Source organism: Pinus tabuliformis, chromosome 3_1 (genome assembly GCF_031772625.1).
Source record: "Pinus tabuliformis cultivar Carrire ecotype Pingquan chromosome 3_1, CPIR1, whole genome shotgun sequence".
NCBI classification, from domain to species: Eukaryota; Viridiplantae; Streptophyta; class Pinopsida; order Pinales; family Pinaceae; genus Pinus; species Pinus tabuliformis.
The window spans coordinates 537,951,126-538,095,304 of record NC_142301.1 but is presented as its reverse complement, the minus strand read 5'-3'; positions in this window follow the sequence as shown (position 1 = coordinate 538,095,304).

Below are 144,179 nucleotides of genomic sequence, written 5' to 3'. Positions count from 1 at the left end.
TCTTTTGCAGCTCTTTGACCACAAGGTTTTAATTGAAAAACACATAGTTCCTTTAAATATTTGTAGGTTGACGCAACCACTTCAAGCCCTTAAACTTAAATATAGTCAAATATTTGCAATTTGTTACAATAATAAGTCCATTATGCACACTCCTCATCTTAGAGTTGGGTAGAGAGGGAGAATACTTAATTGATGCCAACCTTGTAAATGAAAAACATTGCCTACTGATTGGTTGGACACTCCACCACTAGTTGACACCACTAACGCACACCAAAAGTCCAAGATACCCATAATATGTGCCCTACACCCAAGGGCTTAGACTACACCTCCATAAAATGTACCTTGAACTTTAGATGTCCCAGAATAGTAATAGCCTAACCCTAGCCTATTTGTTAGATTTTTGTAACTTTCTTCTTAACTAACATTTGTTTTTAACTATTTAATCCACTTACCATATACTCTCTCTTGTTTGCACCCACCTAGTATACAAGAACACTTATGTTTTTAATACAACCAAGTTAAAAGGGCATGTTTCTTTCTTACACTTAAATGTTTTCAATACAACCAAGTTAAGAGCACATGTTTCCTTTTCAATTTCCAAAAGTATAACATGTCTATCTATATAAACTAACAACAAAATCATTGCATAAAAAAGGTAAGCTTAAAATTAAATTAAAATTAGATTATTATTATTATTATGATAAATACACCAAATGTGGAAAAATTGCTTTTAAACACAACCATAAAAAAAAGTGTTAGTTTATCAAATACAACAACAGACTTATTAAGCTAGCCTAGATCCATCTCAACCTGGATCTATCAAGTGCCGAGAGGGATCCAATCTCTCGATGTGCAAACATCTTTTTTGGCACTTGATAGATCCAGGTTAAGATGGATTTAGGTTGGTTATATAATATCTATATTTGTATCTATGTGTCTCTTTCTTATTCCCTCTCTCTATCTCACCCCCCAAACATACACACTCTCTCTTCATATCTATCTCTCTCTCCCTCCCTCTTCCTCTCTGCCTCTCTCTCTTCCCTCTATCTCTCCTCTCTCCATCGCTCCTTTGTCACTCCCTCTCTATCTACCTTTCTCCCTCTATGTATTTCTTCTTCCTTCCCTCTCTCCCCCTCTAACTCCATCTCTCTCTCATCTCTCTTAGTCTTGTCTCTCCCTTTCTCTCTCACCTCCCTCTGTTCCCCCCCATCACTCTCTCTCCCCCTGTTGTGGGGAAAAGTATCCGATGCGGATGACCCTATCCCTACTCTAAAGGTGACAGTCTTTAGCAACAACTGAAAGTAAAGCTTTGATGTTTTCCTTTATGAAAGTACAGAGAGAAAGAAGAAATGATTAACCAACCTGGTGTCCTTCGCTTAGTCGATCTTGATCCTCTCTCTTTGTCTCTTGTTCCCAGCTCCTTACTCTCTTTGCCGGTCCAGCTACACACAGATCCTGCACAAAACAAGAGAAGAAACTACAAGATACATGTACTCATAACTGATGCATGGATTAGAGTGAATCAAATATACATGTAAATACAATACATCAATGCAATACAAGTATATAGGAGAACATGCAAAACTTTATTGATAGAAGTAACAGGGTTCTGAGAAGGTTACAACCAATGGTGGCTCCAATCCAGTAGCACCTCCCCAGCAGCAAGAACTCTCCTCTTCACCTCTAGTATGACAATCACCCAATAGCTCTAACTGTAATCCAACAGCACCTCCTTGCTTTACACAAAATTCCAGCCTCCTTAGACCTCATAGAAGAGCTCTATATATAGGATAGAAGAAGAGAGGATGAGTCAGCTTGAGACTGACATGAAGCTGCCTTGTGTCCTCTCCCTCTTCAGTTAATCTTCAGTTCTTGAATCCACTTGGAGATCCTTGGTTACACATGGTGATCAAGTACCTCTTACTCATCACAGGGCGAATCTTATGAACCAAGTGTCAGTTTGGAAGCTTCCTGGGCAGTTGACACCTTGCAGGATGACTGTGCCACTTGGCCAATCTCGCCCAGCGCAGGTAGCCTTCATTACTTTTGACTTCCAGCGTAGGTACAGAGTGGGACAGTTGCATTACAGCACAGAAGCTCAGTTAAGCAGCTGACATGATCCAAAATAAGCCTGTTTTGAAGTGTTTTCAGGTGGAGAACTGATTGGAAGTGCTGTTGTTTGATGACCTTGTTCTTTTAGGGGTAAGAACAACATGTTTAGGGACTGAGGATCCTTGTAATTATCGACATTCCATGCTCCCTGACACGAGGCACAAAAATGTCTATAACAGTTGCCCCCTAAAGTATGAGGCCGTTTATCGGGTGAAATGCTTTATCTAGAGGATCCGAAGTTCGTTCCAGTGCTGAGGAGAGTGCCCTGTAATACAATACAATACAATACATTATTTTTCATTCATCATTATTCTCATGATCTAGCTGAGGCGGGCATTCCCATGCTCAGCTTTTTATAAATACATTTTGGTACATATGACAGACGATCGTCTGAAGATAGACTGATAATTTTCTGCTGAAATTATCATCCTTTGAGTAGGATGATCATTTGCTGCAATGATGTACATGGCAAATGCTTTTATATTTCCTGAATATATATCGCAGCCCGGATGGATGAAACTAGATCCGGGGTCTTCAAACTCGTTCGATCTTCACTCTAAGTACAAGTCGATCCATGTGAGAATTGCACTGAAGTCGAACATGGAAAGACATCGCTTGATTACCGGTCAATAATGAAAACCGTTAACAAGCGCGAGAGGAATCACCAATAATGACGATGACCCTCAAGGTACTGCAGTACAATTCACGTGGCGTGAATAAAGGACTTGGCGTCGAACGCCACGCAAAATCTTCTGGTCGAAGGTCATTGATGTATACCTGTCACCGGAAGTGAGAAACTTGCCATTGAGGCATGCAAGCTTCAAAGTACTGATGGGGGTGTTCCTAGATCTACTTCTTGGATAATGAGCTGAAGTCGACAAGAAGCGATCCGTCAAAGGAGGGCCTTAATGAATCCCACATCAATGACACGGAACGGAGCTAATGACTTTAGTGGAGGTGAAAACAAACTGTGACATATGATTCAGGGTGGCGATCATGAATGGATGAAGGATAATGTATGGCAGTGGATGGGACACGGTTGACACTTTCAGAATGACCCCTCTTGAACATATAACGACACTGATGTGATGGATCGGTAGCATTACCCCAAATGTGGATGGTGTGGCGAGGACCATGGTGATGAGACCGGTGAATGAAACAACCCAACCCGATGTGATACGGAGGAAAAGTGTCATGTCCAAGAGTGACTCGCTACCATTAAACTTTGAATGTTCTCCCAATTTTTCCCCAGTCATTTCTGACCAGTACCTCTTTATTTTTATCAAGCTTGAGGAGGATAACATATGCTTGTTCTATAACCGGCCCTTCGGGCAAGCCTATCGCTACGATTCAACGAGCCTAGCGATAGGGAAACTCGTTCTCGTCTAAAGACAAGTTTGTCGGTATTTAATCATTTTAACGAGTCTAACGACAAGGAAAACTCAGTCCTTTTCATTTTTAGAGAGTCTGAAAAGGTACAGAAAGTCAACTCCATAATTCCTTTTTCGTCATCTAATCCCTTAAGTCCGAAAAAGTATAAAACAATACAGAAGGGATGGCTGTTCGGTACTTTTACGAGCCGAACAAGACAAGCGCTCGATCTTTTTGTGCAATAATCCCTCAGGTCCAAAAAGATTAAAATCTAGAGGAGGGATAGCTTTCGGTCGTTTAACGAGCTAGAAGGCCAAAAAACTCGGCAAACTTTTCATATTTTACGAGTCAGTGAAAAGAGCTCAAAGAAGACTCGTCTTTTGAGGAACGAGTGATAAACAGGGATAGCAACTGATTCCAGGTACAAATTGGAATTTTCCAATCACGGTAGTGTCACAAGGATGGCTAGGTGAAATCACTCTTCGCAACTGTTTCTCAAAAGAGGTAAACACACAAATGGAAGTGAATGATCGGCCAAATGAACAGTGGAGGTGATGGATGAAAACACGATCAAGGTTCTTATGGCTGATGAATTTACGATCTCAAAAGGTTATTTACCGGTTCATTTTTTCCATGAGCTTGAACTCTGAGGGAAACTTTTGCTCACACTTTTCTATTTTTTAACGAGCATAAATTCAGTCCTAAAACTGCTCGGATTTGCGTTTATTTTTTAACGAGCATGAACTATATGCTAAAACTGCTCGATATACCAGTCATATGAAGAACGCCTCTCGTAAGGACCAATTTTTATAGAGCTTATGCCTTACCACAGCTGTGCTCACTTTTGGCAAATTTTACTTTTGCCCCACAGGCTTTCTTTCATGCAAGTTTGGAAACGGTTAATCTTAAAACCAGATAAATAACCGCCCCTAGCTTGCACTCCAGAAAGTTTGCATGCCCCCAGGTATAGGATAGAATTTCGAGGCTGCCCCTCCTCTCCCCTACTTCTGCTTTTCTTTGGGTGTTCACATTTATTTGTCATCTTGCTAATCTAATGCTAACGATACTTGTCTTCTCGTTATTTTAAGGGGTCTTACGTAGTACTCAGGCTTCCCGTCAGCCCACTTTTAACAAACAGTTATTTATGACAATAGAAGAACACTACTCAAAGATAAAACATTGGTATTATTGAGGGAGGCTTGCCTCTTTCTTATTATTCCAAAGACGGTTCGATTTGCTGCCGCAGATCAATCTCTTTCTTCGGCGGTGCCTATCATTGGGTTGTCCTAAGATGGTTACCCTCTGTCACAACAATACGGTCTCCTTCTTAATAGACTGCCCCTGCTTATCCTTCAAAACACATGTTTCGATGGGCGAGGCTTGAATTTAAAGATGGTGACTACTTGTTGTAATAAGGGAATTCCTACTCGGGCATTGCCCACTTTTTTAGACAAAGGTGAATGATTCCCAAACACATAACTTTAACAAAAGATCATTATTCCAGAACAACCACACTTCCTACGGACGGGGTACGGACTAGTCATGTTCTCCTGCGGAAATTCTGTCTTATACCCGGAGTTTCTTCTGCCCGAAGCAGACCAGGGTGCATGCCCCCTAGGTCCTAGTCTTTCTTTCCGAATCACTCGCGCTCATCGGGAAGGAGGACCGGGGGCGGAGGCGAATCTTGAGTGAACAGACCATTTAGGATTGGTATTTGACTATTTGCGATGCGAGATCCCGGAAATGAAAGTTGGTCTACGAGCTTGACCACCCTTCCTTCATGTGGAAAACACATTACTCTAAAGAGTGAGGAGACTATCGCTCCCATGCAATAAATATAGTCGCGTCCAAGGAGTAGGTTATAATCCAAGGGTCCTTGAACTACCAACACGTTCATCCTGACGGTCTTCCCCTTCAATGTAACAGGTACATCGGGGAGGATCCCTGATGGTCGACTGGTTCCTTTATCAAAACCTAAGATATTTCTCAACTCAGGTAAAAGCGCCGGGGAACCCAGTGCTTTCCAAGCAACAGAGGAAAGGATACTCACAGACGCCCCTTCATCAATGATAGTACCAGCCATAATCATTCTATAGATCTGGACAATGATTCTGAATGGTACACTGGCTGGTAACCGGGGTCTGCCTAGTTGATTCCAATCAAAGGATACAACCAGGTTGCTTGGCGGTGGGACCGAATATACGGCCGGATATGACTCTGATGATGTTCCTTCCTGCGATAAAGGAATGGGCGCATTGCCCTGATGCTCATCGGAGTCGGTGCTGATGAAAAGAACCTGGATGGTGTCATCCTTGTTCTCATCAGTGAGGGTGTCGCATGAAGACGACTCTTCGGCGACGGTGTCATTTGAAGACGGGTCTTCAATGACGGGGTCATTGGACGATAGAACCTCTGAAGGAAGAACCGGGCCAACTGCCGTATCGACCTTTAGACTTTCGTCTAGTCTAGATTCAGTAGGTTCATTCTCAATGACCGACACTTCGGCTGACCACTTGAGTGGTTCAACCAGTTTTTCAACTATCGAGGGATTAGGCGCGAGTTTTTGATATCCAGGTGGAAGTCGCACCGGTGACACCGGGCGATCTTCCAAAACTCTCTTGGCCTCATCTAAGAATGGACATTTGTGGATGGCATGATGACCTTCACACAATAGACAGGGTGATCTTGGTCCCCTTCTTCGTCCTTCACTCTCGCTAGTTGACGGAATGCAATCAACATGACAACCAGAGGTTGATGCTACCGGATTGTGCAACCTTGGGGACCAGTCCCTTAGTATCTGGGGAATACAAGGACAATCACGATGGAAATGGATCCCTTTGCAAATGACACATGGCGATTTAGGCCCGGTCGGTGCAGTGTGTGGGTTTTTGTCAGCTTTCTTCTTCTTGCCCCCAGTCGCCTTCGCCAGAGGCTCCTTCTGCTTCTTTTCTTTCTTCTTCTTTTCCTTCTTCTCCTTGGGAGGCTGACTTTTTCCGGCTCTACCTTGCGAAGATGAAGGATTAGAGGAAGTATCATAAGAAGTGGAAGGCTGGTGGGTAGTTCTAGATTGTTCTGACTGTTGATTCAACTGCTCAGGATTAGTGGCGATCTGGACTACATTAGTTGAAAAGAGCCATACAGGGAGGCCAATTGTCAATCCTGGAAGAGACAATGTAGCCATATGAGGCACACCAACATCTCCCCAAGAGGAGAAGGGATTTGGACTTCCGCCAAGGTTACTTCCTTGGTTGGTGGGCTCCATACTTTTCAACTGAAAGATCAACGTGGGAATAACAGGTGATTATGTTCCGCTTTAAAATAAATTTTATTAACGATGCTTTTAGACACAAACTTGCTTTTTCATGTTTTAAGAGTCAAGAAAAAGCTAAAGATGACTCTAGTCGCCTTCGATGTATTAACGAGCCCGAAGTGACAAATGCTCGGTTGGACTTTTTCAGTTATAGAGTTTCAAAAAGGCCAAAAGAAACTGCTCTGGAGATCTAGGCAGAGGGTGTGCCAAACCTTTCGCGAAACCATAGAATACGTTTTACGGTACGGGTGGTCGATCTTCGTGAATGCTGTGTTCACTGCATCGCGATCAGTAGGGCGGCCGATACGGTTTCCTAAGGATAAAGGATAAAAGCCTATAGGGGTCTCCCAATATACGCGACGGTACGTGGGAGCTCAAGTCCGTGTTAGTGCCACTGACTCTCAGGAGGAATCACCCACCTTCGTAGAGATCGACAGTCACTATGTTTAACGACGCCGGAACACGTCTCTACCTAGACCTCTAGATGTTTGCGTTAAATTCCAAAGCGTTGTTATGTAAATTGAGTTTATTTTAATGTTAATCTTTCTTAACAGTTTGCCTTTCAGGTTCGCCACGAGATGTATATATACAACTTCCTATATGCAATCTAAGAATGAGAAGCAAATCTTTTCAATCTTTCAACTTTGAAAACCTTAATCTACTTGAGGGAAAAGAAGGACACAACTTTTTCCACAGATCAAAGAACACACACTAAAATGCACATCTTCCTAAATCGTCAAGCATACAGTCAAATGCAAAATGCACAATGCATGTATTTCTTTTCGTTATCCTTAATGTTGATGCTAGACAAAAAGGAAACTGTTGTATGATTTTGAATCTAATTTCAAGTAGAAATAAACAAGCTTGTCCACAATCAAAAAGACACCTTATGATAGACTTGTTTAAAAACACAGGAAATGTATAGATTCAAACCATGAAATGCAAATCGAACAAACTCAAACAGCCATGAACAGTAATAAAACTAGCTCTTAAGATCACAAAGACACTTTTACAGTTCAGGATCTAAGAGGTCATAGCTATACTGGTTCGCTTTTCACAATGGGAAACTGTAACTGCAACAAGAAATACTGAAAGAACATTCACAGTTTCATCACACAACTGAGGCGGAATAATGTCAAGGAGAAGTGGCTTACAGCAAGTACAATAACCAGCAAGCAATCAGCCAAAAACAAGTGCAAACAGGGCTAAGACACAATAGGAAGACTGAGCAAGACAAGGGCTAACTGGACCAGCGTAGGTTCTAGTCTGCCAATTCCACTCTCAGCGCAGTTCCCGAAGGGAGTACCTGCGCTGTAATGCAGGCTGCCTGTGTACAACCTACACTGACTCACGAGAGTTTCGTCTACAAAGTTTTCCGTGTCATAAAAAGCTCAAAAATGCACTGTTTTTGATGAAATAAAAAGCTATAGGTCAAGTATAGGCTAAGGTATGATCAAGAGGATGAAGATCTATCACAAAGAGTAAAGAGTCTTTTGTAGATAAGCTCTTCAAATCTTGAATTTGCTCAGCAAATGAGCAAGAGTAGCAGTCCCTCTACTTCGCTTTTGATATAGTCAAAAGCTTTTCGATTTGGTACTCTTTTCTTCAAGAAATGAATAGCAAAATACTACAAACACCAACAAGATACTGGGTTCCCCAGCGGAGTCGCCAGTTTGTTGTGGGGAAAAGTATACGATGCGGATGACCCTATCCCTACTCTAAAGGTGACAGTCTTTAGCAACAACTGAAAGTAAAGCTTTGATGTTTTCCTTTATGAAAGTACAGAGAGAAAGAAGAAATGATTAACCAACCTGGTGTCCTTCGCTTAGTCGATCTTGATCCTCTCTCTTTGTCTCTTGTTCCCAGCTCCTTACTCTCTTTGCCGGTCCAGCTACACACAGATCCTGCACAAAACAAGAGAAGAAACTACAACATACATGTACTCATAACTGATGCATGGATTAGAGTGAATCAAATATACATGTAAATACAATACATCAATGCAATACAAGTATATAGGAGAACATGCAAAACTTTATTGATAGAAGTAACAGGGTTCTGAGAAGGTTACAACCAATGGTGGCTCCAATCCAGCAGCACCTCCCCAGTAGCAAAAACTCTCCTCTTCACCTCTAGTAAGACAATCACCCAATAGCTCTAACTATAATCCAACAGCACCTTCTTGCTTTACACAAAATTCCAGCCTCCTTAGACCTCATAGAAGAGCTCTATATATAGGATAGAAGAAGAGAGGATGAGTCAGCTTGAGACTGACATGAAGCTGCCTTGTGTCCTCTCCCTCTTCAGTTAATCTTCAGTTCTTGAATCCACTTGGAGATCCTTGGTTACACATGGTGATCAAGTACCTCTTACTCATCACAGGGCGAATCTTATGAACCAAGTGTCAATTTGGAAGCTTCCTGGGCAGTTGACACCTTGCAGGATGACTGTGCCACTTGGCCAATCTCGCCCAGTGCAGGTAGCCTTCATTACTTTTGACTTCCAGCGCAGGTACAGAGTGGGACAGTTGCATTACAGCGCAGAAGCTCAGTTAAGCAGCTGACATGATCCAAAATAAGCCTGTTTTGAAGTGTTTTCAGGTGGAGAACTGATTGGAAGTGCTGTTGTTTGATGACCTTGTTCTTTTAGGGGTAAGAACAACATGTTTAGGGACTGAGGATCCCTGTAATTATCGACATTCCATGCTCCCTGACACGAGGCACAAAAATGTCTATAACACCCCCCCCTCCATCTTGGTGCCTCCCTCTCTCTCTCTTTCCCTTCTCTCCCTATCTTTATACCCACCTATTCTCTCTCTCCCCTCCTCTATTCTCTCCCTCTCTCTCTATCAATCTATCCCTTGTCATTCCCTCTCTCTCTCCACCTCTATCTCCCAATGCCTTAGTTATTTCCTCCCTCTCTCTTCCCCTCCAACTCCATATCTATGTCTCCCCTTCCAACTCTATATCTCTCTCCCCCACTCTATTCTTCTTTCTCTCCCCTCCCTATCTTCCTACCTCCTTCTCTTTGTCTCCCCCCATCACTCTCTCTCTCTCCCCTCCCTATCTTCCTACCTCCTTCTCTTTGTCTCCCCCCATCACTCTCTCTCTCTCCCCCACTCTCCTCTTCTTTCTCTCCCCTCCCTATCTTCCTACCTCTCTCTCTCTCTCTCTCTTTGTCACTATCTCCCTCCCCCTCTCTTCCCTTCACTTTGCTTGCTATCATCACTTGGATCCTTAGTTAAGAAATATCTATGTTGGTTCTTACTAATATTTTTATTCTATAAATTTCACGTCTTTAAATACAAAAGTATTCTCATTTTTCATTTTATTAAAACCTTAATTTCATTTATATGGGAATAATTTTAGTAGTCTTGAGGATAGAGGGTTTATATATATCTCAAAACTAATTACAACCCTTTTCCTATTAGCTTCAAACAAAAAATGTTATAAAATTAAATTAAATTAAAATGTTTTTATTGTGAAACAAGTTATGGTTTTTGGGCATGTGGTATTGATAAGGCCTGATATTGGACCATGGTATTGTAACAAAGCCTATTTACAAGTTAATAATATCCATGGTAAAGTGGGGGTGAATATCGATGGTTAAGAATCTTGTCATATTTTTATAAAATATTTAGATTGTGAAATAAGATATGATTTTTTGGCATGTGGTATTGATAAGCCATGGTATTAGCCCACGCTATTGTAACAAAGCCTATTCACAAGTTCATAATATCAATGACAAATTGAGGGTGAATATCCATGATTAAGGATCCTGTCATATTCTTATAAAATATTTTGATTTTCAAATAAGTTATTTTGTTGGGCATGTGATATTGATAAGCCATGGTATTGGACCATTAGTTGTGACCAAAGAACTGTCAGGCATGTATACAAGGATTCTTGTATCGCTATTTATAAAATAAACATTGTCCTTAAACAAGCAAAGTAGATCCTTAATTCTACATGTTTGTATCTCAGGGATATTCCAATCCTAATAAATGAGGTGAAATTTGAGTGTTTCCAGAAGCCAAATCTCAGGTTTTGTGAATTCACTCATATATGGTCCTGGTAAAGCGAAGTGAAATTTAATTATTTCCAAATCTTAAGTTCTGTGAATTCACTCATATTTGGTGTTGGAATCTTTTGACCAAACAGGAAGAATTTCTTTTAGTTACATTCAAATTTTCCAAAAATAATACTAAATTCCTCCCTAACTAAAATTCTCCCTGAAATGGCTTTGGGATTGAAAATTTTGTAAATATTTTTAGGGAAACAACCCAAAATACTTTTTCCAGATTAGAGTTTTATAAAACTAGGTACTAAAACAATCTTCTATTTTCTGCTACAAATGTCTGTTAGAGTCTTCCCAGAAACTGATCAGAAAATTAGGTAGATGCGCTGGACGGACTAAATAATTTTTAATTAATAATCACTTAACATAAATGATATATTAGGTTGCATAAATATATAACTTAGAAGCATTAAATGAAGAATAAATGCTAACAACATTGACATATTCTTAATTGAGTTGAATGAGGACAAGAATAACTTTGACTAGAGGGTGTTGAAAATGGCATAATTTTGTTCTGGTTGGATAGGTTTAGAACTAAAAATCAATATTTTTCTTTCTTGCATAACTTGGGAAGGTTTTTGTATCTCAAGTCTCAACCTTATTGAATAGTATGATTTATGCCTTAGAATGTTGAGATATGTTTTGATACCACTTGCTAGTAACCTAAACACTTTGGATGAAAATTTAGTTGTGAATTTTAGTTGCAAAATATATAAGTGAAAATATAGATTAATTGTCCCTTGTGTAGAATTTTCTTGAAATTCTGCTACTGCTTGAATGAATAAATCCGAAACTAATTGGTGCATGAAGACAAAAAATATCTCTACCAATTTGTAGTGGAATAGAACAGAAATAAAACACAGTCACACTACAGCAAAAAAAAAAAACAAAAAAAAAAAACAAAAAAAAAAGAACAACAAAAAAAAAACAAAACAAAACAAAACAAAACGAAAACAAAAAAAACAAATTTTTCTAGGGAACCCAACTGGAAAAACCCTCTGCTAGCTATAGAAATTTAAAATACTATAAATATTAGAGTTTGAGACATCGTATGCAAGACCAGGTTCATCAATTCTTATTTCTTTCCATATTCATTTTCATAAGCATTAGGGATGTTGTCTGTCAAATCAGAGTAGCTAGAAAGTGTCTTTTTATTTTAGAAAGTTGATCGCGATCAATTTCATCTAAGAATCCCCTAGAAGGCTTATCATTAGCAAGAAGAAAGGTCTTTTTTTATTTTATTTCATCACATGCATCCATCATAATCACTTATTTGTCTTCATTTCTTTCACATTGATTTTCAATGTTAGATGTAGAAGGTAATTTAGTATGATATAATCCTTAGGTAACCAACCTCAGACATATTGTTGGTTAATTTATGTTGTTTGAAGTTTATTGGGTTTGCATTTTATCATGAAACTACTAGAAGCATACTAGAATGGGTGAGTTTATTATCTTGATAACAATGTTATGGTTTGATCTAGTCCTTGAAAGGAATTTATAGTTGATGGTCAAATTTTCACATTCTTTTCATTTTTTCATCTTCACATATAACAAATATCTTTATGTTATAGCCTCTAGCTAGATATATACAGTAACTGCCACTGAGAAGTTGGATGCCATCATTTTGGATCTTGAGCTTACTCAACTTACCTTTGTTTGAGTTGAAAATGTCATTAGATCTCATTATATCATCTATTGTAGAGCATGAATCCAATTTACGTTTGTTTTAGTTAAAAATGTAATTAGATATTGCTATATCATATTTTGTAGAGAATGAATCCAATTTCTCATAGCTCATTTGCTTGAGGTATAACAAAGGTACTTTAATTCATTAAACTTACTTTTCGTATTCTATTTGCTCATTGTGATTTTGTAGGCCACATTTGCATCAGAAAAGGGGCATATTTAATGAAGTGTGGAAGTAGAGGGAAGCTTTAGTTAGGTCCTTTCAAACTTTCTAACGTATGTAATAAAATTTTAAAAAAAATCTCCATACAATGTTGTGCTTTAACTTTTTCTTTTGATAATGGATTATTTATGTGATCTCCCCTCTCTTACACACAACCAGAGTCCAGACATAAATGGTTTTTTGGGATATGTGGACAATGGATAGATTTACGCTAACTATTTATCTAGAAATTTACACTATAGAAGATCAAGCATTTACAGTTGAATATTTCCTTGCCACTAAATTAGAGTTGAAGAGTCGGACTCCTATTTTTCAGTCATATACCTCACTTTTAAATCAATTTATAGCTGACTCTATATAGACCTTCCATGGGAGGGCAAAGAGTGATCACTACCATTGCTTAATCTGTCTGTAGAGGAAGTAAAGATTCCAAATGTGTATAAATTAGTGGCTCCTTGGAGAATCCCAAGAGTGGCACTATTGTAGCAACAAGAAATTCATTTATTCTGAGTTCTTAATTAGTGCATTGATAGTATATTGTTTATTCCATACAATACCTCAACAGTGTATGATCAAATTATAGTTAAGCTTGTCATAATATTTTGACTTACCCTCTTTTAGAGGGAAACTAGAGTGCGTGTCAAGCTTGCACATCACAATTGTATCATGCAAATTTTACTTGGGCCAAGTTTTGTGGATCTAAGCAACAAGATACCTGTTGGAATTAAAGAGGCAACAATACTACAAAGTGGGAAAGAGGTTTCACAGTTAACCTAGATTTCACATTATGGTTGGAGTCAGTTTGTTGGCAAGATGCTGGATACCCCAAATTCCCTTTTATGATTGAGTGCAGGATTGAATCGTTCGACATATTCCTCGCTCAATTGTCATTAAGTGATGGGTTTTCTCAGAAGTGCTGCACACCTATAAACTTTAATAGATTTGTTCTTGAGTCTTGGGAGGTGGTTAGCTTTTCAAAGCACACACGTACAAGAAGAGGAGAAATAATATGCCCAACTAATTTGAAGTTATCTACCTATGAATATGGTGTTCCCATTCATAAACTTAATGAATCGCTCTACTTATTTCTAGTGAACAACTTTGGGACTTTCCATGAATCGTGAGACAATTCCAACCCCATAACTATAAATTTGTTATTTAAATCTATACCCAATAGATTAAGATCTGCACAAGGAGAACTCCATTCTTGTTTCGAAAGAACCTACAATCGACTTGTACCATGCTATTTAATATTTTCTGTATTTACATCCTTGGTCTATGACATAAAGATGCAACATGCTACCTTGCATTTTTTATACTAACACTCCTAAAAATTAATAAAGTATGCCCAAATCTATCATTTCAAATGATCTACGTAGCTCACCTTTTGGTTTTTCAATTATCAAATTTATTACCTATATTGATAAGAACTTCTACAACTGATACCACAGTGACAATATATCTTATAGTTTTATCTGTGTTTCTTTCAAGTTGTTTCTCCTTCCGTAGAGTAGCAATACATTGTAGTTTCCATTTAGGGGAGGAATGTACCAAGTAGCAACCTTGGCTTGTGCGTAGATGGTTTGAATGCACATTAGACTCTATCTATTCTTTTGAAGGTGTTTCTCCTTCAACAATACTTCATCTTAGAAGATACTTTCATTTTTCACCTTTAGTAAATGCATGCAGCCTTGGGATACATGTTGTAGATTATAGTTTTTCTGTGAGGTTGTAGCAGCAATGAAAGCAATGCATCGATTTTAGGAATATTTAGTATGCTTTTATAGTTTGAATTAGATGCTCACTTCTCTTAATTTAGGTGTTTTTCTTAGTTTTGTTTTATGCACAGATTTATCTTTAAGAAAAGTGCACAGTAGAGAAGGGTGCTATATTTTGAGTGGGAGACACACTTCTAGGTAGGAGGTACTCTATTCTAGGAAGCTTTTGCCATGCAGGTTAGGTGCTTTATCCTAGAATCCTACGAGGCGCTATTATAGCAATAAGAAATTCATTTATTTTGAGTTCTTCATTAGTGCATTGATATTATATTGTTTATTCCATGCAATACCTCAATATTGTATACAACCATATATAGTATGCTTTTATAGTTTGACTTAGATGCTCAATTTTCTTAATTTAGGTGTTTTTCCTAGTTCTATTTTATGCACAGATTTATCTTTGAGAAAAGTGCACAGTAGAGAAGGGTTCTATATTTTGAGAAGGGAACACACTTCTAGGTAGGAGGTATTCTATTCTAGGAAGCTTTTGCCATGCAAGTTAGCTGCTTTATCCAAGAATCCCAAGAGGCACTATTATAGCAATAAGAAATTCATTTACTTTGAGTTCTTAATTAGTGCATTGATAGTATATTCTTTATTCCATGAAATACCTCAATATTGTATGATCAAATTACAATTAAGATTGTCATAATATTTTGACTTACCCTCTTTTAGAGAGAAACTAGAGTGTGTGTCAAGCTTGCACGTCACAATTGTATCATGTAGAGTTTACCTGCGACGAGTTTTGTGGATTTAAGCAGCTAGATACTTGTTGGAATTCAAGAGGGAACAATACTACAAAGTGGGAAAGAGGTTTCACAGTTAACCTACCTTTCGCATTATGGTTGGAGTTGGTTTGTTGGCAAGATGTTGGATACCCCAACTTCCTTTTTATGACTAAGTGAAGGATTGAGTCCTTTGACATATTCCTCGCTCAATTGTAATTAAGCAATGGTTTTTCACAAAAGTGCTTCACATCTATAAACTTTACCAGATTTGTTATTTAGTCTTTGGATGTGGTTATCTTTTCAAAGCACACACGTAGAAGAAGATGAGAAATAATATGCCCGAATAATTTCAAGTTCTCTTCCTGCAAATAGGGTGTTCCCTTCCATAAACCTGACGACTCACTCTACTTCTCTCTAGTGAACAATTTTGGGACTTTTCATGAATTGTGAGACAATTTCAACCCCATAACTACCAGTTTTTTATTTAATGTTATACCCACTAGATTAGAACTCGCACAAGGAGAATTCCATTCCTGTTTCAAAATAACTTGCAATTGACTTATACCATGATATTTAATATTTTATGTATTTATTTGCATCCTTGGCCTGTGACATAAAGGCGCAACAAGTTACCTTGCATTTTCTATACTAACACTCCTAAACAATAATAAAGTATGCCCAAATCTATCATTTCAAATGATCTATGCATCTCACCTTTTGGTTTTTCAATTATCGAAGTTGTTACCTATATTTATGAGATCATCGACAGCCAAGGTCACAGTGACAATATCTCTTAGAGTTTTATCTGTGTTACACTAAAGGTGTTTTTCCTTCAGCAGCATTAAAATACATTGTAGCTTCCATTCGGCAGAGACATGTACCCAGTAGCAGCCTTGGTCTGTGTGCAAATGGGTTGAATTCACAATAGACTTTATCTATTGTTTTGAAGCTATTTCTCCTTCAGTAGTACTTCGTCTCAGAAGATCCTTTCAATCTACACCTTCAACAAATGCATACAACCATACATGCTATAGATCTTAGTTTTGCTATGAGGGTATTACAATGATGAAAGAATCACATCGATTTTAGGCATCTTATTATTGTTGTATGAAAGCATGCTTATCTAGTGTTTCCCAAACTTATATAGAGCCATATTTATTATACTTTTATTGTTTGACTTAGATGATCACTTTTCTTAATTTAGTTCTTTTTCTTAGTCCTATTTTATGCACGTATTTATCTTTAAAAAAAGTGCACAGTAGAGAAGGGTTCTATATTTTGAGCAGGGGAAACTATTCTAGGTAGGAGGTACTCTATTCTAGGGAGCTTCTATCATGCATGTTAGGTGCTTTATCCTAGATAGAGTTCCAAGTCCTTACCTCCTTGACAAAGTCCTTGCCAGACAAGACACCGGTGGATAGAGTTCCAAGTCCCTAAATTTTCCAAAAACCCACCTAACCCTTGCTATCTAGCCTAAAATCCTTTACATTCCAGTCATCTCTTGGCTGTGATTTCATAGAGAGATCCCTCTCTGGTTTGGTAGGGCTAGCTACCAAACTAAAATCTTGGTCTGTGGTTACCTCCGTCGATCTCTTCATTAGCCTAGGACATTATGGAGGATAACAGAAGGCATGACAACTAGGGAGTGCCAAGGTGTTCTAGTGAATGTAAGGTTCCCAAGTAATGGAAAAATGCAATGATAATTGTGAGGTCATGGCTGTCAAGGTGTGTTAGGGAATGCTAGGGCATTCTAATATGTGCTAGATAGTACGAAGACATGTCAAACAAGCTAAGATGTGCCAAGTGCTAAGGCATGCCAAGATGTATAAGGGTTCCAACTCCCTGCCTCCTCTTCTTCCATATGATATCCACTTATGACATTTCCTTTGCAATATATGGTGCATTTGATAGTTATAGGTCATTTATAGGTTAGAAATGTCTTTAGAGTTTCACTTCTAATTGAATATTCAACTGAACATATTGATTCTCTTATACATAACTATTTTTCCCTCCACCCAATTTTCACAACATCAATAAACATTAGGTAGGGATCTACATATTCAATGTTGCTTTGCTTGTTTAGTAAAATATTGCTGAGACTTTAATTTATTGAAAGTTGTAGAATTTACAATTTATGAAGTTTCAAGGTCTAATTTTAAAAAGTGTAATTCTTTAAAGGGTGCTAGCTCAATGGAAGAGCACCTGCTTTACAAGCAGGAGGTTGGTGGTTCGATTCCATCATGTCCTAACATCCATATGGAATGGCGACGATCAATTTTTGGTGATGGAGGCTCTTTTGACCATCACCAATGAGGTTTGGTGACATTTTTCGACCCTCACCAAAAATATGAAATGGTGACGGTCAACGAATGCCACCATATATACAAATCAATAGTGATGACCCTCAAAGGTCCATAACCATAAATCATTGTTTTTGATATGAAATGGTGACAGTCGTTGTTCGTCATTATAGTCATTATTCGTGATGGAAATTGAATGTCACCACAACACCTATACTTCTAGCAATGCGGCTTTTGGCAATGGTCGATGAATGTCATCATATATATGCACCAATAGTGACGGCCATCAAAGATCCATCACAATAAATCATTATTGTTCATATGAAATGGTGACAGTCTCTATCCATCATTATAATCAATATTCGTGATGGACCTTGAATGCCACCATAACACTTATACTTTTGGCAACTCCACCTTTGGTGATGTTCAGTTTTTGGTGAATGAGGTTAATGTCCATCACCATTGCTCATATGCAATGGTGATGGTTTCTATCTATAATTATAAATCATTATTGGCGACGAAATTTGAATGTCACTACAACACCTATACTTTTGGCAACACCACCTTTGGTGACGGACTTTGTATGTCACTATAACACCTATACTTTTAGTGACGCCACCTTTGGTGACGTTTAGTTTTTGGTGACAAATGCTCTTTTGACCATCACCAATGATCTTATGGGGACATTTTTCTCCCCTCACCAATGTCATTTTTTTCTTGTAGTGTCTTTTATTATATATATATATATATTTAAAAACACCTATGCTACCTCAGAGAGGTTTTCATCCTAGATATTTCCCCTGGGTGCCTCAAGGAAGGTTTTCTCGATATTCCTTTTATTTCCATTTTTCTCATCCTTGGGCCGCCTCATGAGGTTTTCAACCCAAAGATGGGACTCAGGCACCTCATAGATGTTTTCACCTGAATCCCTATTCTTTTTTTTCCTTTTTCAGTGACGTGATGAGGGAGGAGATAGAACTTGCTCGACCATCATCACTGCCTTATTGATATTGTCAATGAACTCTTGTTTTGATAAAGGCCTCTTGTAAATTTTCAATCTGTGTCCATTAACTAGTAATGGAATGGTCTCTTCATCTATAGTTCTGATTACACTGAACCATTGTCACGACATCTTTCCGCCACATAAGTTCCAAGCCATCTTGTCCTTAGCTTGACCTTGAAGTATTTATACATGGAATCATATAAAAAACCCCATCTCCCTCTTGAAATTGCTTCTACTTAATATGTTTTTCATGCCAGACCTTCCTCTGAAGTTGAACTATCTTTGTATGTAGGAGGGCCTGCATTTTGAATTCATCCAAGCCATTCAAATGGAACAATATTTATTTCTGTGCATGACTTAGATCCAAATCTAGTTGGGCTACCATCCTCAATGTATTATATTCAAAATCAATGGACATCAAAGCCTTTTTCCCATAGACCAGCTCATAGGGTGTAAATCCAATGGTGGTCTTCCAAGTTGTATTATAGGCCTAGGTGGCCTCAACTAGTCTCTCTACCCAATCCTTCTTGCTGCTACTCACTACCTAGGTTAATATGTTCTCCAATGCCCTATTGCTCACTTCCACTTTCCCATTAGCTTGTGGATGATAAGGAGTGGAGGTCCTATGATTGATTTTGTGATGGTTGAGCAGTTCTACAATCATGTTGGAGGTAAAATGGTTGCCTTGGTCTGTGACTAGCTCTCTAGGGTACCCAAATTTGTAGAATATATTATCCCTTAGAAACTTAGCCACCTTTTCTTCTGTTGTTGCCTTAATGGCCTTGGATTCAGCCTAGATAGTCAAATAATTAGTGCACACAATAATGTGTTGTTTTTTCTTTGAAGGAGGGTTGATAGGCTCAATGAAGTCCATGCCCCACTTGTCAAATGGATCGAAAGTCACGTGAAGTTGTAGGGTCATTTCATCTCTTGGAGTATTCTTTCCCGTCCTCTGGAACTGATCACACTAACTAATGTACTTCTTCACATCCTGATGAAGAGTAGGCCAATAATAGCCTACTTGCAGGACTTTGAATGTTGTCCTCTTTGTTGCAAAGTGACCTCCACAAGGCCCATCATGATAGGTCATAAGGATGTCAAAGACTTCCTCTTCCCTTACACACCTTCTTAAGATTTGATTTGGGCCAAGTTTGAATAGATTGCCCCAAATCTAGGTGAAGGGGGCACTTTTCCTTACTATCTTTCTCTTTTCTCTGGATGGCAAGTTTGTTGGAAATTGTTCTGATACTAGATAGTTTTCTATCAGCAAACCATGGGGAGAGAACTGAAATAACAAACAAATTCTCGTCTGGTAACTGGTCATCCACCATTCCTTCTTCACCTGCAGGCAGCTTCATCCTTGATAGAAAGTCTGCAACAACATTTTCTTTACTAGGCTTATCAACAATAGTTAGATCAAACTACTGTAATAAAAGAAACCATCACATATGGTTTGTTCATTAAATATTTGATTGCAGGATGATCAGTATGCACAAATGTATAATAGCTTGTAATGTAATGCCTAAACTTGTTTAATGAATGCACAACAACGAGGAGTTCTTTTTTGGTCACAGTATAATTTAACTCAGCCTTTGACAGGTTCTTACTGATAAAATAGATGGCATAGGGCAATTTCTCCTCTACTTGACCTAAGGCTACTCCTATGGCTTTGTGTGAGAAATAATCATGAATATGAAAAGGGAGGAGCTAGTTTGGGACTCTGAGAATTGGTGCAGTGGTTAACTTACCCTTTAGAATGTCTAAGGCCTCCTGGCAACTCTTTGACCATATAAACTCAGAATCTTTGGCCAATAATCCAAACAAATGAGAGGCCAACTTGTTGAAGTCCTTTATGAACCTTCGATAGTACCCAGCTAACCCTAAGAAACTCTTGACATCTCTCTACTTTTGTGGAGGTGGGACCCTTTGGATGATTTCTATTTTTTTGGGTCCACCTACAGTCCTTGCTGAGATATTGAATGACCTAGCAAGTCCCTTCAGTCATTAAGAATTCACATTTTTCATGACTGAGAGACAGATTCATTTCAATGCATTTGCATAATACTTTTCCTAGGTTGGTCAGGGCTTCTTGAAAAGCACAGCCATAAGGTGTAAAATCATCCATATAGATTTCCACCAAATCATCCACTAATTTAGCAAAAATACTCAAGACAACTCTCTAGAAGGTGGTAGGAGTGTTGCATAGGCAGAAAGGAAGGACCCTATAAGAAAAAGTACCCCAAGGATAGGTGAATGTGGTCTTATCTTGGTCTTCTGGGTAGATTTGGATTTGGTTGTATCCACTGAATCCATCTATGAAAGAAAACAACTTCTTCCCTGCTAGGCTATCTAGCACTTGGTCAATGAAGAGTAAGGGAAAATTATCCTTCTTTGTGGCTTTGTTCAACTCCCTGTAATCGACACAAATCCTCCACTTACCATTTTTCTTGGGAACTAACACTAAAGGAGAGACCCACTCACTGTCTGAGATAGGGTTAATGAATCCTGCATCTAGCAGTTTCTATAGTTCTTCTTTGACTATGTCTTTAAGTGCTGGATTTGTCCTCCTTTGTGGTTGCCTCACTGGCTTGGAACCTTGTTTGATGTATATGTAGTGAGTACACACTAAGGGGTGTACTCCCTTCATTTCCTTGTAGCTCCAAGCGAAGGCTTCTAGGTTTTATCTCAACTTGTTTCATAACTCTTCCTCTTTTAGAATAGACAGAGATGGATTAAATCTCAAAGTTTTCTCTACGCTGAATTCTATGGTTTTGACATGAATTGGGTTGGAATTGAAAAAACATAAGTCAATGGGATGATTGTTTAGGGTTTCCTTTAGTTCTTCTTCTAATGGTAATGAACTAGGAGTTGGACTTTGGAGTAGGTGTTCAATTAAGTCATCCTCATCTTGCTATCGTCCTCCTATGGTTGCTTCCAAAGCATAAAGTTGGGTAGAATTAACCTCATTTCCTTCCTCCTCCTCCAACCATAAAGGTAAATCATGCTCTAGAGAAGGTTGAGGAGGAGGGTATAGGACTAACTATTTGGACATTTGCCCATTCTTGATGGTCACATTCCCAGATCTGCAGCTAATTTAAGCATCAGTTGTGTCCAACGATGGCCTCCCAAGGATGATAGGGTAACTGGTAAGCTTAGCCTTAGGCTGGAGAGCTAGGAAATCTGCAAGGTACTCCCAGGAATCAATGGAGACCATCACATCCTCCACAATTCCCTCAGGGGTGACTGTGGAATAGCCTGCAAGTTGCAGCACTGTTGTTGTCTTCCTGAATGACCCTTGTGTTGTGGGGAAAAGTATCCGATGCGGATGACACTAACCCTACTCTAAAGGTGACAGTCTTTAGCAACAACAGAAGATAAAGTTTTCATGTTCCACTTTATAGAAGTACAGAGAGAATGGAAAGAAGGTCAACCAACCTGGTGTCCTTCGCTTAGTCGATCCTTGCTCTTCTCTCCTTGTATCTCGTTCCCAGCTCCTTACTCTCCTAGCCGGTCCAGCTACATACAGATCCTGCACAAAACAGGAGAGCAAACTACAAGATACATGTACTCATAACTGAAGCATGGATTAGGGTGCATCAAATATACATGTAAACACAAAGCATCTATGTAAAACAAGTATATAGGAGAACATGCAAACTTTATTGATAGAAAGTAACAGGGTTCCAGAGGAAGTTACAACCAATGATGGCTCCAATCCAGCAGCACCTCCTCGGCAGCAAGAACTCTCCTCTTCACCTCTAGTAAAACAATCACCCAATAGCTCTGACTGCAAACCAACAGCACCTGCTTGCTTAAACCAAAATTCCAGCCTCCCTAGACCTCATAGAAGAGGTCTATAAATAGGAGAGAAGAAGAGAGGATGAGTCAGCTGGAGGCTGGCATATAGCTGACTAGTGTCCTCTCCCTCTTCAGTTAATCTTCAGTTCTTGAGTCCACTTGGAGATCCTTGGTTACACATGGTGATCAAGTACCTCTTACTCATCACAAGGCGAATCTGATGAACCAAGTGTCAGTTTGGAAGCTTCCTGGGCAGTTGACACCTTGCAGGATGACTGTGCCACTTGGCCAATCTCACCCAGCGCAGGTAGCCTTCATTGTTTTTGACTTCCAGCGCAGGTACAGAGTGGGACAGTTGCAATGCAGCGCAGAAGCTCAGTTAAGCAGCTGACATGATCCAAAATAAGCCTGTTTTGAAGTGTTTTCAGGTAGAGAACTGATTGGAAGTGCTGTTGTTTGATGACCTTGTTCTTTTAGGGGTAAGAACAACATGTTTAGGGACTGAGGATCCCTGTAATTATTGACATTCCATGCTCCTTGACGCAAGGCACAAAAATGTCTATAACAGTTGCCCCCTAAAGTATGAGGCCGTTTATCGGGTGAAATGCTTTAGCTAGAGGATCCGAAGTTCGTTCCAGTGCTGAGGAGAGTGCCCTGTAATACAATACAATACAATACATTATTTTTCATTCATCATTATTCTCATGATCTAGCTGAGGCGGGCATTCCCATGCTCAGCTTTCTATAAATACATTTTGGTACATATGACAGACGATCGTCTGAAGATAGACTGATAATTTTCTGCTGAAACTATCATCCTTTGAATAGGATGATCATCTGCTGCAATGATGTACACGGAAAATGCTTTTATATTTCCTGAATATATATCGCAGCCCGGATGGATGAAACTAGATCCGAGGTCTTCAAACTCGCTCGATCTTCACTCTAAGTACAAGTCGATCCATGTGAGAATTGCGCTGAAGTCGAACATGGAAAGACATCGCTTGATTACCGGTCAATAATGAAAACCGTTAACAAGCGCGAGAGGAATCACCAATAATGACGATGACCCTCAAGGTACTGCAGTACAATTCACGTGGCGTGAATAAAGGACTTGGCGTCGAACGCCACGCAAAATCTTCTGGTCGAAGGTCATTGATGTATACCTGTCGCCGGAAGTGAGAAACTTGCCATTGAGGCATGCAAGCTTCAAAGTACTGATGGGGGTGTTCCTAGATCAACTTCTTGGATAATGAGCTGAAGTCGACAAGAAGCGATCCGTCAAAGGAGGGCCTTAATGAATCCCACATTAATGACACGGAACGGAGCTAATGACTTTAGTGGAGGTGAAAACAAACTGTGAAATATGATTCAGGGTGGCGATCATGAATGGATGAAGGATAATGTATGGTAGTGGATGGGACACGGTTGACACTTCCAGAATGACCCCTCTTGAACATATAACGACACTGATGCGATGGATCGGTAGCATTACCCCAAATGTGGATGGTGTGGCGAGGACCATGGTGATGAGACCGGTGAATGAAACAACCCAACCCGATATGGTACGGAGGAAAAGTGTCATGTCCAAGAGTGACTTGCTACCTTTAAACTTTGATGTTCTCCCAATTTTTCCCCAGTCATTTCTGACCAGTACCTCTTTATTTTTGTCAAGCTTGAGGAGGATAACATATGCTTGTTCTATAACCTGCCCTTCGGGTAAGCCCATCGCTATGTTTTAATGAGCTTAGCGATAGGGAAACTCGTTCTCGTCTAAAGACAAGTTTGTCGCTATTTAATCATTTTAACGAGTCTAACGACAAAGAAAACTCGGTCCTTTTCATTTTTAGAGAGTCTAAAAAGGTACAGAAAGTCAACTCCATAATTCCTTTTTCGTCATCAAATCCCTTAAGTCCGAAAAAGTATAAAACAATACAGAAGGGATGGCTGTTCGGTACTTTTACGAGCCGAACAAGACAAGCGCTCGATCTTTTTGTGCAATAATCCCTCAGGTCCAAAAAGATTAAAATCTAGAGGAGGGATAGCTTTCGGTCGTTTAACGAGCTAGAAGGCCAAAAACTCGGCGAACTTTTCATAGTTTACGAGTCAGTGAAAAGAGCTCAAAGAAGACTCGTTTTTTGAGGAACGAGTGATAAACAGGGATAGCAACTGATTCCAGGTACAAATTGGAATTTTCCAATCACGGTAGTGTCACAAGGATGGCTAGGTGAAATCACTCTTCGCAGCTGTTCCTCAAAATAGGTAAACACACATATGGGGGTGAACGACCGGCCAAATGAAATGGAGGTGATGGATGAAAACACGACCAAGGCTTTTAAGGCTTATAAATTTACGATCGCAATGGTTATTTACCTAGTTCGGTTCATTTTTTAATGAGCTTGAACTTTGGCGGAAAAAACTCTGCTCACACTTTTCTATTTTTTAACGAGCATAAATTCCGTGGTAAAACTGCTCGATTCATGGTCAAATTTTAATTTTAATTTTTACTAGCTTTTCTCTTTTCAAATGTAGTACTTCATCTTCAATTGCTGCAACAAATTTTGTTAGAAATGGACAATATTTGCATGAAAACGAGATTATAACCCTAATATTTAACTTTAAACTGTGTAAAAAGTCATAAAAAGGGGTTTTTACCTCTCACTTACCATTTCATTTGCATTTTGCTTGTTGGAGCTCTGGAGGTGCCTCTTCTTCCTTGATTTTTACCAGCTGATTCCGGGAGATTCTGTGGACGATTTTCGGCGCCGTTTGGACCAGGTAGGAGCTAAACCTTAGCCCTTCAGTTTCATGGTTTCCTTTTTCAGTTTCATGCCTGTTTTTCAGAGCTTCTGGGCCCCAGGGGTTTCATTAGGGCGCCCTGGCATCAGCGCAGGTTCCCCTTTCGAAATCTGCGCTGTATTTCAGGCAGCCTTAAGGCAGACTGAGTTCCAGAGCAGGGGGAACACTCTCTGCCTGCGCTGGGCCTAAAAGGGCTGATTTTGCATGAGTTTTTTGATGAGTTTTCGCCAGATTTTCATCAAAATCAGGAACTTACTCTTTCTCTTGTTTGATTGTAGGGAACTTTGGACAAAATGTCCCTTACATGGCGAGAATGAGAACATGAAGCGGAGGACATGGTTGCACTCCATGACCCAGTCACGGTGAACGTGCTTCGGAACTGTGGCCTGCTGAAGTTCTTCTGTATCTCTAGCATGAGAGCACAGATTTCTTTACTGCAGTATATGCTTGATGCTTGGGATCCTGTTAACCAAGTATTCCAGATTAGGGGGATGTCCTTCCCCTTGACCATAGAGGACATGTACTTCTTGACTGGGCTGTCAAGGCGGGGTGCTCCCATTTCTTTGTCAGGTATGGCTCGAGGGACTACTTCCACTAGAGACTATATCCGTCAGTATTGCCGGGAAGGTTCACAGCCGAGCAAAGACGGCAAGATCAATATCCGTGACATCACTGACAGGTATCTCAGGTCCATTCTGTTTACTATTGGTAGGATGGCCGGTAGCGCAGCTTTGCATGTTGCCAACAGATCTTATATGCAGCACGCCTTGGAGTGTCTCCAACCGAAAGTGTTTAACTGGTGTGATGTAGTACTTATCCAGATGAAAAGTCAATTGACCAAGGTAAAGGACGGGGGGCTGAAGAACTTTGGATTTGGTTCTATTCTCACTGCCTTTGTCTTGGAGAAAATCCCATTGATGCAACCTCAGTACATCTTGCTTGATGTGCCTTCTCCGACCGAGCCACGCATGCAGAGGTGGGTTGACCATATGTCCCGGCATGCTGGTCAACCTCATATTACATTCACTGAGTCCTTCTTTAGGTGGTTCGAGCGTCAGGAGATGGCCTTTTCTGAGTATCCATACGTGGGTATGGACTACCGAGGTGATCCGGACTTGGTACTTCCGGATGGCGAGCAATGGGGTGCTATTGGTAAAATCTCTGACCATATCATTGTTTATTATTTTCATTCATGATGTTTACTGTTCAAAACTGATCAAACTCTTGGGTGCATGCAGATGTTGGTCCTGTTCATCCAGTAGCTCGTCCACGATCGCCAGTTGCTGCCCCAGCAGCAGAGCCTGCTAGGAGAGTTGTTATTCGCGACCTTGGTGATACTGAGATACTTGCAGCTATGCAGGAGCAGGTTGAGAGCCTTACTCGTGGTCTTCCGGATGTACAGATTGACGAGTTACCTTTACAGTTGCAGCGGCACACCATCGGTGTGCCTAGACGATGGACTCGTCTCTTGCGCATGATCGCACAGACCGTGACGTACTTTCATGAGCACCACTAGGCTAGGGTGCCCCCTAGCATCTTTTTGAGTTCTAGGTCATATGACCAATTTTGTTTTGATTACAGCACATTATGTACAAACTATAAACAGCTTTATATATTTTGATTTTCGGAGTTTATTTCAGTTTATTTGTGATCCACTTACATAGCACCGATGCATCTCTTTTTATATATGTTGTAAATGTCTATCTAACACATAGTTTGCCAATGAATCTGTTAATGTGTTCAAGTTTCTGGAAATATGTTGGTATTGAATTGAATCAAACTCTCTTTCCAAAATCTTAACTCTTAGAAACATACGATAAATAGCTGGATTGCGGACTGAATATATACCAGTGAGTTGTAGTATCACAAGTTGTGAGTCTAGCCTAACAATTAGCCGGCGTATACCATGAGCAATGGTATCAGAGAGGAGTTCGATCAACGCACTATACTCAGCGATATTGTTTGTTGACCGTCCAATACACACACCTCTGAAACTCACTAACTCGCCGCTTGGATCAAAAATGGCCCAGGCAGCGGAGGACAAATTCCGCGTACTACGACTCGCTCCGTCGGCATATCCCACATATGTATCAAAATAATTCGACATCTGCAACAAACGAGAAGGCTGGATTACTACCGAAACAAACATTTTAGCGAAAAAGAATACAACAAAAGCACTCAGGTTACTATTTAGGCATAGTAACGCTTGAGATACAACCCGTTACGGGGTTGCGCCAGTGGTATTCCGTCATAATCCATTAACTCGTAGGCTCCTTTTGCTAACACCCTTTTAACAATATAGGGACCCATCCATAAGGATTGAAATTTTCCTGCTCCTAATTTATCGGATTCTTGGTCGTAAAGCAAAACCAAGTCACCCTCAGAAAAGATGCGCGTTTTGACATTCTTGTCAAACTGTGCTTTGACTCGTTTCTTATGAGCCTCGTTCGCCAAAGCGGCATCACGACGGTTTTCATCCAACTGGATCAATTCCAGGAAACGAGCCTCTTCTTCTGAGGTTCCGGGGAGGAGGTCAATTGCGAGTTTAAGAGACGAAATTTCACACTGGATCGGTAAGACTGCCTATAGGCCATACACCAATTGGAATGGTGTGAACCCAGTGGCGTTCTTTACCGAGGTTCGGTAAGCCCATAATGCTGAGTACAGGATTAGATGCCATCTTCTCTTGTGAACCCTGATCATCCTTTGCAACATACGCTTCAGGACTTTGTTGATTGCCTCAACTTGTCCGTTGGCTTGTGGATAATATGGGGTAGAGCTGTCGTGCGATAGCCCTAGTTTGGTAGCTAACTCAACCATCATGTGATTGCGAAAATGCGATCCATGATCTGTCACTATAGCTTGCGGAACACCGAACCTGGCGACTACATGATTAAAAAAGAAAAGGGCAGTTGTTTCACCAGTGTTATCCAATGTAGGCATCGCCTCGGCCCATTTGGTAAAATAGTCAACAGCGACTATAATATACCCATGCCCCCCGGTCGAGGTGGGGTTACATTGCATGAAATCGATGCCCCACTTGGCGAAGGGCCCAACAGCAACTATCGGCTGTAAGGGTGCGGGTGGTCTTCTGGTTTTGCTATCAAAGATCTGACATGCATGGCAACTTCTGACAGCTATTATGCAATCTTTAAACATAGTTGGCTAGAAATATCCTGCTCGTAAGATTCTTTGTGCTGTTGCATATCCAGATTGATGCCCCCCGCACGCGCCTGAATGACAATCATTCAGGGCTTTTTCGGCCTCCTCATGGGTAAGGCACCTCCTCAGAACCATATCGACGGCACGACGGTAAAGTGTATCACCGACGATCATGTAGTCTTTTGATTGGTATCGTATACATTTCCGTTCCGAGTGTGAGGTATTAGGCCTAAATTTTTGGGTTTGGAGATAAACAATGATGTCTCCATACCACTCATCGCTTACTGATATTAGAAACAAATTTTCATCCACGATTGACTCTTCTGATGTTTCATCGTTGGACGAAGATGGGAGATCGCATAATAATTCCGCGAAAACTAGAGCTTTCTTCGATTTGGATTTTACAAAATCTAAATCAAACTCTTGAAGGATGGCTATCCATTTTGAATATTTGCCCCCAAGCAACTGTCGCGACAGTATATATGTCATGGGATTGCAATCTGACAATACGGTAGTTTTCCTAAAGAGGACATAATGTCGAAACCTTTGAATCGCTTGAACAGCAGCAAGCGCTAGTTTTTCAACATAGGAATATTTACTTTCCGTGTCATTTAAGTTTTTACTTAAATAATAAATAGGATGTTCAATTCCATCGACTTCTTGCACTAAGACCATCGCAATGGTCGTATCTGCTGCAGCTAGATACAGGTTAAAATCTCTTTGATAGTCCGGGGCGTACATTAATGATGCTTTTACTAGACAATCTTTCAGAGCGTCAAAGGAAGCTTGCGCAACCTGGTCCCAGACAAAAGGTATATCCTTTTTCAACAGACGAGTATAACCTTTGGCAAGTTCTGCGTAATTTGGAATGAACCTCCTCAGAAAGTTTGCTTTCCCTTGGAGTTTCTGAATCTGAAGCAAATTTGAAGGTGGAGGCAAATTAATGATTGCCTGAACCTTACAGGGGTCGAGACGAATCCCATCCTTAGAGACTACAAAGCCAAGTAAACGACCAGAACCGACGCAAAACACACACTTGTGCGGATTGAGTCTTATCTTATAATGTCGGCAACGTAGAAATATTGCTCTCAAATGCCGCGGATGATCAGTCCGTTTTCGCGAATGAGCCGGAAGATCGTCGAGATAAGGTTGAACAATGTTCTTGATGTCATGAAAGGCATAATTCATTGCCCTCTGAAACGTCGCCCCTGCGTTCTTTAAACCAAAGGGTAATTTTCGATAAGCGAATGTGCCCCACGGACAGATGAATGCAGTCTTAGACTGGTCCTGTGGGCGGATATTTATTTGATTATACTCGGAAAATCCATCCATAAAGGAAAAGATTTCACATCCGGCGCATTCATCAATTATCTGGTCGATGAAGGGTGTAGGGTAGTTGTCCTTCGGACAAGCTTTGTTTACATCCCTATAGTCGACGCACACTCTTATCGTCCCTTGTTTTTTCATAACAGGGACAATATTCGATACCCAATCGGTTAGAGGAACCGGGTAGATGAATCCAGCATGGAGGAGTTTTTCAACTTCCGCCTTAATGGCAGCGGATTTCTTCGGATGTACCTGCCGAAGCCGTTGTCTTACTGGTTTGACATCAGGATACATTTTAATTTCATGTTCAACTATGCTCGAGTCAATGCCTGGCATTTCATCATATGACCATGCAAAGACATCTCTAAATTCACGAAAGAGAGCACTATATATTTCCAGTTCTGAAGGGGAACAACTTTTGCCGACATGAATATTCTCAACAACATCAGATTTTGTCGAGATGTTTATGGCTACAGTCTCTTCAATATTGGATAGGTTTCTCTCTGAATCCACCGTATTTACAGTATTTGTTAGGAATTCAAACACTGAAGGGTGGTATAGGTCGTGATGAGTTTCTTCTTCACACTCTGGAAGAAGGGAACGATGGTGGTTATCATTCCATGGTGCCCCCTCAATCATCATTGATTGTAAGATTCCTTCGTCAGTCCCATGAACTTTTGACCATGGATCTAATGGGGTACCATATTCTTCGGACCTATCTACCCAAACGCTTGACGAGCGTTCATTTGGGCTCGCCTCCCATGCCTGAAACATTGATTGCTACAATATTTCAATGGGGCTAGGTGGCAATACCACTTGATGATCCATGACGACTTTGTCTTCTACGACTTTAGACGAAGATACCATGTTGCATGTTGCTACAAACGGGATATTCCCTTCATGGAAAGGAGTTGGCAACGCGAAAGTTCCCATCATCGTGGGATCTTTTAGCAAGCCTACTCCGATATCTTTTATCGAATGGTCGCTCCCATGGATCAGGGGAATGCTTCCAGTAACTTGTGAACCATTAGGGAGGAAATTCTGTTGGTCGACGATCGTAATCCCTCCTTCAAACGGGAATGCGATCTTCCTAAAATATGTCGACACTACAGCTGCCATGGCATATATCCATGGTCTTCCCAGTAGGATGTTATAGTCAAGATTGCCATCAATGACTTCAACATCAATCTCTACTGTTTTTCCTCCTAGTTCAACCTTAAAGTTATTTAGGATACCGTACGGAGTGTACGACCTACCGTCAAATGCTTTCAATGTCGTCGAAGATCGCGACAAGGTTGGAGATCCAAGAGTTTTCCAGCAACTCATCGACATGATACATGTCGATGCACCCTCATCAATAATCGTTCTATGAACAATTTTGTTGAGTGCTTTCACTTGAATAAGGAAAGCTAATTGTGCTGGTAACTGAGGATCATATCCTTTGTGATCAAAGGATACAAGATTGGAATCTTTAGGATCCACTCCACCAATTGCTGATAACAATGCCTGCCTTTGGGATGGGCAATTTTGTAGTACCTCAAGAGTCGACATAGCAGATGGCGATTGGGCCAAATCCTCCACTATATTATAGTGTTGCGCCGCTCTGGCGCGAGGGTTGAATGTCGACTTGTGGACTACTCCCTTAGGCGGCTTTATTGTTAATTCATGCGTGAGGGGAGGTACAACTTCTGCCGAAGTTGTTGTCGAACTACTGGGTTGATCTTTCCCTTTGTCGTTCGACACCGGCGGATTCCCATAATCTTTATTCCTAGTCGATATCAAAGCATCACTTTGCTTAGAAACCGACAGCATAAGCACTTGAGACGGGGAAGCATTTCCACTATCAACCATATTTTGACCTGGGGCGGGAAACGGATCAGTCAACACAGCTGAAGTTTGGGAACTTTTTAGGAACCTCTTTAACTCAGCTTTGAACGGACAGTCCTTTGTCGAATGATTTTCATCACATATTTGACATGGATAAAATTGTTTCTTTTTCCCAGGAGGGTTTGAAGAAGTTTTTTGAGGGGATGATCCACCTTGATTCTTCTTCTTCCCTTTGTTTTGTTTCTTCTTGCTTCCTGGTTGATTGGAGTTTTTGTCTTTATCCGTAGATACAGCGTTTACCTCCGAAGCAAGAATCTCCTGATTCGCTTTTTGATTCGAAGTCTTACGGGCTTTCTTATTCGAATCCCTTGTCGACTTAGCGTTTGCAGTTCCAATCACGCCATCACCGGCATGAGAGTCACTGTTCGATCCGGGAGGAGGAGGGATTGAAAATTCCGGTCTGGGGGCATCAGGTATCTTATCATAGAGCGTGCCCGACTGAGTATACACTAAGTCCAAATATTGAGCACGAGCAATAACTTGCTCCTCTGTTACGACACCTCCCTTGGCCACATCTTCTGTAATTGCCGGCAGAAGCGACTTTATAAACCACTCAGCTAATAGCTGATCCGGAACATAGGTTTTTACCATTCTTCGCCGACGACGCCACTCATGTATATGATCAGATATATGTGTGGCCGTTGTCTGCTTGAAATTGGTCAAGATCTCTGTTCCAGTTTCGTACCTTATAGGTAACTGAAAGTGTGTTAAGAAAGTCGTGGCTAGAGAACTAAAATTGTCGAAAGAGGCCCTAGGTAATTCAATATACCATTTGGCCGCCGGACCAGTCAATGTCCTCTGGAAAAGACGAAGCCTTATTGAATCATCATTCAAGGTATTCGACGAACACCACAGATGGAATGTCATCACATGATTCGACGGGTCTTCGCCCGGATTTCCATTGAATTTAGGAATGTCCGAAGGAAGTTTGTGAGGAATCGCTGGCCACCAATGGGCATAGGCGATTGGATCGTTCGTCAAGTGATGTAAATCTGGTAATTCTAAGGTCGCCACGAATGGCAACTGCTGATTCAGGTTTGGCGAGGCGTACCCAGGGTACGATGGAATCGCCTGAGCAGTAGGTCTTTGCATACCAGTATAATGCAACTGATGTTGATATGACTGATATGGCTGGTGGGCTTGGCCACTGTAAAGTGGTTGGTTTAACCCGTTCTGAATATAGGGTTGCCCACTATTCGCAAAGATCTGTTGCTCAGATCCCTGGTATACCTGTTGAAACTGAGGTTGTTGGTATTGCACCATCCATGGTTGCGAAGCCATGTTTTGCTGTGCGACACTAACCGACGGACCAAGATGCGGGGTTATAGTCCCCGTTTGTATCTGTGTCGTCCCGGCAATTGGCGATTGTGGTTGTGTTGCAGGGTCAATAGGCTGTTGCATTACAACTTGGGGTTGACAAACAACAGGCATCGATTGAACTTGCGACACGGTCACAATTGCTGGCGTCGTCGGGATACTAGACATAGGTACACATTGTTGCATAGAATATACAACTCTTGGTTGTTGGGGTAACATAGGTACCCAACCACTCGTCGTTACTTCAGTCAAACCTGAATATGGTTGAAAACTGCCATATGGGTATCCCCCCGAAAGGGGAAGTGAAAGGGCATTTTGCCCCCCATACGGTAACAATCCGGAGCTCAAGGGTGTAGATGGCCTTTGAGGACTGGATGGTCCAAAATGATTCCCAAAGGGATCAATTTGTCTAGTTTCAACATAAGAATTACCGGGTATTATACCGGAAGAGCAAACTGGAACAGACCAAGTTGTCATAATAGTCCCTGGGTGGACTCCTTCTAGTTGATGAGAACTAGTTGGGACAGATGGTATGCCGGCAAACATCGTTGGAATGGCAGCAGGAGCTTCTGCTGTCGCTGTATCATTGGGCACAGTCCTAGATGTCGACGGTTGTTCAGACATTTTAAGTCTATCCAAAAACTTCCTAACGATTCTTCAGGAACTTCTTGTGGCGATAGACAAACTTCTGATGCAGAAGAAAAAAGAGCGGTACCTACTCCAGAATGAATTGGAGTATTTGCTTGCTGGTCCTCTACAATTTCTTCTATTGCAATCAGACCAGGAGGAAGAGGCAGACCGTCAGGTCCGTAAAAGATTTCCGGTGCCGAAGAAGGGGTTTCTTCGACAGCGACAGTTGTTTGAACAACAAGACTCTGTGGACCGGTTTCAGATGGAACTGGTTCAGTTATGCAAGTACTTGTTTTCAGACTAGGATCAGTACAACTGTCCTTCTGTTGCTGTTGAACTTCTTCAATAGAGGCAGGGATTCCAGAAATATTGGGAGTGGCCAGAATCTCAGATGTTGTTGGAACTTCCGTTCTAACTTTAAAAGGAGATTTTGACCTGGTCCAGCGAGATCGCTTTGCCCGTACTACTCTCGGTTCCGGGGACAAAGGTGGTTGACTCGCAAGCCTCCCTGAACGACGGGGTTTTAATTGACTTTCCTCCACGATTGCGGATTACTTGATCAACTAAAATACAAAAAAGGGGAATTATGTTTCCGTATTGAATGAATTTTATTAGACGCTTTTAGACACAACTTTGCTTTTTCATGTTTTAAGAGTCGAGAAAAAGCTAAAGATGACTCTAGTCGCCTTCGATGTATTAACGAGCCTGAAGTGACAAATGCTCGGCTGGACCTTTTCAATTATAGAGTTTGAAAAGAGCCAAAAGAAACTGCTCTGGAGATCTAGGCAGAGGGTGTGCCAAACCTTTCGCGAAACCACAGAATACGTTTTACGGTACGGGTGGTCGATCTTCGTGAATGCTGTGTTCACTGCATCGCGATCAGTAGGGCGGTCGACACGGCTTCCTAAGGATAAAGGATAATTGCCTATAGGGGTCTCCCAATATACGCGACGGTACGCGGGAGCTCAAATCCGTATTAGTGCTATCGTCCCTCAGGAGGAATCACCCACCTTCGTAGAGATCGACAGTCACTACGTTTAACGACGCCGGAACACGTCTCTACCTAGACCTCTATTGTGAGCGTTATGTTACAATGCGTTTTTAGATTCATTCAATATATTTTAAGTTGGTCTTTTTATCAGTTTGTCTTTCAGGATCACCACGAGATGTATTGGTACAAATTCCTAAATGCAGCTAAAATGATAAGCAAGCTTTCACAATCCTTTTAGCTTTGAAAATCCTAACTACTGAGGGGAGAGAAAAACAATATCTTTCCACACAGAGCACAAAGCACAAACTAATGCACTTTCTCCTAGATCAGACACCCAAACTTATCAGAAATGCAAATGCAAGATGCACGTATTTCTTTTCTTTTCCTTTAATGTTGATGCTAACAAAAGGAAAACTGTTGTATGACTTTCGAATTCAATTTGAAGTGTAAACAAACAAGTATTGTCTAAATGAAAAGACGCTTTACAGGTACTTGTTTTACACTAAAAATGTATGAATTCAAACCATAAAGCGAAAAACAAACCAACTCAAACAGCCATGAACAGTAATAACACTAACTCATAAGATCGCAAAGATACTTTTACAACTCAGGATCTAAGAGGCCACAGCTACTAGGTTCGCTTTTCACAATGGGAAATTGTAACTGAAACAAGAAATACTGAAAGAACGTTTACAATTTCATCACACAACTGAGGCGGAATAATGTCAAGGAGAAGTGGCTTACAGCAAGTACAATAACCAGCAAGCAATCAGCCAAAATCAAGTGCAAACAGGGCCAAGACACAAAGGAAGAGCTGAGCTAGACTAAGGCTAACTGGACCAGCGCAGGCACTGGTCTGTCAGTTTCACTCTCAGCGCAGTTCCCGAAGGGAGCACCTGCGCTGTAATGCAGACTGCCTGTGGACAACCTGCACTGACTTACGAGAGTTACGTCTGCTAAGAATTCCGGGTCATAAAAAGCTCAAAAATGTATTGTTTTTGCTGAAATAAAATGCTATGGGTTAAGTACAGGCTAAGGGATGATCAAGAGGATGAAGATCTATCACAAAGAGTAAAGATTCATCTGTAGATTAGCTCTTTAAATCTTGAATTTGCTCAGCAAAGGAGCAAGAGTAGCAAAACCCTCTACTTCGCTTTTGATATAGTCAAAAGCTTTTCGATTCGGTACTCTTTTCTTCAAGAAATGAATAGCAAAATACTACAACAACAAGATACTAGGATCTCCCCAGCGGAGTCGCCAGTTTGTTGTGGGGAAAAGTATCCGATGCGGATGACACTAACCCTACTCTAAAGGTGACAGTCTTTAGCAACAACAGAAGATAAAGTTTTCATGTTCCACTTTATAGAAGTACAGAGAGAATGGAAAGAAGGTCAACCAACCTGGTGTCCTTCGCTTAGTCGATCCTTGCTCTTCTCTCCTTGTATCTCGTTCCCAGCTCCTTGCTCTCCTAGCCGGTCCAGCTACATACAGATCCTGCACAAAACAAGAGAGCAAACTACAAGATACATGTACTCATAACTGAAGCATGGATTAGGGTGCATCAAATATACATGTAAACACAAAGCATCTATGTAAAACAAGTATATAGGAGAACATGCAAACTTTATTGATAGAAAGTAACAGGGTTCCAGAGGAAGTTACAACCAATGATGGCTCCAATCCAGCAGCACCTCCTCGGCAGCAAGAACTCTCCTCTTCACCTCTAGTAAAAAAATCACCCAATAGCTCTGACTGCAAACCAACAACACCTCCTTGCTTAAACCAAAATTCCAGCCTCCCTAGACCTCATAGAAGAGCTCTATAAATAGGAGAGAAGAAGAGAGGATGAGTCAGCTGGAGGCTGGCATATAGCTGACTAGTGTCCTCTCCCTCTTCAGTTAATCTTCAGTTCTTGAGTCCACTTGGAGATCCTTGGTTACACATGGTGATCAAGTACCTCTTACTCATCACAAGGCGAATCTGATGAACCAAGTGTCAGTTTGGAAGCTTCCTGGGCAGTTGACACCTTGCAGGATGACTGTGCCACTTGGCCAATCTCGCCCAGCGCAGGTAGCCTTCATTGTTTTTGACTTCCAGCGCAGGTACAGAGTGGGACAGTTGCAATGCAGTGCAGAAGCTCAGTTAAGCAGCTGACATGATCCAAAATAAGCCTGTTTTGAAGTGTTTTCAGGTAGAGAACTGATTCGAAGTGCTGTTGTTTGATGACCTTGTTCTTTTAGGGGTAAGAAAAACATGTTTAGGGACTGAGGATCCCTGTAATTATTGACATTCCATGCTCCTTGACGCGAGGCACAAAAATGTCTATAACACCTTGCAGGTTAAGTTTGAGCATGGTGTCGTTGGTCATCACATTAATGGCATCCCCAAGATCAATCAGAGTGTGTGGGACAATGGTGCCATTGATGTGAACATCTACTATAGGGCTTCCAGGTTCTAAGTATTTTGGACATATTACTTGCCCCAACATTAAGTCAGAAAACTGCCCAATGACATTAATGGTAGGGGCATCCCTTTTTCTTCTTCATGGATGCTTAAAGAACTTCTCCATAATCAACTTGTTGTAAATGGGAACATCTTTTCTTACCTAGAGAAGGGATATATTTACTCACAGATTTTTCAATTCTCCCAAAGGTTTAGTTTCTTCAATGACAGGCTGATGTGGTTGGGCTAATATCTCAGGAAAGGGTGGATTTACTTTAAGGTTTCTTTCCTCTCTTTCTTCCTCAACCTCCCTATGCGGAGAGGGAGGTTGGTTATCAGGGATAATTCTCCTAGATATTAGGTTGATCTCCTGGAATTCTATATCATAAGTTGGCTATGATGTCTCTCCACTATATACTTGTTGAGCCTACCTATTGTTTTGGTTTGAATTTGGCTAGGCAAGCATCTGGGGTAGCTTAGGTGGAGCAGAGTGTAGGACTTGTGGTTGGGTAGGTGGTGGACGAAATAGGGCTAGAACATTGTTGAATTGGCACCTCCACCACTGGAGTGGGGTATTCCACTGATGTTGTGGTTGAACATAAGGTTGAAATGACTAGTTGGCCAGCTGGAAATGATACTAAGATGCATAATACCAACGAGGGGGTGTAGACCCAGAAGGATGAGTAGGGGGTCCCTAATAAGGTATAGTTGTGGTTTTTTTCGAGTTGTAATATGCATGGGATGACCCTTGCATCCCTTGTTGGTATGATCTGGGGCCAAGAGGTCTCCTTTGGTTGATGTAGCAAAGCTGCTCAGTGACCCCTTCAGCTCCTTGATATACAACTTTGAGTCAAGGTAAAGAAGGGCACTTGTCTGTGGAGTGGTTTTCTACACAGACTGGGAAAATCTCAATACAATTCAATGGACATTCATTCCTAGGATACCTCCTGGTGCACCTAGGACAAATGATGGCCACGACTCTCTCTACTTCCCCTTGCTTCCTTTTGATGTTCATGGTATCCAATTGCAAGGCAAGGGTTTGTAACATCTCACTTTTGAAGTCCTCCAACATATTTCCAATTTCACCCTTGATGGATGAGTTGGAAGATGATGTACTGGCCATAGGTTGACCAACCCTACCCTTTTTCCTGGCTACCCTAGAATGGTTTCTAAAGATAGTCTTAATATCCTCATAGGGCAATTGGTAGATATCTCCTCCTGTTAACATATGTAAGGTATCCAGGATATCCTCCCTTACTCCTCTAAGCAGGACCAACTTTAGTGACTCAGGGTCACGTGTGCACCTGACCCTTTTGTACCTAAGCTAGAATCTCTCTTTGTAGTCTTCTAGGGATTCATCCTAGCCTATTTTCATCCTAAAAATCTCTTCTTTAGTATCCTTTGACCTACATTAGTCCCTATATTTGTTGTTAAAAGCTTGTTGCATCTGATCCCAGGTTTTGATGCTATCTCCAGGTAAACCCATGAACCAGCGCAATGCTGCATCATTGATGGTAGATGGAAATAGTTTTAACATTCACTCAGCATCTGTATAGTCATAGGTTTGGCATATAATAGCAAACTCAAAATTATAAAGTGTCAGGGTCCTCTGTGGTCAGGACAGGGAAATGAGGTAGAGAAGAGGGGCTTATATTCTTCATTTTAGTGTCCCCATTGGTTTCCCTGATGGGGAAGGCACCCTCAATTCTCTCTTTATTTGCTCTATCATTTATGTTTTTAGCCATTGGTTCAATAGGAATGGTTTCTTCCTCTTCTTCTTCCCCCTGGGTTCCTCAAATATGTTAGGTTTCTCACCTAAAGGTTCTTCCAATTCAAAGTCACTGAAGAAGAGAGAAGGTTGATGGCTGGATGTAGTGGGGGTATTTGGCAAGAATTTCCTTGAATTGTCCCTATTCCTATGAGGCATGAAAGGAAAATGTTTTTGGGTTGTTTTTTGTAAGATTTTCTTTAAAGCTAGAAAGTACTCTGCATAAATGAAATTGTTAATTGAATGAAAAACTACTGACAGAAAGGAAACTACTTGCAGAATAAAATTGTTGATTGAATAAAAACCACTAACAAAAAGACACTACTTGTTGAATTGAAAGGAAAGCAGATAATGAAAAATGAAATAAAGGAAGCTACTAATAGCAGAACTACTTGCTAAATTGAAATTCTACTTGTAGAATGGAAAGGAAACTAGATTACTTTTGTAGAAAGAAACTAATGGAAGAAAATTGAAGATTAGAAAATAGAAGAAAGCAATAATTCAAATTCTACTCTGACACCTCCCTGGCAACGGTGCCAAGAAGTGATGAGCCTAGGTATTGCAACAAGAATTCTCCAACTCCTAGGGCTACCAGCTTTACTTATCAACCCGGGGTTCGCACAAACTTGGAGGTGACAGTGTTATATGCACAAGTAGAAGTGAAGGTCCTGCTTGTTGTCACTACTCATTTGGCAAGAGACTTCAGGAAGGAGTCAAATGGAAAATCAGACGGAGGATGAAATCAATGAAAGGAGGTTATAATTAAAGATGAACGACAGAGATTGTATCACAGGAGGTTACGTAAATGGATTGATGAATAGGGTAAACAAACAGATGAACTGTAGAGATCTTATCGCGGGGATTAAGTCAAGGTATGGACGGATAGGATTAATCGGAGGATGGATGGCAAAGATCATGTCACGAAAAGAAAATGTGCATAAATGGGGGAGCAATCTTTGAATGGGGTAACTTGTTTCTCACGCACCCTCAAAGCTGCAAGTTGTATTTCTGAATTTCACATGATCAGCCTAACTGAGCAACACGTAGCACCAGAAAACCACTTTTCTCACATTCTCTCAGGCGAATAACGGTCGTGCAAGAATCCATGTGAGATTGTGCGATGGCTGTCGGATCAAGCTAGATAGATCAATGGTGGAGATTAGCCAAGCTAGTTGGCGAGTGGGTGATGCGATAGCCATTGGATCAGACAAGGTAGATCAGCGGTGGAGATTGGCCAAGCTAGTTGGTGAGTGGGCATGCGATAGCCGTCGGATCAAGTGAGGTAGATCGACGGTGGGGATTTAAAGTGCATAAAGTCAGCGTTGAAATGAATGCAGAAAATGATTGGTCAAATTTTGTTATGAAAGGTAATCTATGGCTAAAAACTAATTAAGACGTGAATTATTAGCTTCCACCTAAGCATTTTGAGCTGAAGGAGAACGAAATGGAAATATGAGTGAGATCTAATGACGGAAAGAGAGTGATGGAAGATGATAACGATGAAATGAACCGAGTGCTGAAGCCAGACAACAAACTTCATGCAAAAACTTAAAACTCTATATTTTTGGGGTTGTTGTAGGGTCTCTTCCTCAAGTCATGGTCCTAGAGGGAGGAGATGAGTCCAAGACACCTGTTGACAACCTTATGGGTCTTTTTCTTTGCTAACCTACTAATTGAATGAAAGAACAAATGGAAGCAAACTAGATCATAACCAATCTATTCTACCCTGTTGTAATGAAAATGCAGCTACTTAAACAGATAAACAGTTTAAACCATGAATCATCTATGATATACTGTTGTAATGGAAATGCAACTACTTAACAAAATGACAAAAAAATAGGAATATATGCTAACATAACAATACAATAAAGAGGAGATTTGGCTGCTAGGGTTGGGCCCTAACCCAAGAGCTTTAGCCCTCTGAGTTAACTTAGTGCTGGCTCAAAATAAAATTCATCTTCATTATAAAAACACTCGATTACATCAAAACCTGTTACAAGTCTTGTAGCTTCAAAACAAAGTAGATTTCTACAGTAAAAGGTCCAAATTTTTCTAATCCTATTGAGGTCCTAAGCCTCTCTACTTATACATCTGAAGCCTCCAACGACCTCCTTCAAATTAGGGAGGCTCAACTCCCAACTCAATGATAAACTTGTGCTTTCACTTTAACTAGCTCAATTGCCTTCTGGTAGCGAGGATTTGCTCCCAGCTCAAGATAAAATCGTAGTTTCACTTTCACTTGCTTCGCTACCTTCTAGTACTCCTAATTTTCTTCTTTCCACCTTCACTTGATTTGCTACCTTTTAGTAAGGAGGTTGTTTGTACTTTCTAACTAATGGAGAAATATTCGAATAGAGGGTTAGTAAATGAGGAGGATTTACCTCCTATAATTCCTCTCCCTTGTCCCATTTGAGTTTTCACCAAGGTCTTTGCCATAGTTCCTTGCTTTTATCCTTTATTCCTACATTTTTCCTTGATTTTATCCTTTATCCCTGCATTACATGCACATTAGACCACAAACCAAAATATCCAACTCTAACTCATGTCATAAGCAAAATATAATCACAAGTATGCAATAAGTTGTGAGAATAGTTGGTTTGACTAAGCTAGGAGGTGACTTAAGGCCACTTAAGGCCCATATAATTACTCAATGATGAGTCTCATCACTCATGCATTGAAAATAAATGTTTAACTATAATATGCTCAAGAGAAGAGGTTAAGAATATTGCATACATGTACCTACCTAATGGTTGTTTGAGAGACATGCATGCTACTGCTGAGATGATGTTTATGTGTAGGTGTTGGATGGTGATGCTAATGATCTTGATGTTGTTGCTAAGCTCTGGAGGAGATTCTTTGACCTCTAGATCTCCTTTAAAATTGCTCACTGCTAAACCTGTAGGTGTTGTTCTATATCTTGTAGCTTTACAGGACAATGACTTGTTTTGTCCATATCTCCCAAACGGTATACTAGATTGAGCTAAAACGTTTTGAGCATGTTGCCGTCATCATTATGAACCTCCCCATAGAAAAATTTTGGTCAATGGATGCACAAATCTAAAAAAAAACTAAAAATTACTGAAGGTGATGGAGGCTGATTTCATGGAAACCATGCACTAGAATTTGTTGAAATTTCTTGGGCATGTTACCATCATCCATATGCATCTCCCCATGAAACAATGTTTCAAATGGATGCACAGATATAACAAAAAAGCAAAAAATAGCTGAAGGTGATGGAGGCCAATTTCTTGGAAACCGTGCACTGGAATTTGCTGAAACTACTTGTGCATGTTACCATCATCCATATGCATCTCCCCCTGAAACAACTTGACAAATGGATTCATGGTTTTCAAGTTATGGCAAAAACAAAGTTCCTCTCTATGTATTTTTGTATCTTGTAGTAAAACAGAGCATCTTGTAGGTTTTTAGGACAACAAAGAAAATGAGTGGTAGAAGCTTGAGAATGATGGGTGGATGGTAAAAATAGATGAGGGTGATGGTCTTATGCCCCTAAACTACTAGTGTAACCCCTTATTGTTATTAGTACAACCCCCTTATTATATTTTTGTACCCATGTAATCCCGATATTGTTACTATTGTGCCCAATAGAAACCCACTATTGTTATAATTGTGCCCTTACATTATTATTGTTATGCCAGCTCTAATTATATTATGCCCTCTTAGACTCCTATATATAGAAAGTAGGTATTGTCATTTGTATCATCCAAGAATTATTCATTTGTGTAATGTAAAGGAGGTTGCCCCCTCGAAGAGGCTGAATTCTAAGGCGTTCAACTATCTTTTCTATCTTTTTGTGAGTTGGTTCCATAACATTTGGTATCAGAGCTTTGAATTCTAGGGTTTCACTGCTCCAAACAGGTCATCGTGGAATTTGTGCTATAACTCTTTATATGTGATGTTTCAGATGCTACAAAAAAGACCCATTTGAGAAGAAATAATGCTGAATCTCGGGTCGAAATTTCAAAGCTTTTCATGCAATATTTGCAGAGATATGGTCTGATGAAGTAGGTCTTTTTGCAGACTCCTAAATTACATTCCAAACAAGTGACTTGGGAAAAATAGTCATAAGTTTTGTTTTGAGCATCAGATTTAAATTTCATAAGAAGTTACAGAAAGAGGACAGACTGAAGTTTCCTGTGTATATTTTCAGATCCTAAGGTCAAAACAGTGACACGTGGCACTTCATACAAGTTCGCTCTTCTAGAAAGGTTTATAATCAGGTCATCTTGGGAGATTTGGCATAACTCTTCCTTGGAGAATCCAATTTGGATCAGACTGGTGGAATTGGAAAGAGGACGTAGAGTGCTACTGCAGGTCACGATTTTAGAACTAGGAGATCCGAAATTATAGAGTTATAGTTGTTTCAAGATCGAGCTCCTAAAATCAAGAAAAATCGAGATGGGGAAGTTTGATGGCAAGGATCCGATAAATTGGATACTACAGATGGAGAAATATTTTGATCTACATGGTGTACCATTATTAAGAAAGGTATGTATTGCATCTAATTATTTAGAACCGAATCAATTTTTATGGTATAAAGGGCTTTGTTCTCGTAAACCACTTGTCACGTGGTCAATTTTCATGGAGGAAATGATAGCACATTATGAGGATACAAAGAGAAACACCTTCTTTAGCCAATTGATAAATCTCAAACAAAAGGGTTAAATGGAAGAGCACATTGAAGACTTCCAAAAATTGAATAGAAGGGTAAATTATATTCTAGAGAAGCAAAGGATTGATGTCTTCATAGGGCCTTTAAAGGATAACATTCAACATGAGGTTCATTTTTGGGAACCTGATTCATTGGAGGAGGCATTCGAGTTGGCAAGAAAAATTGAAAGCGAAATTATGAAAACAAGGATTCCCACCACTCGTGACTATAATTATGGAATTGTTTCTTCTCCTAGCCTTCCAAAATCTACAAGGGTTACACCACAACAATTGGAAGAAAAAAGAGAAAAAGGGCTTTGTTACAATTGTGATAGAAAATGAACTAAAGGTCATAAGTGTGATGAGAAGAAATTATTTTACATAGGGTATGAAGAGGAAGAAAAGGATAAAGAAACATCAAAAGAAGATGATATACGCCAGGACCCAACCCCAGAGAGAGAAGAAATGAATCCAACCATATCTTGTAAAGCATTGGCAAGAATTACCACTCCTCAAACTCTCAAGATAGAAGGACATATCAAGAAGAAAAAGGTTCAAGAAGTGAAAGATCACATCAAGAAAGAAGAAATGAATCCAACCATAACTTGTAATGTGTTGGCCAGAATTACCACTCCTCAAACTCTCCAGATAGAAGGACATATCAAGAAAAAAAATATTCAAGAAGAGAAAGATCACATTGAGCATCAAGAAATGAATCTGACCATATCTTGTAAAGCATTGGAAGAAATTACCGCTCCTAAAACTTTCAAGATAGAAGTACATATCAAGAAGAAAAAGGTTCAAGCAGTGAAAGATCACATTGAGCATCAACAACAAGTTCTCAAACTTTTAAAGGATAATGCCACTTTGGTGCAAAATCAAATGAAATAATAGGTAGATCAACATTGTAGTGAAAAATGTTTTGATTAGGTATTTTTACTACTACATCTCAAACAAGCTATTTATGAGAAGGAAATGTTGGAAATACTACATGCACTTAAGAAATGGCAACCTTCCCGAATGGGAAGACACTTCAAGGTAAAAATGGAGCATGATAGTCTTAAATACTTTTTAAAACAATTATTATCTTTAGAAAAACATAAAAAATGGGTCACAAATATGTTGAGTTATGACATTGACATCATCTATAGAGAAGGGAAGCAAAATTTTGTTGCATATGCACTCTCAAGAAAGGATGAGGATGTCGAAGCATTGTTTTGTGCTATTTCTATTATCCAACTAGATTGGATAAACAAAGTAAGGGATGAATGGAAGAAGGACGAAGAAGTGTGGCCACCCATTCAAAATTTTCAAAAGATCCCAATTTAAACAATATTGATAGAACTTGAAGAGGAAGGAGAAATCATATTGGATCCTGGAGCAGTCATAGAAACAAGAACCTGACAGCTATGAAATCGATCAATTTTAGAGTATCTCATCAAGTGGAAGAACTTACTTGTTGAAGCTTCCACATGGGAGGACAAGAATTTTATACAAAAGCATCAAGAACTACTCAAGCATTGAGCACAACACTTTTTGAAGGAGAGAGGCATGTTAGGCCCCTATACTACTAGTGTAACCCCTTATTGTTATTAGTTCAACCCTCTTATTATATTTTTGTACCCATGTAGTCCCGATATTGTTACTATTGTGCCCAATAGAAGCCCACTATTGTTATTATTGTTCCCTTACATTATTGTTGTTGTGTCGGCTCTGATTATATTATGACCCCTTAGACTCCTATATATAGAAAGGAGGTATTGTCATTTGTATCATCCAAGAATTGTTCATTTGTGTAATGTAAAGGAGGTTGACCCCTCGAAGAGGTTGAGGTGTTCAACTATATTTTCTATCTTTTTGTGAGTTGGTTCCATAACAGATGGATTGGCATGGCCTTGGCCCTATTGGAGCATTTGAGCGATGTAGGAGAAAGTCAAAATTTGACTTCGTTTGACTAGGTTTGAACAATTTTCCTTTTGGTACCGATTTGTTCTTGTTGCTTGCAGATGTTGGAAAGTACATGAATTTATTAAAGAGATGCATGGAGCAACGATTTCTTTCATTTTTTTCTTTTTTGTCCTCTAGGCCTACTAGCTGCTTCAATGAGGTTTTTAACTAGTAGGTCTACCTAGGTGCCTCAAAAGAGGTTTTCACCTAAGATCTTTCCTTTTTTCTCTTTTTTTCTTTTCACCCAACCCATTGACCTCCTCATGGAGGTTTTCAATCAATAAGCCAATCTAAGGTGCCTCAAAGGAGATTTTCACCTGATATTTTTTCTTTCTATTTTTTTGTTTTCTACCCTACCCTTCTTGAAAAACAAAATCACTTTCAAGTATAAGAATACTTCCAATGGATCCATGTGCACATCAAGATGACAGAAAAATTGTCGTGTAGGCTTGAGATGTATGCTTTGACATTTACCTGAATTTGAGAGACCAACTGATTTGACTTTGATGATATCAAGCACAATTGAAGAAGAGGATATTGCTGCAACTTAATGACTATTTGGAACCATCTTTCAATATAATTGTGATGCCCCTCATCCACTTGCTGATATCGATCATTCTTCATGTCTTCTTCTACCATTACCTTCAAATCTTCCTATTTTTGTTGATTGTTCTCTTGAATACATGGAGGATTTGATGGTAGCCATGAGGGAGTTCTCTCGATCTCTGATTTTGATGTCTGATCTTCATCAATCGCAGCCCATGGTTATGTGGTCTTCTTATTTGAATCTTCTTCTTCTGGATGTGGTCCTTCAATGATATCAAGATAATCTGTTTTTTTGCAATACTCTTCCTGAGCTATGGTGAATACCATTGAGCTCAAGAGGAGTTGTTTGGAAGTGTTGTACCTTAGCATTGTAAGTGGGCTGAGCTACTTCAATGTGTGGGTTTGGAAATGTGGTACAGGTAGTTGAGTGAGAGTGTATATTCGAGATGGATGTGGATGGGGTTGTGGTTATGGTGGAGGTGAATGGTAAGGATAACATGGAGTTTGGTATGGAGGATATTGAGGAAAATACTGAGGAAAATATTGAGGATATTGTGGATGGCTCCCATAAGTTCCTTGCCAACCTTGTTACCAAGATTGGTTTTGGGGTTGAGATGGCCAATGTTTCCAAGGAAAGAGCACGTTCCAATTACCTTGAGGTAGATGTGCATAAGGTTGAAATTTTGAATTAGGCTCCTGCATCATATCCGGATGAATAGGCTGTCATGGTTCTCTTGGAGCTAGATAACATTGATGCATTGGCAATTGACTTGCTCCATTGTCCTCTTGGCAAAATTTCTTTAACCTTGGTAATGATGGCCAATGTTTAACATCATGTGATTTGCAACACAAATATCAAAATTATATTTTCCTTCATATTGCATTCTTAACATTTCTACTTGTCTTGTTAGATTGCTAAGATTTTTTTTTTAAATCATCAAACAAATTTCCAAATTTAGTTTGACTTATCGATCTTGGTGCCAATTTACCTTCCCTTGCCTTTCCTCTTGATATGTGTTTGCATGTTTCACAAATTTCCTCAAATTATAATTGATATACATCACGTTTACTTATGAGATTAAGGAGATCAATCCACTCATCCCTAATTGTTATAACTAAGAGGTTTTTTAGTGTGTCGGATCCTAAATGATGTAGCTTTGCCCTTTTAAGATTATACATGAACCTCTCTATTAGATCCTCCAAACTCTCATCCTCTCTTTGAATCATTCTAAAGATTTCTTCTTTAAGATCATGATCTTTATTTTTCTAGGAATATCTTTTGCATATCATTCAATGATCTTATTGAATTAGTCCCTAAACTCATGAACCATTTAAGAGCTCTATCCTTCAAGGTTGCCGGAAACAATCTCAATTTTTGAATTTTTAATAAGTAACCATAAGATCTACAAACAATTTCAAGTTCAAAGAGAAAGGTTTCTAGATCCTCTAACCTTAGACCATGAAATTTTGGAAGAAAATATGGAGGGATGTTCTTCATGTGCACACTCCCATCAGTATCTTGAAAGGGAAATCCCATAGGATCTTCCTCATTGTCATCATCGCCATCAATTTCTTCTACATTCTTAGCCATCTTCTTCTTCTACCTAGAAAAGTGAATGGTGATATGGCTCTTATTGCACCATGTGATCAAATGGGGGGGTGGGTTGGTGTTGGAGAATTTTTTGCTTTTGTTTTTATGATTGAACGAAAACTACAATGCAATGCAATTTTCTACTTTTGAAATTAAATATACCTAATGCAAATATTTTTTGTTTATTTCAAAAAGTAAAAAGAAATTAATCAACTAGGGAATAAAGCAATGGATACTTTGACACCTCCCCGGAAACGGCGCCAAAAAGTGATGAGCCTCAATGTTGCAACAAGAATGCTAAAACTATCAAGGCTACCAACTTTAATTATCAACCCGAGTTTCGTACAAACTTAAGAGGTATCGGTACTATATGTGCATCATACAATGTGTCCTTCCTTTGCAGTCATAATATAATGGAGTTTATGTACTGAATTCAAATCCTAAAGTAATTGAAGAAAATGAAATGTTCGAAATGGAACCTTAACCAATTGCAAGAAAGAAAGTACAAGGAAAGAGAATGAAATCAAATGCTAAAACACACCATTTTCTAACTAACTCCTAAGAGGATTTGCTTCAAAAGAATTCCAAGTTAACATGTATGCAATCCAACTATCCTAAGAATGTATATTCAAACCATCAAACCTTCTACTGTTGTGCATGTAAATGAATAAAAGAAATTTGTTTTCTTTTTGTCTTTTTTTTTATGTGAGAGTGTGAAAGCTAATCATTTTTGGTGATGTGGCAGGTGGCTTGGAGATGATGGTGAATTGTCATAAGGCTTGGGAGACAAGTAGGGACCCTTTTCTATCTTCATAAAGGATTTTTCCTCAATTCGGCCTCAAAACAGTCTTTCCTACAAGATGCTACAATGATTTCCTACAGGATCCCCTAATTTCCTACAGAATGTAAAGATTTACAATAATTCATCAAATGAAAAAGCAAATCAAATCCAAATTTGATAAGGAAAATTTTGGTATTAACTAGGATGTCTTAGGTCCTGATTCCTAGTGGAATCACTCAAAAAGACCTCTCTTAACCCATGAAAAAAAATAATAAACATTACTAGTCGAAAATCTAGAAATTCGAGAACTAGTGAGCTAGTAAATCTAAAAAATTCCTAACCAAATCAAGTGAAAATGCAATGGGGTGATTTTTTATATGAAATAGAATTATTTTATGATCCAATGCAAGTGGAATCAATTTGATTGAGGCTCGTTAGCATTCTATAAAACATAGCAGAAACTTATTGTTCTTTGCTAAAAAGGAGGTCCAACAATCTAGATTTGGGAATAAGAAGACTAATCCAAGAAACTCAATGATTCCTATGAACTTCCAAAGGTTTTCCAAGGATGAAATAATGCTTGTGATCCTACAAAAGAACTTACATCAACAATTTAACTCAATCCTACAACAAGAAATCATTAATTCTAAATGCAGAAACAGAAAAATAAAAACAAGAGATGCATGTGAATAAGCAATGAAAATATGGAAAGAAAATGACACAAAAGGTATATGAGGCTCCTGGGATGGCAAAGACCAAGGAAACTCAGAGACCTATGGAGGAGAACAATATTTAGAAGCTGAACATGACACCAATGTTCATTATTTTCATCAATGAAATTACATCCCTATAAGAAAATACAATGGAGTTGCAAAAATACAAGCTCTCTACATCATAACACTAATGAAAATATATCTGCTAGAGGAAAATTTGACTTGGTACTTATACAAAATTATTAGGAATCATTCCCCATGAGTGGAGGAATATTTCCCCACCAAAATCCCTTGATTAGTGGATTTAGTCCCCAATACTAGGAATTTGCATTAAATTGTAGGGAACACATTTTCTCAGTCATTCTCTAGAGGAAAATTCCACTTGGTACTGATACAAAATGATTAATAATCATTCCCCATGGATGGAGGAAGCTTTCCCCACTGAAATCCCTTGATTAGTGGATCTGTTCCTGTTAGGATATTCTGACACATAGGAAATAGTTAAGTACCACTTGGTCTATTATAGAGTTAGGTATAGAGTTAGGTAAAGTGTGTTTCTTTACCGTTGTACATTTTTTAACTTACAATCCGACAGTCACGATATGTAGTGATCTGACGGTTCATTCTCTCCTCGGTATTACCGACACTTGATCCGTGGCTTGACACCCGATTGGTCCATGATTTCTATTTAAAGCGCATGGAGGGTCATTTGTAGGGTAATCCATGCATGAGAGAAACATATGTAAATTTTCATTCTTTTATTAATAAATTGCCTGAAGTGGCCGCGTTGGCTCAGGCCATGGACTGTTTCCCTCTTTGAGGGTTTTAACCGCGTCAAAAATACTGGTGTATTGATCTGCGATCTGGTTGTGAGCGGTGTCCTTTGGTGTTCTGTCTGAGGAACTTACCCTGTAAATTCCTACATGGTATCAGAGCTATTTGAGGGCCGCGTCCGTTGGTGATCCAAATCTGAAGCTGGTAGAACTGCATCCGACTGCTGTTTCCTAGATCTATTGTTTCTGACTGCTTTCGGGCCGAGAAGACTGCTCTGTTCTGTTGGGAGCATCTGTTCCAGTGAGGAACCCCTTTCGTTTCACGCGAAAAGGTTTCCGGTAGCCCTAGTTGCGTCATTTTTAAGATATGGAGGTATACAATGTTTATTTGCAGTTTACTGTTATTTTCTCTCTGTTTATTTTGGTTTCGGTTTATTTAGCTTTTTTATTACCAGATCTATACCTTTCATTTCTGTGTATGCTCTTTGCCCTGCGACTCTGTGCGATCTGGGCAAATCAGGAACATAAAGGAAGGATTTTTCTCATGCGTATGCTCTTTTCCCTACGCCTTAGGGTGATCTCGGAAAATCAGAAACATTGAGGAAAATATTTAGTTTCCGGCCAAAGCTAACTTTGAGCCGCAAGGTTCATTTTTGAAAATATTTAGTTTTTCAGCTAAAGCTAACTTCGAGCCGTAAGGTTCGTTTTCTTTGCATGTCCGTGTTGGGTTTTGTGTTTTTTTGTTTTGTAGGGAAAAAGAGCCTTCTCAAAGCAAGCACACAACCCAAAGCATCAACCCCCCCCCCCTCTCTCTCTCTCTCTCTCTCTCTCTCTCTCTCTCAAATTTTTTTTGTATAGCTCAATTGGTTCAAAGCTATTCTAAGAGAGTAGAGGTCTTGGGTTCAAGTCTCCATTTTGTGGGGGCAGACTTTTTCATTTCTGCACATTCCCGCACCTCGTCGGCAACTTCAACAACTTTTTTTCAAAAAGCCATAACTTCTTCATCCGAAAGCCGTTTTCAGAGCCGTTTTTTTTAAACCAGCCTAATTTTTTGAGATCTATCCATTGGAACACTTAGTTTCAGAATCTTTAGCTTTAGTTTCCGTTGAAATGGAAAGTCAATACCAAGTTACCCTTGACAGCACTAACTACTTCCAATGGTTGGCCTACATTGAGGATTTACTTAGAAGTAAAGGTCTCTACAGAATAGCCTCAGGCCAAGAAAAGAAACTGAAGGATGAAGATAAGGCTGCTAAATGGGAAAATAGGCAAGATCAAGCATGTGGATTGATAGGGATGTCTATTTCTCCAGATCTTAGATTCCATATTGCAGAACTTGATACTCCTGATGAAGCAATGAAACAAATCAATAAAGTTTTTGGGATTAAAAATGAACTTAGAGCCCATCAACTTGAAAATGAATTGCTTACATTGGACCCTAATAATTTTTCTTGCATTGAAGATTTCTTGTCCAAGTTCAAGACCCTTAGATATCTCTTAGAAGGTGTTAAAGTTAAGAAAGAAGATAGTAACCTTATCTATTCCATTCTTACAAAGTTGGGACCAGCCTACTCTGTGTTTGTTTCCACCTTCCATTCTAAAAGAGAAGCCTTCATTTCTCAAGGAACAGACTACAAGTCCCCTTCCTTTGACTCTTTTTGTGATTCTTTAATAAGAGAACAAGAAAAACTCTTACACCTTGGTCTTCTTAATCTTGGGAACTCTTCCAAGAAAGCGTTAGCCGCCCAGCAGCAACCAAATTCAAAGAATCCTAAGAAGTCATATCCTAAAAAGAATGGTCCTAAACCAAATAAGGGTCCTAAGCAACTTCAGCCCCAAAATGAAAAATCATTTCAACAAAATGATAAGACAAATAAAAACAAAGGGAAGAAGACTGATAGACATTGCAATTTTTGTAATTGAGATGGCCACTTAGAATCAAAATGCTTTAAGAAGATGGAAGCCTTGGAAGCAGCAATGAAGAAGCATAACATCCATTTGGGGCAATCTTCAACTTCAACTTCATCTTCAGGAATGGCACTTTTTGCATGTGGTTGTCAAACATCTCGGTTTGGCTATGCATTAAATGTATGTTCTTCTTCTCATTCTCATGAGTGGATCATTGATTCTGGAGCTTCTTATCACATGGCCAAAAACAAAGCCATGTTTTCTTCTTTAAATGATTGTAACACCAAAAATATATATGTTGGTGATGATAGATCTCTTAATGTTGTAGGGACTGGAACTGTTCATCTAGACAATGGTCAGTTTAATGATGTATTATGTGTTCCAACCTTATCCTGCAACCTTCTATCTGTATATCAGATAACTCATTCAAGTGAAGGTTAAATCGTTGAATTTTCACCTCATGATGTTGTATTCAAGGACTTAAGAGATCCTAAACAGATTTTGGCTACTGGCATTGCTGATGATTCTACAAGGTTGTATAAGTTTCACAACTTTGGGTCATCAAATCTTCCCTCAGTATTTGTTGCTCATAACGATGAAGTGAGCAAACTTTGGCATGAGCGATTTGGTCACTTAAACTATCGCTCCCTTCAGCATCTATGTAAAGAAAATATGGTGACAGGTCTTCCTATGGTATCTTGCAGAGATGGTGTTTGTTCCGGATGTGTACTCGGAAAACATCATCGGGACAGTTTTGAACTCAACCCCTTTACAGCTTGTGCATAGTGATTTATGTGGTCCACTTCCAGTTGTGTCATTCTCTGGCTGAAATTATTTCTTAACTTTCATTGATGATTTCTCCAGACGCACTTGGGTATACTTCTTAAAACTCAAGAGTGAAGTATTTAACACTTTTTTGGCCTTCAAGGCCTTTGTTGAAAAACAATATGGACATCAAATTCTTAAGTTAAGATCTGATAATGGCGGAGAATATGCTAAAAACACATTCATCAACTATTGCACTGAGAATGGAATTCAAATGCAACACACTATTCCATATACTCCACAACAAAATGGTGTAGCTGAAAGGAAGAATCGCACCTTAAAGGAAATGGCTAATTGTATGCTACAATCTAAAGGACTTGGTCTTAGTTTTTGGGCAGAAGCAATTAACTGTGCAAATTACATAATAAATTGCACTCCTACTAAGGCTTCAAAGAATATCACTCCAGAAGAAGCATGGAGCTCAATCAAACCAGATGTAAGTCACTTTCGTGTTTTTGGAAGTGAAGCGTGGGCCCATATTCCAGATGAAAAGCATAAAGCTTTAGAACCTAAGAGTGAAAAATGTACTTTTGTTGGATATTTTGAAGATGTCAAAGGCTATAGACTTATTCCATTTAAGTCCAAAAATGTTATCATTAGAAGAGATGTAAAATTTGATGAAAATATATTGGCCTGCGAGCCTAGTCCGGCGGATGTGCCACCTCTCCCTATCTCTTCTACCTTTGAAAACATTTCTTCTTCAGATGATGAAAGTGAGGATGACAATCCTCCCCCACCATCTCAGGATCCTCCTTCAGCTCCTGAGCTTCCAAAATGGGTTCGTGCTACTCGAGATGCAGCAAGTGATCTTGCCGGTGATCTTACAGATCAGTGACGCACACGTTCTCAGTTCGAGAGAGCCTCTTCTTTACTGGCTCAAGCTCTAGTAAATTATGATCCTGACACCTTTGCAAAAGCTTCAGGCCATCTAGATTGGGAAGCAGCTATGAATGAAGAATATCATTCATTATTGGCAAATGATACATGGGATCTTGTTCCTCTACCAAAGGGACGAAAACTTGTTAGATGCAAATGGGTTTACAGAACCAAGTATGGACCAGATGGGAAAGTTGATAAACATAAAGCTCGTCTTGTTGCTAAAGGTTTTTCACAGGTTGAAGGCATTGACTACACTGAAACCTTCTCCCCTGTTGCCAAAATGAACTCTATCCGCCTTGTTCTTTCCCTTGCTGCCACTTTCAAATGGGAAGTCCATCAGATGGATGTTAAATCTGCCTTCTTGCATGGGGACTTGCATGAAGAAATCTATATGGAACAACAAATTGGCTTCATACAAACAGACTCCAGCCTTGTATGTCGACTTAAGAAATCCCTTTATGGTCTCAAGAAAGCTCCTCGGGCTTGGTATGCCAAAATGGATAGCTTTCTTTTAGAATCTGGCTTTTCTAGGTGTCATTCTGACAATACTGTCTACACTAAGAAAGTGGGCAACTCTCTTATCATCCTTGTTCTTTATGTTGATGATCTTATCCTTACTGGTAGTGATCCCAACCTTATAAACCATGTGAAGTCTAGCCTTAAAAGGAAATTTGAAATGACAGACTTAGGAAACTTACACTATGTTCTCGGTCTTCAAGTCTTGCAATCCAAGGAGGGTATTTCTCTTTCCCAGTCCAAGTATGCCTGTGATATTCTATGCCATTTTCACATGGAAGACTGTAAGCCAGCCCCTTCTCCCTTTCAGTCTGGAGTCAAACTTTCAGTCACTTGTACTTCTCCTGAAGTTGATGCTACCTTATACCGTCAACTTGTAGGAAAACTTTTGTATCTAACCCATACTCATCCTGACCTTTCCTTTGCTGTTGGCCTTGTTGCTCGGTTCATGCAAAACCCCCGTGAAAGTCATTGGAAAGCAGCTAAAAGAATACTTCATTATGTTCGAGGTACAGTTCAGTTTGGGATTCATTACAGTGCCGAAGCATCTCCTCTATTGGTTGGTTTCACTGATTCCGATTGGGCTGGTGACCCTGATGATCAGAAGTCTACTGTCGGTTATGTGTTCACTCTTGGTTCAGGACCTATTACATGGGCTTGCAAGAAACAAGGTTCCATTTCTCTTTCATCAGTAGAAGCAGAGTATCGTGGTGCCGTAGAAGCTAGTAAGGAAGCCTTGTGGCTTCGTCAGATCCTGTCAGAGTTTGGCTTTGAGCAGCAGCATCCGACTACACTTTGGTGTGATAATCAAAGTGCCATTCAGCTATGAAAAGATCCAGTCCAACATCAGCGCAGCAAACACATTGAACTGCACATGCACTTCATCAGAAAGCTCATTCACGACCATGTTCTTGAAGTGCAATATTGTTCAACAGATGATCAAGTTGCAGACATCTTCACAAAGGCTCTCACAGAGGCGAAGTTCACTAAACTTCAATTTATGGTTGGAGTTCAGCAAGTTGTCACTAAGGGGGGATAGGCTCTAGTGCCTCCTTCCTTCTCCTATTGTGTCATATTTGTAAATCCTTCAATCCTAGCCCAAGTTGTTCTTAAGGGGGGATGTTAGGATATTCCAACACATAGGAAATAGTTAAGTACAACTTGGTCTAGTATAGAGTTAGGTAAAGTGTGTTTCTTTACTGTTGTACATTTTGTAACTTACAATCCGACGGTCACGATATGTAGTGATCCGATGGTTCATTCTCTCCTTGGTATTACCGACACTTGATCCATGGCTTGACACCCAATTGGTCCATGATTTCTATTTAAAGCGCATGGAGGGTCATTTGTAGGGTAATCCGTGCATGAGAGAAACATATGTAAATTTTCATTCTTTTATTAATAAATTGCCTGAAGTGGCCACGTTGGCTCAGGCCGTGGACTGTTTCCCTCTTTGAGGGTTTTAACCACGTCAAAAATACTGGTGTATTGATCTGCGATCTGGTTGTGAGCGGTGTCCTTTGGTGTTCTGTCTGAGGAACTTACCCTGTAAATTCCTACAGTTCCCTTGATTGGTGGATGATTAGTGGAACACATTCCTAGATTTTCTCAATCATTGGAATTCCACAATATGTACCATAATTCCATAATATCTTGTTGAATTATTATTTATTATTGATCCTCCGGTATTAGGGAACAAGTCCCTAAATTATCTCCTCCTCCAACTCTTCATAATCTTCCAAGTATTCTCATAATATTCCATAAAAAATAAATAAAGTTAGGCAGAAATATTCAATTATTCATATACCTTCCTAATGAATATTTTAAAGTTAAAAATAAATTATCTAATGCAAAAAGAGAGGTTTAATGTGTTGAACGATGGTCATAGTCCTTAATTTATGTTTTAAATTAGAGGCATGGGCCTTAATTTATGTTTTAAATTAGAGGCATGGGCCTTAATTTATGCCTAATTTAGAGGCCCATAAGTACTAACACAGGCTGGAGAAAGTGAAATTGATCATTGATAGCCTTTGCGAGTAGAAAATTGTCAAAAGAAAAAAATAATTATTCGACTACAGAGAACGAAGATTTGTCGATGGTCTACCCACTGAAAAAGTTTAGGAATTATTTGTTGTGCAGACATTTTAAAATTTATACAGATCATTCTACACTGAGATACCTAGCCAATAAGCCTATGTTGGGGGGGATTTGCAGGTGGTTGCTCTTGTTTTAGCAATATGATTTTGAAGTAATTGTGAAGCTTGAAAGGCTAAATGTAGGACCAGACCATATTTCCAAGATTGACACAGGCGAGGAACCGACTAATTTGGAGGAAGGATTACCGGATGCACAACTCTTTGTTGTTCGCATCATAGACAACCATTTTGCTGATATTATTCAATTTTTAACCATGGGTATAGCTTCGAAAGGTTATTTAACTTAGCAAAAGAAAGGACTAGAAGTCTACACTGCATATTTTTCTATGATTACAAGGAATTTGTACAAAATAGGTACAAATGAGATATTGTGAAGGTATGTGTCAGAGTTTGAAAGAGTTAGTATCCTCATCGAATCTCATGGAGAAGTGGCAGGAGGACATTATGCAGGTTGAGCGACCATGCAAAATAATTTGTGCACGTGACTATGGTGGCCAATGATACATAAGGATTCGAAGGCATATTGCAAGGCTTGTGATTATTTCCAAAGAAAAGGGAAGCCTTTGTGAAGGGATGAACTATCTTTACATCGTTAGGTTTCATTACAAGAATTTGAAAAATGGGCCATTGATTTTATCAGTCTGATACAGATGCCATGAAAGAAGACAGGCGCTAGGTATATTATTACTATGAGAGAATACTTGACCAGATGAGAAGAAGTGTAACCTGTGAACGATTGTACAATTGCCACTACTGTGAAGTTCTTCGTCGAATATGTCTTAAATCGGTTTGGATTACCAAATCTGTTGATGAGTGATAGGGATACACATTTCTTGAATGAGACAATCAACGCGATGCTGGAAGAATTTCAAGTGTACCATCAGAAGAGTATTCCCTATCACCTAGAGGAAAATGGAATGGTAGAAGCGTTTAATAAAACCTTGGAGAACACATTGACAAAGGTCTGTAATGCGCAGAGAAATGACTAGGATGTGCGCTTATGGGCATAAAGGATGACCTACAAGAAGTTTATAGGCCAAACTCCATTTTGGTTGGACTATGGGATTTAGGTAGTGATGCCTATGGAATATATTGTGCCAAGCCTACTCATTGCACCTTTTATAGAGATGGAAGATCGCAAGACCTTGGAGGAATGGCTAGCGTAGCTGATGCAACTGGAAGAGGATCATTTTCTTATAGGATTTCACTAGTAAGTGAAAAAGGAATGCGAAAAGGCTTGGCATGATAGGAATATCAAGCTACACACTTTCAAGGTGAATGATCTAGTGTTGGTATATCATAGTAGGTTCACAAAGTTTCCGAGGAAATTTCAAATGCATGGGTTGGGACCATATGTTGTTAAGGGGATAACGAATGGTGGAACATTTTGACTTGTGAAGCTGAATGGGGAACAATTCCCTGAAAAATTGAATGGAAGCAGGCTAAAGTTGTACACAAGGGATCCTACCCTTGCGTAATGACCATATGGTACCTAGGCAACCCTAGTGCTCTGGGCAATTGCAAGGGAGCGCAGGACTATAAAATACACTACTCAAAGGAAAGGAAAATGAAATAAAATGGTTGTGCAATGGATGCAGGTGGTGTGACAGAAGAAGCTATGATATATCGAGTGGCACCAGGGAGAGTTGTGCCTTTAGGGCTACTCCATGGAGGATGGTGCTACACAACTGAGTCTAAAACTAGCCGTTGAAGACACTATAGATCATTGGATGGTGAACATCTTGTTAGGAGGAGCGGGTAGGTGACATTTATGGAGAAAATATTTGGAAATCTACCACCAAGGATGTGTTGGCTACGTGGGGCCTGAACCAAGTTCAGAAGTGATTTAGCCAAGAAAATCCCAATACTACTGGCCCTTTCAGTAATAGTCCACACAGCGTGGACTGAGGTCTCACTCGAAGTAGTATGGGAGGGTGATGGAACCAGGTTTCCACACCTTAGGGATGTCTTGATGAAGGTTCTGGAGGTTCGCGGTCCGAACCTGTGCGCTTGCACTTATCCATGCAGTGGCCTGTGGACACCTCTATAAGCGGTGTGAATACAATAATATCCTAATCTCGATCCTTACTGCGCTATTATATTAGTTCTTTGACTTTGTTTTTGCAGGTTTGATATTGTTATTACTTATTCAAATTTAAAGTAAGTGTGCGTAATCAAAACCAATATAAATGCATAAAGATAAATAGAACCATAGATGTAAAATATTCTGAATCAAACTTATCTTTATTAATAATCATTTTCAAGTTCAGTTCAATTATAGACTCGACTCTGCCCTACGCACTCAAGTGCGGACTATACTAGGCCTCTACGCACTCAACTGCAGAGCCTCTTCCTACTACTACGACCCAATACACTTCAGATCCAGTTCTATCCTCTAACCATGCCTTTGCATCTATCTATTACTTCTTGCTCCAAAAAACTTATCCTTACGCTTAGAGCCTCACTCTATTTATACAATCCCATGGTCCACAGACCATGGCTAGGCCGACACAACTTTACATTATTCTACAATTCTCAGGGCAGACAACCCTATGACTCATCCTAGAATTTCGTGCTTTGTGTCTGTACTTCGCGGAGTCTTTACATTACATTGACCAAAATTCGGGCTTTTAAGCCCCAAAAACATGTTTAGGGGATCCCATGCCCAACAGGCCCCTAGCACAATCATCGTGACTCATCTGAAGTCACTCTGTTGGTGTGGTGATCTTTCCATGAAGTCCATGTAGTAGGTCTCATGCAGCTTGGGTGTTCGCAGCACACTGTTCCGCTGTCTACTGTACTTGTTGCACACGTATCTCTAAACTTTCATGAGCACGGTTACATTCCTGTCTAACCACATAAAGTTCCTGCATTTGTGCCAGCTTCCCTTTAATGGTAGCTATAATTGTGAAAGCTTCATCGATCCATGGTTGGATGCGTGCTTTAAGCAAGGTTTCCTTTTGGCGCGCGACATCTAATTGGTCCTTTAGTGCCCTTGCCTGCTGTAGTCTGATGAGTCGTTGAGTAAGGACAGTGCCCCAGATAATGTCGTACTCCTACTGCAACTCGTGCGCCTCTATCTCTAGGCAATTTACGTTCGGGTCTTCCTGCAAGTGCGTAAGCATGGTTAGTGATTGCTCCAACATCCCGGTACAATCCTGTGTCACCTAGCCAACTTGCTCCAACCCCGTCTGGATAGCACAAACATGCTGCTCTCTTACTTCTGGGGGCGTGGAGGGTTGCGCCTTCAATTGCAGCTATGCAATCTACAGGTTCAGCTCTAACTGAACCTTTGCCATTTCCTCCCTGGCCTCACGGACTCTATTTGCCAATCTATGGACCCACTCTGTTGTTGGTAGTTCTGCCAGCATCGGAAACTCTAGGATGCTCCTACACACATCCTCTGTAAGGGGCATGAATATAGTACTATCCTCATCTTGATCCTTACTACACTATTATATTAGTGCTTTGACTTAGTTTTTGCGGCCCCGATATTCTTATTACTTATGCAAATTTCAAGTAAGTTCACGTAATCAAAACCAATATAAATTCATTAAGATAAATAGAACCATAGATTCATAATATTTCAAATCAAACTTATCTTTATTAATAATCCTTTTCAAGTTCAGTTCAATTACAGACCTGACTCCACCCTACGCACTCAACTGGAGGGGTTTGCGAACTCTACTAGGCCTCTGCAAACTCAGCTGCAGAGCCTCTTCCTACTACTATGACCCAATACACTTCAGATCCACTTCTATCCTCTAACCATGCCTTCGCATCTATCTGTTATTGCCTGCTCCAAAAAAACATATCTTTACACTTAGAGCCTCACTCTATTTATACAATTCCAGGGTCTGCGAACTATGGGTAGGCTGACACAACTTTACATTATTTTACAATTCTTAGGGTGGGCAAACCTATGACTCATCCTAGACTTTCATGCTCCGCATCCATACTTCACAGAATATTTACATTACATTGACCAAAACTTGGGCTTTTAAGCCCCAAAAACATGATGTGGGGGATCCCATGCCCAACAAGATGCATGTATTATCAGGAAATGAAGGGAATGGTTAGATTTGAATTCAAAATGGCCTATAAATTTGGCATGCCAGCCTGTGAAAGAACACTTTGTTGTTTGAGAATCACAATTACGCTCTTTTATTTTTCCTTTATGAATCGCGATGGTTGGGAAGATATATTTAAGTATCAAGGGCTAGCTCACCTATCTGACACCTTCCACAATGAATTCTTAGAGAGAATGACTTCAACCAATCTTCCAGCAGTTGTTAGTTCTGAAATTTCCATTTCTAATGCTCCAGCCCCTGAAGTTATGAGCATGGAAGCCACACTTTTTATGCCTATGGCACCGAGGTCGCCTAGGCCAAAGCTTTCCATTGCTAAGGAGAAGCAAAAAAATCCTGTCACAGTACTCGTGAGGCAGTCATCAAGGAAGAATCCTCATGAGGTGCAGTAGAAGAGTAAAATGGATAAATAGAAGCAACCCTTTGGACCCCTACACCTGGAAGAGGAGGAAATCCATGGTGGAGTTGAGGAATTGGATGCTGAGAGTAGAATGCCTATTACTAGACTCCTGGAGTATATCCCTCCATGGAAGGGAAAAACAAAGGTAACCAAGGACTAGATTCAGGAAAGTTTATGATTTCTATGCCATCATTACCACAAGAAGTCATATTTGAAGGCGCACTCATAACGCGTATTCCAGTATTGAAGTTGGAGGATTGGGATCTCACCAACCACGCGAAATTCCCCCACTTAGACACTAATAAGTACATGGCCCAAATTTACTATCAAGATATAGGTGTCACAAGATTGGAACTGATGAAATGGGTGCGGGGTGTCGAGCAGGCTAGATTTCTAAATATGTTGTGTGTACCACACTTCCACTGGTTGATTATCAACATTTTCTATGTGCACCATCTGCTCATGCTGGTGCATTATGGGTGCTTGTAGGTAGGTGAACCCATCCCCATCACAGACATGCTTATCCATAGGATTACGAAGTTTCCCTATAAAGGGGTGGACCACGCCAAGGAGTTTGGAGGAAAAAGAAAAGAAAAGGAGCTGGTGGATAGGATGAAGACCGAATTTGGACTGGTTAGGAAGTCATGTGGATACCCTATCGAATTTATTATAGACCAACTAGTGAAGTTTGCCACCCATATTTTAGCTGGGAAAATTATGAGGAAATGTTGCACGGATGAAGTTTTGACCCCTGTTATTTCATCGGCGGCCCAATGTGCAAAAAGGGTTCAATACAACTAGTCAAAATAACTCATCAAGGAATTCCTCATGAATTTATGTGAAGTGCAAGAGGAAAGGAAGGCATTTCATTATGCCTAGCTCTTACTACTAATTTTATTGATGGCATGGTGACTCCCTGAGGATAGTTAGTTTCCTCCATAGGATAAGGAGTTAATAGGGGCAACGAAGTTCACTTCGCTATGGGAGACAAAGGATTTGGAGAGGATCATAGAGTCAAACATTTTCTGGATGTTGTTTGAGATGGACCTTGGCATAGTAATCAATCAGCTACCAAGGTTGTCTCTGACCTTGTTTGAGAAGTTGCAACTTAGTGGAATTTAAGGCTGATTTTCATAATGTTTCAATCTGCGCAAGGAGAGGCTGAAAGAAGATATGGTAGAAGTTGTCGTACTTAGTTACAGAAGCAGATGTGCAGGAGGTCATGGGATTATGGCCAGCAGAGTGGGTGTATCCCATAGACTTGGAAGTAGGAACTATAAAAGGTTGAGAGAGCTCCTCTGCGCAGATCACAACAGAGCAAGAAAAGAAGGAAAAAGAGCAAGCAATAACGTGCGAGAAGGCTGCTGATAAGAAGAAAGAGGCTACTACTAAAGTAGCTACTAAAAATGAGTGCGTCAAGAAAGAGTGTGATGAGAATGAGTGTGCCGAAAAATAAGACATGGTGGAAGTTGAGGAGTTGTCTTCCGAGCATACAGAAATGCAGGACCAATCTACACAAGGAGGCAATAGGGGCGATGAGCAGAGTACTCCCTTCATATTACAGAAGCGCACTAATGAGGCAACTACAGGTCTAAGAAAAAATAAAACGTTAGATAAACAAATGTATGTGGACTCTATGGTCTTGAATTAGGGTCACTTAGATAAAATCTGGGAAAAGGTCTATGATATAGCCACCAAGATATGGACACAATTTGAACAACAATCCATGCAAACTCTAGGAAGCGTCGAGAAGGATATGTGTGAGCAGCAGATCCAAATAGGTAGGGCTCAAGCAAGTGTAGGGAAAGTGAGTGGGGTGCAAGAGAGCCTTCCACACGTGAGCGAGACCATGATGGAGATGGAAAGGAATGTGGACCTCAGAGTCATCTCCTTACTAGAAGGGTTAGTTCGTGTAGAATCAGAGGAAGATCATGCTTGATGAGAACCAATATTGTAGCAAGAATGTTGCAACTCCTAGGGATACCAACTTTACTTTATCAACCTGGGGTTCATACAAACCTAGAGGTAACAATGTTGTATACACAAGCAGATGCAATGGGTTGACTCTTTGTCACTACTGAGCTGGAGATAGACCACTATGGTTTGTCAAACGAGCCTTCTATTGATTCAGAAGAAGCTTGATTACCAACGAAGGAAAGGGAATTTTTCACTAATTGGGAGAATTTAAATATTGTCTACTACAGTAAGGAAAGACTAAAATCAATGCCTTAAAGACACCTCTCATCTAACTAATTGCTAAGATATTTTTCTTCAAAAGAGTTCTAAGCTAACATGTGTGTAATCCTAATTGTCCTCTACATGCAATCTGAAACCAAACACTCTACTATTGTGCATATGAATGAACATAATAACTGTTTCTTCTTTTTGTCCTTTTTTGTGAAAATTTGAATGCTGAATCCTGTTCGTGATGTGGCAGGTGGGTTAGAGACGATGGTGAAAGGTCAGATGGCTTGGGAGGCAAGTAGTGGTCTTCTCCTATCTTCCTGGATTCCTTTTCCCACAAATCGGCCTCAAAACAGGCCACTATAGGTTGTCCTATAGGATGCCCTAATGCTTTTTCTATAAGGATTAATGCACGGGTGTTTGGTGATGTAGAAAACCCTCAAGGATCTTCTCGGGGTCCTCGAAAGATAGTCAGATTAGCTGCAATTGTCACAAAGATACATGCATATCTATGTTTAAAAAATGAATATCAAAGCGAGAAGGAATTATTACCTTGAGTTTTAGTGTGGTGTTGTTGTAGAGCGCAATGCAACTAGGTGGAAGAGCCCTAAGCCAACACTAGATCAAAACCTACACAAAGCAAAGACAAGCGTAATATCTCAACATAAAACCTTGATAAAGAAATGCATGAACATATAAAAGATATATAGTTGCATATAACTAAGCCACGCATGATAAAGAGATTAGATCAACATATAAACAAGTTTATACTACCAATATCACAAAGTGGACAACACAATTGTAGTTCTATATTAATGTAGAAAGAGTGATTATAACCATTAGTTGCATTAGCCTTCCCTTACCGCCCCATCTCCTCTCTCTCCCTCCCTTATTAACCTCTTCTAATGCCTTAGTCTAAGACTCCACTTAACAGTCAAATAGGCAATCCTTTCAAATGTTTCGACCTCTTTCACAATGGCCCAAGCCTTTCATATATAGCATCTAGGTTTAGGGTTTCCAAGTCCTTCATGAGTTCCATTAGGAAAAGTAGTGATGTTTCTTGCTTTAGTTCTCTTTCCCGTTTGCATACTCCATCAGGAATTAGTAATTCCCCCAAACAGGTCGAGTTCTGATGTTTCCCTACTTTTCCGAGCTGACATAGGAGAGAATATAAGGATATTTTCTCAGTCAATTCGCTCCTTTGACCCATAAAACTTGATGTAGGTTCACTAACGCTGTTCCAGAGGTAGCAACTAGAGTTACCCTAGGCATTAACACTCCCTTAAGATTGATGAGAAGCTTTACAAAGTAGGTTTCTAGTCTCTAGACAACGTTAGCTTGACAACTAGGCCTGTGAACTTGGTTAGTCCTTCAGTCATCATGTCTTTGTCCTTTGAGTTGATGAGGAGGTCATTTTCCTGTATAACAAATGCCCCCTAAAGTGTGAGATTAGAGGCTGTGACGATGGCCAAAATACTTCATATTTAACTATCCTTTTCTTTGGAAAAAAGAGAGAGAGGATCGGAGTTTCGGGCAGTACGGGAAACCTGATACAACACACACACACACACACACACACAGATATATATATATATATATATATTTATATATATATATAACAACTAAAATCATGTCCCGAGTTAGCTATTCCCACGCTAAGTAGCTATGTCAGAGTGATTTTCGTAGAAAAGAGATATGACAATGTTGGACACCAATAAGCACAATACGGAACCTGTGTCATAATAGGATCATTCTGATGAGCTGTCTCCAAAAAGCAATAACCGCAACTTGGGAGAGGAAACAAGGCTAAGTGATGCAAGACTCTACCCAAGGCCTTCACTTCCACTTCACCAAATAGCATAGATCAATCCATGTGAATATATGCATTGATATCCAAAATGCATGAAATCGTCTGATTACCAATCAATAATTGAGACAATTAACAGATGTGAGGATGGCCGCTGATAATGGTGATGGTCTCCAAGATGCATAGTATAATATAGCAAGTATGAAAAATGTTTTTGTCATCGAGAACTCGTAAAGTTGTTTAACCAGGATCCAATAATGAAAACCCCTTTATCAAACACAAGGCGACCTGCCACTGATGTCTGCAAGTACCAAGGCATTGAAGTGTTTCTAGGTCTTCTTCCTAGATAGAGTGTTGAAGTCAATAGGAAGAGACGTGTCGGAAGGTAAACAATAAGGTGTCCTACATCAGTTGACATGAAACATGACAAGAATGATTGTTTTTTGAGGAATATTTTGAACATGGGCTCAAAGCGACAGAGGGCATGATGGTAGGATATTCTTGATGGGTTGATGGAGGAAACATAAGATAAAGGTTTTCCCTTGAACAATAGAAGGCATGACAATGGTTTTAACCATGCAGTACCAGACTCATGAACACCATAGAGTGTTGGGATACAAATATGCAAGAAAATCAAGGTATATAGGCTAAAACCATAGGATGGTAACATTCATATTGACAGGTCATAACAAGGAAGGTTTATCTGAGGGAGTACCATGTTCAAGGGAACAATTGCTACCAAAAAACGCCCTTAAAATAAATAACATAATGCAGTTGTATTGTCCACTTTCCCCATCTGATTAGTTTAGTGAGTCCAGATGAGTAAAGTCATCGATCTTTTGATGTTTTAAGAGTCTGACAAGGACCACAAAAAGAGCGACTCTATGCCCTATCTGATTAGTTTAATGAATCCAGACAGGCAAACTCGTCGATCTTTTCATTTTTTAAGAGTCTGAAAAGGATCGTAAAAAGAGAGACTCCATCCTTCATCTATATAATTTAATGATTCCAGATGAGATAACTCGGTTGTATTTTCATATTTAGAGAGTCTAAAAAGATAGTAAAGAATGAGTCCAGGGTGGTCCTTTTGTCATAGTTTTTAACTCGGTGTGATAAAAGTTTAATAGTATACCAGAATGGTTCTTTTTCTGTGACTTAATCCCCTAAGTCTGGATAAAGATAAACCTATGATCAATAGATGTTTACCTCATTTTGTTATGAGTACGAGGAGATGGAGTAAACGCGATTTTCTTTGTGAAATTTTAATGAGTCGCGCGACGACAAACACAATACCTTCATTGAATTTTAACGAGTCAAATGAAGAAAAATCAGGGTATCTCTTTTAGTTTAGTGAGCAAGGAACAAGAGGTAAAAGAACTAATCATTACTTCTTCATAGATTTAACAAGACAAAAGAAGGGAAAAACTTGAGGATTTTTTTATTTAAGAGCAAGAAATAGTCCCAAAAAAGAAATCCCTCATATTGCCGTCGTACATGTTTAATGAGCCCAATGATGAAAACTAGGGGTTTTTTTGATTTAACAAGTGACATAAGTTCCTAAAAATAATGATCGGAGCTTCTTCATAAGTGTTTAATGAGGTTGAAGAAGGAACTCAGGGTTTTTTTAGTTTTATGATCGAGAAAAAAGTCCCAAAAAAGAATGCTCAATTGATCTTTTTTAGTTTAATGAGCTAGAAAAAAGAGGGAAAAAGAGTTGCTCAGATTGTTGTCATCTATGTTTAATGAGCCCAACGATGAAAAACTTAGGTATTTTTCAGTTTTAGGGTGATAAAAAATCCCATAAATGAAATTGCTCATAGATAATTGCACATGGTCACTTCTGTCGTTCATTCCTGAAAATTCTTTCATCAAAACATGAGAAATTTCTGTCAATCTGGGGTCATGGCACATGATAATTATCATTGGAAATGGACTACTTCTACTTTAATGACTTCAATTAAGATAATTCATGTCTCTGAAGAGACTATAAGGGAGTCTTTGAGCCTTCACTTTCACCATTTGCATCATTTGAGAGGTGTGAGAGTGTTTTGGAGCTAAAGAGGAGAAAATTTTCCACGGATGATTGCAGGAGATCCGAGCGACCATTCGACGTGTCATTTGTCCCAGGTAGGAGCTAAAACCTTAATATTGCATTATTCAACCTTTTTTACCAGCATTTGCGGTGATCATTTGGAGATCTGGGGAGCCCTAGTTCTTCAAAATCACATAATTCCCCCTAGTATGCTTCTAGGGGGTGTTAAACACCCTTTACGACCTGCTGGAGGGCATTAATCCTCCCTGTACCTCACAAGGGTGGGCATTAGTGCTTGAGGGTGCACCCCAAAACCATAGGCATTGATTTAATATGTATTTTTGCCTCGTTTTCACTCGGGTGACCATTAAACATGTCATTTGTCCCAGGTGACTAGTTGAAGGTAGTATTGACCGCATGCAAGACTCAAACCCAATGGACTTTTGGGTATGGCACTCTCATTGTCTCATTCATACTTGAGACAGTACCTTTCATACACCCAAGGATGAGCTTAGGTCCCTTTGATCTAAGGGAGCCAAGACAAGGGAGATGGGCATCACTTGATCCTCGCATAGGAGGAGGACCTATCTGACACTTTTTTGAGGAATATTTCTTCGAATGGATTAGCAGCGAGATTTTGATGATTGATGACTATGCCTATAAGGGCATGGACTTCACCGACAACCCTAACCTGATGCTTCCTCCTGGGACCAACTGGAGTCGTCAAGGTAAGAGTGATTTTTGAGAGTATTTAAAGTATTTTTAAGCTTTTGAATATTTATGTTATGTTTTTGTTAATTTTATGGGTGAACAAGTACTGACATTAGATTTTTGCTTGACACAGATGTGGCATTGGTATAACCTACAGGTGAACCTCACCAGGTGAGGCGAGTAGGCCTACAACTTGATGAGAGGGGGGGGGGTGATGCTGACAGTCTTTTTGAGGTTCTGAGGAACTTGGTGGGCCTGAGCATGGGTGTTCCCGCCCTTCCTATGAGGGAGATCTCCACTCATATGCAGCGGCATAGAGTCGGTGTGCTCGAGAAATTTCTGGTTTCTCTTTAGAGGATAGATAGAGAAGTGTTATCCTTTCATGAGTAGTAGGTTCTTTTAGCAGGTGCTTTAACATAGCTAGTGGGTGTTTCTAGTTAGGCTTAGTAGCCATTTTGTACTTAAAACACCCAAGTTTTGGAATATGTGTTATAGCTCCAAATCTCACTCTTGATGTTTGTGATGCTGCACTCATGGCCTAGGGCAACCCCTCCTTCCAGACCTAGTCCAAATATTCAAAAAACAGTGTTTTACTCCCTATACGCCACATTTCCCTAAGCTAAACGCGTGTGTACGTGGGTCTGTATATACCCAACCCGCATATATGTCTTAAAACACTTTAAAAAGTTAAAACTCCTTAATTTCTAGTGGAGATCGCAGGTTTAATCTGCTGATTACCTATTAGTGCCCGTGGCCCAACTGTTCCCAATGAATTCCCAACTAAAAAACTACTTTGGGAGAAGTATAAAAGGCTTCAATGGGAAGGCCTAAAGGAGGAGAGATGATAGAGAAAGATCACTCTGCTGAGGTTTTCCCTGACCAATTGTGAAGATCCTTGTGCTTCCAGCACTTCCCCCATTTACAAGGAACCCTTGTTTCCTTGTGTTATGATGTCTTTCCACTACTTGAGATATCTTGGAGTAAGTCATGGAAGGAGTTTGTTGAAGGCTTGAGACTGGACAAATCTAGAGGATGGTTCCGCTTGGAGCCTGTGAAAGGAAGACTCAGGTGAAATTATTCCTTTCTGTACTTTAGTTTTTTATAATAAAAGAAACACTTGTCATATTCCTGATATAAATCTTCTTCATGTTTATGATGTCAATGTTATAATTCATATATGAATGGTTGCTTTTAATTGCATAACTAACTACCATTCCTTATGTTATGAAGATGATTTATTTATGATGCTTGGTCAATATACTACTGTACTTTATGGAATTGTTTGTTTTGCAGGTTGAAGGGCTAAAAGGAACTCAAAGAGGGTTTTGAGCCTAACTGGATCTTCCCAAACGAAGGACCCCCAGGTGCACCCCTTTTGGTATAGTTTGTTTATATTAGCATCATGGTTGTATGGAATGTGTGTTTCTCTTTGTAGATAACTAGGGCATCAGCCCAAGACCCTAGGGGAATTTATCCCTTAATAGAATTGGCGACTCCACTGGGGACAACAGTATTTTTGTTCCTAGTTTGGGTTTGTTCAAGCCAATCAGGGTTCAACTTTTTTTATTTTCTTGCTGTCACTGTGTAGTCTGTTCCTGTAGGAACTTGAATTGTAAGTTTGATTAATTTCTTCAGACTGTTTTTTGTTTTTCTTGAAGTCTGTTATATACGTTGTTTTTCTTGTTTACAGAAGCGTATGTACCCATCGAAGATAACTTGTGTATACGCATGTTTCCTTCACCTTAATTGCATATACACGCAGTTGTGCACTAGCACAGTCACGTATATCCTAAAATTTAAAAAAAAAATTAAATGTTTTTGTTTCTGAAGATCTGTCTGCTGGTTTGAGTATGTCCTAAACAGTTACTTTTCTGTGTCAATCTTTATTTTTACAGCAAGTACGTGATTTTAAACTCTCTCCAGTTATGAGAAGTGTTGGTCATGTTTTTCTTCTTTTGCAAGTGTCATTGTTTTTGTTTAAGCACGCAAGATTTCTTGCTGGGAATCTTGGCTTCTCTGATCCTTAAGGGCAGGAAGATTGATCTCAATCTTTGTGTCAAATCTTGTTTTAGTGACATTTTTGTTTGTTTGTCAAAACTACATTTTTGTGACCATCTACTTTTCTTGCTTTCCGAAAGTTGTTGATTGACACTTTCTTGAAAATTGTCCTTTTGATCTTTTGGTCTTTGTTGCCAAGCTCTTATTGCTGCTTTTGATTGCTAAGAGCATCTTGAAACACACTTTTTTGTTGAGTTTTCATCCATTTTGTGTTGTCAACTTGCAAAGTGTTTTGTTGCCGATTTTTCAATCATAAAGTTTCAGTCTTGTTGAGAGCACTTTTGAAAAGACATTTTTGTTTTTTCTTTTGAAGAAAACTTCTTGAAAAACTTGGTTTTTCTTTCTTGAAATTTATTTTGATTTAGTTTCTTTTAGTGAATGAAAGTGCATTTTTGTTTGCCTTGAAACTGGGTTTTAGTGTAGAGACGAAAATGAGCATTAGCAACTCATATTCCATCTAAACATTTTAAGTGGCAAATTAGTATTGATAAACAAGTTACTTTCATTTCTTGATTTAGAGTAGTCTTAAGTCTTGCATCAACATGTACTCATTGCATTAGGATAAATTTGTGCATATTTTTATGACATCCATAGTTTTGTTAACTTTTGTGAGTGTGAAGCTTGAGTAAAAGAAAAGAAAAGAAAAATTTGTTGCTTTCTTTAAAGTTCCTCTGAACCTAGTAGAACTTTCTTTCATTGAAGAACAAAACGAATGCATTTGCATATAGTTTGGTTTTTATTAATTTCTTTTGCGTCAAAACACCACAAGTTTCATTTGCATATATCCCTTGACCTAAAGAACAACCCATTTAAAAACAAGCACTTATTAAAATACACTAAAACTTTTTTATAATTGTCAAGTTAGACATTCCAACAAGTTTTAGGATATTTTAGGGCCTTGGATTAGGTGAGTGGAGAGAAAACTCTCCAAGTCCATTTAAACTGTCAAAAATAGGAGTCTGAATAGTGAGTGAAAATCCAATAGCGTTAGGGAGACCAGGAAAGCTCCAAATCTAGGAGTTAAGTACAATGGTTTTTGAAGATAAGGAAGAGAGATACCCCCTCTCCTACTTGTCGGATCTAACCTCAAGATTATTCCACCTGGCTTCTGATACGAATTGGTAACCTTAGTTGCTACTCCTAGGGATCTACATAAGTGGTTGTGGAGGGGAATCTCATGGCACTTGAGGTCGATGTTGTATCACTCTCAATGATACTACTGGAGGGCACCCTTGCGACGCTTGGGGGCTTGCACCGGCGCAGGCTATTGTTAGGAGGTCAGCGTAACTTACTCTGTTACCTTCGCTGGTAGGACTGGGCTGTCATTATCCCAAACTATCTTCGGAAGGCCCCTTACTTCACTTCCTTGTATTTTGGTGTCTGGTCCTCATCACCCGGAGCAGAAATACTCGAAGGTTGCTTGACTAGCTGATATCTTTTAGGGACATTTTAGTGTGTGCTATGTGCTCTCAGTTGGCCTAGCTTTCAATTTTTCTTGAGTCTTTAGCTAGAACTTAATAAAAAATTCAAAGTGGCTGACCGATCACCTAGACAGTCTCGAAGACTTCGTGGTCTTTCACCACCAAGTTTAGAGCCTTCTCCTAGAGGGCAGAGAGGTAATACTGTCGGTGGGTTTCATCCCGTGGTAGCTGATGCATCGGGGATTGATCCTCCTCACAAGGACATTACTGTTCAAGATAGGCCTGGTTCTTCCGCAGAAAAAGAGAGGAACACTCCAGTTCTTCTCTTTCAATCAGAAGATAACATAGAGGTAGAAGAATTTCAAGAGTCTCTACTGGCTCCGAATTCTCCCCTACCTTCTAGCTATCTAGAAGTATTACAATATGTTGGGTCTCCAATGCATAGACCGTCAAGTCCAGGTCATATTACGCACTTACCATCGATGGCTACTACTGTAAGCATGGTTTATACCACAAGTGCTACAACTATGCAGACTCCAACATCAGTACAAGGGGGAGGATCTTTTGCTAGCACATATTTAGTTGGGTCTACCTCCATTCCTTCTACGAGTGGAAATTCCCAAGCCAATGCTTTTAGTACTAGATTCTCCCCATTTGGCACCCATTCACAGGGTATTCTATCAGTTCCATTTAGTGCCTCCACATCCATGATGGGTGGATCGGCTTCATTTCAGGGTTTTCCTTTTTGAAGTGGTCATATACCACATTCTAAATTGACGATAGGATCTATGCCTTTTTCTGCTACAAGACAAAGTAGTAATCCCTTTCAAGGTTAGACTAACCCTGTGGTTAGTGGCATGGGAACTAGGAATCTATTTTTCGGCCAACAGAATAGGCCGTACTCCACAGTTAGTTCATTTCGAGGTATTCCTCCCTTAGCTTCTGCTTGGAATCCTTATCAGGGTTTATCAACTCCTTATAATCCTTTAGGAGGGAGCTTCGCCAGTTATGGAGGTTTTTCAGTCGGAGTTGGTCAAACTCCAAGTTTTGCTAGATCATAAGGTCTACCTTTTGGTTTAGCTGGTTCTGTAGGTTACTTCTGGTAGCCAAGTGCCTTCCAAAATCTAGGGAAATCTTTTCAAAACTTTGGGAACTCTGCCCAGTCTGGGTGGAATCCGCAAGGTCCTCCTAGGCTTCATTTTTTTACCAGATCTCACGAAATTAACAAACAATCCAATCAAATACAATCCAGCATGGCCTTCGGTCCCAACTAAAATCCCTTCGGACATTCCAAAGTTCAAGGGGAAGGGCAATGAAGACCCGAGCGACCACGTAACCACATTCCATTTGTGGTGCTCATCAAACTCCCTTATTGATGACTCGATTAGGTTGAGACTTTTTCAATGCACCTTGACTAGTAATGCTGCCAAGTGGTATATAGAGTTTCCAGGGGGCAGCTTTACATCTTTCACTGACTTAGCTAATATTTTCTTAAATCATTTCTAGTTGCCCGTCCGTTATGATGCCAGAACTGAACTTATGGCCAATTTCCGTCAAGATACGACAACTCACATTTATGATCACATTCAGGAATGGAGATGGAGAAAGAGGCTTATTAAAGCTGAAATTCCTCAGGAATACTGTCTCGAATGGTTTTTGAAATCTTTACAACATGAAATATCTAAGGATGTCTCCCTGTCTGGAGTCTATTCTGAGGAGCAAGCTATTTTTAGAGCCCAGGAATTAGAGTTGATTTATTCTTAGTCTGGGATTCTACAAAAAATCTTTCCTGATGCTCCTGGGACTAAGGTTGATATAGCCAAGTCGAAGCCAGGTCCCCACACGGATGGTATCATTGGATCAGTAGACACAAATGTGGTGAACCTGTTGAGTCAACTGCAGTAGTTGTCTTTACAAATTGCTTCTAACAACTAGGTCACATCGTCTAACCCTTTGTCTTCCCAACCCTCTTCAGTTAATGTCGTCCAATCTGCCAACCCCAAAGGAAATCAAAATTCCAATGGGAAGAAGAAAGGATGAGGTAAGAAAAAGAGGCAAGATGAGAAGATTGACGCAAATAAATCTGGCAATAATGCTGGTGGTGGTAGAAATGAGTCTAAAAAGAAAGTCAAGTTTCCATGCAAGTTATGCAGTGGAGACCATTTAATTCATCTCTGCCCAAAGATGCAAGATGCTCAGCGCTTGTTACGGCAGCAAGGGACTTCTAGCTCTCAAGCCATGTTAACCAACCCTTTTCCCCAAGGGCAGCAACTTCTTGCTGGCATGAATTCAAACCCTGGTACCTCCGCAGGGGGCAACCAGGAAGGGGATAAATCATAAAATGTTTTCATGATGGGTTCTAACGTCCATGTGGCCACTCGGTCGTGTGATTACGGTGAAGCTAAAACATCCAAGGACAAAACTGCTCCTGGAAATACTGACCTTCATATTGAGCGACCCCCTGTCGAGACTATACCACGGATACCGAAAGGTTCTGCTAAACGTGCCACTATTAATCCTAATGCTAGGGCCACCTAGAATTACTCCATTATTGAGGATCTGGCTCAGAGTCCATGCACCATGTCTGCTTTAGAGGTCCTTTAGTCATGTCCAGCTCAACGAAGTGCCTTGCTGTTGGAAATGGGGGCAGTGGATCCAAACAATTCTTTAGCTTTCACTTTTGATATGAATAATGTCAAAAAGAGACTTCCTCATCATATGGCTTTCCAGATAAAGTCTACTTACCAGAAAAATAATATTTTTTGGACAGTTATAGATGAGGGAGCTTCCACATGTGTCATGTCTATGTCATGTTGGAAGGCCATTGGATCGCCTTCGGTTGCTTCTTCACCTACCCTCTTGACAGTGTTTGATGGTCATTCTCATAGGCCATACGGGATTATCCTGGCCTTTCCTATATGTGTTGGGGGGAAGGTTGTTAATATTGAAGTACAAGTCATTGATGCTAACCTAGACTACGATCTCCTCTTAGGAAGGTACTGGGTATAAGAAATGGAAGCCATTGTTTCGACTCTATTTCGTGTCATTTGATTTCCTCATGAAGAGAAAATTGTTAAGGTTGATCAATTGTATTATTGTCTAGTTGATCCTCGAGCAACTTCGGACTTTACTATTCCTTTAGTGGATAACCCTTGTTCGCCTACTGAGAATCTAGGAGTTGGGATGTATTCGTCATTGATGGGTACCTTTGATCTTCCCCCTCCTATAGCTAGGATAGATACAATTTCATCCTCCAAGGAACCTTTATGGAAAGAGTTTGTTCAAGCTCATTATTTTTCAGATCCTGGACCCTTATCTTCATCTGTGACCACATCGGATCACGGAAAGATGGGTTAAATATAATCTTCTATGTCTGCAGTAGAGCTTAGATGTGAATCTACTGATAACTCTGCAGACAACCATCCTACTCCTTCCTCAGAGAAAGAGTTAGATGGTGATGTGGCTCATATTCAGACCCTTGATTCCACTTCTGCGTTGGATTGCTTGGATATTGTTTTCCCATCTGACAAAGTGATATTCGAAGCAATGATAGCTGTAGATCGACCTTTGGAAGATTTACATCATCGTTCACGTTTTCGTCCTCCTTTGCATGAAGTCGAATCTAGGTCCTCCAATCTGACTAGCGATGTTTGTACGTTTCCTTTGGCTCCAACACAATTATTCGCCGAAGGAAGTATATTGATTGGTTCGATAATTGTACCAATAAACATCCCTAGGAGCAAGTGGGCAGGGCCCCCTGACGGGCTCTACCTTAAGAAGTACTTTTCTTAGCAACTAGGCAATGAATTCTTTGTACATTCTCTATATTTGTGCATATCTCATCGAGAGTTTTGATATCGACACTTTTTGGTCTGCTGTTGTAGGTGTTGATGGATGACTTGGTCTATTTTGGATTCACCGATGGTGCTAGTCAGCACACTTGGAACCTCGCTCCCACAGCTTGGGTACTCTACTATCCAACTGGTCAATTGATGGTGTCAAGGGGAGTACGCATTGGTCCCGCTTCAAATAATATGGATGAGTATACTGCCATCATTAATTTACTATCTGAAGCCATTTCTTATGAAATCAATTCGTTGGTAGTCTATCTTGATTCACAATTGATAGTGTCACAATTGAATAACATTTATCGGGTAAGGGATCCATGTTTATATCGCCGATATTTAAGGGTGAGGTTGTTGCAAAGATCATTTAATTAAATTAATTATTTGCACATTCCAAGATCTCATATTTGGTTAGCTGATTCTATCACTAATCAAGCATTAGACTGGCACATCAATCATTCATCACAATAAAAGTAAACATCAAAAAGTCAACTGTATATATATATATCATAAAACATCTCGAGTGTACATAAGTGTGTCCAAAATAATATACAAAATTGGGACTCAAATGCCCATAATCATGTCCAGTACATCTAACGCCCTGGCTCAGGATGAGCGACTAAGTAAGCAACTATTGCATTGGCAACATGCCTAAGAGTGTGAACCTAGTCTCGTGGCATGCCAACCACATGACACTGCATATCCACAGGGAGGTCCTCTACGGCCGCCATCGATACTCAGTGAGTTAGTCTCACCAAGCATCGCTAAACTATGTGTAGAAGTCACTCTGTATCTGTAGCTGCCTCTTCGGCCCCTCGGCTGCGACGTCCATGCCGTGGGAACCCATCTGGTCGTACCGGCCCAATATCTGGAACATGATCATCATATTAATCATTTGAATCCTATCAAAAATATTTTTTCAAAATTTATTATCATATTTGAAAAATCACAAAAAAATTATAAAATCAAAAAACACTTACCTATGTCACCCCATGCTGCGGTTGGTGGTAATACTAGATCGGGATCTCCTCGGAAATCCAACCTAGCATAAGGGTAGTCATCTATGGCAATGATCTACTGCTTCCACCAGGAGAAGAAGTCATCGTCAATTGCAGTCCGTGGGATGTCCCCACCTCCTAGACGTTTCATCAAGTCAGCCCACCTACCCATTTGTGGATCTCGTGGGGTGCTGATCGAAACTGGCACTATAGGACGAAGTGTTGGGACCCTCTCAAAGAAGAAAGAGCACAAGATAGTTCCGTATCCCAAGTTTTTGGTCTGTCCCTTCTTAATAGAAGTAAGATGGCTCTTCAGGTTGGTGAGAAGAGGAGTACACCAATCGAATACAGTGGTGAGACAGTCGACTACCAAGCTCATGGCTAGCCATGATGCCTGATCCAAAGAAGTTGATCCTTTTACTCTAGCTATGGTGAACAGGATTATCCTCAACGATAGACTCTCCACATGTTTGATTGGAATTTCACTTCCAACATTTTTAGGATGTCTCGGGCAATAGATATGAATGTAGTCCTCGATCAAGAGACTTCCCCGAGATCTACCAATGGAATGTAGCACCTCTCCCCTCCGAGAAAGGCCAGTGATGAAATAAATCTCTTCAATTTCTATTCTGAGTGGCATCTGGTCAATCATAAACGAATCATTCTTGATGCTCTACTAGTGAATGAGCATTTCAAGCAGGCACGTGTTTGCTTTCATATTTGTCAATTTAAAGAATTTTAGCAAACCGCATCCCCATAATGCATCCAAAGCATTAGGATCGTTCATAACCTCATCATCCACTGAGGTATGCTCTCTTTCTCGCCAAGTGATTGGCATCTTGAAGAAAAAATGAATTTAGACCGTTAGTTTTTTTGTTTGAAATGTTCGCGGCGTATACGTGGGTCCATTTTACACACAGTCATGTGTAGGGCCTACGTATACATGGGTTTCATATATCCAACCCGCGTATACGCCGCGACGAAATTTTTGGCAAAAATTCAACGGTAAAACTTAAATTAAAAATTCTAAAACTAGTCACAATTGAATGCAAGACATGTTTAAGAGTTACCTGGTGATTTTGAAAGGATCTGAACGGTTGAATTTGGCGTATGGAAAAGTTTACTCTTTTTGCTCCACTCCTTTGCTCTCAAAACCAAATGGTGAAAATGGTGAGTCCAAAAACTATTTTATAGGCTTTGAAAATGCAAAATTTTGTCAGAACTTGATTTTGTTTGGTCTCATGTAACTTTTAACTTAGGAGCTTGGAATGTCGAGAATGGTTTGATTTTCAGGACATTTTGGATGCTTTTTTGACAGTTTTGAGATGATTCCATGACTGCTGATCCATCATGGCAGGTATCGTTTTCTCACTGGCATATAGGTTAGGGAAGCCATTTTTTCATTGCATTATGCATACTAGCCTCCATTTGTCGATACACCTACCATAGGGTCGATCCCATCATGTTATGGTTAGTAAGCCACCTTCACTCACCAATTTTTTAAATCATGGCATGATGGTAGAGCCATCCTTTTCATGGGCATCGTAGTTAGCACCTCACTGACATTTGTTGCCCATGCTGCTTCGATCTGAGTAAGCTCAGGAGTCCTCTGTAGTCTTGTCACGCGGAATGAGTGCACTTTGCGGACAAAGTCCACCTCCCTAGAAGCCTAAGACTTTCTAGTGACAAACAAGACAAATAGGAGCAATCCTTCTCTAAATATGCATTTATACTATGAGAAATCAAGTGTTTTAGATCTTACCTATAACCCAACGCTGTTGTAGTAGTCCAGCTTCATTGATCCAGATGAGCTCCTCCTTCTCTTCGAAACCTGCATTCACTAACAATCAAACGATTAAATAGCACCTGAATATCACATAAAATAAAACATATTTAACATATAGACCAAGGAGTATATGAAACAACTCATAAATAACAAGTTATTGAGAAGAATGGACTTATTTGTATTAAAAGGTAACAGAAGAAACCATTACAACCTGAGCCTTGGTGTTGTGCAAGTTCCTCCCAGGGTCCACAAGAGTCCTCCTTTACTCTGATCAGCTCACCCACTTCCAAATACAACAAGTAAAGATGGTAATCTCTCCTCACAAGCTTATACAAGGAAGTCCTAATTCCAGCAGCATCTACCCTTAGGAATGTTCAGCTTTCAACCTCCCCTCCCTCTGGCCCAATGCCTGTATTTATAGTACTCTAGAGGAAGTTAATTAGCTCCACCATGAATGGGATAAGCCCCTCTTTTAATGGGATAGCTCCCCTCTTCATGGGATAAGTTCCTCTTTCTTTGGGTGCATGAACCATCTAGAGGCGCTTCATACACATCAAACCATCTTATAGAATGCTCTAGAAATGACCACAAGTAACTTTTTTAAGATGAAACTCGCGCCTTTTTCCTTTTACAGGGGTACGCACCCACCCCTTTAAATACAGAGCGTACAAGTACACAGGTATTGTGAACTTGGGTTGCGTATCTGCAGGTAAGGCTAAGAGAAACTGCGTACCAGAGATAAATGACTTTTAAATGACTTTTCTCTGATTTTTGGAGTTTGACATGGAGAGCAGAGGCATGAGACTTGCCAAGGAGGATAGTATGACAGTGGATGGAGCCATACTAACTGCAAATAGTCATGGTGACATTTTTTAGTGTAACAGATTGCCCCCTAAAGTGCGAAGCCTGTAGTAGATTAGGGTTTTATATGATCTAGGAAGGGTGAAGCACTTTATCATTTCAAGGAGTATCTTGCGGAGGGCCTGGTCAGAACCTACAAATATTCAACACAAAATACATATATAAGATGATATCATCACTGAGGTAGGCATTCCCATACTCAGATTGAAAACTTTAACTAACAATCTAACTACTGCTCTGATACAGGAATGATTTTGCAGTACATTACAATCATAGACTCTTGTAGACACAGTATGGACGCAGCCATCTGTTTATGGTTAGTCTACTAGATAATGAAATACAAAACTCCTCGCAGCCTGGATGGTGGAAACTAGATCCAGGGTCTTCATTTCTACTTCCCGAATTGGTACGATTCTATCCATGCGAATAAATGAGTTGATGTCGAACATGGTAGAAACCACTTGATTACCAGTCGATGATGTAAACTGTTAACAAGTGTGAGAGAGACCACCAGTGATGTCAATGGTTCTCAAAGTACCCAGTACAATCCATGAAATGTGAATGAATGGGTTGATGTCAAACACGTCACGGAATCCTTTGATCGAAAGTCAATGATGTAAACTATCGTCAAAGGCGAGAAAATTGCCATTGATGCATGCAGACCTCAAGGTACTGACGATCTCTAAGTCATCTTTCTAGATAATGTGCTGATGTCGATAGAAAGCGACCCGTTGCAGGCAAGCCCACAACACGAAATCATTGTTCAAGTTGAAGAAATGTTGCTGTAAGGACTGACTCAGGGATGGTCAAAATGGATGACAAGTATTTTGCATATGAATGGTTTATTTGCAGAGACCTCTTGAACACATAACGACACGACAGATGGCTTGGTGACGATTGACCCAATGTTAATACCCAGAAACGGTTGAAGACTTTCAGAGTGGTTTGATCAACTTTAAGGCAAAGGATTTCCCAACCCAGGTGAATGAAAAAGTGTCGTGTTCAAGAGCGGTGATAAGGTTCTTCTGTAACAAAGGATAACAAATAGGTTCATTCTTCTCTCTTTTCCCCCACCATTTCTGGAAAGTACCTCTTTTTTTTTTACAAGCTTGAGGAGGATAACATATGCTTGATTATAAGCTCATCCTTCGGATGAGTCCAACTTAGTTTAGATTCGGACCCTAAGAAGGAGTGGTTCGTTCCTGTTTGTAATCGAACAGGTCCTTTACTGTGAAATTTTAACGAGTCCAGTATAGGAGAAACTCGGCGTTTTTCAATTTTAGAGAGTTTGAAAAAACTAAAGACGACTCCAAGGTGAACTTTTTCGTAAATTTTTGTCTCTCAAGCCCGAAAAAGTATAAAATCATACCTGAGAGAACCGCTTGATCTTGCGACCAAGGAGTACTTTCATATTTAATGTCGTTGACCTGAAAAGTAAAAAGCGATCAAGGACACGTCGTTTTATTTCCAATATCGAGTTTGAAACGACAAAAACCCGGCAATCTTTTCGCGTTTTTACGGTCGGAAAAGGGCTATAAGAAGACCGTCTTTTAATTCCATTTTAACGAGCGTAAAAGAAACGCTCGGCAATCTTTTCATGTTTTAGGAGTCAGAAAAGGGCTTAAAAGATGACTATGACGTGAAAAATGATAATTTACCCTAAAGTCCCTTTGTCCTGCACAAAAACAACACATTACTCATACTTGTTTAAGATGGGCCAAAATACATTGAAAAATATCCTTTCACGGTGAAAAATAAACAAACTTAGCATTCATTTATCCAAAAAACCTATAAAAAGACTTTTTACCGTTTTACTGTTGAGGGAGAGAAAAGGGCTTTTGACAAGAAACTTCCCGTGGACATTGCGGAGAATCCGACCATCGGAATCGACCGCCGTCTTTTTCAGGTATTTCACAACATCCTCCTCTTCAATTTCATCCGTTTAGAATTTCATTTTAAGTTTTAGTTTGATTTTTTAGAGGGTTTTAGGTTTTAGGGTCCGCATTTCGGGGTACGCAGGTGCCCCATGGGTGACCTGTGTGCCCCGACATTTTCCTACATAGGAAAATGGTCGGAGTACACAGCCCACCTTCAGAACAGCTACGTACCTCTGCTCTATTTTCTGAACGCGGGGTGCGTACCCCGCGAAACGTGGATTTTCAAACCCCAAACCCTGAATTTAACCAACCAAATTTATTTCAATGAATCCTAATTATTGTTTTTTGGTGTGTAGATCACTCACCATGCTATATTGGCGTGAAAGAGAACACGAAGACATTGATTTGGCCGCAAGAGGTCATCAACCTTCCATTGATGCTTTAAAGGTGTGCGGTCTCTACAAGTACTGGGCCATACCTGGCATGAGGGCTCAGGTGCCATTCCTAGAGTGGTTGGTCCAAAGGTGGAACGTTCAGGACCAATGTTTCTACATCGGAGAGCACCAGCTCGAGATAGAGCCCTCCGACATATATTTTCTCACTGGCTTGCCTAACAGGGGCGAGCAACTGTCTCTATTCGGGACTAGCCCGGGTGGCCAATCCCTTGCTAGTCTCCGGCTAGAGTGGTGCAACAATCAAAACCAGGAGAAGGGGATAGAAATCAAATACATATCCTGGCCTGAACTTATGGTAATTGCCTTTACGGTTACCAGACTCTGCGGTGCTGCCGCTTTGCACAATGCCACCGGGTCCCAAATGCGGATGGCTGTAGATTGCTTCCGAGGCACCATTTTCAACTGGTGCGATGCTGTGCTGGCCAATATGAAAGGCCAACTGACTAGGGCAAAGAATGGACAATTGAAGACCTTTGGATATGGGCCTTTGGTTGTGAGCTTTGCCCTAGAGAGAGTTCTTATGTTGATCCCCCAGCAGCTTACTGTTCTAGTTGGGGCTCCTCGAGAGCCTAAGTTGACGAGATGGGTTGCGGTAATGGCCCGACATCCTGATGAGGGCGCGACAGTTGTCTGATTTCCTGACGGTTACTTTCACTGGTTGGAAAACCAGGTCTTTGCTATTCAGGACTTTCCTTATGCCGGAATGGATTTTCGGAATGATCTGGACATGGTTCTTCCACAGGGAGAACAATGGGATGACAGAGGTACTTCATTTTTCACAAGTTTTTAAATTATCTATTTTTTTTGTTTTTTATATATATCGTCTCAAATTAACAGTAAAAATGTTCAAAATGTAGATGTAGGCCCACGGCGTCCAGCCAATCTCCGGGCTTTTGAGAGGAGACATCCAGTTGCACCGGCACTGACCCCTCAGGACGCGGCCGCAGAGACACTAGCTGAGTTGGAGCAGGATCTAGAGCGTCTGACGGCGGGTATACCAGAGATCATTATAGATGATATTCCTATCAGACTTCAGCGCTATGGGGTTGCAGTCCCGGGACCTTTTAGGAGGTTTTTGTGTAGAGTGGCCCGTGTAGTGGTGTCTTATAGGGAGCATCACCAGTGACTAGATGGTCACTTTGTAGACACATGTGACATTTTGGTTTTTGTACTTATCATTTTTGCCGATCATAAGGTGTTTTAAACCTATGATCGAAGACGATGTATATTTTTTGACACACTTCTATCTATATATATCATTATTACCGGCTTATTTTGTTAAACATGTGTGATGGAATGTTTATAAATTTACAATTATTGCAAATATCTATTTAACACTCGAGATGCAATTGCATCTGCTAATGTGTTTAAAGACCTTGGAATATGCTGATATTCAATGTAATCAAATTCACGTTCCAAGAGACGCACCCTCAAAAACAATCTTAATAACACTGGATTTCTAATGGCATAGACTCTATTAAGCTGTAATACAACGAGTTCAGAATCTAACCTCACTATCAAACTCTGAATCCCAAATGAAATAGATTCAGATAATAACTCAATCACTGCACTGTATTCTGCAATGTTGTTTGTTGTTTGACCGAGGCTCACCCTAGAAACTAACTCGTCAGAGGGTGAATAGATAACCCAAGCTGCGGAAGAGATATTCCGTGTACTACGATAAGCACCATCAGCAAATCCAATGTATGTTTGGGGAGGCGTCGACATCTGCAATATCAAGAGTAAAACCAAGATAAGCCAGAATAATGACGAAAAACACACTCTCTAAACTAAGCACACAGTCTAAACTAAGCACACAGTCTAAACTAAGCACACATACCAGCTAGAAAGAAAAACCTATCCTAACTAAAATCTCCATACCCATCATTTAAGCATAATACCTCTTTAGGTAAAGTCCATTTCTGGGTTTACCCAAAGAGTCCCCGTCAAAGTCTACCAGCTCATAGGCCCCTTTTGCTAGCTTTCGCTTAACAATGTAGGGCCCATGCCACATAGGAACGAATTTTCCAGCACCTAACTTATCATTAGCTTGATCATATAACAACACTAGGTCTCCTTCCGAAAAATTTCGAGGGGTCACATTCCGGTCATACTGAGCTTTCATTCGTTTTGCGTGAGTATCGATTGCTAAGGCAGCTTCACGTCGAGTCTCATCTAATTTAGCTAAGTATAATAGACGCTTCTCCTCTTCGGAAGTAGCTGGGAGAAATTCAATGGCCATTTGCAGTGACGGGGTTTCGCATTCAATGGGCAGCACGGCTTCCAAACCATAAACTAGTTGGAAAGGAGTGAACCCTGTTGATGTTTTCACTGAGGTTCGGTATGCCCAAAGCGCTGAAAATAACATGTTGTGCCAATTCGACCGATGAATATCGATGATCCGTCGGATCATGATAACTAGAACTTTGTTGATAGACTCAACTAGACCGTTCGCTTGGGGATAATAAGGAGTAGAACTATCATGACGTAAACCAAGCTGGCCTGTAAGTTCTGTCATCATAATGTTTCGAAAATGGTGCCCATGGTCAGTGATTATCGCTTGTGGGACACCAAACCTAGCAATAATGTGATTGAATACGAAAATTGCTGCTGTTTTTCCATCTGCCTTGAATGTAGGCATTGCCTCGGCCCACTTAGTAAAATAATCAACCGCAAGGATGATATAGGCATGCCCCCCGGCCGAGTGAGGGTTACAAGTAATAAAGTCGATACCCCATTTGGCAAAAGGACCAACGGCAATTATAGGGTGGAGAGGAGCAGGTGGCGCGAGCATCTTTCGATCAAACACCTGACAGTTGTGGCATTTTCGGACCGCGATAATACAATCTTTAAACAAAGACAGCCAGAAATAGCCAGCGCGCAATATCTTTTGGGCTGTGGCATACCCAGACATATGACCGCCACACGCTCCAGAGTGACAGTCATTTAAAACCCTCTCAGCTTCCTCATGAGTTAAACAACGTCGAAAAATCAGATCCGCCCCACGACGATAAAGAGTGTCTCCAATGGTTTTGTATTGTTGGGAGTGGAATCAGATCTTTCGACGTTCCAACTTTGAGATTTCGGGCCGAAAGGATTGGGTCTGGAGATAGACAATTATATCCCCATACCACAGATCTAAAGTGCTGATAAGAAACAAAGATTCGTCCGCAATGGGCTCCTCTGCCACTGTTTCCGTGTCAGCATGCGGGAAATCACACATTAACTCGGCAAAGACTAAGGATTTCTTAGACTTGGATTTCTTGAACTCCAAATCGAACTCCTACAGGATAACGATCCATTTGGAGTACTTGCCCCCTAGCAATTTTTTAGTCAGAATATAGATCATAGGGTTGCAATCCGAAATCACTGTAGTTTTACGGAGAAGAATGTAGTGACAAAAACGCTGGATAGCTTGAATGGCTGCCAGTGCCAACTTTTCCACATGTGAATACTTTAGCTCGGTTGGATTTAACGTCCGACTAAGATAATATATCACATGTTCCGTTCCGAATTCATCTTCCTGAACTAATACCATTCCAATGGTGGAGTGGGAGGCGGCGAGATACAAAAAGTAATCCTGGTTGTAGTTGGGAGGATGCAGCAACGGTGCATGGGTCAACGCGTGCTTAAGTGCATCAAAAGATTTCTGAGCTATCTCATCCCAAGAGAATTGAGCATTTTGTTTCAACAACCGGGTGAAACCTTTTTTAATCTCGACGTAGTTAGGAATGAATCGACGTAAAAAGTTTTCTTTCCCTTGCAAACTTTGGAGTTGGCGCAAACTCGAAGGAGGAGGCAACTTGATGATGGCTTCTACCTTCGAGGGATCGACGCGGTTACCGGCTTTTGAAAGGACAAATCCTAGCAATTGTCCCACTTCTATGCAGAAGACACATTTGTGTGGGTTCAACCGAATTCGATAATGCCGACACCTCATAAAAATAGCTCGTAAGTGGACAAGGTGATCAGCTCGACGTAAAGAATGAGCAGGCAAATCATCGAGATACGGTTGCACAATGTGTTTGATGTCGTGAAACGCGTAAGACATTGCCCGTTGGAAAGTGGCTCCGGCATTCTTAAGTCCAAAAGGTAATTTGCAGTAAGCAAATGTCCCCCAAGGACAAATGAAAGCCGTTTTTGGTTGATCGGCAGGTAGAATATTGATTTGGTTGTAACCGGAAAAACCGTCCATAAAGGAAAATATTTCACTGCCGGCACAATCATCAATTATTTGATCGATATAGGGCGTAGGATAGTTGCCTTTTGGACAAGCACGATTTATATCCCTATAGTCGTTACATATTCTTATTGTTCCTTGTTTCTTGTTAACCGGAACAATATTCGATACCCAATCCGTTAACGGGATCAGATAAATGAAACCTAATTTCAACAGCTTCTCAACTTCTGCTTTAATCGCAGCTGCTTTCCTAGGGTGTATCTGACGCAGACGTTGCCGAATGGGTTTAGCGTCCGGGTAAGTCTTGATCTCATGAACAACAATAGAGGGATCAATTCCTGGCATTTCCTCATAGGACCAGGCAAACACGTCGTGGAACTCTTGAAATAGGGCCTTGTATGTTTGAATTTCATCATCTGTACATGAGGCACCTATATGAATGTTCTCAATAGTTCCGGCTTTGACAGAAATGTCAATGGCAATAGTTTGGGAAATGTTTCCCAAATTCAACTCTGAATCAGGATGTTTCATGGGATTCTGAGCGTCCTTGACATATTCAGCTGAAAAGATTGATGAAAAATCATTTTCAAATTCATCATCCTCAGGTAAAAATGAAGATCTGTGATGGAGATCTTCCCATGGTAGATCGTCTACACTTAGGATTTCGCGAAGTTGTTCGTCAGATGACACAACTTCAGGAAACGCTATCCGTTCTGAGGTTGATGTGAAAAGAGACTCTTCACCGACCACATTCATTTGGTCAATTTGGGTTGAACGCGGGTCGGAAAAAGACTGCACAGCTTCATAAGCGATTTCATATGGACTCAAAGGCATAGCATCACCGAATGAGTCTATCTCAGATTCAGATGGGACAATCCAAGGATCATCGTAAATAATAGTGTCTGAAGTAATCATATGAATGAAAGCCAATGAAGGGTCTGCGTTGAGTGGAGGAAAGGGAAAAGTTCCCAGTAAACCGGAATCTTTAACTAATCCTACACCAACATCCTTGTAAGGGATAGTCATTTTACCGACATGCTGGATACTCTCTGAAGAGGCTGGGTCGGATGAAAAGTAAGCCAGCTGGTCTATCGTCACGATCTTGCCATTGTGTGGAAACTTTATAACTCTGAAGACCGATGACACGACTGCTGTCATAGCATAAGACCAACTGCGACCCAAAAGAAGGTTGTAGTCTAGAGGGGCATCAACCACTTCCACATCCAGACTAACGGTTTTTCCTTCAACCCCTATAGGAAAATCCTGTAGAATGCCAAACGGATGGAACCCACGGCCATCAAAGGCCTTAAGAATCGTCGGGGATTGGTTCAATGAAGGAGAACCAAGCGATCTCCAACATTGAATCGACATAATACACGTAGAAGCTCCTTCATCAATTACAGTCCGATGAATAGGCCTGTTTTTGACTATCACTGGAAGCTGGAAAGCCATCTGATGAGGGAGACGCGGTGTACTATTTTCTAGATCAAAGACTATCAGGTTCGGATCCTGAATATCAACAGCTCCTATAGCCGACAAAAGTAACTTGCGCTGTGCTGGACATGATTGCAGCACTTCCAAAGCCGACATTGCTGAGGGTGAAACAGCTAAGTCCTCAACAATGTTATAATTCTGAGCTGCTCTCGCATGTGGATTGAAAGCAAACTTTCGAAGTATACCCTTGGCGGGTGGTTTGATTACTAAGTCCGGGTTAGGTTTCTCGATCTGTAGTGGATCGGAACCGGGAGCTGAGGTTGATGGATTAGAATGAGAAGATTCTGCTTCTTTGCCATCAACAGGACTCTTACTACCATAATCTTGCTATCGAGTCGCAATCCGTACATGAGACATCATCAATATGGGTTCTTCACTGGCACTCGAGGAAGAACCTATCATCTTACTCTCCTGCTTTGGAAATGGATCTTTCAAAACAGCAGGAGTTGGGGAACCTTTAACGATTTTCACAACCTCGGCCTGATGAGGGCAATCTCTTGTGAAATGATCTTCTTCACAAATTAAACAAGGATAGCGAGGTTTGCACTTCTCGTCGTTAGATTCCGACTTCTCTTTCTTCTCCTTTGGAGCCTTGTCTGCTTTTTCTTTCTTCTTACTTTTCTTCTTACCACCGTTTTTTGATTTAGCCATAGATGACTCTACAGCGTGAACATCGGTGGTAATTTCAGGAGAAGACTCTCCTGTCGGGGAGTCTGGTAAGGTTATTATTGGAGAAGAATTCTTTGAGGATTTCTTCTTACTTTTAGTATTTACTGTACCAATCATGCCATCAGCAGCATGAGACCCCGAAGGAGCAGCAGCGATTTGATTCGACTTTGGAAAATCTGGGATCTTCTCGTGCAACGTACCTAACTGAGTGTAAACTAAGTCAAGGTACTAGGCTTGAGCAATGACTTGCTCCTCAGTAACTACTCCGGCCTTAGCTACATCTTCAGTAATCTTCGGTAACAATGATTTTACAAACCATTCAGCTAAGATTTGGTCCGGGATAAAAACTTTCACTAAACGTCTTTGACGTCTCCATTCATGAATATGATCGGAAATATAAGTGGACGTCGATTGTTTTAGCGAAGTTAATAACTCAGTACCATTATCGTATCTGACCGGCAACTGAAAATGAGTTAGGAAGGAAGTAGCTAACTGGCTGAAATTGTAAAAAGAGGACCGTGGTAACTCAATGTACCACTTGGGCGCGAGACCAATGAGTGTATGCTGGAAAAGACGTAAGCGGATGGAATCATCGGAGATAGAATTTGAAGCACACCAGAGGTGGTAAGTCATCACATGATTTGACGGATCCTCTCCAGACTTACCTTCGAACTTGGGTATATCACTGGGCAACTTATTTGGCATTGGCGGCCAGAACGGAAGATAATTGATTGGATCATTCGTTAGGCATGTCAAGTCAGGTAAATCCAAAGTTGCAATAAATGGTAATTGCCGGTTAGGATCTCTGAAACTCTGGGTCACAATACCAGTTCCACGAGGAGGATATCCGGGATAACTAGGAATAGGAATCGCATTCGGGATATTATATCCTCCTGGAAAACCAGGATTAACGGACCATACTGGGGTTGTTGAGGTTGTTGATAAGTGTACCCAGGATATGGTTGATACTGATAAACCGGTTGTTGGACAGTAGGACCGTATTGGTACTGCCCTTGGTACTATTGATACGTAAATTGAGGTTGACTTGTTACAACAGTACTTAAACCAGGTTGCCCTACAGGCATCTGAACCGTGGTTTGAATCGTAGATCCAGACAACGGTAAAGATGTCTGAGGGGTGGTTGCAGAGACAGTAGAAACCGGAGCTGTCGATACTCCAGAAGTAAGTGCGGTAGACTGGACAGATGGTGCGGTAGTTGCAGCAGTCGTTTGAGATGGAGTACTAGGTGCAATTGGCGACTGAGTAACTACCGAAGTTACAGAAGTTTGAACGGTTGACTGGACAGGTTGCGGTTGCTGGGGTGAACCAGAAACTACAGGTTGTCCAGGTAACAACTGTACACTTGGATGCAACACCTGTTGACCTTGTGATGGATCCCACACTATCATTCCGGGGTATTGACCCATAACAGGTTGAGGATACTGAGATCCGTAACCAGGTTGAGGATAGGATTGATAATTGACAGGTACATTTCCTATACTTTGAACATAAGTTTGACCTTGAGGTGGTAGATAACCTTGAGTAGAGTACTGACCTTGGGGTTGATACCCTTGAGGCATGTACTGATACTGGGGTTGACCTTGACCGTACTGGGGTTGACCTTGACTCGAGTACTGACCTTGGGGTTGATACCCTTGAGGCACGTACTGATACTGGGGTTGACCTTGGGGTACATATTGAGGCTGGGGTTGACCTTGAGGAATTTATTGTACCACAGGTATATACTGTCCTTGAGGTTGCCCCCCAGAAGCAATTTGTGTACCTTGAGGTTGCCCCCCAGGCGTTACTTGAGGTTGCCCCCCAGGCGGTAACTGCCCACCTTGAGGTTGAGAACTAGGAGTTGAACCTGACATCATATAGATGTCTCCTACACCCAACGGCTTATTACCATTGTTTCCAGCTAATAACCCATGTTCAATGGGTTGAGGAGATGCTCCTGCAAAAGTACCAGCAAGTGACTGATACCCAGTAGGAACAGAAGGACCGCCGTACAAGAAAGATTCAGGTGATTGAGTGAACATGGACGACTAACCAGACATATTTATAGGAGTATAAATACCTCCAGGTGGAAAAGGAGTACGAGGTGGAGAAAAACTTGTACCTGAGTTGTCTAAATAATTAGTTAACGAAAGATACCAAGTAGTACTTCTAGGAGGACTGTAAAAGATAGATTCACGCTCTCTTAGATCAATAGTAGGTTGATCTTCAAGAAAAGGGCCTACTTCTTCTTCTGGAGCAAGTTCTTCAATAGATATTAAACCAGAAGGAAGATTTTCAGTAATGACTCTTTCGACCCTAGGTGAATCAGGAACACTAGAAGTTGGAGTAACAGGTTCAGATATTTCAGGTTCTTCGCCTATATCACTAGCAGATGAAAAACTACCAGCAAGCTCGGAAACTGCAATCTTGATGGACTACCAACGAAGACTCTCCTTCTTCAGGTGAACCTACTCTACTGCCACTAGGAGGAGTTACAAGGACTTTCAAACCTTTGTAATGACTCGGGACGTCTTGAGGAGGTTCACCCCGAATTCTACGGGATGTCCTCAACAATTCGGCCACAGAAACAATCTCAAGAGACTGGCCCCGAAGTCTACGGGACTGTCTCGGTAATTCCGCCACAATTAAAAACTTTTAATTACCACACACGCAAACAAAGTAAAATCTCAAAGAAAACTGCCTAAAGTCTCTAAAGAACCAAACAAATTTGAAGCACACGCCTAAAGAATCTAGGGCGTCAAACCAAGCACAAACAGTAGCCTTCCGGACCGAAAACGCTAGTTGGAGATGAAACCCAACATCGCCGGATTCAATACAGAAGTGGCGGGTGGAACAGTTACCCCAGCAACCTGCTTAATGAATAGACCGGCACAAGTTCCTCCACTTTAACCGTTTCGAGTGAAGTGAACCCCCCGGAAAATCCAAGTGAGTCTAGCCGACGTCTGCTCCAGGTACAGTGGGATCTTCCCTCCACCGTCACCTCGGTAGAATCCTAAAGATAATGGTCACTAAGGTTACCAACAACAACAAATACACCTGGGGGAACAGTCTAAACTCCGACAGCACGCAAGGGCAGAGTATCAAGCTCAATCCCCTTGCTGTCTCCTTGACAATAATCTAAGGTTTTCCGACAAGTGACCCCTGGCTCCTCGACAATGGTTAATCCGAGGTTTACCGTTTGTAATACATGCGTGTCTGGCGTCGTTCCCAACGAGGGAGGATTGATCCCCTCACTGGTTCGGACACGAGCTCGTGCTTCTCCTTTAAGAGGAGCTTTCCCAGAGTATAAATGAAACACCTGGATTTAATCTATCACAAGATAAGCTACTTGTTTGGTTTTGTTGTCTTGGAGAGTTTATTACTCTCCTACTCCAAGACACTGGCCTGATCTAAATTGGTGTTTCAGAGCCCTAGTAAATAAAAGTTACTAAATTGATTTTACTTTAAGCGTTAATTTTATGGCTTTCTTTAAGACAAAAGGCAGCAAAGATGAAACTGGTGGTGTGTAGACTTGACTCGCAACCACTACAAAGATGCACCTAAGATGATTTACACTACTTTCCTTTTTCAATGAAACTCCTAGCTAAGAGAGTTGAGAGAATGCAAATTTTATAGAAAACAACTTTCTTGGCAAAGACAATCAAAGAAACAATTATTTTTATCTTTTCAAAACACACAACTCATGACCACTAGTTACTTCACGAAATTTCCTTTCTCTTCAAAAAACTACAAATGATACCAAAGCAAACTTTTTCCAAAAGAATTTTTATATTTTTTCTATATTAATAAAGCATGTAAAACTATTTATCAAAAATCAAATTTAACAAATCTAAGACAATCAAATCAAATTCACTCAAAAGCAAATCAAAGGGAAATTTACCTAAAAGTAAAACTAATGAGGACAAAAGCCTACAAAGATAATTCCCGGATGTTTTACTCAGTCAAAATGTAACTAAGGATCAGTCCATGCAGAATCATAAACTGATCAAAAAACAAAATCGAAATCTTTTTGTTCTTTTTTCTCAAGAATGAAATTCAAAGCTTCAAGCAACAAACTTTTTCGAGATTTGCAAAGAGAAGACACAACAGTAGGTCTCTCACAAGGGTGAATTCTATGACAGGCCCGACTCCTAAGAGGGTTGAACAAAACCAGGGAGATCCAAAGTTTGACAACCTCTAACGCCAAAGTCACTACAGGACCAGTTAAAAATCAAACCCTAAGGCAAAAACTCTATGAATTCCACCAAAACCCTCGACACTAACGGAACAAGTTCAGGTGAAGATCTCTGACAGTAAACCAATGGATCTGGGCAGGAAAAACAAATTAAAAGCAAAATCTAAAGAGCAAAAAAGCAAAAATTGAAATTTTCTCAATTTTGACAGGGTACGCAGGCAACCTGTTTACACAGGTGCGGGTACGCTCTGTGCACACAGTCTCAGTGCGTACAAGTACGCACTGTGCTGAACTCAGAGCCTGCGTACTTCTAGCAAAACTAAGAAAAATGGAAATCTAAATTAACCCTAAGCTAACCCACCCAAACACACAGTCAGACAGCCAAAAACCAGAAAACAAGCGATTTTTCTCAGACCAAAATATGAAATCAAAAAGAACTCAAACACATTCATGGATTCCCCAGCGGAGTCGCCATTTTGTCACGCGGAATGAGTGCACTTTGCGGACAAAGTCCACCTCCCTAGAAGCCTAAGACTTTCTAGTGACAAACAAGACAAATAGGAGCAATCCTTCTCTAAATATGCATTTATACTATGAGAAATCAAGTGTTTTAGATCTTACCTATAACCCAACGCTGTTGTAGTAGTCTAGCTTCGTTGATCTAGATGAGCTCCTCCTTCTCTTCGAAACCTGCATTCACTAACAATCAAACGATTAAATAGCACCTGAATATCACATAAAATAAAACATATTTAACATATAGACCAAGGAGTATATGAAACAACTCATAAATAACAAGTTATTGAGAAGAATGGACTTATTTGTATTAAAAGGTAACAAAAGAAACCATTACAACCTGAGCCTTGGTGTTGTGCAAGTTCCTCCCAGGGTCCTGTCACACGGAATTGGTCAAGGGTGCGGACACGACTGACCTTCCTAGAAGTCTAAGACATTCTAATGACAAACAAGACAAAATGGAGTGATCTTTCTCTAAATACACCTTTTACAACATGAAAACTACAAGTGTTTAGGCTTACCTTATTCCAAAACGCTGTTGTTGAAGTCCGTTCTTGACGATCCGGATGAGCTCCTCCTTCAAGTCAATTCCTGCAACCACAAACAATCAAACAATTACCAAGCACTTGCATTTCATATAATAAAACATATATTCAACATGCAGACCAAGGAACACATGAAATAACTCTTACAACCTGGCCTTGGTGTTGTGCAAGTTCCTCCCAGGGTCCATCAAGGGTTTTCCTCTACTTTGACAAAGCTCACCCTCTCCCAAGTAGAATCAAGTGAAGACAATCTCTCCTCACAAAGGCTCTAATGGAAGACCTAAATCCTGCAGCATTTACCCAAAGAAAATGTATAGCTCCAACCTCCTCTCCTTCTGGCTCAATGTCTTTATTTATAGTGCTGTAAGGAGGTTATTCAGGTCCACTATCAATGGGATCATCCCCCTCTTTGGGTGGGATAGCTCCCTTATTGATGGGATAAGTTCCCCCTTAATAGAGATACATGAACCAACTGGAGGCGCATCCATTTCATCAAACCGACCTCTAGAATGTTCTAGAAGTAACCACAAGTAACTTTTTCAAGATAAAACTCGCGCATTTTGCCTTTTACAGAGGGACGCACCTGTCCCTTAACATACAGAGCGTCCATGGATGCAGATTTTGTGAACATGGTCAGTGTCCCCGCAGGTAAGGCTAGAGAGAACCTGCGACCCCAGAGATAAACATAGTTTTTACAAGACTTTCTCTCTTCTTTGAGTTTGAGATGGATAACAGAGGCATGAGACTTGCCTAAGAGGGTAGCATGACTGTTGATTTGAGCCATACTAACTGTAAGTAGTCAAGGTGACATTTTTTAGTGTAACAGATTGCCCCCTAAAGTGCGAAGCCTGGAATAGAGTAGGGTTTTGTAATTCTAGGAAGGGTGAAGCGCTTTCTCATTTCAAGGATTGTCTTGTGGATGACCTGGTTGGAACCTGCAATTTTCAACACAAAATACATGTATAAGATTATATCATCACTGAGGTAGGCATTCCCATACTCAGATTCAAAAATTTAACTAATGGACTAACTATTCTGATACAGGAATGATCTTGCAGTACATCATTTTTATAGACTTTTGTAGACACAGTATGGACGCAGCCATCTGTTTATGATTAGTCTACATAGATAATGAATACAAAACTCCTCGCAGCCTGGATGGTAGAAACTAGATCCAGGGTCTTCACTTCTACTTCCCGAATTGGTACGATTCTAGCCATGTGATTAAATGATTCGATGTCGAACATGTTAGAAACCACTTGATTACCAGTCGATGATGCAAACTGTTAACAAGCATGAGAGAAACCACCAGTAATGTCAATGGTTCTCAAAGTACCAAGCACAACCCGTGAAATGTGAATAGATGTTTTGATGTCGAACACTTCACGAAATCCTTTGATCGAAAGTCAATGATGTGAACTGACGTCAAAGGCGAGAAACCTGCCATTGATGCATGCAGACTTCAAGGTACTGTCGATTCCTAAGTCATATTTCTAGATAATGTGTCAATGTCGATAGAAAGCGACCCGTTGTAGGCAAGCCCACAACACGAAATCATTGTTCAAGTTGAAGAAATGTTGCTGTAAGGACTGACTCAGGGATGGTCAAATGGATGACAAGTATTTTGCAGATGAAAGTTTTTCTTGCAGACCTCTTGAACACATAATGACACAACAGATGGCTTGGTGACGAATAACTCAAAGTTAATCCCCGGAACCCGGTTAAAGACATTCAAAGTGGTTTGGTCAACTGTGAGGTAAAAGATTTCCCAACCCAGGTGAATGAAAAGTGTCGTGTTCAAGAGCGGTAATAAAGTTTCTTCTGAGACAAAAGGTGACAAACAGGTTCATTCTTCTCTCTTTTCCCCCACCATTTCTGGCAAGTACCTCTTTATTTTTAACAAGCTTGAGGAGGATAACATATGCTTGATTATAAGCTCATCCTTCGGACGAGTCCAACCTAGTTTAAATTCGAACCCTAGGAAGGAGTGGTTCGTTCCTGTTTGTAATTGAACAGGTCCTTTACTGTAAAAGTTTAACGAGCCCAGTATAGGAGAAACTCGGCATTTTTCATTTTTAGAGAGTCTGAAAAACAAAAGGAAACTCCACGTTGAACTTTTTCGTACATTTGTGTCCCTCAAGCCCGAAAAAGTATAAAATAATACCTGGGGGAACCGCTTGATCTTGCGACCAAGGAGTACTTTCATAATAGTGCCGTTGACCCGAAAAGTAAAAAGTGATCAAGGACACGTCGTTTTATTTCCTTATCGAGTTTGAAACGACAAAAACCCGGCAATCTTTTTCTGATTTTGCGGTCAGAAAAGAGCTAAAAGGGGACCGTCTTTTAATTCCTGTTTTAACGAGTGTAAAAGAAACGCTCGGCGATCTTTTCATGTTTTAGGAGTCAGAAAAGGGCTTAAAAGAGAACTCCAAGGTTTCACTTTTTCGTAAGTTTTAATGAGTTCGAAAAAGGGATAAAAATGTACTCATGGTTTTCACTTTTTCGTAAGTTTTAACGAGTTCGAAAAAATGATAAAAATGTACTCATATGGCCGACTTTCAATTTAATTTACGAGTAGGAAAAGACGGAAAGATCTCGGCATTTTCATTTGTTTTACGAGAATGAAAGATAGCAAAATAATCTCGGTATTTTCATGAGTTTAACGAGTCTTGAAAATAACTGAAATTGACTCGAGATAGGTTTCATTTTTACAAAAAGCTTGAAACAGAGAAAAACTATGCTTCAGAGTAGTTTCATTTTTACACAAGCTTGAAACAGAGGTAAAACTGTGCTTGATGCCCCCTAAGCATAACTACTAGAGTGCATGCCCCCCTAGCTTCATTTCATTCAACCATTTGGATGGAATGAAGGTTCATGAACGAGATCGTTTGAAAGACACGACCTAAAACTATAAGAAAATTATGCAAAAACTGAAATAACTAACCTAAAAACTTAACATTTATAAGATCTCGTCAATCTCTCGACTCAAGTAGAGGAGGATTTGTTTCATTTTTTAACAAGCTTGACACAGGAAAAGAACTATGCTCGGATTCGGTTTCATGTTTACGCAAGCTTGAAACGAAAAACTATGCTTGTTATAATTTACATGCCCCCAGCATAATGACGCAAAACGAGGTACATGTCCCCCAAGCTTCATTGCATGCAATGAGGTGGATGGAATGAAGCTTTACTTTCAAAATCTTGGAAAGACTTGAGGGAGTTGTTTCATTTTTTAGTGAGCTTGACACAAGACAAGGAACTATGCTCATAACTACTTTCTACAAACTACCTATTTAACCTACCCTTGTTTCATTTTTTAACGAGCTTGACACAAGACAAAGAACTATGCTCAAAAATTCCGCATGCCCCCAGCATAATGATGCAAAGCGAGGTACATGCCCCCCAGGCTTCATTGCATTCAATCGGCTGGATGAAATGAAGGTTTACTTTCAATATTTAACTTGAAAAGGGAGTTGTTTCATTTTTAAGGAGGTTGACACAAGAAAAGAACTATCCTCATACCTGATTCATTTTTTAACGAGGTTGACTCAGTAACAAGAACTGTCCTCATACCTGATTCATTTTTTAACGAGGTTGACTCAGTAACAGGAACTATCCTCAAACCTGATTCATTTTTTAACGAGGTTGACTCAGTAATAGGAACTATCCTCAAAACCCTACTTTTTACAGTCTACCTACATAACCTAAAATCTACCTAACAAAAACTCTAAAATCTAGCTGATTCATTTTTTAATGAGGTTGACTCAGTAAAAGAACTATCCTCATCAACTGATTCATTTTTTAACGAGGTTGACACAGTAAAAGGAACTTTCCTCGGACACACTGAGCATGGCTTCTAACTGGAAGAAAGACATGTCAATGGACACACCTTGATCATGGCTTCCAAGAGATCTTCATCAGAAGGAAGAACAGTTCTTTGGAAGGAACACATGTCAAGGGACTCAAAAGGGATAAGAACATCGTGTTCAAGTAATCCCATAGAGTTTTCCATGTCAATTACCGGATCTAAATCAATAGTGAGAGGCTCACTTACATTGGTAACTGAAAACATGGGATCAGTTGCCACATAATTAACCCGTGGCAGGGTAGATACCACTTTAGAATCAGGAACAATTAGGGGTGTCATATTATTGGTAGTTGAAACAAGACTAGGGAATGAAAGCTGGTCTACAGTCACAATACTGCCATTGTGAGGGAAAGACATCACGCGAAAGAGTGTCGATACGACAGCTTTCATTGCATAAACATAGTCTCGCCCAAGGAGTAAATTGAAATCCAAGGGACCTCGAACTACCATAAGATCAACACAAACAGTTTTACCTTCCAAGGTAATAGAAAACTTAGGAAGGATCCCTAAAGGTTCACTAATTGTTCTGTTAAAAGCTTTCAGATTCTGCGTAATAGGCGCAAGCTGAGGGGAACCCAAAGCTTTCCAAACAGCTGAGGATAAAATACTAACAGAAGCACCTTCATCTACTTGAGTACGATGTATGTCCCTACCACCAGCCTTGACAATGATTTGGAAAGGGATGGAGGAAGGAAGACGAGGTTTTGTCAGTCTATTCTAATCAAAGGAATAGACCTCAGTACTTGGAGGGGGTTCTGTAGAAACAGGTGAAATGCCCCCCGGCATAGAAGAATCCGATGTAACAAGAAGAACATCAGCGGTATGAAATTTACTCTCGAAAAGGAGAGTGTGATCGACCGAATGTGAAATTGAATCGACCACTTGATCAACTAATGGATCATCAACCTGAGTGACATGAGTTTCACTCTCCAATGGGAGAGTGTGATCGACTGTACTTGAATTTAGATCAATCACTCCGTCAGTTGACGGTAGGTTGGGAGAAAGTTTACGGTAACCAGTTGGAAATTCTTGCTGTGGAACAGTAAGGTTTTCCAACAATGTTGAGGCTTCATCCATGTGAGGGCAAATGTGAGTTTGATGACTCCCTTTGCATAACTTACAAGGAAACCTAACTTTACCCTTTTTCCCAGGAACCTGACTATCACTGGTTGATGGATCAACGGAAAGTTGATAAGATTTTTCTGACCATACTTCCAAGACCTTTGGAATACCAGGACAATTGACAAGGAAGTGGTCACCCTTACAAACCTGCAAGGGTATTTGGGTTTACGATGCATGTCGGAATTTTCCTCAACACAACTAACACTTACAGCCATGGTTGGTTGGTTGACTTCTTTCTTATCTTGCTTCTTCTTCTTCTTCTTCTTCTTCTTCCCTTTCTTCTTCTTCTTAGCCTCCTGGTTACTAGCATCAAGGCTTTTACCAGGCGAAGAGGAAGAAATGGAGGAAGAAAAATTAGGCGAAGAAGGTAAAGGGTCAACAGAAGGTTGGTGATGTTGAGATGGTGAACTCTGTTGAGGTGAAGCATTCGGTTGAGATGGAACAATTGGAGTACTTTGGGCCAACGAAGTTGAAAATAACCATATCGGTAAACCTATTGTAAATCCAGGTAATGACAAAGTAGCCATATAAGGAGGACCAACATTTCCAAAGTAAGGAAAAGTACTAGGATTCTCATTAGGAGGGGTTCCTAGGTTGATAAATTCCGGAACATTTGCCATTATATTCAACTTCAGTGAATTTTATTAACAATTTAAAACTAAAATTAACAATTCACAATTCACACTTAACAACTAAAATTCACAATTCACACCTATGGTCTCTAAAAGTAAAAACAAACAAATTAACACGCGCTATCAAATCTAGGAGACAAACCACACACAAACATTAAGCTCTCCGGCCCGAAAACACTAGTTGGTGATGAAGCCCAACCTCGCAGAATTCAGTACAGAAATGGCGGGTGGAACAGTTACCCCGGCAACCTGCTTAATGAATAGACCGGCACAAGTTCCTCCACTTTAACCTTCTCGAAGTGAAGTGAACCCCCCGAAAAATCCAAGTGAGTATAACCGACGTCTGCTCCAGGTACAGTGGGACCTTCCCTCCACCGTCACCTCGGCAGAACCCTAAAGATTATGGTCACTAAGGTCACCAACAGTAACAAATACACCTGGGGGAACAGTCTAAACTCCGACAGCACGCAAGGGCAGAGTAGCAAGCTCAATCCCCTTACCGGCTCCTTGACAACAATCCAAGGTTTACCGATAAGTGACCCCTGGCTCCTCGACAATGGTTAATCCGAGGTTTACCATTTGTAATACGTACTGTCTGGCGTCGTTCCCAACGAGGGGGGAATGATCCCCTCACTGGTTCGGACACGAGCTCGTGCTTCTCCTTTAAGAGGAGCTTTCCCAGAGTGCAATTGAAACAATTGGATTTATTCTACTCAAGATAAACTATCTGTTTGGTTTTGTAGTCTTGGAGAGTTAAGTACTCACCTACTCCAAGACCCTAGCCTAAGCTATGTTGGTGTTTCAGAGCCCTAGAAATGTAAAAATTACTAGATGAATTTTAATTAAGCGCTGTGTTATTAAGGCTGTTATTACTCAAATGGGTAAATGGAGATGAAACCAATGGTGTTATGACCCGACTCAACTGAATGCAATCGAATATGATAATGCAATCCTTTCAATTCGATGAATCCTAACTAAAGTAAGGAGAGAGTTTCCATTCACTTCCGACGATGCAAAAAAAATTGATGCACTAATTTTATCAAGAAAAACTAATGCAAATCAATTCCAAACCATTTTTTTATTTTTATTTTTGTGTAAATTCAAATCAAAGAAAACTGATCTAAATCTACGATTGTTTTTTCAGAATGTAAACTATGCAATTGTAATCTAAGCACAATTCACTTGAAAAGTATGCAGATGTAATCTATGCACATTTTTCAATAATATTCTGAAAATGAGAATTCTAATTGTGCAAATGTGATCTATGCAAAAGAATTCTCAAACACAAGACGATTCTAATGTGATCTAAGAACCAATCAAGTGCAAATTGAGAAAATTGGGTGAGAGTTCCAAAGATCAAAACATAAAAACACTCAAAGGCGATTAACACTCATACACAATTTAGCCCCCCCTAAACAAAAATTGTGAAAAGGCTGAGACAAACCTCCAAGTAATGATCAAAGGAAATCAAATCAAGAATTTCTCAAGAAAGAGACTCAAAACACCCAATTGATGAAAGCTAAGAGCAGGAACAAGCTTAGGTGAAGATTCTGGACAAGGGACTAATGAATCTGGGCAGAAAAAACTAAGAAAAAACAAAATCTAAGAGCAAAAAAGGCAAAAAATGGAATTTTCTCAAATTTTGGCAGGGGACGCAGGCAACCCGTTAGCACAGGTGCGGGCCCGCTCTGTGCACACAGCAAAAGTGCGTCCAGGGACGCACTGTGCAGCACTCAGAGGGTGCGTCCGTCTGAAAAACTCAAGAAAAACCAAAATAAAACTAATCCTAAGCTAACCCACCCAGAGACAGAATCACAGAGCCAAAACCAGAAAAATAAACCAATTTTCTCAAAGCAAAGTTCACATAAAGGAAAAGACTTTTCTCATCAATGGAATCTATCCCCAGCGGAGTCGCCAATTTGTCACACGGAATTGGTCAAGGGTGCGGACACGACTGACCTTCCTAGAAGTCTAAGACATTCTAATGACAAACAAGACAAAATGGAGTGATCTTTCTCTAAATACACCTTTTACAACATGAAAACTACAAGTGTTTAGGCTTACCTTATTCCAAAACGCTGTTGTTGAAGTCCGTTCTTGACGATCCGGATGAGCTCCTCCTTCAAGTCAATTCCTGCAACCACAAACAATCAAACAATTACCAAGCACTTGCATTTCATATAATAAAACATATATTCAACATGCAGACCAAGGAACACATGAAATAACTCATTAACACAAGCTATTGAGAAAAATAAACCAGTTTGTATTAATAACGAAACAAAGAAACTCTTACAACCTAGCCTTGGTGTTGTGCAAGTTCCTCCCAGGGTCCATCAAGGGTTTTCCTCTACTTTGACAAAGCTCACCCTCTCCCAAGTAGAATCAAGTGAAGACAATCTCTCCTCACAAAGGCTCTAATGGAAGACCTAAATCCTGCAGCATTTACCCAAAGAAAATGTATAGCTCCAACCTCCTCTCCTTCTGGCTCAATGTCTTTATTTATAGTGCTGTAAGGAGGTTATTCAGGTCCACTATCAATGGGATCATCCCCCTCTTTGGGTGGGATAGCTCCCTTATTGATGGGATAAGTTCCCCCTTAATAGAGATACATGAACCAACTGGAGGCGCATCCATTTCATCAAACCGACCTCTAGAATGTTCTAGAAGTAACCACAAGTAACTTTTTCAAGATAAAACTCGCGCATTTTGCCTTTTACAGAGGGACGCACCTGTCCCTTAACATACAGTGCGTCCATGGACGCAGATTTTGTGAACATGGTCAGCGTCCCCGCAGGTAAGGCTAGAGAGAACCTGCGACCCCAGAGATAAACATAGTTTTTACAAGACTTTCTCTCTTCTTTGAGTTTGAGATGGATAACAGAGGCATGAGACTTGCCTAAGAGGGTAGCATGACTGTTGATTTGAGCCATACTAACTGTAAGTAGTCAAGGTGACATTTTTTAGTGTAACAGGTCCACAAGAGTCCTCCTTTACTCTGATCAGCTCACCTACTTCCAAATACAACAAGTAAAGATGGTAATCTCTCCTCACAAGCTTATACAAGGAAGTCCTAATTCCAGCAGCATCTACCCTTAGGAATGTTCAGCTTTCAACCTCCCCTCCCTCTGGCCCAATGCGTGTATTTATAGTACTCTAGAGGAAGTTAATTAGCTCCACCATGAATGGGATAAGCCCCTATTTTAATGGGATAGCTCCCCTCTTCATGGGATAATTTCCTCTTTCTTTGGGTGCATGAACCATCTGGAGGCGCTTCATACACGTCAAACCATCTTCTAGAATGCTCTAGAAATGACCACAAGTAACTTTTTTAAGATGAAACTCGCGCCTTTTGCCTTTTACAGGGGTACGCACCCACCCCTTTGTTGTTGGGAAAAGTATCCAATACGGAATGACCCTATCCCACTCTAAGGGTGATAGTACCTCAGCAACAACCGAATGCAAAGCTATTCAAGATTACTTCTTTATGAGATGTAAGAGAGAGGAGAAGGAAATCCACTAACTGTTATCTTCCGCTAATGGTTGATCCGATCTTCCCTCTTTGCTGCTTGTTCCCAGCTCCTTGCTCTTTCACTGGCCCAGCTACACAAAGATCCTGCAAAAGCACAAGAAAAGGAAACTACAAGAAGCATACATCCATAATTGATTCAAGGATTAGAATAAATCAAATATACAAGCATCAATACGCCACAAAGACACATGCATATAGAAGAACCTCAAATACTTTATTAATGGAAGATGTAAAGTTCTGAGATTGTTACAACCATAAGAGGCCCAATCCAGCAACACCTCCCAGCAGAAAGAAATCCCCTCTTCACCTCCTTCAAAGCAATCACCCAATAGTTCTATGCACAAACCAACAGCACTTCCTTACATTCACAAGATTCCAGCCCCCCTAGACCTCATGAGAGAGCTCTATATATAGGAGTTTTGGAGAAAGGATGAGTCAGCTTGAGGCTGGCATCAAGCTGACTAGTGTCCTCTCCCACTTCAGTTATACTTCAGTTCTTGAGTCAACTTGGAGTTTCTTGCTTCAACTTGGAGATCTAGATCCTCTTACTCATCACAAGGCGAATTCCTTGATCCAAGTGTCATTTTGGAAGCTTCCTGGGCATTTGACACCTTACAGAATGACTGTGCCACTTGGCCAATCTCGCCCAGCGCAGGTAGCCTTCATTGCTTTTGACATTCAGTGCAGGTACAGAGTGGAGCAGTTGACATTCAACGCAGATTCTCAGTGGAGCAGCTGACATGATCCAGAAATAGCTCGTTTTTTAGTGTTTTCAGGTGGAGAACTGATTTTCAGTGCTGTGGTTTGCTGACTGTTGTGGGGAAAAGTATCCGACTCGGAATGACCCTATCCCTACTCTAAGGGTGATAGTTCCTTAGCAACAACTGAAAGTAAAGCTTTGATAGTTTTCCTTTATGAAAATACAGAGAGGGAAGAAAAGATTGACCAACCGATGTCTTTCGCTTTTGTCGATCCCGTCTTCTCTCTTTGCCTCTTGCTCCCAGCTCCTTGCTCTCTTGCCGGCCCAACTACACACAGATCCTACAAAAACGAGAGAAGGAAACTACAAGAAACATGTACTCATAACTGATGCATGGATTAGGATGAATCAAATATACAGATGAAAACAATACATCATTGCAATACAAGTATATAGGAGAACATCAAAAGCTTTATTGATAGAAGAAAAAGGTTCTGAGAAGGTTACAACCATAAATGGCTCCAATCCAGCAGCACCTCCCCAGCAGCAAGAAATCTCCTCTTCTTCTCTATAAAAGCAATCACCCAATAACTCTAACTGTAAACCAACAGCACTTCCTTACTTTGCAGAAAATTCCAGCCTCCCTAGACCTCATAGAACAGCTCTATATATAGGAGATTTGGAGAAAGGATGAGTCAGCTTGAGACTGACCTAAAGCTGCCTTGTGTCCTCTCCCTCTTCAGTTAAACTTCAGTTCTTGAGTCCACTTGGATATCCTTGCTTCCACATGGAGATCAAGTACCTCTTACTCATCATAGGGCGAATTCCTTGAACCAAGTGTCAGTTTGGAAGCTTCCTGGGCAGTTGACACCTTGCAAAATGACTGTGCCAATTGGCCAATCTCGCCCAGCGCAGGTAGCCTTCATTGGTTTTGAATTTCAGCGCAGGTACAAGGAGGAGCAGTTGACATTCAGCGCAGATGCTCAGTGGAGCAGCTGACATGATCCAAAAATAGCCTGTTTTTGAGTGTTTTCAGGTGGAGAACTGATAGGAAGTGCTGTGGTTTGCTTACCTTGTTCCTCTAGGGGTAAGAACAACATGTTTAGGGACTGAGGATCCCTGTAATTATTGACATTTCATGCTCCATGATGCGAGGCACAAAAATGTCTATAACAGTTTCCCCCTAAAGTATGAGGCTGTTTATCGGGTGAAATGCTTTATCTAGAGGGTCCGAAGTTCATTCCAGTGCTGAGGAGGCGCCCTGTAATACAATACAATACAATACATTATTTTTCATTCTGTTTTCATGATCTAGCTGAGGCGGGCATTCCCATGCTCAGCTTTATAAATACATTTTGGTACATAGAACAGACGATCGTCTGATGGTAGACTGATAATTTTCTGCTGAAATTATCATCCTTTGAGTAGGATGATCATCTGTTGCAATGATGTACATGATAAATTCTTTTATATTTCCTGAATATGTATCGCAGCCCGGATGGATGAAACTAGATCCGGGGTCTTCAAACTCGTTCGATCTTCACTCTAAGTACAAGTCGATCCATGTGAGAATTTCGCTGAAGTCGAACATGGAAAGACATCGCTTGATTACCGGTCAATAATGAAAACCGTTAACAAGCGCGAGAGGAATCACCAATAATGACGATGACCCTCAAGGTACTGCAGTACAATTCACGTGGCGTGAATAAAGGACTTGGCGTCGAACGCTACGCAAAATCTTCTGGTCGAAGGTCATTGATGTATACCTGTCGCCGGAAGTGAGAAACTTGCCATTGAGGCATGCAAGCTTCAAAGTACTGATGGGGGTGTTCCTAGATCAACTTCTTGGATAATGAGCTGAAGTCGACAAGAAGCGATCCGTCAAAGGAGGGCCTTAATGAATCCCACAGCAATGACACGGAACGGAGCTAATGACTTTAGTGGAGGTGAAAACAAACTGTGACATATGATTCAGGGTGGCGATCATGAATGGATGAAGGATAATGTATGGCAGTGGATGGGACACGGTTGACACTTTCAGAATGACCCCTCTTGAACATATAACGACACTGATGCGATGGATCGGTAGCATTACCCCAAATGTGGATGGTTTGGCGAGGACCATGGCGATGAGACCGGTGAATGAAACAACCCAACCCGATGTGGTACGGAGGAAAAGTGTCATGTTCAAGAGTGACTTGCTACCTTTAAACTTTGATGTTCTCCCAATTTTTCCCCAGTCATTTCTGACCAGTACCTCTTTATTTTTGTCAAGCTTGAGGAGGATAACATATGCTTGTTCTATAACCTGCCCTTCGGGCAAGCCCATCGCTATGATTTAACGAGCCTAGCGATAGGGAAACTCGTTCTCGTCTAAAGACAAGTTTGTCGCTATTTAATCATTTTAACGAGTCTAACGACAAAGAAAACTCGGTCCTTTTCATTTTTAGAGAGTCTGAAAAGGTACGGAAAGTCAACTCCATAATTCCTTTTTCGTCAGCAAATCCCTTAAGTCCGAAAAAGTATAAAACAATACAGAAGGGATGGTTGTTCGGTACTTTTAACGAGCCGAACAAGACAAGCGCTCGATCCTTTTGTGCAATAATCCCTCAGGTCCAAAAAGATTAAAATTTAGAGGAGGGATAGCATTCCGGTCATTTAACGAGCTGGAAGGCCAAAACTCGGCAAACTTTTCATATTTTACGAGTCAATGAAAAGAGCTCAAAGAAGACTCGTCTTTTGAGGAACGAGTGATAAACAGGGATAGCAGCAGATTCCAGGTACAGGTTGGAATTTTCCAATCACGGCAGTTTTACGAGGATGGCTAGGTGGAATCACTCTTCGCAGCTGTTTCTCAAAAGAGGTAAACACACAAATGGAAGTGAATGATCGGCCAAATGAACGATGGAGGTGATGGATGACAACACGATGAAGGCTCTTATGGCTGATGAATTTGCGATCTCAAAAGGTTATTTACCGGTTCATTTTTTCCATGAGCTTGAACTCTGGGGGAAACTTTTGCTCACACTTTTCTATTTTTTAACGAGCATAGATTCAATCATAAAACTGCTCGAATTTTGCGTTTATTTTTTAACGAGCATGAACTATATGCTAAAACTGCTCGATATACCAGTCATAAAAAGAACACCTCCCGTAAGGACCAATTTTTATAGAGCTTATGCCTTACCACAGCTATGCTCACTTTTGGCAAATTTTACTTTTGCCCCACAGGCTTCTTTCATGCAAGTTTGGAAGCGGCTAATCTTAAAACTAGATAAATAACCGCCCCTAGCTTGCACTCCAGAAGGTTTACATGCCCCCAGGTATAGGATAGAATTTCGAGGCTGCCCCTCCTCTCCCCTACCTCTGCTTTTCTTTGGGTGTTCACAGTTACTTGTCATCTTGCCAATCTAATGCTAATGATACTTGTCTTCTCGTTATTCTAAGGGGTCTTACGCGGTACTTGTCTTCCCGTCGGCCCAACTTTTAACGAACAGCTATTTGTGACAAGAGAAGAACACTTCTCAAAGACAAAACATTGGTGTTATTGAAGGAGGCTTGCCTCTTTCTTATTATCCGAAGACGGTTCTATTTGCTGCCGCAAATCAATCTCTTTCTTTGGCGATGTCTATCATTAGGTTACTCAAAGATGGTTACCCTATGTCACAACAATAGAATCTCTTTCTTTGGAGGCTGCCCCTACTTATCCTTCAAAACATTTGTTTTAATGGGCGAGGCTTGAATTCAAAGACGGTTACTACTTGTTACCGCAAACGGTCTTCATCTTCGGTGTCCCTATTACCTAGACAAGGGGAGCGAGAAGCCAATTATCTCACTCACATAACTTTAACAAAAGAATATTATTCCAGAACAACCCCACTTCCTTCCACGGACGGGGTACGGACTAGTCATATTCTTTTGCGGAAATTCTTCCTTATACCCGGGGTTTCTTCTGCCCGCAGCAGACCAGGGTGCATGCCCCCTGGGTTCCAGTCTTTCTTTCCGAATCACTCGCACTCATCGGGAAGAAGGACTGGGGGTGGAGGTGAATCTTGAGTGAACAGACCATTTAGGAATGGTATTTGACTATTTGCGATGCGAGATCCCGGAAACGAAAGTTGGTCTACGAGCTTGACCACCCTTCCTTCGTGTGGAAAACACATTACTCTAAAGAGTGAGGAGACTATCGCTCCCATGCAATAAATATAGTCCCGCCCAAGGAGTAGGTTATAATCCAAAGGTCCTTGGACGACCATCACGTTCATCTCGACGGTCTTCCCTTTCAATGTAACAGGTACATTGGGGAGGATCCCTAATGGTCGATTGGTTCCTTTATCAAAACCTGAGAGATTTCTCAACTCAGGTAAAAGCGCTGGGGAACCCAGTGCTTTCCAAGCAATAGAGGAAAGGATACTCACAGACGCCCCTTCATCAATGATAGTACCAGCCATGATCATTCTATAGATCTGGACAATGATTCTAAATGGTACACTGGCTGGTAACCGGGGTCTGCCTAGTTGATTCCAATCAAAGGATACAACCAGGTTGCTTGGTGGTGGGACCGAATATACGGCCGGATATGACTCTGATGATGTTCCTTCCTGCGATAAAGGAATGGGCACATTGCCCTGACGCTCATCAGAGTCGGTGCTAATGAAAAGAACCTGGATGGTGTCATCCTTATTCTCTTCAGTGAGGGTGTCGCATGAAGATGACTCTTCGGCGACGGTGTCATTTGAAGACGGGTCTTCAATGACGGAGTCATTGGACGATAGAACCTCTGAAGGAAGAACCGGGTCAACTGCCGTTTCGACCTTTAGACTTTCGTCTGGTCTGGATTCAGTAGGTTCATTCTCAATGACCGACACTTCAGCTGACCACTTGAGCGGGCCAGCTGGATTTTCAACTATCGAGGGATTAGGCACGAGTTTTTGGTATCCAGGAGGAAGTCGTAACGGTGATACCGGACGATCTTCCAAAACTCTCTTTGCCTCATCTAAGAATGGACATTTGTGGATGGCATGATTGCCTTCACACAATAGACAGGGTGATCTTGGTCCCCTTCTTCGTCCTTCACTCTCATTAGTCGACGGATTGCAATCAACATGACAACCAGAGGTTGATGCTACCGGATTGTGCAACCTTGGGGACCAGTCCCTTAGTATCCGGGGAATACAAGGACAATCACGACGGAAGTGGATCCCTTTGCAAATGACACATGGCGATTTAGGCCCGGTTGGTGCAGTGTGTGGGTTTTTGTCAGCTTTCTTCTGCTTGCCCCCAGTCGCCTTCGCCGGAGGCTCCTTCTGCTTCTTTTCTCTCTTCTTCTTTTCCTTCTTCTCCTTGGGAGGCTGACTTTTGCCAGCTCTACCTTGGGAAGATGAAGGATCAGAGGAAGTATCATAAGAAGTGGAAGGCTGGTGGGTAGTTCTAGATTGTTCTGACTGTTGATTCGACTGCTCAGGATTAGTGGCGATCTAGACTACATTAGTTGAAAAGAGCCATACAGGGAGGCCGATTGTCAATCCTGGAAGTGACAATGTAGCCATATGAGGCGCACCAACATCTCCCCAAGAGGAGAAGGGATTTGGACTTCCGCCAAGGTTACTTCCTTGGTTGGTGGGCTCCATACTTTTCAACTGAAAGATCAACGTGGGAATAATAGGTGATTATGTTCCGCTTAAAATAAATTTTATTAACGACGCTTTTAGACACAAACTTGCTTTTTCATGTTTTAAGAGTCGAGAAAAAGCTAAAGATGACTCTAGTCGCCTTCGATGTATTAACGAGCCCGAAGTGACAAATGCTCGGTTGGACTTTTTCAGTTATAGAGTTTGAAAAAAGCCAAAAGAAACTGCTCTGGAGATCTAGGCAGAGGGTGTGCCAAACCTTTCGCGAAACCACAGAATACGTTTTACGGTACGGGTGGTCGATCTTCGTGAATGCTGTGTTCACTGCATCGCGATCAGTAGGGCGGTCGACACGGCTTCCTAAGGATAAAGGATAATTGCCTATAGGGGTCTCCCAATATACACGATGGTACGCGGGAGCACAAGTCCGTATTAGTGCTATCGTCCCTCAGGAGGAATCACCCACCTTCATAGAGATCGACAGTCACTATGTTTAACTATGTCGGAACACGTCTCTACCTAGACCTCTAGATGTTTGCGTTAAATTCCAAAGCGTTGTTATGTAAATTGAGTTTATTTTAATGTTGATCTTTCTTAACAGTTTGCCTTTCAGGTTCGCCACGAGATGTATATATACAACTTCCTATATGCAATCTAAGAATGAGAAGCAAATCTTTTCAATCTTTCAACTTTGAAAACCTTAATCTACTTGAGGGAAAAGAAAGACACAACTTTTTCCACAGATCAAAGAACACACACTAAAAGATCCCACTACATGATACATGTACTCATAACTGAAGCATGGATTAGGATGAATCAAATATACATGTAAATACAATACATCAATGCAATACAAGTATATAGGAGAACATGCAAAACTTTATTGATAGAAGTAACAGGGTTCAGAGAAGGTTACAACCAATGATGGCTCCAATCCAGCAGCACCTCCTCAGCAGCAAGAACTCTCCTCTTCACATCTAGTAAAACAATCACCCAATAGCTCTAACTGTAAACCAACAGCACCTCCTTGCTTTACACAAAATTCCAGCCTCCTTAGACCTCATACAAGAGCTCTATATATAGGAGAGAAGAAGAGAGGATGAGTCAGCTTGAGGCTGGCATAGAGTTGACTAGTGTCCTCTCCCTCTTCAGTTAATCTTCAGTTCTTGAGTCCACTTGGAGATCCTTGCTTACACATGGTGATCAAGTACCTCTTACTCATCACAGGGCGAATCTCATGAACCAAGTGTCAGTTTGGAAGCTTCCTGGGCAGTTGACACCTTGCAGAATGACTGTGCCACTTGGTCAATCTCGCCCAGCGCAGGTAGCCTTCATTAAATTTGACTTCCAGTGCAGGTACAAGGAGGGACAGTTGCATTCCAGCGTAGAAGCTCAGTGGAGCAGCTGACATGATCCAAAATAAGCCTGTTTTGAAGTGTTTTCAGGTGGAGAACTGATTGGAAGTGCTGTTGTTTGATGACCTTGTTCTTTTAGGGGTAAGAACAACATGTTTAGGGACTGAGGATCCCTGTGATTATTGACATTTCATGCTCCATGATGCGAGGCACAAAAATGTCTACAACAGTTGCCCCCTAAAGTATGAGGCCGTTTATCGGGTGAAATGCTTTATCTAGAGGGTCCGAAGTTCATTCCAGTGCTGAGGAGGCGCCCTGTAATACAATACAATACAATACATTATTTTTCATTCTGTTTTCATGATCTAGCTGAGGCGGGCATTCCCATGCTCAGCTTTATAAATACATTTTGGTACATAGAACAGACGATCGTCTGATGGTAGACTGATAATTTTCTGCTGAAATTATCATCCTTTGAGTAGGATGATCATCTGTTGCAATGATGTACATGACAAATGCTTTTATATTTCCTGAATATGTATCGCAGCCCGGATGGATGAAACTAGATCCGGGGTCTTCAAACTCGTTCGATCTTCACTCTAAGTACAAGTCGATCCATGTGAGAATTTCGCTGAAGTCGAACATGGAAAGACATCGCTTGATTACCGGTCAATGATGAAAATCGTTAACAAGCACGAGAGGAATCACCGATAATGATAATGACCCTCAAGGTACTGCAGTACAATTCACGTGGCGTGAATAAAGGACTTGGCGTCGAACGCCACACAAAATCTTCTGGTCGAAGGTCATTGATGTATACCTGTCGTCGGAAGTGAGAAACTTGCCATTGAGGCATGCAAGCTTCAAAGTACTGATGGGGGTGTTCCTAGATCAACTTCTTGGATAATGAGCTGAAGTCGACAAGAAGCGATCCGTCAAAGGAGGGCCTTAATGAATCCCACATCAATGACACGGAACGGAGCTAATGATTTTAGTGGAGGTGAAAACAAACTGTGACATATGATTCAGGGTGGCGATCATGAATGGATGAAGGATAATGTATGGCAGTGGATGGGACACGGTTGACACTTTCAGAATGACCCCTCTTGAACATATAACGACACTAATGTGATGGATCGGTAGCATTACCCCAAATGCGGATGGTTTGGCGAGGACCATGGCGATGAGACCGGTGAATGAAACAACCCAACCCGATGTGGTACGGAGGAAAAGTGTCATGTTCAAGAGTGACTTGCTACCATTAAACTTTGATGTTCTCCCAATTTTTCCCCAGTCATTTCTGACCAGTACCTCTTTATTTTTGTCAAGCTTGAGGAGGATAACATATGCTTGTTCTATAACCTGCCCTTCGGGCAAGCCCATCGCTATGATTTAACGAGCCTAGCGATAGGGAAACTCGTTCTCGTCTAAAGACAAGTTTGTCGCTATTTAATCATTTTAACGAGTCTAACGACAAAGAAAACTCGGTCCTTTTCATTTTTAGAGAGTCTGAAAAGGGACAGAAAGTTAACTCCATAATTCCTATTTCGTCATCTAATCCCTTAAGTCCGAAAAAGTATAAAACAATACAGAAGGGATGAGTGTTCGGTACTTTTAACGAGCCGAACAAGACAAGCGCTCGATCTTTTTGTGTAATAATCCCTCAGGTCCAAAAATATTAAAGTCTAAATGAGGGATAGCGTTCCGGTCGTTTAACGAGCTGGAAGGCCAAAACTCGGCAAACTTTTCATATTTTACGAGTCAGTGAAAAGAGCTCAAAGAAGACTCGTCTTTTGAGGAACGAGTGATAAACAGGGATAGCAATTGATTCCAGGTACAAATTGGAATTTTCCAATCACGGTAGTGTCACAAGGATGGCTAGGTGAAATCACTCTTCGCAGCTGTTCCTCAAAAAGGGTAAACACACATATGGGGGTGAACGACCGGCCAAATGAAATGGAGGTGATGGATGAAAACATGACCAAGGCTTTTAAGGCTTATAAATTTACGATCGCAATGGTTATTTACCGAGATAGGTTCATTTTTTTAATGAGCTTGAACTTTGGCGGAAAAACTTTGCTCACACTTTTCTATTTTTTAACGAGCATAAATTCTGTGGTAAAACTGCTCGATTCATGGTCAAATTTAATTTTTTACTTTTACTAGCTTTTCTCTTTTCAAATGTAGTACTTCATCTTCAATTGCTGCAACAAATTTTGTTAGAAATGGACAATATTTGCATGAAAACGAGATTATAACCCTAATATTTAACTTTAAACTGTGTAAAAGTCATAAAAAGGGGTTTTTACCTCTCATTTACCATTTCATTTGCATTTTGCTTGTTGGAGCTCTGGAGGTGCCTCTTTTTCCTTGATTTTCACCAGCTGATTCCGGGAGATTTTGTGGACGATTTTCGGCGCCGTTTGGACCAGGTAGGAGCTAAACCTTAGCCCTTCACTTTCATGGTTTCCTTTTTCAGTTTCATGCATGTTTTTCAGGGTTTCTGAGCCCCAGGGGTTTCATCAGGGCGCCCTGGCATCAGCGCAGGTTCCCTTTTTCGAAAATTGCGCTGTATTTCAGGCATCCTTAAGGCAGACTGCCTTACAGCGCAAGGGGAAGCCTCTCTGCCTGCGCTGGGCCTAGAAAAGCTGACCTTGCATGTGTTTTTTGATGATTTTTTCGCCAGATTTTCATCAAAATCAGGAACTTACTCCTTCTCTTGTTTGCTTGCAGGGAACTTTGAACGAAAATGTCCCTTACATGGCGAGAACGAGAACATGAAGCAGAGGACATGGTTGCACTCCATGACCCAGTCACGGTGAACGCGCTTCGAAACTGTGGCCTGCTGAAGTTCTTCCGTATCTCTAGCATGAGAGCACAGATTTCTTTACTGCAGTATATGCTTGATGCTTGGGATCCTGTTAACCAAGTATTCCAGATTAGGGGGAAGTCTTTCCCCTTGACCATAGAGGACATGTACTTCTTGACCGGGTTGTCAAGGCGGGGTGCTCCCATTTCTTTGTCAGGTACGGCTCGAGGGACTACTTCCACCAGAGACTATATCCGTCAGTATTGCCGGGAAGGTTCACAGCCGAGCAAAGACGGCAAGATCAATATCCGTGACATTACTGACAGGTCTCTCAGGTCCATTCTGTTTACCATTGGTAGGATGGCCGGTAGCGCAGCTTTACATGTTGCCAACAGATCTTATATGCAGCACGCCTTGGAGTGTCTCCAACCGAAAGTGTTTAACTGGTGCGATGCAGTACTTGTTCAGATGAAAAGTCAATTGACCAAGGTAAAGGACGGGGGGCTGAAGAACTTTGGATTTGGTTCTATTCTGACTGCCTTTGTTTTGGAGAAAATCCCATTGATGCAACCTCAGTACATCTTGCTCGATTTACCTTCTCCGACCGAGCCACGCATGCAGAGGTGGGTTGACCATATGTCCCGGCATGTTGGTCAACCTCATATTACTTTCACTGAGTCCTTCTTTAGGTGGTTCGAGCGTCAGGAGATGGCATTTTTCGAGTATCCATACGTGGGTATGGACTACCGAGGTGATCCGGACTTGGTGCTTCCGGATGGCGAGCAATGGGGCGCTATTGGTAAAATCTCTGACCATATCACTGTTTATTGTTTTTATTCATGATGTTACTGTTCAAACTGATCAAACTCTTGGGTGCATGCAGATGTTGGTCCTGTTCGTCCAGTAGCTCGTCCATGATCGCCAGTTGCTGCCCCAGCAGCAGAGCCTGCTAGGAGAGTTGTTATTCGCGACCTTGGTGATACTGAGATACTTGCAGCTGTGCAGGAGCAGGTTGAGAGCCTTACTCGTGGTCTTCCGGATGTACAGATTGACGAGTTACCTTTACAGTTGCAGCGGCACACTATTGGCGTGCCTAGACGATGGACTCGTCTCTTGCGCATGATCGCACAGACCGTGACGTACTTTCATGAGCACCACTAGGCTAGGGTGCCCCCTAGCATCTTTTTGAGTTCTAGGTCATATGACCAATTTTGTTTTAATTACAGCACATTATGTACAAACTATAAACAGCTTTATATATTTTGATTTTCGGAGTTTATTTCAGTTTATTTGTGATCCACTTGCATAGCACCGATGCATCTCTTTTTATATATGTTGTAAATGTCTATCTAATACATAGTTTGCTAATGAATCTGTTAATGTGTTCAAGTTTTTGGAAATATGTTGGTATTGAATTGAATCAAACTCTCTTTCCAAAATCTTAACTCTTAGAAACATACGATAAATAGCTGGATTGCGGACTGAATATATACCAGTGAGTTGTAGTATCACAAGTTGTGAGTCTAGCCTGACAATTAGTCGGCGTATACCATGAGCGATGGTATCAGAGAGGAGTTCAATCAACGCACTATACTCAGCGATATTGTTCGTTGATCATCCAATACACACACCTCTGAAACTCACTAACTCGCCGCTTGGATCAAAAATGGCCCAGGCTGCGGAGGACAAATTCCGCGTACTACGACTCGCTCCGTCGGCATATCCCACATATGTATCAGAATAATTCGACATCTGCAACAAACAAGAAGGGTGGATTACTTAACCGAAACAAACGTTTTAGCGAAAACAAAATACAACAAAAGCACTCAGGTTACTATTTAGGCATAGTAACGCTTGAGGTACAACCCGTTACGGGGTTGCGCCAGTGGTATTCCGTCATAATCCATTAACTCGTAGGCTCCTTTTGCTAACACCCTTTTAACAATATAGGGACCCATCCATAAGGACTGAAATTTTCCTGCTCCTAATTTATCGGATTCTTGGTCGTAAAGCAAAACCAAGTCACCCTCAGAGAAGTTGCGAGGTTTGACATTTTTGTCGAACTGTGCTTTGACTCGTTTCTTATGGGCCTCGTTCACCAAAGGAAACGAGCCTCTTCTTCTGAGGTTCTGGGGAGGAGGTCAATTGCGAGTTTAAGAGACGAAATTTCGCACTGGATCGGTAAGACTGCCTCCAGGCCATACACCAATTGGAATGGTGTGAACCCAGTGGCGTTCTTTACCGAGGTTCGGTAAGCCCATAATGCTGAGTACAGGATTAGATGCCATCTTCTTTTGTGAACCCCGATCATCCTTTGCAACATTCGCTTCAGGACCTTGTTGATTGCCTCAACTTGTCCGTTGGCTTGTGGATAATACGGGGTAGAGCTGTCGTGCGATAGCCCTAGTTTGGCAGCTAATTCAACCATCATGTGATTGCGAAAATGCGATCCATGATCTGTCACTATAGCTTGCGGAACGCCGAACCTGGCGACTACATGATTGAAAAAGAAAAGGGCAGCTGTTTCACCAGTGTTATCCAATGTAGGCATCGCTTCGGCCCATTTGGTAAAATAGTCAACAGCGACTATAATATACCCATGCCCCCCGGTCGAGGTGGGGTTACATTGCATGAAATCGATGCCCCACTTGGCGAAGGGCCCAACAGCAACTATCGGCTGTAAGGGTGCGGGCGGTCTTCTGGTTTTGCTATCAAAGATCTGACATGCATGGCAACTTCTGACAGCTATTATGCAATCTTTAAACATAGTTGGCCAGAAATATCCTGCTCGTAAGATTCTTTGTGCTGTTTCATATCCAGATTGATGCCCCCCGCACGCGCCTGAATGACAATCATTCAGGGTTTTTTCGGCCTCCTCATGGGTAAGGCACCTCCTCAGAACCGTATCGACGCCACGACGGTAAAGTGTATCACCGACGATCATGTAGTCTTTAGATTGGTATCGTATACGTTTCCGTTTCGAGTGTGAGGTATTAGGCCTAAAATTTTGGGTTTGGAGATAAACAATGATGTCTCCATACCACTCATCGCTTACTGATATCAGAAACAAATTTTCATCCACGATTGACTCTTCTGATGTTTCATCGTTGGATGACGATGGGAGATCGCATAATAATTCCGCGAAAACTAGAGCTTTCTTCGATTTGGATTTTACAAAATCTAAATCAAAATCTTGAAGGATTGCTATCCATTTTGAATATTTGCCCCCAAGCAACTGTCGTGACAGTATATATGTCATGGGATTGCAATCTGACAGAACGGTAGTTTTCCTAAAGAGGACATAATGTCGAAACCTTTGAATCGCTTGAACAGCGGCAAGCGCTAGTTTTTCAACATAGGAATATTTACTTTCTGTGTCATTTAAGTTTTTACTTAAATAATAAATAGGATGTTCTATTCCATCGACTTCTTGCACTAAGACCATCGCAATGGTCGTATCTGCTGCAGCTAGATACAGGTTAAAATCTCTTTGATAGTCCGGGGTGTACATTAATGATGCTCTTACTAGAGAATCTTTCAGAGCGTCAAAGGAAGCTTGCGCAACCTGGTCCCAGACAAAAGGTACATCCTTTTTCAAAAGACGAGTATAACCTTTGGCAAGTTCTGCGTAATTTGGAATGAACCTCCTCAGAAAGTTTGCTTTCCCTTGGAGTTTCTGAATCTGAAGCAAATTTGAAGGTGGAGGCAAATTAATGATTGCCTGAACCTTACAGGGGTCGAGACGAATCCCATCCTTAGAGACAACAAAGCCAAGTAAACGTTACTGGTTTGACATCAGGATACATTTTAATCTCATGTTCAACTATGCTCGAGTCAATGCCTAGCATTTCATCATATGACCATGCAAAGACATCTCTAAATTCACGAAAGAGAGCACTATATATTTCCAGTTCTGAAGGGGAACAACTTTTGCCGACATGAATATTCTCAACAACATCAGATTTTGTCGAGATGTTTATGGCTATGGTTTCTTCAATATTGGATAGGTTTCTCTCTGAATCCACCGTATTTACAGTATTTGTTAGGAATTCAAACACTGAAGGGTGGTATAGGTCGTGATGAGTTTCTTCTTCACACTCTGGAAGAAGGGAACGATGGTGGTGATCATTCCATGGTGCCCCCTCAATCATCATTGATTGTAAGATTCCTTCATCAGTCCCATGAACTTTTGACCATGGATCTAATGGGGTACCATATTCTTTGGACCTATCTACCCAAACGCTTGACGAGCGTTCATTTGGGCTTGCCTCCCATGCCTGAAACATTGATTGCTACAATATTTCAATAGGGCTAGGTGGCAATACCACTTGATGATCCATGACGACTTTGTCTTCTGCGACCTTCGAAGAAGATACCATGTTGCATGTTGCTACAAACGGGATATTCCCTTCATGGAAAGGAGGTGGCAACGCGAAAGTTCCCATCATTGTGGGATCTTTTAGCAAGCCTACAAGATCAAACTACAAGATACATGTACTCATAATTGAAGCATGGATTAGGATGAATCAAATATACATGTAAATACAATACATCAATGCAATACAAGTATATAGGAGAACATGCAAAACTTTATTGATAGAAGTAACAGGGTTCTGAGAAGGTTACAACCAATGATGGCCCCAATCCAGCAGCACCTCCCCAGCAGCAAGAACTCTCCTCTTCACCTCTAGTAAAACAATCACCCAATAGCCCTAACTGTAAACCAACAGCACCTCCTTGCTTTACACAAAATTCCAGCCCCCTTAGACCTCATAGAAGAGCTCTATATATAGGAGAGAAGAAGAGAGGATGAGTCAGCTTGAGGCTGGCATAGAGCTGACTAGTGTCCTCTCCCTCTTCAGTTAATCTTCAGTTCTTGAGTCCACTTGGAGATCCTTGCTTACACATGGTGATCAAGTACCTCTTACTCATCACAGGGCGAATCTCATGAACCAAGTGTCAGTTTGGAAGCTTCCTGGGCAGTTGACACCTTGCAGAATGACTGTGCCACTTGGCCAATCTCGCCCAGCGCAGGTAGCCTTCATTAAATTTGACTTCCAGTGCAGGTACAAGTCTGCCAGTTTGACTCTCAGCGCAGTTCCCGAAGGGAGCACCTGCGCTGTAATGCAGACTGCCTGTGGACAGCCTGCACTGACACATGAGAGTTGCGTCTGCAAAGAATTCCGGGTCATAAAAAGCTCAAAAATGCACTGTTTTTGCTGAAATAAAAAGCTATAGGTCAAGTACAGGCTAAGGGATGATCAAGAGGATGAAGATCTATCACAAAGAGTAAAGAGTCTTTTGTAGATAAGTTCTTCAAATCTTGAATTTGCTCAGTAAATGAGCAAGAGTAGCAGACCCTCTACTTCGCTTTTGATATAGTCAAAAGCTTTTCGATTTGGTACTCTTTTCTTCAAGAAATGAATAGCAAAATACTACAAACACCAACAAGATACAAAAGTTTCCCCAGCGGAGTCGCCAGTTTGTTGTGGGGAAAAGTATCCGACTCGGAATGACCCTATCCCTACTCTAAGGGTGATAGTTCCTTAGCAACAACTGAAAGTAAAGCTTTGATAGTTTTCCTTTATGAAAATACAGAGAGGGAAGAAAAGATTGACCAACCGATGTCTTTCGCTTTTGTCGATCCCGTCTTCTCTCTTTGCCTCTTGCTCCCAGCTCCTTGCTCTCTTGCCGGCCCAACTACACACAGATCCTGCAAAAACGAGAGAAGGAAACTACAAGAAACATGTACTCATAACTGATGCATGGATTAGGATGAATCAAATATACAGATGAAAACAATACATCATTGCAATACAAGTATATAGGAGAACATCAAAAGCTTTATTGATAGAAGAAAAAGGTTCTGAGAAGGTTACAACCATAAATGGCTCCAATCCAGCAGCACCTCCCCAGCAGCAAGAAATCTCCTCTTCTCCTCTATAAAAGCAATCACCCAATAACTCTAACTGTAAACCAACAACACTTCCTTACTTTGCAGAAAATTCCAGCCTCCCTAGACCTCATAGAAGAGCTCTATATATAGGAGATTTGGAGAAAGGATGAGTCAGCTTGAGACTGACCTAAAGCTGCCTTGTGTCCTCTCCCTCTTCAGTTAAACTTCAGTTCTTGAGTCCACTTGGATATCCTTGCTTCCACATGGAGATCAAGTACCTCTTACTCATCATAGGGCGAATTCCTTGAACCAAGTGTCAGTTTGGAAGCTTCCTGGGCAGTTGACACCTTGCAGAATGACTGTGCCAATTGGCCAATCTCGCCCAGCGCAGGTAGCCTTCATTGGTTTTGAATTTCAGCGCAGGTACAAGGAGGAGCAGTTGACATTCAGCGCAGATGCTCAGTGGAGCAGCTGACATGATCCAAAAATAGCCTATTTTTGAGTGTTTTCAGGTGGAGAACTGATAGGAAGTGCTATGGTTTGCTTACCTTGTTCCTCTAGGGGTAAGAACAACATGTTTAGGGACTGAGGATCCCTGTAATTATTGACATTTCATGCTCCATGATGCGAGGCACAAAAATGTCTATAACACTGACCTTGTTCCTCTAGGGGTAAGAACAACATGTTTAGGGACTTTGGATCCCTCAGATTATTGACATTTCATGCTTCATGTTGTAAGGCACAAAAATGTCTATAACAGTTGCCCCCTAAAGTATGAGGTCGTTTATCGGGTGAAATTCTTTATCAGGAGGATCCGAAGTTCATTCAATCGCTGAGAGGTGCCCTGTAATAAAATACAATACAATACATTATTTTTCATTCTGCTTTCATGATCTAGCTGAGGCGGGCATTCCCATGCTCAGCTTTATAAATTCATTTTGGTACATAGAACAGACGATCGTCTGATGGTAGACTGATAATTCTCTGCTGAAATTATCATCCTTTGAGTAGGATGATCATTTGCTGCAATGATGTACATATCAAATGTCTTTATATTTCCTGAATATATATCGCAGCCCGGATGGATGAAACTAGATCCGGGGTCTTCAAAACTCGTTCGATCTTCACTCTAAGTACAAGTCGATCCATGTGAGAATTGCACTGAAGTTGAACATGGAAAGACTTCTCTTGATTACCGGTCAATAATGTAAACCGTTAACAAGCGCGAGAGGAATCACCAATAATGACAATGATCCTCAAGGTACTGCAGTACAATTCACGTGGTGTGAATAAAGGACTTGGCGTCGAACACCGCGCAAAATCTTCTGGTCGAAGGCCATTGATGTATACCTTTCGCCGGAAGTGAGAAACTTGCCATTGAGGCATGCAAGCTTCAAAGTACTGGGGGGGTTGTTCCTAGATCAACTTCTTGGACAATGAGCTGAAGTCGACAAGAAGCAATCCGTCAAAGGAGGGCCTTAATGAATCCCACATCAATGACACGGAACGGAGCTAATGATTTTAGTGGAGGTGAAAACGATCTGTGAAATATGATTCAGGGTGGCGATCATGAGTGGATGAAGGATAATGTATGGCAGTGGATGGGACACGGTTGACTCTTTCTGAACAACATCTCTTGAACATATAACGACACTGATGTGATGGATCGGTAGCATTACCCCAAATGTGGATGGTTTGGCGAGGACCATGGTGATGAGATCGGTGAATGAAACAACCCAACCCGATGTGATACGGAGGACAAAGTGTCATGTTCAAGAGCGACTTGCTACCATTAAAGCTTTGAGGTTCTCCCAATTTTTCCCCAGTCATTTCTGACCAGTACCTCTTTATTTTTGTCAAGCTTGAGGAAGATAACATATGCTTGTTCTATAACCTGCCCTTCGGGTAAGCCCATCGCTATGTTTTAATGAGCTTAGCGATAGGGAAACTCGTTCTCGTCTAAAGACAAGTTTGTCGCTATTTAATCATTTTAACGAGTCTAACGACAAGGAAAACTCGGTCCTTTTCATTTTTAGAGAGTCTAAAAAGGTACAGAAAGTTAACTCCAAAATTTCTTTTTCGTCATCTAATCCCTTAAGTCCGAAAAAGTATAAAACAATACAGAAGGGATGAGTTTTCGATAATTTTAACGAGCCGAATAAAACAAGCGCTCGAACTTTTTGTGTAATAATCCCTCAGGTCCAAAAAGATTAAAATCTAGAGGAGGGATAGCTCTTCCGGTCCTTTTAACGAGCTGGAAGGCCAAAACTCGGCAAACTTTTCATTTTTTACGACTCAGATGAAAAGAGCTCAAAGAAGACTCGTCTTTTGAGGAACGAGTGATAAACAAGGATAGCAGCAGATTCCAGGTATAGGTTGGAATTTTCCAATCACGGCAGCGTCACAAGGATGGCTAGGTGAAATCACTCTTCGCAGTTGTTCCTCAAAATAGGTAAACAATCATATGGAGGTGAACGATTGGCCAAATGGAATGGAGGTGGCGGGTGCAAACACGACCAAGGCTTTTATGGCTAATAAATTTACGATCACAATGGTTATTTACCGGAATAGGTTCATTTTTTAATGAGCTTGAACTTTGGAGGAAACTCATGCTCACGCTTTTCTATTTTTTAACGAGCATAAATTCCACGGTAAAACTGCTCGATCTTATGTTTATTTTTTAACGAGCATGAACTATGTGCTAAAATTGCTCGGATCTCGCTTTTCTATTTTTTAACGAGCATAAATTCCGCGGTAAAACTGCTCGATAAATTTTTTTATGCCCCCAGCATAATAATGCAAACGAGGCACATGCCCCCTAGTCTTTAGGGGGTCGCTTCATTTTTTTAATGAGGTTGACACCGTAAAGAACTATCCTCTTGACTCTTTATTTCATTTTTTAACGAGGTTGACCTGAGATAGGAACTATCCTCGAAGCTTTAGATCCATTAGAAATAGAAGGTTTCATATTCCACTGTGGCCATTTCCGCCAGATTACTCGTAGGCGGTAGGGCAACAGTACCCATTAACTTGGGGTCTTTTAGGAAAATTACTCCGATATTTTGGAGAGAATGATTGCTTCCATGGATCATTGGAATACTTCCCGTAACGAATGATGGCACAACTTTTGTCGAAGTTGTTGTCGAACTGCTTGGTTGATCTTTCTCCTCGCTGTTCGACAGCTGCGGATTTCTGTTCCTTGTCGAAATCAAAGTATCATTCTGTTGCTTAGAGTTCGACAACATTAGCACCTGGCACGAGGAAGTATTTCCACTATCAACCAGATTTTGACTTTGATTGGGAAACGGATCAGTCAACACAGCTGGATTTTTCGGACTCTTAAAGAATCTTTTTATCTCAGCTTTGTATGGACAGTCTCTTGTCCAGTGATCCTCATCACATATCTGACACCCAAAAGGTGGTTTCCCTTTTCCAGGAGAAGTTTTTCGAGGAGATGACTCTCCTTGTTTCTTCTTCTTCCCTTTGTTTTGCTTCTTCTTGCTTCCTGGTTGATTGGTTTCTTTGCCTTTATCTTCCGATACAGCATTTACTTCCGAAGCAAGAATTTCTTCTTTTGCATTTTGATCCGAATTCTTACGGGCTTTCTTTGACGAAGCCTTTATCAATTTCGCGTTTGCTGTGCCAATAACGCCATCACCGGCATGAGAGTCACTATTTGATTGAGGGGGAGGAATTGAAAACTCTGGTCTAGGGGCGTCAGGTATTTTGTCATAGAGTGTGCCGGACTGAGTATAAACTAAGTCCAGATACTGCGCACGAGCAATAACTTTCTCCTCTGTTACGACTCCCCCCTTGGCCACATCTTCCGTAATAGCCGGAAGTAACGACTTTATAAACCATTCAGCTAATAACTGATCGGGAACATACGTTTTCACCATCCTGCGACGACGATGCCACTCATGTATATGATCAGATATATGGGTAGCAGTTGTCTGTTTGAAGTTGGTTAATATTTCTGTTCTCATTTCATACCTTATCGGTAATTGAAAGTGGGTTAAGAAAGTCGTGGCTAGGGAACTAAAATTGTCGAAAGAGGCTCTTGGCAATTCAATATACCATTTAGCCGCTGGACCTGTCAATGTCCTCTGAAAAAGGCGAAGCCTTATCGAATCGTCGTTAAGGGTGTTCGACGAACACCACAGATGAAAAGTCATCACGTGATTCGACGGGTCTTCACCTGGATTTCCATTGAATTTAGGAATGTCAGATGGAATTTTGTGAGGAATCGCTGGCCACCAAGGGGCATAAGCAATCGGATCGTTGGTTAACCGGTGTAAATCGGGTAACTCTAAAGTTGCCACGAATGGTAACTGTTGATTCAGGTTAGGCGAAGCGTAACCAGGATACGATGGAATCGATTGAGCAGTGGGTCTTTGCATACCAGCATAATGTAATTGATGTTGGTATGATTGATACGGTTGGTGGACTTGACCACTATAAAGTGGTTGGTTTTGACCGTTTTGGATATACGGTTGTCCACTGTTCGCAAAGATCTGCTGCTCAGAACCTTGGTACACTTGCTGGAATTGCGGTTGTTGGTATTGTACAAGCCATGGTTGTGACGCCATGTTCTGTTGTGCCATGCTAACCATTGGAACAAGGTGTGGGGTAATTCTACCCGTTTGTACTTGTGTCGTCCCACCAGTTGGCGATTGTGGTTGCGACCCATGGTCAAGCGACTGTTGCATTACAACCTAAGAAATCTGAGGTTGACATGTAACAGGTATCGCTTGAACTTGCGACACGGTTACAATAGCCGGTGTGGTTGGGATGTTCGTCACAGGTACACATTGTTGCATAGAATATACAACCCTTGGTTGTTGAGGTAGCATAGGTACCCAACTACTTAATGCAATTCCAGTATAACCTGAATACTGTTGAGAACTGCCATATGGATATCGTCCCGGAGGAGGTAATGAAAGGGCATACTGCCCCCCATATGGTAGCAATCCGGAACTCAGAGGGATTGTTAGTCCTTGAGGACTGGATGGCCCAAATTGACCTCCATGAGGATCAATCTGTCGAGTTTCAACATAAGAATTACCAGGTATTACTCTGGATGAACAAACTGGAACAGACCATACTGTCGAAATAGTCCCTTGGTGGACTCCTTCTAGCTGTTGAGAGCTAGTTGGGACAGCTGGTATGTTGGCAAACATCGTTGGAGTGACGGCAAGGGCTTCTGTTGTCGCTGTGTCATTTGACACAGTCCTAGACGATGACGGTTGTTCAGACATTTTAAGTCTATCCAATAGATTGCCTAGCGATTCTACAGGGACTTCCACTTGTGGTCGATTAACCTCTAACGAAGGAAAGAGAGTGACCCCGACTCCAAAATGGGTTGGAGTACTTGCTTGCGGATCCTCTGCGATTTTCTCTATCGCAATCAAACCCAGTGGAAGAGGAAGACCGTCAGGTCCGTAAAATATTTCTGGTGCCGAAGAAGTGGTTGCTTCGACAGCGACAGTTGTTTGAGGAGCAAAACTCTCTGGAACGGTTACAGATGGAACTGGTTACAGATGGAACTGGTTCAGTTACAGAAGTATTTGCCCCCAGACTAGGATCAGTATTACTGTCCTTTTGTGGCTGTTGAACTTCTTCTATAGAGGCAGGGTTTCCAGAAATGTTTGGAGTAATCGGAACCTCAGATGTAGTTGGAACACCTGTTCTAACTTTCAAAGGAGATTTTGAACCGGTTAAACGAATTCGCTTTGCCCGTACTGTTTTCGATTCCGGAGACAAAGACGGTTGACTCGTAAGCCTCCGCGAACGACGGGGTTTTAATTGACTTTCTTCCACGATTGCGGATTACTCGACCAACTAAAATATTAAAAGGGGAAATTTGTGTTTCCGAATTGAATGAATTTTATTAGACGCTTTTAGACACAACTTTCTTTTTCACTTTTTAAGAGTCGAGAAAAAGCTAAAGATGACTCTAGTCTCCTTCGATGTATTAACGAGCCCGAAGTGACAAATGCTCGGTTGGACTTTTTCAGTTATAGAGTTTGAAAAAGGCCAAAAGAAACTGCTCTGGAGATCTAGGCAGAGGGTGTGCCAAACCTTTCGCAAAACCACAGAATACGTTTTACGGTACGAGTGATCGATCTTCGTGAATGCTGTGTTCACTGCATTGCGATCAGTAGGGCGGCCGACACGGTTTCCTATGGATAAAGGTTTTGATCCTATAGGGGTCTCCCAATATATACGCGACGGTACATGGGAGCACAAGTCCGTATTAGTGCCACCGACTCTCAGGAGGAATCACCCACCTTCGTCGAGATCGACAGTCACTACGTTTAACGACGCCGAAACACGTCTCTAGCTTAGACCTCTAGATGTTTGCGTTATGTTTCAAAGCATTGTTAGGTTCATTCAATATATTTTAAGTTGATATTTTTAAAGTTTGCCTTTCAAGGTTCACCACGAGATGTTTTGATACAAATTCCTAAATGCAGTCTAAGATGAGAAGCAAGCTTTTTCAATCTTTTCGACTTATGAAAATCTTAACTACTGAGGGAAAAGAGAGACAGAATATTTTCACACAGATCAAAGAGCACTCACTAATTCACTTTTTCCCTAAATCAACATACAAACTTATATGCAAAATGCAAAAATGCAAGTATTTCTTTTCCTTTTCTTAATGTTTGTGCGACACAAAAAGAAAGTTGTTGTATAACTTTGAATTCAATTTCAAGTGAAAGCAAACAAGTTCGTCCAAAATCAAAAGACACCTTAAGATTTACTTGTTTCGACACTAGAAATATATAAACTCAAACCAAATGACGAAAGCAAAAAGCTCAATCAGCTATGAACAGCAAACAAACTAACTCTTAAGATCAAAACGACACTTTATCACAGGTCTAGATCTAAGAGGTCACAGCAAGACTAGTTCACTTTCGTTATGGGAAACTGTAAATGATATAAGAAATACACAAAGAACAAACACAGTTTCTTTATACAACCGAGGCGGAATGGTGGCAAGGAAAGTTGGTTCCAGATAGGCACATTGACTGGTAACAGGCAGCAAAACAAGAGTGAAAACAGGGCAAGAAACAGCAGGAAACCCCAGTAGTACAAAGCAAGACTGGTCCAGCGCAGGTGGGACACTGTCTGTTTGACCTTCAGCGCAGGTAGCCCCTTCGGGAACTGCGCTGAAATGCAGACAGCCTTTGTACAGCCTGCACTGAAGAACGAAACTTTCGTTTCTCTTGGTTTTCGGGTCACAGATTGCTCAAAAATTCACAGTTTTTGCTCAAATCAGAAGCTATCAGTCAAGGACACACTAAGGGATGACAAGGAGGATGAAAAGCTATCACTAAGAGCTTATTAGAGTCTTTGTGGATCAGCTCTTCAAATCATAAACTTGCCCAGAAACTGAGCTAGAGTAGCTGCCCTCTACTTTGCATTTGAGAGATCCAAATGCAGTTCGATTCGGTACTCCCTTTGTTTATGAAATGAATAGAAAAAAACACAAACAACCAACAAGATACGATCCCCAGTGGAGTCGCCAATTTGTTGTTGGGAAAAGTATCCAATACGGAATGACCCTATCCCACTCTAAGGGTGATAGTACCTCAGCAACAACCGAATGCAAAGCTATTCAAGATTACTTCTTTATGAGATGTAAGAGAGAGGAGAAGGAAATCCACTAACTGTTATCTTCCGCTAATGGTTGATCCGATCTTCCCTCTTTGCCGCTTGTTCCCAGCTCCTTGCTCTTTCACTAGCCCAGCTACACAAAGATCCTGCAAAAGCACAAGAAAAGGAAACTACAAGAAGCATACATCCATAATTGATTCAAGGATTAGAATAAATCAAATATACAAGCATCAATACGCCACAAAGACACATGCATATAGAAGAACCTCAAGTACTTTATTAATGGAAGAAGTAAAGTTCTGAGAGTGTTACAACCATAAGAGGCCCAATCCAGCAACACCTCCTAGCAGAAAGAAATCCCCTCTTCACCTCCTTCAAAGCAATCACCCAATAGTTCTATGCACAAACCAACAGTACTTCCTTACATTCACAAGATTCCAGCCCCCCTAGACCTCATGAGAGAGCTCTATATATAGGAGTTTGGGAGAAAGGATGAGTTAGCTTGAGGTTGGCATGAAGCTGACTAGTGTCCTCTCCCACTTTAGTTATACTTCAGTTCTTGAGTCCACTTGGAGTTTCTTGCTTCCACTTGGAGATCCAGATCCTCTTACTCATCAGAAGGCGAATTCCTTGATCCAAGTGTCATTTTGGAAGCTTCCTAGGCATTTTACACCTTACAGAATGACTGTGCCACTTGGCCAATCTCGCCCAGCACAGGTAGCCTTCATTGCTTTTGACATTCAGCGCAGGTACAGAGTGGAGCAGTTGACATTCAGCGCAGATGCTCAGTGGAGCAGGTGACATGATCCAGAAATAGCTCGTTTTTGAGTGTTTTCAGGTGGAGAACTGATTTTCAGTGCTGTGGTTTGCTGACCTTGTTCCTCTAGGGGTAAGAACAACATGTTTAGGGACTTTGGATCCCTCAGATTATTGACATTTCATGCTTCATGCTGTAAGGCACAAAAATGTCTATAACACCCTTTAAATACAGAGCATACAAGTATGCAGGTATTGTGAACTTGGGTTGCGTATCCGCAGGTAAGGCTAAGAGAAACTGCGTACCAGAGATAAATGACTTTTAAATGACTTTTCTCTCATTTTTGGAGTTTGACATGGAGAGCAGAGGCATGAGACTTGCCAAGGAGGATAGTATGACAGTGGATGGAGCCATACTAACTGCAAATAGTCATGGTGACATTTTTTAGTGTAACAAGTCCCACCATGACGTATGTGATGAAGACTCATTCCCGTTTGCTTCTTCGCTTTGTTCTAGCCTTATACCCTAGAGGCTCCTTTTGTGTTGAGTTGTGCTACTGCATTGCATTTTGACCATTTTCACCCTTCTGCCCTTAAGCTGGCTTCACAAGGAATCGTGTTTAAGCCAACTTTTGACCATGACTACTGTGAAATCAAATTTTCATGCCCTTGCCTTCGGCAACTTGATACACCTTGATCTATGGAAGGAACACATCTTTGAGTGTCTTTGACCGGTTTTCACCTCCCTGCATTGAGCATAGGAACATTCCAATTCTAGCAACTAGATCATCTATTTCACCGACACTCGTTCTTTCCACTGTACTACAGCATTCTTTTATTCTTTTTCCAGCTTAAAGAAAAAGACAAAAAAAAAAATTATATATTTCCAAAAGATCTGCAACCGGACAATATTTCCAGTTATTGTTGGCAGCTAGAATCAGTCATATCGCCCTTGAACAAAGCACTCAAAACAAAGTCTCCTCCATTTGGGCAGGATTTAGTTTGACTTAGGTATGCCTTAACCTTGTTATTGAGTCAGTTCTCCCACGATTGGTTATCTCTTCCAATCATATGGAGGGTTCATTCGTGCCTCCTACATGGCGAACTTATACAGAGTCATCATAACTACCACATAGTCACATTGAGTCGTGCTTTTGTTCAAGGGAAGTTAACATGAGTTGGCCTCTCTGCGGTGTCTCTTGACTCATTTTTCAGTCGACCATCCCTGGTTGTCAGAGTCTTGTCTATCATCACATCAGCTATATTGGTCCTTTACTCATGCCGGTTTGAGAAGGTCCCCATCGACTTCTTGCTGGTGGGTCTTGTCCTTATGGATGATGACGTCGTGCTTTGAGGAAAAGCCTAGAGCTGCACCCTGGCCCTATTTTCATTATTGATAGGTCACCTTGTGCTCATCATCGATCAGTATCATGGGTCTTTGACTGAGTGGTTTCCCTTGTGTTTGACGTCAGCTTACATTATCACACATTGGGATTCGTGCAGTACCTTAGTTTCCATTTGACCCTATTAGTGGATACCTTGCCTCTGTATCAGCTTTCATTATTGGTTGGTTCAGAGGGTTTCTATCGTGCACTAGCCACATCTTTTGTACGCTAGAAATGTGCTTCAATTGGGTTACTACATATTTTTTCATCTGATTCCTTCCACATTATTGGCCTACGGGTTACACTTGCGCTAGATTGATGAAGGATGCCTTGATGCCTTCCTTCTAGTGGATCTTTCTGTATCGACTACGACTCATTGCTCTGGGGCAAAGATCTAGAGTCCATTTGGCAATACCTTAGGGTTTGCAGTCATTAGTGGTAGATCCTTCGCTATCAATAATGGGAAACCATCATTGTCTCTTGATTAATAGATTCTTATACGTATTCGACTTCAGCTCATCTATTCACACTTGTTAGATTGTACTGGGTACCTTAACACTCATTATCATTATTAGTGAGTAGTCTCGCGTTTGTTAACGGTATACATCAATGACCGGTAATCAAACAATTTCTCACATGGTCGACTCCAGATCATTTATTCCCATGGTGTAGAAATGTACCACGGTGGTCAATGAAGACCTCAAGTTGCATCAGCATTCATTGGTTCACTTGACAGTTGTTCCTGTTGCTGCTAGTTGATACCACTCTACCTTATATGTTACAGTCATTCATGGTGACATTCTATATGCTGGCACCTGAGTTTGCAGTGTAGTACCATCTTACTCCATCCTGTTCATTTGGTACCTTTCGGGATCAGTATTTGATATCAGTGATCTCGTTCATTCTTCAGCATCATTGACATTCTTATATGTGATATTCAGACATCTACTTGTTTGATCATGATCAGATGATCCATTATGTATTTTCCATTTCTTTATACTTGTATACTTAGTGGATCCACTTGTACTTGATATGTGGACATGCTTTACCTTCTCTGAGCATGCGTATGCCCGCCTCAGACAGTGTTTCTTTTTTATCTCCTTTTGTGGCTTGGCAGGCTGAACTCTGGTGAAGTCCTTCTCAGGTTTTTGGCAGATTTCCTTTCCATGTACTTGTTTAATACATTTCGGCCATCATGTACCCCTTCTGACCTCATATATTAAGGGGCATCTTTTATAGCTCCAAATCTCACTCTTGATGTTTGTGATGCTGCACTCATGGCCTAGGGCAACCCCTCCTTCTAGACCTGCTCCAAATATTCAAAAAACAGTGTTTTACTCCCTATACGCGACATTTCCTTGAGCTAAACGCATGTGTACGCGGGTCTGTGTATACCTAACCCATGTATATGTCTTAAAACACTTTAAAAAGTTAAAAATCCTTAATTTCGGGCATAGATCACAGGTTTTACCTGTTGATTACCTATTAGTGCCCGTGGCCCAAGTGTTCCCAACGAATTCCCAACTAAAAAATTACTTTGGGAGAAGTATAAAAGGCTTCAATGGGAAGGCCTAAAGGAGGAGAGAGGATAGAGAAAGATCACTTTGCTGAGATTTTCCCTGACCAGGTCTGAAGATCCTTTTGCTTCGAGTACTTCCCCCATTTACAAGAAACCATTGTTTCCTTGTGTTATGATGTCTTTCCACTATTTGAGATATCTTGGAGTAAGTCATGGAAGGAGTTTGTTGAAGGCTTGAGACTGGACGAATCCAGAGGAAGGTTCTACTTGGAGCCTGCGAAAGGAAGACTCGGGTGAAATTATTCCTTTTTGTACTTTAGTTATTTATAATAAAAGAAACACTTGTCTTGTTCCTGATATAAATCTTCTTCATGTTGATGATATCAATGTTATAATTCATATATGAATGGTTGTTTTTAATTGCATAACTAACTACTGTTCCTTATGTTATGAAGATGATTTCTTTATGATGCTTGGTCAATATACTGTTGTAATTTCTAGAATTGTTTGTTTTGCAGGTTGAAGGACTAAAATGAACTCAAAGAGGGTTTGGACCCTAACTGGATCTTCCCAAACGAAGGACCCCTAGGTGCACCCCTTTTCGTATACTTTGTTTATATTAGCATCATGGCTATATGGAATGTGTGCTTCTCTTTGTAGGTAACCTCTGATCTGCTAGGTATCAACTGGAGACCCTAGGGGAATTTATCCCTTAACAATATGTTGATGTAACATACTGGATTCGATATGTGTGTGTGTGTGTGTAGATATTTTGGCATTTTATGATGTAAATGTTTTCTAAGTGTTTTTGTAAATTTATAAATGTGTAAATATTTACATTTCATACATGTATTTATAGTGAATGAGATAGATTCCAATCTAACACATAATTTGCCAATGAATCAACAACTATATTAAATTCTCTAGGAATGTGTTCATATGTGATTATTTCAAATTGATGTTCCAGGAGTTGTACCCTTAAATAATGACGTAACAAGGTTGGATTATGAATGTGATAAAGATTTATCAATTGCACAACAAAAGCTGAGAGTCTAACCTGACCACCAGATTGGAGATGTCCCTTGATGATGCTTCAGTGAGAAGTGAAATTATGGACATGTACTCAACAATATTGTTGGTGGAAGTACCAAGAAAGACTCCTTGGAACAAAACAGTTCCAACTTAGGTGTGTAAATGACCCAAGTAGCTGATGATATGTGCTGTGTGATGGCTCGCACCATCTGCATATCCTACGTATGTTAAGGGTAATGAAGGCATCTACATTACGAAAAAGATGTATGAGAGAAATACTTCAATAAATACCAAAAGCTCGAATCGCATCAAAAAATAAGAAAAACTTATAAATACATAAAATTACAAAGAACATGCCTAGTGCAGTACTAGGCATAATAATATTTCAGATAGAGCCCATTTTAGGGCTCAGTGAGCAGGACTCCTTCCCAGTCCTGAAGTTCATATGCCCCTTTCAAGAGGGCATTTTTGACGACATATGGATCGAGCCATAAGGGTTGAAGTGTTCCTACCGCCAAGAGGTCATGTTTTTGATCAGAGAGTAAAACAAGGTATCCCTCTTGGTAAGAATGAAGCTTGACCATTTTTTCATACTAGGCTTTGACCCGATGCTTGTGGGCCTCGAGTGCCAATTCAACATCTTGACGGGTTTCATCCAGTTGATTTAGGTATAGTAGGTGTTGTTCTTTGGAAGTAGTTTTGGGCAAGAGTTCAACGATGATTTGTAAGGAAGGAATCTGACACTCGATTGGTAAAACTACTTCCAAGCCACAAACCAGTTGAAAAGATGTGAAGCCTGTAGCAGTCTTAACTAAAGTTTGGTATGCCCATAGCGCAAAATATAACATTCAATGCTAGTGGGTTTTATGATTCCATACTAACCTACAGATCATTGTTTTTAACACTCCATTGATGGCTTCTACTTGACCATTAGCTTGGGGGTAGTAGTAGGATAATTGATCATGGCAAAAACATAGCAGCGATGTTAAGTCAGACATCATGTGATTCTGAAAATGAGACCCATGGTCTATAATGATTGTACAGGGCACATAGAAGCAACATATGAGATGATTAACGATGAATAGTGTTGTGGTTTCTCCATCGACCTGGAAGCTAGGAAGGGCTTCCGCCCATTTCGTGAAATAGTCCACAACTACAATAATATAGTTGTGTCCAACAGAGGAAATGGGGTTTCAAGTTAAGAAGTCTATCCCCCATTTGGAAAAGGGGCTGGCGGAGATAACCGGGTGCAGTAGGGCCAGATGAGCGTGCATTTTCTTTGTAAACACTTGACATGGATGGCATTACCGGTTAGCCTTGATAAAATATTTGAACAAGGTTAGCCAGTAGTAGCCTGCACGCCAAATTTTCTATGCAGTATATATGCCAGAAAGATGACCGCCACATGCCCCAGCATGGTAGTCATTTAAAACATGTTCCGTCTCTTCATGAGTTAGGCAATGTCAAAGAACTATATCTGCACCATGATGACATATCATATTGTTAAGTACTAAGTAGTGTCGCACTTAGTGGCATATGTGACAACGGTCACCTGACAATAGCTCAGGGTGGAAACATTGTGCTTGGAGGTAGACAAGAATGTCACCATACCAAGGGTAGTTTGTGTCAATAAGATAGATAGCTTCATCCAAAATAGGATCATGGGCTATCTCGTTAGGATCGACAATGGGAAGATTCAACAAAAGTTTGGTGAAGACTAAGGAATTTTTTGCCTTGGTAGCAGTGAAAACCAAATCAAATTGTTGGAGGGTCACAATCCATTTCTAATATTTCCCTCCAATTACTTGATGAGACAAAATGTGTCTCATGGGATTCTCTAAGGTGATGAAAATAGTCTGTCGCAATAGTATGTAATGTCAGAAGCGATTGACAGCAAAGACAACTGCCAAGGAAATCTTTTCCACATGTGAATATCTAAGTTCAATCCCAGCCACAGCTTTCGACGGATAATATATCACATTTTCACTCCGATCATCATGAGTTTGAACCAAGACCATTCCTAGAGATGATGGTGAGGCTTTCAAGTATAGAAGAAAGTTGCGCCCATAATTGGGAGTTCTAAGGAGTGGGGCTAATATAAGTTCGTTTTTCAAGGCATCAAATGATCGTTGAGCTTGATCATCTGACAGATACGACACTCCCTTCTTAAGTAGGTGCATAAAGCCTTTCGTTAACTCAACATAGTTTACGATGAATTGTCGTAAAAAGTTTTCTTTCCCTTGCAAACGTTGGAGTTACAGAATGGATTGTGATTTGGGAAATTAAGTAATTGCCTTTACCTTATTAGGATCAACCCTAATCCCATACTTGGAGATAATGAATCCAAGTAAGTGTCTAGACTCAAAAAAGAAAATGCATTTATGCAGATTCAGACATATGTTATAAAACCAGCACCTAAGAAAGATCACTCTTAAATGATCTAGGTGTTGCGCTCACTGCTTTGATTGGGCTAGAAGGTCACCCAAGTAAGGTTGAACGATATTCCTAATATCGTGAAATGTGTAGTCCATGGTCCTTTGAAATTTTTCTCCAACATTCTTTAAATTGAATGGGAGTTTTTGATAGGAAAAGATTCCCCATGGGAAAACGAAGGTAGATTTGTGTTGGTCTTTTGATTTTATAGCAATCTGGTTGTAACCTGAGAATCCATCCATGAATGCAAATGATTCACAACCAGTTCAATCGTTGATGATTTGGTCGATGAACAGTGTTGGATAATTATCCTTTGGACATGTGATGTTCAAGTCTCGATAGTTGACACATACGTGGATGGTTCCTTGTTTCTTATTGACAAGAACCACATTGGAAACCCATTCTGTTAACAAAATAGGATAGATGAAACTAGCACGTAAAAAAATTTCCACCTTAGTCTTGATGGCTGCCGTTTTTTGGGGGTGGACTGGTCGAAGCATTTGGCAGATAGGTTTAGCATTGTCATATATCTTGATCTCATGCTCAAAAATAGATGGATATATGCTAGGTATTTCCTCATAAGACCAAGCGAATACATCAAAAAATTCCTTAAAAAGCAAGTGAAGCTTGTAATTTCCCTAGGATTGCAATCTTCTCCAACCTAGATGTTTTCCATGATGCATGTCATGACAGAAATATCGATGAGAAATGTGTTTGAAATGTTTCCCATGTTTCCTTTCGAATCCAAAGTTTGGATAGTCATATACGATGAAGAAACGATTTCAGGTGCGTTAGGTGACAGGATTTGAAGAGGCATCGTGTCTGAATTAGATATTGAAACACAATGGTGTGAGTCCTCCCAAGGTTTCTCTTCTAAACTCATCATCTCTCTAATAGCTTCATCTATAGGTAGGACTTGATTGAGGGGATCGAAAGAAGGAGCATTTATGGGAGGGGCATTAGTACCATTGGTCGTGACCAAAGTGGCCAGAGACTCAGATGCAAATTGAATGGCCTGGTAATCCAATTCAGCTGGTGACAGTGGCATTTGTTCTCCATAAGTGTCAATGTTTAAAGGGGCTAGTAGGATCCAAGGATCAGTCAGTTTGTGAGGAATTGATGAAACCATATTGACTGTCTATGGAACCACTGGTGGCAGAAGAGGGAAACAACCCATCAGGGAAGAGCCATTTAGTAGATCGGTACCGATACTAATGTAAGAGTCAGGTACACCACCCACTAAGGGTACAAAGCCACTAGGTAACATGGAATAATCAGGGGTGCAAAAGGACAACTAGTCCACTATGACTACCTTTCCATCCAATGGGAATAGGATGATGCAAAAGAAAGTAGACACAATAGCAGTCATGGCATAAGTCCAACTGCGACCCAACAAGAGATTATAGTTGAGCTTTCTATCTACAACTTCGATGTCCACTGTTATCGTTTTCCCATATAAGGTGATGGGGTAGCTAGCTAGGTAACCTTTTGGGACGAAAGTGTGGTTGTCGAAAGCTTTATGGGAATTTGATGGTGGGGATAGGGTTGGAGAACCCGAAGCAAGCCAACATGAAGCCAACATTACGTTGGTAGAAGCACCTTTGTCAATGATAGTTCTATGTATTCCTTTACCTTTCAAAAAGATTTGAACCTGAAATGCAATCTGGTGAGAAAGGGGAGGCTTAAGTTTTTCCATGTAAAAAATTGCAAGCACAGAATCCTGAGGGTGGATACCACCAATAGCTAAAAGTAGAGCTTTCCTTTGTGTTGGACATGTTTGTAATACTTCGAGTGCCAACATAGCCGATGGTGCTTGTGCCAAGTCTTTTACAATGTTGTAGTTTTGGGTGGCACATGCAGATGTATCGTGCATTGTGTGTCGAAGTGCCCCTTTAGGGGGGTGAATCACAAAGTCAGAAACTGGCCTTTCAATATGAAGATCATTAGGCAGTGGTGGGTATTGACTTGAGGAGGGTTCCTCTGCATGAGCGACAAGAGCTCCATAATATTTTGCTCTGGTTTGTAGATCTACCATTTCAAAGTTGTAAATGGTACAGGGTCCTTCACCAGCTGAAGGATGTTGTGAACTGCCATTTCCTCATTACGGAGGTTGGGGTTGGTTTACAATAAGGTGTTGCTGTTGTTGAGCAAGGAAAGGATTATTTAGGATAGCAGGGGTCCTACCAGTGTCCTTTTCAACAATGAAATATGTGCATTCCTGAAGACGCAGACATCGATAGGTCAAATGGTTTTCAGCATAGATTTTGCAAGGGAATATGGTAGGTTTATTCTTTCCATCATCAGAGAGTGCAATAGCTTTCTGCTTTGGGTTTTGCTTCTTTGTTGACTGCTCTTCAAAAGTAGCGGTCTTTTTCTTATTCTTCTTGTTCTTACCATCGGGTTTTTGTGTAGACTACACATAGTTTATCGCGGTGGTAGGAAGAGCAGTCAATTTGGTAGAGGGGTACACTAACATATGGGAAATGTGACTACGGAGTTGTTTTATAGCAGCCCTGGAGGTTGTGTCGATGATCCCATCGGCGTGTGCTTCAGGTTGCTGAGTAGTGGGAGCATTGGATTTGCGAGGGGAATTGGGAATTACATCGTATAGAGTACTAGACTGTGAATATATCAGATCCAAGTGCTAGGCATGACGAATGGATTGGTCTTCTATGACTACACAACCTAAGGTGACATCCTTAGCGATTTAGGGGAGTAGAGACTTGTAGAACCAATCCCTAAGAGATAATCTAGGAGGGGATCTTTGACTAACCTCCGCCTATGTCTCCATTCATGTATATGATTAAAGATGTGGGTGGTGGTATCTTGACGTAATGAAGTGAGGAGTTCCATCCCAGTTTCATAGCCGATGGGTAGCTAGAAGTGATTTAAGAACTCCATCGCTAGAGCGCCAAAGTTATTGACTAACGTGCATGGTAACTCAATGTACCAGTTGGTTGTGTTGCTAGTAAGGGTGCCAGGAAAAAGAGGTAACTGAATACTATCATCCACGATGGAGTTAGAAACACAACATAGATGATAGTGGTGATGTGTGTACCCGGATCCTCCCCTTTTTTCCTTTCGAACTTTGGGATGTCTGTCGGTATTTTATGCGGGATTGGCAGCCAAAGTAAGTTATGATAGATGGGGTCATTTGTGAGTTTGTACAAGTTGGGGATATCAAGCGTTGCTAAGAAAGGCAAAGTGTTTGATGCCCCAAAATCAGACCAAGGTGATGACATATGACTTGAGGATCCTTGCAGTCCTCCCATCGTGTTGTTCCAAATATTATACATAGGTTACGTGGTATAGTAGGTGCCTTGGGGTATGGTATTGTATTGTGGATTTCCATAGGGATTGTTAGGCTAGGGGATAGAAGTGCCCCCATGATAAGAAATTCCCCCTTGAATCATTTGAGGTTGTGAGTAAGGTGCCCCCATTGATTGATTGGGACCTCCTTGTGAGTTCTCGCTCGCCACATAACTAACCATAGGTACTTGACTGACATAAGGAGGGTTCATGTCAACATAAGGGGAACTATTACGCTCCTGTCTGGTATATGCATATTGGGAGTTCCCCCAGATACTTTAATCTAGGGGTTAGAACTATAAAATGGATGCCAATCATATTGTTGGTTGAAGGGACTTGTGCTAACTATGCTGCAGTGAGGGTTATAAGGAGAGCTATATGTAGCACTTGTCAAAGGTACACGGGTTGAAAAAAAAGGGGTGAAACACGAAATGGACTGGGTTCCACTAGTGGAGGGCGTCACCAAAGGGTTTGAACCTGGGACAAATGGGATAGTGTTGGGCTTGGGATACCCCCCCAAGGCAAGTTTTGGGGCTTAATGACATAGGAAAAACCGCCTAAAGGCAATTTCCCTAGTTTTCATAATCACCTTACGTAACCCTGTGGGTTATGGCCCACCTATACAAATCAGAATCAATTACATTATCGGTTTAAACATAACCTAACGAATCACTGTACAATGGAATAACAAATAATTTTCCAACTAACTTCGGTCCCACTTGAATGCACAAAACCGGACTCCAAATAAATTAAATCCACGTTTATAAAGTCCTTAGGTCCACTCAGAAATTGAACAGCAATTGAATAACAATTGAAAATTGATCCTCCCACGTTGAATTTCCATGTTAACTTTCCCTTTTTTCCACAAACCTTATCAAATTAATTCTCGACCGTTGATCTCCTCATTAATCCGACAGTTGATGTTTCGCCCAATCAACGAAACTAATCGTTGATCCTCCACTACTTGATCAAGGCATGCTTGATATAATGGTCAATAACGATATCACACAAGAAACTTGCATGACACTTAACCACCCCAATCATCCTACATCGCATATCGCAATTTATTAAGCCACGATTCATTCACTCATTAATCATGTGATGCGATATCAATCTAATGGTCAATATCAGCAATGATCCAATGATCTGTGGCCCTTCGATGAACGCACGGGTTAAAATGTGACGTCAACGTTGAAATTGAAATCAGTGGCTAGGAATGAATGCAACACTTCAACCCTGATTAAGACACCTGTAGACTCCTAACCTCCGCAACTACACACTTTACTTTGGTACTCAGATTACATTCAACATGGATCGTTGAATGTTACTACACTCCACCTTGCAACTATATCTCTGTTTCTTTAATAAGATTCTGAACTGGAATACATAACACTCTCTGTGTTATTTCCCTTCTTCCAGATTTCGTAATTCGTTCTTTACTTGACCTCTACATACATCTATCAAATCCGATTGGAATCACACAAATTCTACCTGGACGGTATGTCTTTTGTCCCTTAGAAAGACTTTTAGAAATTCAACATAAATTCATTCATCATAGTTTATCACACAGAAACCATAAATTCCCAATTACGGATCACTTAGCACATAAAAGGAATGACACACACAGTCATAATGAATTCAATTCCCTCATTTATTAAAAAAACGTACAGATACAAATAAAAACCTATTTACAATCTAGTTATGGCCTGATCCACCTTTATATGGTCTGTATCAATGGCCCTCTCTCATTCCAATGCCTGTAGACTCATAATCCAAGCTTCCTATCTTCTAACTCTCTCTAACCCTACTTGACTAACTAACTTGACTAACTCTTTCATTGCCTTTTTGGCTTACATTTATATAAAAGGCCTCTGTTTCGAATTCTGGTTTAGATCCTCCATTTTCTCAACTAAATCCTAAGAATCCTCTAAGTCCTCAATTAGTTCCTAAATATATTCTTTATCCCTTAGGGATCTCAACTCCCAAATAATCTTAAGGATCCTCCATAAATCATGAACTACTCCTAATCTAATATTTACAATTAGTTCTCAAGTCTCTCAACTATCCTGATTCTCTCATGTTCCTCTACATTCGAGAGCATTTATAAATATCCTCACAATATTTAACTAACTCCTATTCTAAATGTCTCACCTAAATCACTCAAAATATCTAAAATTAGATGAATTAAATACTTAGGAAAACCACTCTTTTGAAAACACAAGACCGCCTAGATTCTACTAAATGTACACATTTTCATAACCATGATACTCCTACATGACTTAAAGCCCAAGTTTTGACTAAGTCCAATGGAAAGACTCTGCGATTTTTTGCCACGGAGCGCGAAGATAGTAAATGAGTCAGAGGGTTGTCCGCCCTCATTTTTGTAATGTAATGTTGGTTTGAAAGATCTACCCATGGTCCATGGACCATGGGATTGTATAAATAGAGCGAGGCTCTAAGTGTAAAAGAGACATCAAAGGAATAGAAGGAATGGAAGAAAATAAATCCATGAAGTATTGATTCAAGGTGTAGAGTCATGTATTTGGGTCGTAGAGTAGGAGAAGGCTCTACAGATGAGTGCACAGAGGCCTAGTAGTCTGTAGCTGAGTGCGCCGACCCCTATAACTGAGTGTGCAAGGCAGGTCAAGTCTGTGACCATTGGAAGCATTAACAAAGAGAAGTTTTACAATATTTCTGTGTCAAGCCCCAACAAGCCAACAAATGGTTCTATTTCTAGGACCCGAATCTGCATAGAGATGTCTAATGTTGTATCATTGGAATCCAACTAAGAAAGAAATTGAAGATTGGTTGGATAGGAAAATTCACGAGTTCGCAGCGCAGGAGAACAGGAATCTGTGACTATCAAAGGAAACATGGTTAGACTGCTACTTATACATAGAAATCTATGAAATTTTCTTTGCATCTTTCCCTACCGAGTTGTACTAGTGTATCGCGAAGCTAGTAGATAGCCAATGGGAGGTGGAAACTCGATAATTCTATTGTGTGGACTCTAGAGTTGGTGCACAGATTGGAAGCATCAGAGGATAAGATCACGCATGTTATTGATCACTAGCTTGATTAGATTATAGGAGGATTCATCCCTGAGTTCACGGTAGATACTTCAATCAACTATAGCAAGGCAGAATGACACTTTCTCAAAGGACTGCAAGGTAAGTACGTTAAGTCTCTGAACACTTGGATTAAAATGCTACTGTGTGAAAAATGGATTATGCGAATACATTGATGTTTGGGGCTACACGAAGTGGGAGAATTTACAGAAACAAAGGTAGTATAGAACTAGAAACTAGCCCCTTAGTTTCACCTCCACGAAGGGACGAGGAAGAGCTCGTGAAGGTCTCACCAAGAAGTTCGATCAATTTGATAAGGCGGAGGAATTTGTGCATACCACCCCCACCCACACCGCCACTAGTTTCACTGCATTCACCCCCATCTTCACCCATACCACCTTCGCCACCCCCGTGAAGCAATATGGCAAGCGTGATAAAGTTGCCAGTGTTTAAGGGAGTAGGAAATGAAGGTCCAGATGAATTTTGGTTCCTGATAAAATCCATATGGGAAGCATAAGGAGTTACAGATGATAACATAAAGAAAGAAACATTGGTTAGCGCTCTCCAGGATCATGCGTTCACCTGGTATATTAAGCATTCTAATGATAATCTGAATGTTGGGATCGTAGATATCCAAATTGCGCTGAACAAAGAATTTAGTAGGCCGAAGTTAGAGGCATAGTTGATAATTGGGTTCAAGGAGATCACAATGCTACTAGGTGAGAATCCTTCGAAGTTGGATCAGAGACTGAAGTGCACAATTCATGAAACCAATATGACTTTGATGAATGGACAACACCGTGAATGGTTTGTAGCATCACTAACGCCACATTTGAGGAACACACTCTCACAACAGAGGTTAATGACTCAGGCGAAGGCCTTGGAGATCGTGATGAGACCACATGAGACCCTGATACATGATCCGAACCTTAGAGTTCAACATATCCATGCGCAATTGAGAAACTTATGCCTTGAGATGCAGAGTCTGAAACAGGATAGGACAGCTCGCCCAAAAGTGTGCAAAGAAGTATGGTGTGTAACGTGCAAGGGTCAGGGACATGACAAGGACCTCTACCTGGTGTTTGCCAATTACCTCATAGGAGGAGGGTTGATGCCATTAAGAATGGAGGCACAAAGGACCTAGTGTGGCACCTTCTTTATGGTGTGTGATTTGTCAAATAGGAGGAAAGCATATTACGAACAACTGTCATCTGTTGCAGAAGTACACACATAATTCACAACAATTGTTTTGTAATTTCTATAGATCAGTGGGACATGATGAGTATACCTATAGAAGCTATGAGCTAATGATGGATAGGACTCCCACCTACAAAGTTCAGACCGAAACACGACCCCTTAACTAGAATGCAGGAATGGCGTGTACTGAATTTCAGGGGAGGGGATGAGGCCAAGGTGGAGGAGGACCTAAAAGAGGTCATGGACAACTGATTTATTACAATTGTAGTCGGCCAGGACATTATGCCTGTGATTGTATGAATCCAACGTGTCCATCATCTATGTATTGTACCTTGTTTGATCATGAGATGGTGGATTGTCCCACACTGATAACTAGGCTGCGCGACCAAGGAGCACTCCAACCTCCCTCGACTCAGAACCTGCAGATAATGAGGTCTGAGCTGCGTGAGGAAGACCCCAACGTGAACATTATGCTCTGAAGTGGAATTACAATAAGAGATGATAAAGGCAAGAAGCCTGAAGATAGTACTTGGGTTTGCAAGGTTTTGATGAAAGAACCATAGTTTGATTTGGAGTGTGCTAAGGAAACCTTCATGAAAGCTAGGAAGAGCTTCACTGATGCCTCCACATTAGGAAGAAAAGATAGAATGGAGCTAGAAATGGACCCATCGATGCTCACGATGTTCCTAGAAACATGCATGAGGCTACTGCATGAAATTAAGGATGTAAAAGGATGGCAGAAACTCATTAATAGATGCACTGGGACCACGCCAGGAGAACCATGTGTAGACCAGAAGATTGGAAAGCATGCGACAAGGACAGGAAGAGAAATTAGGTTGGCTGCACAGAATGGAGAATATGAGATGGGCCAAGTAATCCTAGACCTAGGATTAGATGTGAACGTTCTACCGAAGTAGACATGGAAGCACATGGGAATGCCTACACTGCAATGGTCTCCTATCTAGCTATGAATGGCAAACCAGCAAAACATCATACCCATGGGAAGATCACAGGGAATCACCATGGATATTGAAGGGGCAAGCGCACTAGAAGACTTTGAAGTGATAGAGATTGTTGATGACAACAATCCCTACCCTGCGCTATTAGGAATCAATTGGGCCACTAACATAAACAAGGTGATAAACCTGAAGAAGCGAAAAATGATTTTTAAGAAAAATTCTTTGCGCATAGTCATACCTTTGAACCCTGCTGAGGGATCATGCTACATGGAGTCGGTGTGTGACTATGGAAGTGAGGACGACTTGGACTGCATCTACAAGATAACTAGGGGAGAGAAAGACTAGGTAAATACCACCGTGGATGGATGAATCTCATGGGAGCGTGAAAGATCCTGTACATCGGATTCAGACAAGGAAGTAGAGTGATGGTAGAACCAGTTACACGAGGTAACCATGTTGAATTGTAACATGATGAAGAGATTGTTGTGCTACGTATCGACAGAGGTAAGGGATCTACCTACTTATGATGGGTTAAGTGAGGTAGATGCTTTCTTGAGCATATTTGAAAGACAGGTGTCATAATAACAACATTTCGGGGCTTTGAAATGGGTACTGTGCACTACTCCGGTAAGGTGGTGGGGTGTTGAGCCTCAAAACTTCCCTTTCCTTAGCAACTTTTCTCCTCCCTTTTCTTTGTTTTTCCATGAAGAAAGTGCATCCCTATCATCAATAACCAGTATACATTTCCTTAAGGAGAACATTTTAGTGATTTATATGTTATGCTTTTATGTTTTGTTGTTTGAATAAGCTTTTGTCTTTTAGCTACGGAATGCAGCCTATTCTGTAGCTAATCGGTTGTTCCATAGCTACCTCCATGCTTTTACAGGTTCCAAGTGTTAGAAGGAGAAAATAACTACATGGGCAGCTTGGAAAACATCATGAAATGGATCGTGTCCTATTCACCTAGCCCAGGTCGACAAGGAAGATGGTACAAGACTTCGGTCAAAGGAGAAGTCAAACATAGAGACCTAAGGCAAACAAGAATTTGTTTTGTACATGTTTCACAGTGATGGGATCTAAAACAACTTCCTGAACCCACGGACTTCAACAACCATCTATGCAACCGAATCCAATAGCCATCACCTTAGATTTATGTCTCCAGCAACCAAGGAAGAGAATTCTCTATGCCTATCTACTACGTGTTTTTGGTTGTAGCTTATTTTTCTACATAAATAGTTGTATAATTTCTTTATAAATACTTTTGTGAAGAACACAGAACAAGTTCTAATTTTGCTAATGTATTAAGCTCAGACTACTGCTCTATAATTTTAAAAAAACATTTACTGTGTTTTTTTTAATATGAAGACCACAAGTTTCATGGATATATGAAAGCATTTTTTTGGAGTTTTGATTAAGTACACATAACCTGAGCAGCTACAGAGGTCCCCTGCATTGACTAAGGTTTCGTTTCATTTCGTTTTGTCTTTTATAGTTGAACTTTAAATTCATCATTTCTTCCATAATGTTTATAACGATTTACTAACCTTGTTTATAATGGAGTCTTTATCATTTTCTTACTCATGCAGAATAGCTTCTTTCTGTACAGAATAGTTCTTTTTGCTTTTTAGTTTCTTATCAGTAATTAGAAGTTGAATTTAGTAGTGTAGAATAGTTTATTTCATTTGTTGTTTCCTTTTTTTTATCAAGTAAGAGTAGGACATTCTATTAAACTAGCCAATAATGCATAATTTACATGAAGCCGCACCCACTCTTTGAGATTTTAATAGATAGCAGGGTAGGCAGAAATCGAACCACACACCCAAAACCATGAGAAGCCTAAACAAGAAAAACCGAGGAGATTCAGCCAAACAAATAGGGCAAAAAGCAAGCAATAGACCATCTGGTAGTACTGACATGCACCAAGTGAAACCTTGAACTCCTTGGAAGACAAGTCCACAGAACCGAGGCCCAAAAAAAGCCACAAATGACCCGCTGAGGGTCCACAAGAAATCCCACAACAAACCACACTTAAAACTTTCTTACGGACTCGACGAAAACTTTAGGCATAACACTCTAAAATTTTTTGGGTCCGAAACACCAAACCACCTAACATGAACAAATCTTCACCTTTGATCTATCGAATTAGATCCAAAGGTCTTCGTAGATATCAGGTGGGCGAGAAGCGCAAGGGTTAACCACCCGATGAGGGTGGTTTTCTCTCACCTCTCGCCATGACGTGTCGCATAAAAAGTGGAATCGAGGGCCAACCTCCAAAAACCAGAAAGCACTCGGACCCCACCTGATATACCACTTGTGGTTTTGAATCAACCGTCTCGCGGAAAATCATGCACGCTCTTTCACCAAGAGATAACCGTTAATCCAATCCAACAGGAATTACTTGAGCCTTCCACCCAGATTCTTTCTTAAAACAATGTCTAAGAAAAATGAAAATGGATGACCAAACCTGTGATACTTCTCGAGTCACTCCTTTCACCATCCAACTGAAAGAAATTAGAGCTTTGGAATGCAGCCAAAACCAAAAAGGGCAGAGGGTTCTCCATCCTCTCGCCTATCTCCTGAATCCCTTCGATCCATCCTGTTAATCCATAGTTCCATATATTTGTTCGCTTGACAGAGATAGTCCTCCCACAGTTTTCCTGTAGGTAACAAGTTCCAAGCATACCGAGAATCCCTGTCCCTATTGGTGACTCCATTCACCATACGATCCGCTAACATGTTAGCTTTCTTTTTCACATGGACAAATCTAACAGTTTTTAGGGTTTGCAGGTCAGAGTAGATATGGTGAAAGAATTGTAAAAGCTTCTAATGCTTCGACACTTTATCTGGAGAAGTTCCATTGCATATTTTCTTGGCCGCTCTAATAATCAATTCTGAATCTGCTTCAATTATAACATTATGTGAATTTGAAACCACTAGGATTTCCATGCATTGCTCTAATGCCATGAGCTCAACCATGTTATTAGTGGCCCTCCCCAAGTGGCCATGGAAGATTTTCTTTATTTTCCCTTGATCATATCTTATGGCACCCCCAAATCCAGCTAATCCTGGGTTGCCCTTAGATGCTCCATCTATATTAACCTTTAAGAAACCATAAGGAGGAGGCTTCCAAATGTTAACATCTGTATTTATTTGGTTCACTCCCTTTATTATTCCCTGAGGACTTATGGATTGAAGACCCAAATGAAGGATAATACTCT